General features: G+C 38.6%; 11 protein-coding genes, 1 long non-coding RNA gene, 2 other non-coding genes and 2 pseudogenes across 24 annotated transcripts in view; 9 read left to right on the plus strand and 7 right to left on the minus strand.

Moving 5' to 3' along the window:
- The first annotated feature begins 15297 nt into the window (after window positions 1–15297).
- Window positions 15298–15369, plus strand: TRNAD-GUC (transfer RNA aspartic acid (anticodon GUC)). The gene has a single exon. It is a non-coding gene; the product is annotated as a tRNA-Asp (tRNA).
- A 7428-nt stretch (window positions 15370–22797) lies between these two features.
- LOC131016463 (ethylene-responsive transcription factor ERF014-like) lies at window positions 22798–23744 on the minus strand (annotated as a pseudogene).
- Window positions 23745–29924: 6180 nt separating this feature from the next.
- LOC131016464 (protein TIC 56, chloroplastic) lies at window positions 29925–33712 on the minus strand. The gene is made up of 6 exons (XM_057945158.1): window positions 33021–33712; window positions 32246–32456; window positions 31519–31716; window positions 30722–31004; window positions 30468–30630; window positions 29925–30393 (listed from the first exon to the last, which is right to left on the minus strand). The coding sequence occupies exons 1-6, from the start codon at window positions 33489–33491 to the stop codon at window positions 30214–30216; spliced, it is 1506 nt and encodes a 501-aa protein (XP_057801141.1). The 5' UTR covers window positions 33492–33712; the 3' UTR covers window positions 29925–30213.
- Window positions 33713–42457: 8745 nt separating this feature from the next.
- LOC131016467 (kinetochore protein SPC24 homolog) lies at window positions 42458–44735 on the plus strand. The gene is made up of 5 exons (XM_057945168.1): window positions 42458–42898; window positions 43593–43734; window positions 43816–43917; window positions 44257–44330; window positions 44482–44735. The coding sequence occupies exons 1-5, from the start codon at window positions 42721–42723 to the stop codon at window positions 44589–44591; spliced, it is 606 nt and encodes a 201-aa protein (XP_057801151.1). The 5' UTR covers window positions 42458–42720; the 3' UTR covers window positions 44592–44735.
- LOC131016465 (gamma-interferon-responsive lysosomal thiol protein) lies at window positions 44711–47266 on the minus strand. Of its 9 annotated transcripts, XM_057945166.1 has the most exons (7): window positions 46749–47196; window positions 46508–46654; window positions 45734–45906; window positions 45594–45659; window positions 45369–45509; window positions 45038–45130; window positions 44711–44960 (listed from the first exon to the last, which is right to left on the minus strand). In XM_057945166.1, exons 2-7 carry the CDS (start codon window positions 46515–46517, stop codon window positions 44886–44888), a joined length of 558 nt encoding a protein of 185 aa, XP_057801149.1. In that variant the 5' UTR covers window positions 46518–46654; window positions 46749–47196; the 3' UTR covers window positions 44711–44885. The 9 variants fall into 9 exon arrangements, with proteins under 9 accessions (XP_057801149.1, XP_057801150.1, XP_057801146.1 ...); XM_057945167.1 differs by having other exon boundaries at window positions 46508–47266; XM_057945163.1 differs by having other exon boundaries at window positions 44711–45130; window positions 45734–45969; window positions 46749–47208.
- A 1602-nt stretch (window positions 47267–48868) lies between these two features.
- On the plus strand, window positions 48869–49384 carry LOC131018708 (ubiquitin-60S ribosomal protein L40-like). Its single transcript, XM_057947420.1, has one exon. It carries the CDS (start codon window positions 48869–48871, stop codon window positions 49382–49384), a length of 516 nt encoding a protein of 171 aa, XP_057803403.1.
- Window positions 49385–51962: 2578 nt separating this feature from the next.
- Window positions 51963–61184, plus strand: LOC131016470 (protein DETOXIFICATION 44, chloroplastic-like). 3 transcript variants are annotated; one of them, XM_057945170.1, is made up of 4 exons: window positions 51963–52240; window positions 52404–52525; window positions 55056–55213; window positions 60925–61184. In XM_057945170.1, the coding sequence occupies exons 1-3, from the start codon at window positions 52056–52058 to the stop codon at window positions 55178–55180; spliced, it is 432 nt and encodes a 143-aa protein (XP_057801153.1). In that variant the 5' UTR covers window positions 51963–52055; the 3' UTR covers window positions 55181–55213; window positions 60925–61184. The 3 variants fall into 3 exon arrangements, with proteins under 3 accessions (XP_057801153.1, XP_057801155.1, XP_057801154.1); XM_057945172.1 differs by lacking the exon at window positions 60925–61184 and adding an exon at window positions 55336–55827; XM_057945171.1 differs by lacking the exon at window positions 60925–61184 and adding an exon at window positions 55339–55826.
- Window positions 56050–58132, plus strand: LOC131016471 (uncharacterized). The gene is made up of 4 exons (XM_057945173.1): window positions 56050–56260; window positions 56654–56692; window positions 56776–56832; window positions 57684–58132. The coding sequence occupies exons 2-4, from the start codon at window positions 56659–56661 to the stop codon at window positions 57977–57979; spliced, it is 387 nt and encodes a 128-aa protein (XP_057801156.1). The 5' UTR covers window positions 56050–56260; window positions 56654–56658; the 3' UTR covers window positions 57980–58132.
- Window positions 61185–67252: 6068 nt separating the features above from the next.
- On the plus strand, window positions 67253–70574 carry LOC131016473 (uncharacterized). The gene is made up of 2 exons (XR_009099017.1): window positions 67253–69089; window positions 69208–70574. It is a non-coding gene; the product is annotated as an uncharacterized LOC131016473 (long non-coding RNA).
- Window positions 70575–70660: 86 nt separating this feature from the next.
- Window positions 70661–74132, minus strand: LOC131016469 (uncharacterized; annotated as a pseudogene).
- A 72-nt stretch (window positions 74133–74204) lies between these two features.
- Window positions 74205–76544, minus strand: LOC131016468 (50S ribosomal protein L21, mitochondrial-like). The gene is made up of 6 exons (XM_057945169.1): window positions 76295–76544; window positions 75749–76188; window positions 75547–75627; window positions 75220–75321; window positions 74666–74740; window positions 74205–74569 (listed from the first exon to the last, which is right to left on the minus strand). The coding sequence occupies exons 2-6, from the start codon at window positions 76160–76162 to the stop codon at window positions 74441–74443; spliced, it is 801 nt and encodes a 266-aa protein (XP_057801152.1). The 5' UTR covers window positions 76163–76188; window positions 76295–76544; the 3' UTR covers window positions 74205–74440.
- A 13967-nt stretch (window positions 76545–90511) lies between these two features.
- LOC131016474 (uncharacterized) lies at window positions 90512–93723 on the minus strand. Its single transcript, XM_057945174.1, has 2 exons — window positions 92708–93723; window positions 90512–91431 (listed from the first exon to the last, which is right to left on the minus strand). The coding sequence occupies exons 1-2, from the start codon at window positions 93416–93418 to the stop codon at window positions 91282–91284; spliced, it is 861 nt and encodes a 286-aa protein (XP_057801157.1). The 5' UTR covers window positions 93419–93723; the 3' UTR covers window positions 90512–91281.
- A 670-nt stretch (window positions 93724–94393) lies between these two features.
- On the plus strand, window positions 94394–94475 carry TRNAS-CGA (transfer RNA serine (anticodon CGA)). Its single transcript has one exon. It is a non-coding gene; the product is annotated as a tRNA-Ser (tRNA).
- A 3740-nt stretch (window positions 94476–98215) lies between these two features.
- LOC131018709 (protein NODULATION SIGNALING PATHWAY 2-like) lies at window positions 98216–99661 on the minus strand. The gene has a single exon (XM_057947421.1). It carries the CDS (start codon window positions 99659–99661, stop codon window positions 98216–98218), a length of 1446 nt encoding a protein of 481 aa, XP_057803404.1.
- Window positions 99662–115925: 16264 nt separating this feature from the next.
- Window positions 115926–118247, plus strand: LOC131016475 (probable L-type lectin-domain containing receptor kinase VI.1). Its single transcript, XM_057945175.1, has one exon. The coding sequence runs from the start codon at window positions 116102–116104 to the stop codon at window positions 118130–118132; it is 2031 nt and encodes a 676-aa protein (XP_057801158.1). The 5' UTR covers window positions 115926–116101; the 3' UTR covers window positions 118133–118247.
- Window positions 118248–141909: 23662 nt separating this feature from the next.
- Window positions 141910–143589, plus strand: part of LOC131016477 (lectin-domain containing receptor kinase VI.4-like) — a 2239-nt gene continuing 559 nt past the window's right edge. The window contains 3 exon segments of the mRNA XM_057945179.1: window positions 141910–142477; window positions 142479–143549; window positions 143551–143589. The exon segment at window positions 143551–143589 is cut by the window's right edge and continues 6 nt beyond it. Of these exon segments, the coding sequence (XP_057801162.1) occupies window positions 141983–142477; window positions 142479–143549; window positions 143551–143589 (1605 nt within the window). The 5' untranslated portion in view covers window positions 141910–141982.

Here is a 143589-nt window from a genome sequence, read left to right on the forward strand (position 1 = left end):
AGTTTACAGGGCAGAGAATTGCGGATTTCTGTGACAGAATGGACATCACCCAGTGTTTCGTGAACGTAGCTCATCCTCAAGCAAATGGGCAAGTGGAGCTCGCCAACAGATCAATTTGCGAAGGCATCAAAAAATGGCTGAATCAGAGCAGAGGAAAATGGGTCGAGGAGTTGGATACCGTCCTTTGGGCCTACCGAACTAGCCCAAAGACGGCAACGGGAGAGGCGCCTTTCACCCTGGTATACGGATCAAATGCAGTAATACCAGCGGAGGCTAGATTGGAGTCATATCGCATCACTACCTACGATACAGAGCACAATTCCGAACTCCGACGAACAGAGCTCGATCTTGTGGAAGCACAGAGGGAAGAAGCTCAGATCAGAGCAGCGAAGTACAAGAGCATCATTAAGGCGGGATATGACAAGCGGGTCAGAGCAAGGAATTTAGCCAAGGGCGACCTAGTCCTCAAAAGAGCCGATGCACTGAAGCCAGTGGGCAAATTTGAACCTAATTGGGAGGGCCCCTTCATCATCACCGAGGTCCTGGGCGGCGGAGCGTACATTCTGTTAGATCCAGACGGCAGAGCTCTACCCAGACCATGAAATATCAATACTCTCAAAAAGTTCTATGTATAACTGCTACTTGGCAGAAATGATGAAATTGTAGACCGAATACTCTTTTTCCCCACAGGGGTTTTAACGAGGTTCGGGGCCATGATATCAATAAAATCAGATACGTGGTTCTAGGGAATTCCCTGGTGTTGTCTCATTTATTTTAATTATCGCTTTTCAAATTGCATATTCTACTTAACATGTTCATGCAGAGGCATTGCACATGTCACCAGAGGGGGGAGTAGGGTGTATATCCGTAGTCCCCAATTTACAAATTAAAAATTGCTTCTCAGCAAGTCAAGGGAAAAGCAGAGGAATCATTGCTATCGTAAGCCACGAAAGTTGGTTGCACCCCCAGGGTCTTCCATGCTCCGCGCAGAAAAATGGAACGCGGAATTGCTTCTTAGCAAGTCAAGGGAAAAATAAACAGCCAGGGACAACGCTCGAACGAGGGGAAGAGCAGAGGGATCATGCTGCCACCAGAGCAGAGGGATCATGCGGCCAGCAGAGCAGAGGGTCACTACAGAGGTCACTATTTAATCGTAAGCCGTGAAAGTAGGTTGCACCCCCCGGGTCCTCCATGCTCCGCGCAGAGGTCACTATTTAATCGTAAGCCGCGAAAGTTGGTTGCGCCACCCGGGCCCTACATGCTCCGCGCAGAGGTCACTATTTAATCGTAAGCCGCGAAAGTTGGTTGCGTCACCCGGGCCCTCCATGCTCTGCGCAGAGGTCACTATTTAATCGTAAGCCGCGAAAGTTGGTTGCGCCACCCGGGCCCTCCATGCTCCGCGCAAAGGTCACTCTTTAATCGTAAGCCGCAAAAGTTGGTTGCGCCACCCAGGCCCTCCATGCTCCGCGCAGAGGTCACTATTTAATCGTAAGCCGCGAAAGTTGGTTGCGCCACCCAGGCCCTCCATGCTCTGCGCAGAGGTCACTATTTAATCGTAAGCCGCGAAAGTTGGTTGCGCCACCCGGGTCCTCCATGCTCCGCGCAGAGGTCACTATTTAATCGTAAGCCGCGAAAGTTGGTTGCACCCCCCGGGTCCTCCATGCTCCACGCAGAGTGTTCAAGCTTGGATGGGAAGCAGCAAAGGAACGATTGGATAGGAAGCAGCAAAGGAATGCTTGGATAGGAAGCAACAGCGAAGTCCTCGCCAGAGGAGTTAGCGAAATCCTCGCCAGAGGAATCAGCGAAATCCTCACCAGAGGAGTCAGCGAAATCCTCGCTAGAGGTGTCAGCGAAATCCTCGCCAGAGGAATCAGCGAAATCCTCGCCAGAGGAATCAACGAAATCCGATCAGAGGAGTCAGCAAAATCATCGAAGGAGGAGTTAGCAAAATTTCTAAGGAAAAATTTCAGCACTTTGATCAAGAGGATAAACACGTCATTTCACATGAAAGAAACAATCATCACATCTCAAAGCTCCGAAGACAAAGCGACAGAATAGCATCAAGGACAAATAAATGCAGAATCAGATCAAAAAGAGGGGTTTATAATATTGACAATCAGAGGGGAAAAATCATCCCTCAACAAAATCCAAAAGAAGAGCCAAAATATTTACAAAGATACAAGTTTACAAAAAATGCACAATCAGGGCAGAGGAACAACATCAGAGGACTTAGAGGCAGCAGCATCAGAGGCCTTGGAAGCAGCAGCAACAGAGGGATCCGGGACAAGAGCAGTGGCAGCGGCAGACTCAGGAACAGTGGAAGCTCCACCAGAGGAACCACCTACCTCAAGCACCGGCAGTGTCTCAGAGAAATGCACCGGGGGCAGACGTTGCTCCATGTTCAACAACTTTATTGCCTCAGAAATGTACGCGTCCTTGTTTTGATACAAGGCATAAAGTTGTCCCACGGCGTCCGCAGAGGAGGCAGGATCCTCGAAGGCAGAGGTCTTCAAGCCAGAGGGCAGCGGGGGCTCCATGTTGAATTGAGAAAGCTTGTGGGGGCCAACGCCAGACTCACCCCTTAATTTTTCCACAAATTTGGCCAAAGAAGTACAGAAGGAGGGCTGGTACTTCAGGGAGGGGACCGCCGGACCAGGATAAACCCCAAAGGCAAATTGGGGGATGGTTTTATTCAAAATCGGGTACCACCACTCGGGCTTCGGCGAGGCCTTAGCATCAATCCCCAATATCCTATTGAGGTCCTCGTCCTTGATATGATCCATCAAGGCCTTCATATCCAGAGCCGCGACCTGCTCCTTTGATGCTCCCACCATCTCCACCGCTTTCGTGGATATTTCTCGTATAATATGGGCGAAGATGGGTCCAAACCCTTCTAGATAGTCGGGGTGCTTCTGGAAAGCTGCCAGAGTGCCCTCCAACATGAAGTCCAGAAACCGCTGGCCCTGGGGAGAGACAAAAAATTCCAAACATTGGTCCCTGGCCCCCAATGCATAACCCCGCACCTGGGCCTCTTCACACGCCTTTTTCCACTGGCGGCAAGCGTCCTTATGCTCCTGCTGGTACGTCTCCCGGAATCGGGTAAGGTTATCATAACCCTTCTTTTTAGCCCTGGCCAGCTCAGAGACCAGGGACGCCTTCTCCACTTCTAGCTCAGCGACGCGAGCCTGAAAAGCCGCAGCTTCCGCCTCAGCTTTGCTGAGACGCTCCACTACGCCAGCAACGTCGTCGTCACGCTTGGCCACCTCCTCCTGCTCCTTTTCTCTCTCCTTCTCCAATGCATCATAATCATTAATGCACTGGACGGCCGCCCAGATGCGGGATTCCATCTGCAAAGAAATAAAGTGGGTAATGACAGAACAAGGAAATAACTTCGGCCAGAAGAATGGCTTTTGTCAGAGAAATGGCTTTCGCCAGAAAAATCAAGAGGTTAGTAACTTAATCTTTAAATAAAAATACAAAATGCAGGGTACCTGAAGAGCCAACTGGCCAAGCTGGCTGGTCAGAACCTCCCGTTTCAGTTTCACTGCCACCTCCTTGTCCTTGGGGTGAACGCGGGAAGATAGGGCCTCGACAAAGTCCTGCCCCGACAGACGTGCGATCGGACCAGGAACAGCCACCTCCGACTTCTCGGCGTGAGGGGCCGAAACCTTGCCTTTTCCCTTTTTGGCAGCAGATGAGAGAACTCCCGTGTCACCAGCAGACTTCCTTGCTGGATCCACAGACTTGCTGGCCTTCTTCAGGCTCTCTTGCTTTTCTTTCTCGCCCAAGGTGATCAGGCCCCTCTTCCTCTTTTTCGTGAACCCAGGAGTGGCGATATCTTGGACTGAGTCAGGGGAGGGGACTTCATCAGTAATGTCCACAACAAGGACATCCTCTCTACCAGCACCGGATCCCTCACCGGCGCCGGAACGTCTGCGCCTATGGATAAGGCCACCGACATCAGCCTCCTGAGCTTCCGGACTGAATGTGAGCAAGACGCCCATATCCTTCCCCTTACCAGGGCGAAAGCGATGAGGAGGGGCGACCATCTCAGGGATCTCTGACACCGGGTGAGAGGTGTCCACCTCGGCCCCGGTTGGTTGTTCTGAAGGGCCTGTACGGGAGTTGGAGCCTCCCGAGCCACGCCCCCCGCTGCGAGAGGGAGAAGCAGTGGCAGCCAGATCGAGCCCGCACTTTGCCCTCCAAGCCATGCCTGCAAATAAAAAGTTCCACACTGTTAGAATCAGGGTAACAAAAGTCAATATATTTTCTAACACATATTTTTACCTATTGATGCCTCTGGATACAGGGGAAATAGGCCATGGCCGCCAAAGCCGAATTGTTTTCGGCAAGGTATCTACAGGATAAGGGTTGGGTGCTGTTCATGGCATTAAGACGGGTTATGACCCCCAGGTCAAATTCAGAAGGGGCATCCTGAGAGGCTGGTTTATAAGTGGTCCGAGGGCTGTGCCATTCCAGCTCCAAAGTGTCGTAATCGCGCCAGGAACCGATGAGGGTGCGCACGTAACAATAATGAAATAAAAAATCTTTGTCAAAAGAATTCAGAGAAGAAAGGAAGGTGGTGGGATATTTCTTCAAACCAGCAAAGCTATACAGGGGGCTGCCCTGCATACGGAGAGACTGGGTCTGAAAAAATAATTTGGCGGTGTCTCCGACACCGTGGGCTCGGCATAGAATGTAGAAGGAATATAACCTCCGGATGGCGGAGGGGGTGACTTGAAAAAAGGGGATGCGATAATGATTGCAGACTGCAACCAAGAGAGAAGGGGGAGGAAGCCTCAGGCCGGCGTCTATCTGGGCCTTCCAAATGACCACTGTTTTATGATCACGCAGTCTCTCTGGGGGCGGCGAGGCCTTGGAGAAGGGTTCAAATCTTAGGTCCGGTGGACGAAGACATTTTTCCCTCATCTTCTCCATCGCCGCGACACCAAGGCGGGATTCGGGGATAGGCTTAGGAGGCTGGGGTGCTTTCTTAGTTCTTTTAGAAGGTTTAGGAAGGTTTATAAGATCCTGGGACTGGGAGGAGGAAGACGAAGAACCTTGGGAAGCGGAAGTGGAAGCCATTGCCAGAATCTTTAAATCTAGGGTTTCTAACACGCTCAGTCAGAGCACCAACAATTATAGAACTACGCTGCAACTAATCACAAATACCAGGAAAGGGAGCACGCGATTTACCTAAAGTCGGGAGTTCTTTAAGGTCGACGGAAGGGACTGGAACAGTAGGGTCGCAGGAAAATTGCCAAAACAGTAAGAAGGAGATCACCGGAATTGAGAGAAAAACGAGAAAGTGCGGAAACAGAATGAAGAAGATGAAGGGATAAAAATTCAAAACTGACTAAGTAACGTACGCGGGCAACTATCATTATACGGGATGAATGACACGTGGCCCTAAAAAAGCAATCGACGATCGAGGATTTTTGCAGGGAGGCGAAAGGACGCGAAAGCTGAAAAGGTAACCTCGAGATACGAAAAAAGCACTGTAGAAAAGGCGGGCATTTAATGCTGATGACGTCACCCACGCGGGCGAATACTCTGACTAGTTGCACCGTTCCAGAGCGAACTAGTCAGACCAGAGGGGGGAGTAGCTGATGAGGAGTAATATATGCGGAACAGAGGAATGACTTTACCAGGGGAATCACGGGGAGCAGCGAGACGGCTTTCAGCAGATGAATCGTACTCGCCAGAGGAATCACACTTAGCAGAGGAATCACACTCGCCAGAGGAATCACACTTAGCAGAGGAATCACACTCGTCAGAGGAGTAATACTTACCAGAGGAAAGGTACTTGCCAGAGGGAAGGCTTGCGCCAGAGGAATCGTCCACCTCACCAGTGAATCTACCTTTTTGCCCCTGACCATGCGGAGTGCATGTTCTTAGATAGGAGTTTATTATTTTGCCCCCGTCCATGCGAGGAGCATGTTCGGGAAGCGAAATTACTTTCTTACCCTTAGCTTGTACTCCTCTATAAATACTCGCGCATGCACACATTGTACGTACGCTATCTCTTATTATCAAGCAGCAATTTTACTCTCGTGCTCTCAAATTCCGATTACTCTCTTTTGTCTTCTCCGATCAAAACTAGGTACAGTTCACGATTTCCTAATAATTCTCCGATAAAATCCATCTCCATTTAACCCTGCTTCACAGAGACTAAACTTGTTTTAACTTCAAAAATATGTCATGTGTGCAGTGATTAGGGGTGTAATCGAGTCGAGCCGAGCCGAGCCGAATAGTATCTTGTTCAAGCTTGGCTCGTTTAGCTAATCGAGTTGTTTGATTAATTATCGATCGAGCTTTAATCAAGTCGAATACAGTGTCGAGCCTAATCAAGCTTTTTAAATTTAAATTTTTATTTAAAATTTTAGTTATTTTCCTAATACATAAGTTAATTTTCAAATATATAAGTTATTTTGATTCACAAAAATAGTATATTTACTATTTTCTTGTGAATAAATGATGTTTATTAGATACTCAATCTAAATATTACTACATATAGTATAAAATATAGTAAGATATTTAATGAATAATCTTATGTTTTTAAGATAAATCTCTTCACGAGCTTGTTCACGAACTAACGAGCCGAGTATCATCATGCTCAAGCTTGGCTTGTTTAGCTAAACGAGCTGTTCATTAAATTACAGATCGAGCTTTTATCGAGTCCAACATCGAATAGCTCACGAGTAGCTTGGCTCGTTTACAGCCCTAGCAGTGATCAAAATAAAGTAAGCACGCTTCACTGGGCATGTGCTTACGGGTGCACAGCAAACTGATGCGTGTACTTACGGGTGCACAGCAAACCTGAACGTGTATTTGCGGGTGCACAACAAACCGAGACGATTGAAGAGCCTATCTTCAGTACCAACACACTGGGTTGGATTTCTCAGTCCTAGCGCACACTGGGAACTAAGATCTCACGGAGACAGTGTTGGATTTGTATACTGAAAGCAAGAACTTTTTATGCTTGTATACATTGATTCCTGTATTCACTGTTTTATCTCCTATATGATTGTGTTCATGATTGCATATGTATGTTCTTTATCTCTATATAAGTAGATTATATGGTGTGTTGTAGATCACAGAAGACCATATAATTGGAATAACCTTAAGAGATATAATATAATCACAGCCGAAATAACTCTTGGACAAGTTATTGGTTTAGGCTGCGGTATAGATGGAAGTAGTTTGTCTTGACTACTTATCTATACTGGTACGTCATAACGTATTGATAGGACCACAGTGACATGTATTCTTCTATCTGACTTAAGTGAAGAATCAAGATCTTGGTAACTTATATGATCTTAATACTAATAAGATTTCAGATATATATGTTGATTCGTTTATCACTTTGATTTACTATGAGTGAGAGTTATATAGTAACTTGAGTACTCTGTATCTTGGGTGATAGCAGTTAATATACGATATTTGATTATTTGTATTAGTACTCGTATCCGATAGAGGATAATGACATCCCCTTAAGGAGCTCAATAATGTTTATTGCGTTAAACCCTGCAGGTTGATTAAGTTCAGGCACAATAATAAGGTTTGAGTGGTACTGCTTAAGGATTACAAAGAGATTAATTAATTTAAGCTGTCAGAGCTCTAATTAATTAATGGATGTCGGATATTTTAAATACGAAGATTTAATAAGTCTAAATACAAGCCCCGACTCAACACCAGCAATAAAGGGGTAAGTCAATATTGGTTCTCTAGTGGAATGAACTGATATTTATAAATTAATTATGGTCTGGGCTGACCATAGATAAATTAATTTATTTGAGGCCCATCTTTATTCCTTGTATCTGGTCCCTGGACTGGCCCAATGTCTCGTAGCCCAAGTAGGGCTAGAAATCGCCCCACACATCAAAACTGGCGCCCCCCCTCTTCTTCTGTATTATAAAATACAGCTGTCAGCTCTTAGGGAAGATACACTGATAAAAATTAGGGTTTTGAGAGCTGTAGGAAGTGCAGGAACGTGTAGGAGGTTTCTAGATTGGGACTTTCATAGCTCGTTGTCCATCCAACGGTGAAAGCTGAGCGGGATATAGTTCAGAAGATCAGAACTGGAGTCTTTCGACACGATCATCAACGACCTCTGCATCCGCTTTACAAGTAAGTAATTCCTAACACCTATGTGCATCTGTTAAATTCATAGGAGCATGTTTAAGATTAATCGTTGTATGATAAATTAATAATAATCCAAGAAACGATCATCGGGCAAACGGAACGTTAATTCAATTTAATATTCCTTCAGACAGAACACTGGTCTAAACTCATTTTCGACACAAACTCTCAATTTGGTTCGATGAAAAGAGATTTGAAAACTTGCCAACTAAACCACAAAGAACAAGTTCTTTGCAGTCAGTTTTACCTAGGCTTTGGACGTACAATATTTGCCTAAGTTCTAAGAGAATATATATAATCAGCAGTGACTGATTTTTGGCTTTGTGATTCTCTTCTTCGATTCAAACTTTGGGGAGGCTTGGTTTTGCTGAGTAACGAATTCGACAGCGTTTCAGCTTATGTTGTTGAATCGGTGAAGATTGAAGTGATCCTCTAGCACAATTTATAGGAGACGTCTTGAATAGATCCGTTAGCAGAGATGGTCTTCAAGATTTCTTCCGTTAGAGAGTAATTTCAATTTGGGCTGAGGCTTCAATCTTCGAGGTTCCTTGTTTAGTGAGAACAACTACTTTGAAAGGGCAGGAGATGGGACATCTCTGAAAAGGTAATCACGAGGAAAGAATGGCCTCTGCAGAGAAAGGACGATCCTGATATCTCTGCATTTAATGCGGCTGTACTTCTGGAGTGTGTGGCTTCCTTTGAACATAGGAGATTCAGTCCGAGGAAGAATGTTTAACTGATACTTGACTTTAGTATCAGTCTGCTAAATTCACATGGCGTGCATTAAGTAATCAGTTATATTGAACTTCGTAGATATTGTCATATTGATGTGCCAACTTCACTACTTATTGGATTCCAATTATGTCAGAATGGGTGGGAATTGAACTAGTAAGGATACTAAGGAAGGATAATTTTTCCAAATAAATTGTCTCAACTAGTAAGGAAGGATAATTTTTCTAAATAAATTGTCTCCGGTGCGATGCACATGTAATATTATATCTTATTCATATTTTTAATTGGGTTAATTAGTTTTAAGTTTATAGACTATTAGCAAATTATGATTTTTTTGGTACTCTATAAAATTGGTGAATAAATACATGAAATTCGTTTATTTATGAAATTTTCCTAGAATTTAATATTTCGTCCAAATTTAAACAAACATGACATCAAATATTTTTAAAACATAGCCCCGATTTTTATAAATTCTAGCCGCAAATCAATTTTTTTTTATGTGACACCCATTTCAATTTGACCGAAATATTAATTTTGAGAAATTTTTTAAAAATAATTAAAGTTTGTGTGTTTATTGACCAATTTTATAGAGTATGTGGAAAAACTATGAAAAATCATAATTGACTAATAATTTGCGGATTAAAAATCAATTATCCCTTTTTAATTTGCATGGGTGTATAGTAGCGACTTAAGTATGTGATTTGCCTTCAATTCTTTAATATTGATAAATGTACTATGAAGATTATTTGTTTCAATTTTGATATTTCATTTATATAATAAAAATTAATAAATAAAAGGATAATGGTTGGATAAGTTATTTATTACATCACATATATGTAAAATATAAATTTAAACACACACATACACATATATATATATATATACACACACCCGCGCGCACACAATTTGTTTCTACACTTTAGATATTCCTAATTTATTTATTTTAAATCGATATTTTACGTATAATAGTACCAAATTAATGTTGTTGTTGATATCTTTATCTCAAGATGCATATTGCATATATTTTTATTAATGAAATTGCTCAATTGCATGAAAGAATAAAAGGAGAAAGAAAGAAAAAAAAATTAAAGTAGAGAATATTATTAATTATTATATAAATTAATTAATGTGTTTTGGTGGGAAAATAATTTGGGCTTATGATTTTGCTTATTTATATATATATATATATATATATATATATATATATATATATATATATAGGGGCGCGCTCCAGTGAGACCCCCTATTTTTCGTGTAACATGAGTACAATGAATAAGACATATAATACTAATGAACAAAACGTATATCTAATGAACAAGATGTATATACTGATGAAAAATAAAATTTAAAAAATTCGTAATGAGTAAGACATATATACTGATGAACAGGGCCGTATATACTGATGAACAATGCAGTATATACTGATGAATAACAAAATTTAAAATATTCTGCTCCCTCCAGGATTCGAACCCTGCGAAAAAAAATCACCCTCCAGATACAATATCAGCCATAGGATTGATAAAATAAACGCACCAGATCGTGCCTTAGATCTCACTAAAATTAGGGGGTCTCATTGGAGCGGCTCCCTATATATATATATATATATATATATATATATATATATATATATATATAGTGTCGCGCTCAATGGAGAACACGAACACTCCCATGTTCATCAAATTATATTAAATATATCAATCATTTAGTTGAACGTTCATTAAAATATACTAAATTTTTGGGGGTTCTGGGTTTCGAGCCCCTACATGTCCAACATAAAAATCCGTTGAACTTGGTGTGAATAAATACTGACCGCTAGATTAGATAAGATCAATAGCTGAGATTTGTTCTTTGAATACTTAGTGTTCTCCATTGAACTCTTTCCTATATATATATATATATATATATATATATATATAGGGGCGCGCTCCAGTGAGACCCCCTATTTTTCGTGTAACATGAGTACAATGAATAAGACATATAATACTAATGAACAAAACATATATCTAATGAACAAGATGTATATACTGATGAAAAATAAAATTTAAAAAATTCGTAATGAATAAGACATATATACTGATGAACAGGGCCGTATATACTGATGAACAATGCAGTATATACTGATGAATAACAAAATTTAAAATATTCTGCTCCCTCCAGGATTCGAATCCTGCGAAAAAAAATCACCCTCCAAATACAATATCAGGCATATGATTGATAAAATAAACGCACCAGATCGTGCCTTAGATCTCACTAAAATTAGGGGGTCTCATTGGAGCGGCCCCCTATATATATATATATATATATATATATATATATATATATATATATATATATATATATATATATATATATATTTGTGCAGGAAAGATTCTAGCCTCAATTTTACTCTTTATAGCCCCAATAAAAAATAGGGTTAAATGCATGTAATATCGTGAACTTAAGCCGAATTCCAAATTTAGCACGACTTTTAAAAGTTTCAATTAATATGATTACCTTTGCTCCGTGTTCAATTTTAGCACCCCTTTTTGACGTGGCTTGCCGGAACACGCTTCGATCCTATGTGTCATTGACGTGGCTTGCCGGCATAAGCTTCCGGCCAGCGAGTAAAACGTTGCGTTTTGCTCGCCATGCTTTCTCTCTCCCGTCGCCCCTTAACCACTTTCTCTCTCTAGCAGCCACCATCATCTTCCCCCTCACCTCCGCCATGCTACGTCGCCGGCGAAGACTCCATCTCACTCACATTCGCCTACTCCGACGCTGACCTCCGCGGCCTCAGCGCCAACTACCCCAAAAACGCCGACGATCTTCGCTATCTCGTCCCACATATCCCCGACGCCGCGCACTCCGCCGAATCCATCAAATTCTCTGCCGCTGCTGCCCAGGTAACCCTATTCCCGAACCAAGGCATTTGCATCGATCATCACCATCTTCTCTGGTACGCTGACAATTTTCGGCAACCCCAAAAGGACAAAAACCCCAATCTCCACTATCTCCTATGAGAAGCCAAAATCCAAACTGAAATTGGGTGTATCAAGATCCCAATTGAAAGTTTCTTGGGGCGAATGCAAAATTTCTACTCAAATTAAGAAAAATTCACCAATCCCTGTCCTCAAATTTGATCTCGAACATTCAACCGCACTCACCAAAAAATCCGATCCATCACTCATCTCCATCACAAACTCAGCTCCAGTGCGTCGCCTCCACACACCACTGCTACCTCACCGTGCGCTGTCCCAAGCGCCGACTGACGAAGCTAACCCGGCGCGTCTCTTCTTCTTCTTCTCTGACCATGCTCGTCTCTCTCTCTCTCTCTCTCTCTCTCTCTCTCTCTCTATGGAGTGCTAAAATTGATCACGGAGTAAAATTAAACATTTAAATTGAATACGGAGTAAAGTTACACATTAAAATTGGAGGTTTGTAAGTTACTAATTATCATGTGTCACTTGGAAGACACGTCATTGCCACATGGTTCTGCCGGAAAATAAATCGGTGCTAAAATTGAACACGGAGCAAATGTAACCATATTAATTGGAACTTTTAAAAGTCGTGCTAAATTTGAAATTCGGCTTAAGTTCATGCTATTATATGCATTTAACCCAAAAAAATAATATAATAAATTTACAATTTTAGCTTTTAATCTATACCCCCCCCTCCCCCCCGCCCCCTCCAAAAAAAATGAGTTTCATTCCTCTAGCATTTGAATTTTTACGATTACACCTTCTCTCAAAGTACAACTCGACCCATACTTCGATGAAATAATCTCAAAGCTTACATCTGCTTGCTGGGACAAATGCATCACAGGCACTCTTGGAAGCAAATTCAACAGTGAAATTTAGTCCAATCTTCCAATTTGATTTGCACAAGTCCTTTCATTACTGATATCGATGGCGTGTATCCCATACTTCACTTACTGTCTTTTTTAAGAATATTTTGGTGGCGAACGCTGAGATTGATTTTCTGATTTGTGAGGCTGAGAAGAAGGAAACGGTTTGAAATATTTTAAGCATTTAATTATGGGTTAATTGCCTATAAAATACTGAACTTTCATCCAATTCTGGTTTTGCATACAAACTTTACATTGTGGCGTGATAATTACTAAACTTTTAATTTTATCTGATTTTGCTACTAATCTAAATTTCGGACGGACATGTCGTGCGGAAATATGACATAGCATATTTATTCTTACGTGGTAATTAGTTGCCCATGAAATACTGAACTTTCACCAGTTTCTGATTTTGAACAAAGTTAATTATGTGTTTGATGTTATTGCCATGGATGATGGTTTTAAAGATATAGACTTAGGACATGAAATTGTTTCTGAAAGTGAAATATCAGATGATGATGTGCCATCTAAGAGTGAAGGTGAAAATGAAGGAAGGGCCTGCATGAAAAACTACATAGTTTATGATCCTAAATGCAACCATGAAAATCTGAAAATTGTCCTTGGAATGCAATTTGAAGATGGACTTCAGTGCAGAGAAGCTTTAAGGACATGGGGAATTGAAAATGGAAAATTGTTCAATTTAGGTGTGTCAGCAAGACTAAATTGGTGGCTGCACTGTAAGAATAGACATTGTGACTGCACTGTAAGAATAGACATCGAGTTTGCTGATTAATAAAATTTGCTCTCAATGCACTAGAATTGCTCTGGAAAGCACTGGAATTGCTCTGCTTATAATAAAATTTGTATGCAAAATCAGAAACTGATGAAAGTTCAGTATTTTATGGGCAACTAATTGCCACGTAAGAATATAAATATGCCATGTCAGATTTTCGCACGCCATGTCAGCCCGGAATTTGGATTAGTAGAAAAATCAGATAAAATTAAATGTTTAGTAATTATCACGCCACAGTGTAAAGTTTGTATGCAAAACCATAATTGGATGAAAGTTCATTATTTTATAGGCAATTAACCCTTTAACTATTGGGGCCTATAGATTAAAAAATAAAATTATAAATTTATAATTATTTTTTATTATTTTTTTATTGGGGGTATTAAAAGTAAAATGGGGGCTATGAATAGAATCTCCCTTTATGCAGATGGTCCAATGAATACAGCAGTAACAACTTTGTTAAGGAAACGCTATCTAGAAAAGATGACATGACCAAAAAATTTAAGCCCAAATAGATTTATCTTAAGATTGTGCTATGATCAATTATACTCCTTCCGTTCCAATTCAATATGCTACAAGGTTTTGGGCACTGGATGATAAGAAACGAATAATTTATAATAAAATAGGTGAGAAAAAATAATTTTTAAGGATATATTTGTAAAAAAGTAGGAGAAATAAATGAAGATATTCTTTTTAAAATGAGAAGAAATGTAATTATGTATGGCACAATGTCATATGATGTAAATAATGAGTTATGAATGTGGCCTATTGAATTGGGACGAAGGGAGTATTTGATAAAACGAATTAAATCTTTTAGTTATATATACAATTGTGAATATTAGTTTGAAAATAAAGGTGAACATGATATAATTAATTGCTTCCATCGAGCATGTGTTGTTTGTATATTGAAGTAAAAATTTGATTTTTTGGGTTTTAATTTCGTTCATATGTTAAGCCTAAACCACTGGCGGATGCAGCTAGGAACACGGGGTGCAGCTGCATCCCCCCAAAAAAAAATTAGAAGTATTAATATTCATATATAAATTATTTTAGATTTAGTTTTTGCACCCCCATTTAAAAGTTTTAATCCAAAATAAAAGAGAAATTCAATTTTTAAAATCTTAAATTCCATTGGCCCAACTAAAAAGAGAGCTCATCATCTCTTTCTTTTTCATTCTTTTGATCAAGCCCATCATTTAATCAATCAATTACCTCAATTCTTAATTAAACAAAAAAGTTGAAAGTATACATTTTGCATTTGGAATGCAAAGTTATTACTATTATATTTGTATTTTAGTAAAAAAAAATGTCTAAAATGTATTGAAGGCCTCAAAAAAAATTCTGGGGGCGCCCCCGAACCCCCGTAGAAGTTCAACTCCCTCAAAAAAATCCTAGCTCCACCAGTGTTTATAAGATTATTTTTTGCATCCCCAATTTAAAAATTCTGGATCCACCACTGCTAAACTGTGGATGTTATGTGTATTTTGTGATTTTTTGTTCAGTACAACGATTTTTTTTCTAGAGTAAATGTGTATTGTATCTGGTTGTCGACCTTCACTATTAATTTATTATTAGTAGGGAAAATATAATGCTCTAACACATTTTATAGGTGTATATATCACATACTAATTTTCTTTACCACTAAATATTTGAACGACAAAAAACTATGCAAATCAACGGTAGGCCGAATTTTTCGACTCTCAAAGGTAACTAGTTTTACAGGATTATCATTATTTGTTATCCTATCTCGTAAATATACTACTATAACGCAAAGAATGTAATCTAAAGTAATATGCAACGAAAATAGGAAGTCGTTGTAGTATAGTGGTAAGTATTCCCGCCTGTCACGCGGGTGACCCGGGTTCGATCCCCGGCAACGGCGAATTTCTGTTATTTTTGTTTTTACTTTATTGTTATTCTTTTAACAGGAGAAAAATAATTGGATATGGTTTTGCAAGCTTCTGGAAAGATCCATGGAGAAGCGTTTTTTCCTAATTAAGCTATCTTATTTAACCTTTCATAACTGAAAAAAGAAAGATAGTTGGGATCCCTCGATACGACGAAATTTCTTTTTGGATAATTTTATACCCTCACCATCTAAAAAAATACTCGTTTTAAGATTAGACATAAATTTTAATGAAATTATTAAAATTATTGTAAGTAAAATAAAAGTACAATTTATAGAGGTAATATTAATCAAAAAATTTAAAATAAAGGTACATTATTAATTCAAACAAAGAATAAAAATATATTTTGTAGTAATATATATATATATAAAAAGGTTTAATGTGATGGTTTAAAAAGTAAATTAAGACTCTTTTATGGACAAAAATGTTCGCTATTTTATTTAACACGCCGCAAGTGTACGGGTGTAATTGTGTACAGTAGCAAGTAAGGTCGTATTCCACAGAGACTAATTATTATCAATTCATATCCTAAATTATTCTACTCTATCTTGACAAATGAAATTGAGAGTTTTGTTTTTAAAACTAAATAAATAAATAACAGGAAAAAAATAAATCAAGCTGTGAAACAGAGAAACAGATAAGACAAGATTTCTCAAGGCAAAGGTTTCAACAGATTCTCCTCACTAACATGTTCAATTCAATTAATAAGATGATTCCTAAGGCAATCGCAAAGTTAGTTCATACCCACTCCCGTGACATACAAACCGTTGATTACATGCAAGGCTATCATCCTTGGATCGCACTTCTAACATGTAACTCCTAAAAGTTCCTAGGATTAACGCCCTCACAGTTATCAATTCCCTTTAGAATTAAAATAAATGTGTTCTATGTTCTTAGTTCAGGTAATAATTATCATCTCCCGATCTCAAGTTAAAACCTATGATTATGCTAAATTGGTGGCCAATCAATAAAGCAAACAATTAAAACAAGAACATATAAAGGAATAACAATCCAATTAACTGAATCAAACAGTCAGAAATTCAAATCATGTCTACTCCCTAAACCCTGGGAAAAAGGGATTCTAGCCACACATAGACATATGAACTAGAATACAATTCTCAATAAAACAAATAAACATCCACAAGAAAAACCGTAGTAGAATTGAGAATCTTTAGTTCTTGCTCTCGCTCCGTTCTCCGTCTCTCTCAGCTCTCAGGAAAAGTAAAATATGATAAAAGATGACAAAAAGGTCTTTAGAAATAAGTTCTTGGGGAGTATTTATATGCCCTAGGTCAAGTAGGACTCAAAAATACCCAAAAATCGCGTAAAAGGCTGAAAAACGGACTTTTGGGCGAAAACTCGGCGACTCGCGCGGCCGCACGCCTGGACCGCGCGGTCTACCAGCAAATTCTGCTCCGTCGCGCGGCCGTGGCATGCGGCCGCGCGAGCCGACCGCGCGAGCTCTGACACTTTGCGCAGCAATTGTGTTTGGCTCGTTCTCCTTCGTCCGAACTCCGATTTACGATCCGTTTGCGCTCACAAACTCCTATCGAAACGAACTACAACTTGTATTTCAGCCAATTCTTCCAAATTCTGCTTCATTATTTTTGAAAATTCGTTCAAACAACGAGCAAGTGACAAGTTCTTGACCATAAACCAATATAAGCTCAAATAAATCATCAAACACACAAAATCCTCATAACTAAACATCAAAAATGACACACCAAGAGGTAAAAATGCATGTTTATCAACCCCCCAAACTTGAACTATTGTCCGTCCTCGGACAAAACAAAGATGAACCAAGAATGAATCAACAAGAGCGTAGAGAAAAGTGGATAACATTGTGGCTTCAGATTTGTCAACAAAATTACCAACATGCATTTGTATCTCCAATCATCAAGATATCACACTCATGACCAACTTCAAATTTTGGTCTCAATGACTTGCAATCCTCACCAAAAAAGATAAAGAAAATAAGAACTCTCAACTCTCAAGTGTATCAATCAAAGATATGGACGTGTTTACACTCAGTTCAAGCAAAACAAATACTCAACCATAAGCTTGTCAATCGTCTCACCTCTCCACCACTTAATGTGTGCTCTTATAACCAAGATCAAAAAGGTCTTCATTAAGGGTTGTAATGTAGGCTCTTTGGTAAGGTGGGATATATTTGGCTGAGTGACTAAAAGATACTCCTCAATGTAGCTCGATCACCAACCTTATAACATTCTTAATCCATACCATCTTCCACCTCATAAAACCAGATTTTTCAATACGAGAAACCATCACAACACAACAATTATTTCTCATGATATTATGACTTTCTAAAGCATCCTATGTACCCATTTTTTTCAATTTTCTCACTTTTCTTTTCTTTTCTTTTTTTCTTTTTTTTTCTCTTTTTTTCAACGACTTGTAGGGTACTAAGATTTTTTCCAATCAAGAACAAAATTCATAATTCATAATCACACATCTCCACAACGCCAACTACCCCACATCAACAATCTCCAAGTTCCCACCCACGACTAAATCAAATAAAATGGAAAATAAGGCTCAAAGGGGGCGAACTAGGATCATATATAGTAATAGGACAAATATGGGATATATAGGCTAGCAAAGATGGCCTTCTATCATCTCAAAGTTATTAAGCACACTATGTGACCTCGAAGGAGAAACCAAGATAAGTTCTAGTGAGACACATGCATGCTCGAACAATCACTCAAGAATAAGAAATAAGACTGTAAACATGGTGACAGTCAAAGCTCAAATTCTCACAACTTATTTCATTGATTGCAAACACATAGAGACCACGTTTATCATTCATCACTCATGCTCAATCTCAACAATATCAACACAAACGCATGCAATTTCACAAGTTTAAAGCAGAAATCATCATGAGCCAGTTATCTAACCAATCTCTACACTACTCGCATCTTCATCAAGGTAACATCACAGAGAAACCACCAAAGCAAGACTAAACAACTCAACGACGACACAAACAAAAACAACTAAAAAGAAACAATGCACCCACAAAGACACATCCCCCCAAACTTATTCACCGCCAAGGAGAATAAGTTTAAAAAGAATTTGTGGGGCACAAAAAAAAACTAACAAACGAAAAGAAACGAACTAACCGAAAATTGGGTTGCCTCCCAATAAGCGCTATTTTTAACGTCGTTAGCTCGACAGAACATCAAACTCTTCAAGGAGGCTGATACAAGCAGTGTTGCGAATAGCTGCTCCCTGCTCCACTCTTGCCAGCCAAAATGCCTTCTTCCAACTTTCGATCACCTGGGTCCTGCCAAGAAAAAGGATCTGTATCAAATGTATTAAATACATCAACACTTACCGTTCCCGGATCCTTTGCTTTCTTGGGCACTTCGTCCTTGTGGATGCGGTATGGTTCATAGACATAGAAAGTTTGGCTCTCAGCATGAACTCGTAGTGTGAGCTCTCCTTTCTCCACATCAATTAAAGCTCTTCCCGTTGCAAGGAACGGACGCCCCAAAATCAGCGGGATTTTATTGTCATCTTCAATGTCTAGAACCATAAAATCGGCAGGGAGAATAAAATCCCCCACCTTCACAAGCACATTCTCCACAATTCCACGAGGATAGGTGACCGACCTGTCCGCCATCTGCAGCCTCATAGATGTCGGCTTCAACTCTCCAATCGCCAGCTGCTGAAAAACAGATTGAGGCATAAGATTTATGCTCGCCCCCAGGTCGCAGAGTGACCTTCCGAAATGCTGGCCTCCAATAATGTAGGAAAGTGTGGAGCTGCCCAGATCTTTAATCTTCGTCGGCAGCTTCCTCTGCAAGATTGCGCTGCATTCTTCATTGAGATTTACCGTCTTAAACTCTCCCAACTTCTTCTTCCGCGAGACTATGTCCTTGAGGAATTTGGCATACTGCGGCATCTCTAGTAACATCTCCACCAACGGGATGTTGATGTTCACCTTCTTAAAGATCTCTAAAAACTTAGAGAGTCGCTCTTTCATCCTTTCTTTCTTATGGCGCTGAGGGAAAGGTATAGTCACAGTTGCTGGAGAAGTAGCTGTCTGCTTTTCATCCTTCTTTCTGCCAGAAACCTCAACAGTGACCTCCTCAGCTTTTTCCTCAATCAGCCGTGCACTCTCATCTTTCGCTGTCATGACCTGTCCTGTGTAGTCCCGCTCGGCAGATCAACCATCTTAAAATGACGCTGGGAAAATGGCATCCACCTTGGAGGACGCAGATGAGGTGGGAGTCGTCGACCTTCCTCATGGACTCTCCACGATAGCTCTTCTCTCTCCATCTCACGAGATCCATGGCTACCTTCAGAGGTAGCTTCACTCTTCAATCTGATGGCCATGCACTGCTCCTTTGCATTCACCTTGGCATTGTTTATGAGATTGCTCGACTGTTGGAGTTTGTTGACGGCGGTGGCTATTTGACCCAATTGGGTCTCGAACATCTTCATTTGAGTCCCCACAGCAACGGCATTGGACTCTAGACTTTCCATCCTCTCGTCGGACTTGGAGATAAATTTCATTAGCAGCTCTTTCAAATTAGGCTTCTTCTCCTCATTGATGACTCCATTGGTAACAGAGAAGCCTGGTGGCGGTTGAATTGCATTGTTGGGATTCCCATATGCCAAATTTGGGTGTGGACGCCCTCCATGATAAAGCTGTTGTCCATTATTATACCCGCTCCGTTGCCCGTGCTGAAAGTTCTCGTAGTTTCTGCCATTAATGTAGTTGACGTCTTCTACGCCTGTCGGGATCTCTACAGCTGGCTCAGAATTGCCAACAGTCATAGCATTGATTTTTGAGTTCATCTCTGCCAGCTGAGTCAAAATCAATGCCATGGGATCTGAGCCGGACGCAGCAGCAACTTTCTTCAACTGAACTCTCTCGGATGGCCATTGATAACTGGTAGTGGCCATGCTTTCAATGATCTCCATTGCCTCCGAGCTCCCTTTCTTGAGCAGAGAACCTCCAGCTGCTGTATCCATAAGCATTCTCGCACGCTCTCCACATGCATTGTAAAACATGACCACCAGAGTCCCCTCATCAAAGCCATGGGATGGGCACTTCCTCAACTTCTCCTGTTATCTTTCCCATGTTTCAGCCAAAGTCTCTCCATCAAATTGCTGAAATTGAAGAATATCCATCTTCAACTTCAAAGTAAGCCCAGGAGGATGGAACTTCCGTTGGAAAATATCTGCCAGGTCCCCCCATGCTGGATTGGCTCCCAGCTGTAGAGTTTGATACCACGACTTTGCCTTATCCCTGAGTGAGAATGGAAAAGGCGGAGTCGTATAATGTCATCTGGGACTCCATTCATCTTAACAGTGCTGCACAGCTCCAGGAATTGCGCCAGATGCGCATTAGGGTCCTCCACAGCTTTGCCTCCATACTGGTTTTGCTGCACCATGGTGATCAAACCAGTCTTAAGCTCGAAATTATTCACGTTGACTCTTGGAGGCTCATGATACTGATACTGCGGAGTGAACGCCTCGTTGATGGGAGGCTGCTTTTGAGCATCGCGGTTTTCCTGCGCCTCAATCAAACGCTGCAGTTGCTCCTTGAGAGCACGGACTGCTTCTGCGGTAGCCATAGAACTACCTAGCAAACTTCAGAACCAAAAATCAGGACTACAGGAAAAAAAATAAAGAACAGAATTTAAATAAACAGAAATAAAAATCCAGATTAGTCTCGAACAATCAACAGATAGTACTGATAAAAATCAGTTCCCCGGCAACGGCGCCAAAAACTTGTTCGTTATTTTATTTAACACGGCGCAAGTGTACGGGTGTAATTGTGTACAGTAGCAAGCAAGGTCGTATTCCACAGAGACTAATTATTATCAATTCCTATCCTAAATTATTCTACTCTATCTGGACAAATGAAATTGAGAGTTTTGTTTTTAAAACTAAATAAATAAATAACAGGAAACAAATAAATCAAGCTGTGAAACAGAGAAACAGATAAGACAAGATTTCCCAAGGCAAAGGTTTCAACAGATTCTCCTCACTAACATGTTCAATTCAATTAATAAGATGATTCCTAAGGCAATCGCAAAGTTAGTTCATACCCACTCTCATGGCATACAAACCGTTGATTACATGCAAGGCTACCATCCCTGGATCGCACTTCTAACATTTAACTCCTAAAAGTTCCTAGGATTAACGCCCTCACAGTTATCAATTCCCTTTAGAATTAAAATAAATGTGTTCTATGTTCTTAGTTCAGGTAATAATTATCATCTCCCGATCTCAAGTTAAAACCTATGATTATGCTAAATTGGTGGCCAATCAATAAAGCAAACAATTAAAACAAGAACATAGAAAGGAATAACAATCCAATTAACTGAATCAAACAGACAGAAATTCAAATCATGTCTACTCCCTAAACCCTGGGAAAAAGGGATTCTAGCCACACATAGACATATGAACTAGAATACAATTCTCAATAAAACAAATAAACATCCACAAGAAAAACCGTAGTAGAATTGATAATCTTTAGTTCTTGCTCTCGCTCCGTTCTCCGTCTCTCTCAGCTCTCAGGAAAAGTAAAATATGATAAAAGATGATAAAAAGGTCTTTAGAAATAATTTCTTGGGGAGTATTTATATGCCCTAGGTCAAGTAGGACTCAAAAATACCCAAAAATCGCGTAAAAGGCTGAAAAACGGACTTTTGGGCGAAAACTCGGCGACTCGCGCGGCCGCGCGCCTGGACCGCGCGGTCTACCAGCAAATTCTGCTCCGTCGCGCGGCCGTGGCATGCGGCCGCGCGAGCTCTGACACTTTGCGCAGCAATTTTGTTTTGGCTCGTTCTCCTTCGTCCGAACTCCGATTTATGATCCGTTTGCGCTCACAAACTCCTATCGAAACGAACTACAACTTGTATTTCAGCCAATTCTTCCAAATTCTGCTTCATTATTTCTGAAAATTCGTTCAAACAACGAGCAAGTGACAAGTTCTTGACCATAAACCAATATAAGCTCAAATAAATCATCAAACAAACAAAATCCTCATAACTAAACATCAAAAATGACACACCAAGAGGTGAAAATGCATGTTTATCAAAAAACAGGGTTACTATGATTTTTTTTTTGGGTAAATATCATATTAAACCTTGAACTATTTTCATTTTATCAAAAATACTCTGAAAGTTTTGAAATGCTCTCTAAACCCTCAAAGTATAAGGATTTTATCAAATATATCCCGCATCTATTTTTCGATCACCAGAAATATGACGTGGCTCACCGGATAACACAGTGTAATTTAAATTATATATTTTTTTAATCCATGTCATTTTTTTTTATCCATGTCATCCACTCAGTCTCTCTCTGCGTTTTCTCTCCTACTCTCTACCGTCTCTCTCTCTTTGTTCTTAGTAATATCCTTCTTCCACAAACACACACACTTGCCGACACAGACTGGCGGCGGCGCCTCCTCACTCCCCGGTGAAGGTTGCCGCCTCTCCGGCCACCCACGACTCTCACCTCTCACCCTCTATCTATCTCCATCTTCCCTTTTTCACCCTACACACGCACAGCCACCGCCTTCTCAAACGTCCGGCTTATAGCAGCGGCTGGCCGCCGCTGTCGCCTCGCCCTCAATTCTCGGTGACTGCAGCGGCAGGCGAGCCCACAATTTCAGTCGCCGTCGCTTTTATATCAAGCAGCAGCGCCGCCTGAAACCCTAGGCCCCAAATTGTGGCCATGATTTTCGGCGAGCAGCAGTGAACCCCCGTCGTCGTTTGCAACCTTCCGGAGACCGACGGACACGGCGACTCAGTGTACTGCAGCGCCTTCGACGAGGAGAGCGAGTTCGACTGGGAGTCGAGATCGTTGACCTGACCCGAGGTCTCGGCGCCGGTGGACGCATGGGCAAAGCGGGCGGCGCCAACCTGGATCTCGATCTTGGGCGGATTTTCAGGGAAATTGAACTTGGCGTTGCCCAGATCTTCGCCGAAGGCACGTGTTACCTTCTCCGCCATGGTCAATCGGGCGCGGCAACCTAGATCTCAGCAATAGAGGGCGGCGACGAAGGCATGCGCCGCCTTCTCCGCCGTGTCGTAGGATTCGAGCCAGATCCTCTCCCTGCAGTTAGGGAGCCTGATCTCGGAGACGTATTTCCCCCACTTACGCTTGCGCACGGCCTTGTATTTGCAGAAGGAGGAAGAGGAAGCTTCTCTAACAACCTCCAAAGCAGCGGCGGTGGCTGAGGATGAAGGTTGTTGCTGCTTTTCAGGTGATTTCACCATGTCAGTTAGGGTTTAGAGTGAGAATTTTGAATTGAGTTTTGGGGAAGAGGTGAAATGGAGTGTAGTTTGGATGAGGAAAAGGGGGATGAGCATGAGTTGTGAGAAACGGTGGCTTCTGATTTTGTGATTTTCAGTTGGTCCTTTGATTGGATGTATTTGATTGCGGTGGAATTTTGAAGGTAAGAACAGAGAGAGAGATTTGGACTGAGAGAGACGGTAGAGAGAGAGAGGGAGAGAACGCAGGGAGGGACGGAGAGCATAATGACATATGGATTAAAAATAGAATATAAAATGACATGGATTAAAAAAATAGAATTTAAATTACACTGTGTCATCCAACGAGCCACGTCACATTTCTGATGATCGGAAAATAGATGCAGGATATATTTGATAAAACCCTTATACTTTGAGGGTTTAGACTTTAGAGAGCATTTCAAAACTTCCGGGGTATTTTTGATAAAACGAGAATAGTTCAAGGTTTAATATGATATTTACCCTTTTTTTTTTCATGGATGGAAAGTGTAATATATAATAGTATAATAATTATATTTTTCGTCACATTCTCAATTTCTATCATTCAAAATCTTTTAAATCTTCTTTATTTGTAATAATTTTCGTTTAGTTGTAATATTTAAATTGAATATTTCAATGATTTATCATATAAATTATTCATTATTTATATTAATTAATTCACTATTAGGTTTTATATAAGGATTCATTAATCTTGATAAATATAATTAATACTAGTATATTAACTTTACACATAATCTAGATAAATAAATTCTATTATTTATTTTATCTAGACAAAATGATTTGTATAACCCCAGCGCCGCGCCCATCGGATCGTGCCAGCTCGAGTTGTCATGAAGTGCTCCGCGCTGCGGATGCTTGTACTTCTACTTTTCACCACTTTCAATACTAATTAAAACACATTTTCACAATTTCCAATACAGTCTCAACGTTTTCTCCATTGTCAATACATTTAATAACATTTTTCTTAAAATTCGTGTCACTCCCCTGTAGAAAGTTTTTTCGTAAACGGGTGGAGTATATGGTATCCCACTTTATATCCCACCATCAAAACTAGACAAAAATTATAAAATTGAGCACCAAAGTCTCTCTTTCTTTCAAGGAATAGTTGGTTCAAGTTCTCCAAATGAAAAAAAAAAAAAAAAAAAAAAAAAAAAAAAAAAAATGAGGCACCAAAATCTCTCTTGTAAGAGACTATTGGTTTAAATCTAACATCGTGTGAGTTGTATATTTGTTTGTTATTTGATCTATTTTAATCTAGCTTATGAACTTGATTGTTGATTTTGGTATAGTCTAATTTGTACTAACTTGATTAATTTATTATGATATATAGGGGAGAGTTAAAATAAGAACGCTTCTTAAAATATAAATTAGAAACCATTTTCAACCCTTAGATCATCAAGATCTACGGTTGATTCATCACCTTGTTGGATAAATTCATGGTCCTGAGTTCAAATCTCAAAGGTAGCAAAAAAATATTTTTCGCAATTCGTACCTTTATACAGTTTATTAATGCATGTTATGCATAAAATTCATGCATTTTTGCTGGTTCGCAATTCTTAAAATAAGAATGGTTTATTGAATAACCGCTCCCTATATATATAAATGTATTGAGAAGTTGAGAAGCAATCTAATAGATGAACATGTCAATTAGTTTTTATGAACATGAGTTTGATCTGGGGTTCGATCCTTGGCGGTGACGTATTTTTTAACAAATTAAATAGATTCGTATGTTCGTCAGTTATATTTGATATGTTCAAAGAATTTATTGATCTAGGGTCTAATTGTTATGTTCATCAAAATGTACTAACATGTTCATCTATTAGATTGCTTCTCAACTTCTCAACACATTTGAGCTTCTCAATTGAACCATATATATATATATATATATATATATATATATATATATATATATATATATATATATTTGCGTTATTTAATCTAATTTATACTATTGTTAATTTAAATAGGTCTAATTTATACCTAGTAAATTAATTCAATGTAGTATATACTCGATTCTTGATTATATAACTATTGATAAATCAATAACTATCAAGTCCGATTTGTTTTCAAATGTACCAGGGTCCCACTTTTCGGGCTTCGAAAAATCGAACTTGCCACCGGAAGCTCAATGGAATAATGTCCCACTGGAAACTGGAAAGAATGATTGTAAATTTGATGAATAATAACACATGATCCTTTGAGAAATCAAATCGATCTTGCAAATAAAATCACCATGCAAATTCATTTCCTAGTAAAATCAACAGCATCTACAATCACCAATCATGAATCTACTGCACTATATACTCTGCCTCTTTTTCCACAAGAAAAATAGTTGAAGAGCTTTACTCTCAGCAGTAATGTCACGACCGCACTTGCTAAGGATAGCAAATTCGGGGAAACCGCGACTAAGGGAGGGGATTTAGGAGCGGGAGTTAGAAAGGGGCATATTCGGTTTCTTGATGACTCGACTTGTATAAGGAAATCAATCGAAATATCTAGATATCAACGAAGGCCACAAGGGGACCGTACATAATATTATCCCAAAACGGGGTACTCAATGGTTTTAGTACATTATTAAATAATACATATTGTTTGACAAATGACATAACATCTTAACATAATCAGTGTTCGCAGCGGAATAACAATTTTGAGTATATGTATGAAGACATATACTCTACTCTGAGGTAATCATCCTAGATCGACAAAAGCTCCGCTTGCACACTACATCCTCGATCACAGCTCAACCTGCACATTTATAAATACATACAGGGCTAAGTACGAGAGTACTTACTGGACACTTGCCGAAATTTACATACATGCATAATATTTTATTGTCAAGCCTTTAACAGTAGTAAGATACGAGGGTTTTCCTTTAAAGACTCGTATTTACCAAACATAATATCATTTCTTTCATCAATAACCCGCGCAGGCATTTTAATATCATTAATCACCATATCAGTAACTCGTGCCGAGAGGGAGGCCTCCCTCTACGGACACTATGATCGGCCAACCCGCTAGATGACTCACGATCACAAGGTGTACACTAATTCCGAAAGGATTTGCGGTCCCATCCAGAATCCGAATTCGATTAACATCAGATAGGCAATTAATAACAAAACATAAAGTATTTAGGCATTGACAATATCATTCAAATTCATAAGCATAAAGTCTTTAACAATTCTACTATATAGTTTTAGTTTATACGTAAGAAAGCCCACCTGGTAGTAGAGACTCACGACTAAGCCTTAAACTCTGGTGCCTGACCTTTAATACGAGAAAATAAAGCAAGATTTTAATACAAGGAAATTCTCAAATGAATGAGGATGCGTAATGTAATTATGCATGGCTCATATTCTTCTAATTATTGGTCCAACTATTGGATTAAAGCTCGTCCTATGAAATCGGATAGTTATTCTTAATAATCCACTCATCTTGAATTAGTCTAACTCACTTACCAACTAATAAGTAGTAAGTATTAAAATTAATCACTAATTAAAAATAATTAGGATTAATAATGAGAGCCTAAAATAATAAGTCTTATTGGACTTAACTAAAGAAATCTCATAGGATTTAATCAACTAATTAGTAGGAGCCCAAAAATTATAAATTCGAAGCCCATTTTAAAAAATTATAGAAGTCCAAAATAATTGACCCAACAAAACTCAAACAGGCCCAAGAAAATTAAAGAAATTCGGCCCACATAGAAAAAGAAAAGATGGCCCAATGAATTAGTACCCGGCCCAACAAATAAACTGATCCAGGCCCAAAATCACTCCTTCCTCAATACTCGGTTCCTCTCTCTCTCATTTCTCAAACACGCCGCTCTTTCCCTCAATATCCTAAATTCTGTGTTCTCTCTTCCTTCTCACTCGATCCAGCCGGCGTCGAGGAGTTCGCCACCGTGGCTCCGGAATCCGGCGCTGACTGCCGTCGTGCCCAGCGTACGCTCTTCTTCCTTCCTTTTCTCTCGATCGATCTGCTGCTCTCTCTCTCTCTCAACGATTCTGCTGCTCCCTGTGTAGCTGCCGCCGCCGCTGTATTCTGGCCGTTCCAGCCGTCGCCGGCGAGGCCGGTGAGCGGCTGCCGCTTCCCTCCGCGACATCGCTGCTGCTGTAACCCGACGAGAGTCGGTCTCTCCTCTCTCGATTCGAAGCGTCGGTGGAGTTCGAGCCCTAGTTCATCTCCTTCTGCAAATCGAGCTCTAGCTCCTCTCTTTCTGCAGAACGTTGTTGCCGCCGCCGTGGTTCTGTAATTCCGGCGACTTACAGTCGTCGTTCGTCACCGTTCGTCCTCCCAAATCGGCGACAGTCCTCCTCTTATCCCTTCTGGAAATCTCGCCGTTGCTACCGCTGTAGTAGGGAGGTCGACGAAGAGCCGGGGTCTCGATCGCTTGTCGCCACGGCCTCTGCCTTCTCCTTCCTCGACTCGAGTCCGAGGCTTCCTTCGGCGGAGCCGAAGGTCGCCGCTGCTGTTTAGATCCGACGAGCAGCGGCTCTGCTGCCTATGTGTATCGTCGATTGATTTCGCTCGTTCGCCGCCGCTAACTCGAAGCCGAGTCGAGCAGAGCAGTCGGCTGCTTCCTTGGACTCGACTGAACAGGGCGGTCAACCTTTACTATTCTAACAAGCTAAGTTATCTACTTTCATTCTTCTTCTACTTCAGTTTCTAGTTGTTAAACGTGGGGGTTCTCATGATTCGATGTTCTAAGGTATAGAGTATAACAATGTATGAATTCTTGAATTGTTGAGGCTATCGATCAAGTATGCATATGTGGGTTGCTATATCTTTCTGTAATAAACTCATCCTATGTTTCGAATTTCCTTTATATGAAATGAGGGAAGTGAAATGCATATATGAGAATAGTGAACTGAAAAAAATACCTTGAATGTTTGCTATGGTTGAAGGTTGCAGTTGAGATACAAGGCAGCAGGTGTTCTGAAAATAATGTAATTGGTCCTTGCATTAATGCAGGTGGAATCATGGAAGAAGGTAGAGCATTGAAGTCAAGCTTACCTTGAGAATGCTTGGCAGAGAAGGAGTGCAGATTCCTGCCGTTGCTGCTAAGTGTTGAATGGAGAGAGTGGTGGTTTGAGGAGTGAAGTGTGGAGTTTAAACTAGAAGGTTGTATTGTTGGAGTGTGAGAAGTGCAGCAGGCTCAAGAGAAGGGGAAAATAGGGGAGTGTGCAGCTGCTGCAGCACATGTCTCCACACCCTTTTCCTTTTTCCCATTTTCTTAAACTTGGGTGTTGTGGCAGGGGTGAAGTGTTTACTGCCGCTACAGTTGCTGCAGAAAAAAGGGGAGGGGACGCAGCCGATCTTATTCTCCCTTCTCTCCTTATATTATTTCTTTTGTTGCAGGTGGTAGAATAGAGTTGTAGTATACATGTAGGGTTGTAAGGTTTGTAATGGTAAGGGATTAAAAGTTGTGAAGTGATTTAACTAAAATCCTTCAGTGTTGGTTGTTCTGTATTAGAACTTTGGTATCGAGTTTTTCTAATGTCGAGCACTTGTATTCAGATACAGATTAATCGAATAATTCTTGTATCTGATATCTATATTGTCTTGTAAAAATCTAAATTAAAACTGTAGATTGCTAAATTAAATCCATAGATTTAATTCGATCATCATTAAATTAAATCCGTAGATTTAATTAGCTACAAAGTCGGAAATAATTCACGACTTAAGGAACAATAAGAATAATTATAAATAACCTCCATCTTGATTAATAGATAACACAACTTTGCTAAGTTGGTTATAACCTTGAATAATAATTATTCATTGATTCAAAGATTAACGTCGCGATTTTAAACACGCGAAGATAAATAAATGCATACTGCTAGTGTAGCGACTCTGTTTCCAAATTACGTAATTCAGAATCATAGTTGGAATTCATAAAGCGTTTCATTTACTAAAAAAAAAGATTTAATAAACACGCAATACTGGACTTAAATAAATATAAAAGAGCGGGTTGTTACAAGTAATATGTTGATGAAAATGTCTTTTTTTTTTTGGTACGTCGAGAGTGGATTTAAGTAGATTGGTGTTTGAATCTAGATCTTTTTGAATACACTCAATTTCTACACAACTTATAAAACTGCACATGATATATATAGGCTTCTACCTATTACAATCAAGAATCACATTTCATTGATGAACATTAGATTAGATGTATGGCTATTATTTCATGCCATAACATATACAAAGATGAAATAAAATACGAGATTGCAATATCACCTCATCGATAAATGAAAATGCTGAATAGCGTAAATATATATTCACCCAATTCAGGATAGGTCAGTGTCATCTTTACAAGTTCAAAACTTGTGCCCAAGTTACACATTCTATCATCACCAATTTGAAGCATTCCACAAGCCAAAAACTCTTCTGAACTACTCTATGATCAGTGTAGTAGACCTAAAATATCTCAACTCGTCGTTTGTTACAGAGGAAGAAATTTAAGCATAGACAATCAAAGATGAGGTGAGAACTCAACTGAGAGCAAGAAATCAATGGCAGTATATAGCTTTGTTATCAGTATCTTCTCCGCTCCTCCTTTGCTTTCTTTTCTGCAGCCCTCTTCGCTTTCCTTCTTTCAGCTTTCTGAGCAGCATCAGCTTGGACTTTTTCCATGATCTGGTCGAAACCTGGGATTGTCTTCTCCAGTTTGTGGTACGTTTGAACACTCAGGTTGTGGAAAATCTCAAAAAGTCTCTGCACGAGTTTAAGGTTCAAGTGAGACGGTCGTGGAAGGTAAACAGGATGCTAGATAGACGGGGAAAACTTACCATGACGTCTTTGTTCCATTCAGCAATGTAAGGAGGGCCTGTTGTGTACGATCCAAGAGGCTCACGGTGCCACTTACCACCAAACGTAATATGATCCATGGCCTGTTCGATGCTGAGAACCTCCCACGGCCTCAACCCGGGGATAACTTTTGCCAATTGTTGTCTGCCCAGAAAAGATATATCAACAAGCTAATGCTACTGCAAGAAATAAGATCCAAAAATAAAATGCATTAAAGAAGGTGGAGAGAGAGTACCTAAGATCTTTTGGAATGAATTTATTAGGCATGTGGTCTTCTTCAAGAAGAGTTGTCATCTCAGAGCCACTTGCCCAAAGGAACAGAGCATGGCTCGGAATTCTGACACCAGGCCAAACACCATTATTAGCCTCTAGAACAGCCAAATCACGTCTTTTACTCTCGTATGCTTCTTCTTGAAGTTGCTTATAAGTTTTCTTTTCGTGCCCCTTGAGAGGAACCCAAGGCGGAATTCCTTTCTGTAGCTTATGAATAGCAGCTGTAGCAGCAGCACCAAGTCTAACTGGAAATCAAGCCACACATAGTCGATTAAAGAGTAAGTTTGCACTCCAAATTATTACCTATTTACTTATAAAATAGTGCATGGCCTAGTATCAACTACAGCTTAATAGAGAACTTCTTTGAGCCTATTACTTGATTATTGTGTTTTTCTATAGACAAACATTCATGACATTTTTATTCACGTTGAAGCTGACAGCAGAGGCCCCGATAATGATAAATGATCAAGAACTTTGTACTGCAATGATTCTTTCAATTGGTAACTTAGGTAAAAGCTTGAGAAACATACGTTTTAACTTATATCTAACTATTAAACCACTGTTCTATCTTCAATGTCTTGGTGCAAGAACTAACTTTATATTTTGATTTGAAGAAGTTGAATATTACTGTGCACTAAAGCTAAATGATAGTGATATATACAACATTATGATTCCCACTGCTTAACCAGATTTCAGGAAATCTACAATAAACCCAACAAGTAAAAGCTAGATAAAATTTTGCAAGTAGAAATCACAAACCTTCCCAAGTAGCAATTGCACGCTCCATACCATAGATCATGCTAATAGGTGCCCATTCATCCATATCATCACCCCAGATAAAAGTATGCTTGTCAATTATCCCCGCACCCCAAGCAGTTTTCAGCTGTATTAGTTCCATTGGTCCTCTTGTACGACCCAATCGATCCTTATAGAACCACCCACCAGTTTTCATGATAACTAAGAAAAGAACAATATAAACCCCTCAATTCACTGAAACATAGAGATGTCAGTTGTAGTGTGATAGAAATCTATTAAACAACCCTCTCAAATGAAAGAAAAGAACACAAAAAATGAGAGCATGGAACATATAGTCACAAAACAAGTCTTTCAGAAATAAGAATTTGCAAGTTCAAACATTCAATTGTTAGAAGAAAACAAACAAATTATAAAAATCACATCCCACATAAGAAAAAATACGAATCATGCTCAGTAGATTAGCTTGATGAAGGATGATGCCAACTTAGACTTACTAGAATTGCCACCCTATTTTGTCAAATTTGGTTTTACAAATTTATATGATACACCAACAACTGGCTCTAGGCATGATCTAACATCCAACAATTCTCAAACGAGCACATACAAAGAGGAGACTGTCTCTTTTAAAAAATGACATACACAACGTTGACGAATTCCCATAAACAAGAAAATAACAATTGTTAAATGAAAAAGGCTAAACTGAGTGCGACATAGATAATTTTTTACTTACAGTCATAGTAACGCCTCTCGAGTGCTTTATAGCCTATAGCCTGAGCTACATCAATCGGCCTACCCGGTGGGTATGGCCGCTGCCTGAACCCCCAAAGCCCAAAGAAGAACTGCCTAGCAAAATCCCAGAACTTATCATCCGACTCCCTCCTTGTTTTTATAGCTTTCCTTGGCATTGGCCTCCCATCCAGCCCAATCACATTGGGCACTGCCTTTACAATCACAATAAATCAAAAATTACTAAACACGGTATAAACCTTCAACAGGATACACCATAACTTAGCTCAACACTTTACAATTAAAATCCCAGTCCAACTTCATCAAAAACCATGACTCTATCAATAAACACAGTAAGACAAAATACATTACCACAAATTTGAAACACAAATCAATACATATAGAACCAATAACACACTATCATTAAAAAATGTATAATCTATGCTTCACCTTCTATCAAACATTTGAATACAGTCACACACATAACCAAACATATGTGTGCAAAAGGGGCCTAGATATTACACCAAGTATAGCAACTAGAACACCATTAAAAGCAACCCACATTCAAAAAGCATCAATTCTTAGCTAAAGGCAACTTCATCAAAAATCCATACAACCAATAACAAACTATCAATGCAATAATGCACAATTTATGCTACATCTCATGGACTCAAATGCCATTTCTATCTTCCATTCACACACACACGTATATGTGGAAAACGGGCTACAAGCCTACAACACAACACCATTGAAAAACCAAGCCCTAATAAAAAAGTTACCTGCCAATATTTCTTATCTTCATTCTTGTAGGGAACGGAATTCTCCTGCAGCTCCATCTCATTCAGTTTATCAGCAATCTCTTCAGCCCGGGTCAAGAACTGCATAACCGGGCTGCTTCGGAACTCAGCCCACCACCGCTCATTCTCCTCAATCTCTTCCTGGGTTGGGTTCTCCTTCTTCTCAACAATCGGGTCTTCCTGTAAAATCTTCTCAACCTCTGGCCTGTGTCGATAATCCGGTAAATTCTCGCACTCCCAGTAGAACTGCTCCAACATTTGCGTGTACTTGCCAGGCTTCTCATCGGGCTCGGGCTGCGGTTTCTTCGAAAAAGGGTTCGAAATGGCGGCGAAGTTGGGGGCTCTTCCATGGGGTTTGAAGAGCGAGGACACGAGGTTGATTGGTGGGATTGGGAGCTTCCGCGAGAATTTGAACCAGTTGTCACCAAACGGGTTGAAATTTATCGACGCCATTGACGCACTATTGCTGCGTGCTGTTCTTCGAAATGAGGAAAAATAGAAAAAATGCGTATTCTGCGAACCGCAGAGGGAGGGTGACCGTGACAGTGGACGGAGCGTGGACTGAGAGCTGCGAAATTGGATGAGGAGAGGGAGAGAGGAGGCTCTTTCTCCTTTTACTTTCCTACGGTAATATACAGTTTCTTTTAATAAGGCGGCCTTTTCCGAGATTGTTGAGCATAGCGTAATGGCATAAAAAGCCCATAGTATAATGGCTAAAAGCCCAATAGTATTTTCCATTTCAGCCCAATTATTATTCCAAACAGAATACACCTCGACTTATTTGTGTTAGGATTTGATTGTATATTGTATATCTGGATTTATATGTATAAGCGGTTTTTCTTAATGAAATAAAATGAGATGTAATATTTATATTTTTATTTTAGCAGGAGAAATTGGGAAGATGGAACTAAAACCTTTTTTTGAGGCGAAAGGGAAGGACTTTTATTACTAAGAATCAGAAATAACAATATCAAAAAGCCAATCAGGATAATCGGCCTTGCACGGTTTGCCTCACAGTTCATACGAAGAAAGTCCACCACCACGTGTTGACTAGCATGAGCGAAAGCCTCCCAAAAATCATCACACAACGACTCTGAGCCTTGATTATTATCTGATAGAACATTCTTTACATAAAAGTATTTCATCAGAACAAATGAGATGTAATATTGTCAGCTATGTATTAAGAAAACAATATATAAACCGACTCATATTCTTATCTTATGCCACAAAGAATAGTACTATTATACAATCCTAAATATCTAGTCCAATTTTTATTTTTATTTTTTGAAAGAGATAATCTAGTCCAGTTTGATGTCTCATTTAGATGAAAATTATTATGAGACAAAGATACTTTCGGAATTTCTTCGAAATTTAGCATTTAAAATAATATAATGCCCTACAATATTTTTGAGACCACGAACACGTTTAGGAATGTAAATGAGGCGGCTTCGCAAAAAGAAAATATAAATGAGAATATGGGATGGGTGAGATCGGCTATTGTTTTCACACCTTCACACTTAGCTCCAAAAATTTACCTTCAAATCCATCTTTGTATCCGCTTACATTGAGAATATGGCTGGGGAAATATACTAAAAATCGGTATACCGGCTATATCGTACTGAGAAATACCAAAAAATACTGAACTTATGGTATACCAAATTTTTGGGTAAGGCGTGATACCGTACCGAAGATTTATGTTAAGGTAAAGGTATGAATTTTCCAGATACCAAGGTATACCGGTATATACCGCGGTAAAGAAAAGTCAATAAATATCATATTAAAGATATATATCAGAATAAGTTATGATACCTTATTACCGGTATACCGGTATATACCGAATATTACGGTATACCAAAGTAAAGTATTATTACTTTTATTATTATAATAATACTAATTATTATATGCATAATGTGTACTAATAAAATGAAATGCAGTTGATAAAAAAAATAACAGAAAGCCTTCAAATCCGATAAAACATAATTCTTTCGAATTTTATTTGCGATTTGGATTCGATTCGTACACAGATTCACTAATATTCAAATCGATCGTCGGCAATTATATATACCGTGTAAGTGCGGTATATCGAACCATGATACGGTATACCGTAACCGCTATATACCGACATACAGTACGGTATACTGAAACAAAGGTGCGGTAAATGTATACAAGTTTTCCATACAGTAATCTAAGGTATACCAGACTAAAGTATACCGTAGGTAAAGGTAAGCTAAATGTATGGAATTTCTCCAAACCAAAGATTAAGGTAAGGTATAAGGTATGAATAATTTATTGGAAAAAGGTGTAGATCCACCCCTATATGAGAGTTCTCTATAGCGTATTGCTCTCCATAGTCGATATTGGATCAAATAGGCTCCCGAAGTCCAAAAAAATAAACAATTAAACCCATTTGACTAACGATCGTTTGACCCTGTTAGTAAAAAAAAAAAAAAAACATACCCCTAATTTATTTCTTTTTCCAATTTCTACCCCCAATTATTTCTTCTTCTCACCCCTACATGCTTGGTGTTTCGTTGGGTTGTCGTCGACCCATATATGGTGTCTCGGTGTGACCTTTATTTGTGTCGTGAGTTAGTGGTTGAAGGCGACGAAGTCGCCGGAGAACTGAGAGAGAGAGGCGGCGGTAGTAGGTGGAGGGATCTGGGGTTTTTAGAGAGAGGCGAAGTCGGGGACGGCTGCTGCTGTAATCTGTCCGTCGGGGTTCAAAAATGAATGGGATGGTAGCTGTAGCTGTCGCCTGACTTAGGGAGAAGAGAGGGGAGTGGCGTACCTAGGGCTCGGCGGTAGGGATCCTGCCATCGCTGGAAAATCGGAGCCGGTGATTTGAGGATATAGGGCTCTGGCGATGGCTTGGTTGTTGTCAATCGGAGCAAGAAGGAGGGGAGCAGGTGTTCCGATCTGTTAGATGGGGAGGAGGCGGCGATTTCACTGTCCCTAAGGAAGCCGGTGGATCTATTTTTATCATGTTGCGATCGCCAGAGTTTGTGTGGACGAATTCTCTGTTGAGGATGTGGAAAATATTGGATAATATGTAATTAAGTAATCAATGATCAATCAAGATCCTTAATTATAGTAGTTTATTCTTTTCTTGTATATTGGGCGCTTTGTACACAATGAAGAACATTAAGAAAAGACAATAAAACTCCCTATGTTTACAGCCCTACAAATATGAATTCATTATTCAAATACACGAATACCATGTTCAACATGGTATTAGAGCAGGTTTAATCCTTGAAACTCAGAAAAAAAAATTCTCATTGTTCCATTGCCTTTCCTCAACCTTTCTCGACCCAAATCAAGGCAGCCAAACTTCCGTGTTTTTCCCTTCCTCCTTTCTGGAAAAAATTAGGTCAGAATGTCGAGAGAAATACAAACCACAGAACCAAAAACAGATACAAACGAGGTAACCCAACAACCAATGAGCCACAGAACCAAAGAAATCTCGGCTCCCTCAGCGGAGTCGGCGTTCTCGAAAGTGAGAAGAGAGGCCGCCCGACTACAAATCCTGCAGCCGACAACCAACCACGTCGACATCGACGCCTCATCATCATCGGGAGGGGTCGGAGCCGGACTCGCCGCCGTTCACCGCCCTACTCAACGGTCGGAGGTCCAACCGCCACACACCGCAGCCAGCAGAAGCAACCCACCGCGCTCAGGGAACCCTCAAAATCGAAAAAGGGAAGATAAATCAAAGCTCTACTGTACTCATTGTGGCATGAACAAGCACACCAAAGAGATGTGCTTTCAACTTGTTGGTTACCCGGAGTGGTGGGAAGACAACCACAAAACCGCCAAAGGGAAAATGGCGAGTGGAAGTGGAGACAAACAGGAGCAGATCGGAGCGGCGACGTTGGTCGCGAGGGCAGCGGCGGTGGCCGTGGACCGGTCGCCGGAGTTTGGGCAGAATGGAGGAGGCCGATTTGAGGAAGTGACTGGCTTGAATGGGGAAGGCGTGAATGAGGGAGACGCCTACTCTCAAGATTCAGGTATAGGGTTTGGTGTTTTTACACCAAACCCTCCTAATTTCGCCTATTTCCATAAAGAACCCCATGTCTTGCCCATAAGTTTCCCAAATTCTCATTTATTACAAATGCCTCCCTTAAGTTGTTCTAAATTGCAAATATCACCCCATGTTATACAATCTGCCCCTCTAGATTCCCACAAATTACGTAAGTACTAGTTTTCTACACAATACTAAAAGCACCTCTAAATTATGTAGAAAGTCACTAAATACTTCCGTTGCATATCAAATCTCTAGTGATAAACAAGATAGAGATAAAAGGTGGATTTTTTACTGTGGGGCTACTGATACTATGACTTTTGAGAAAACTGATATTCTTGAGTCGTCACCATCATACCGAACATATGTTCAAACTGCAAACGATGACCTGACCCGTGTTGAAGGAGTCGGAACTATAGAAATCTCCCCTACTCTTCGTCTTTCAAACTGTCTATATGTTCCCTCTCTTTCTCATAAACTCTTGTCTATTAGCCATGTTACAAAAGATCTCAATTGTACCATGCTCATGCATCCTCACTTCTGTCTTCTTCAGGATATCAGGACGGGGGAGATTATTGGACGTGGCACTGAGCGGGATGGATTGTATTTTGTGGATGAGATAGCTCAACAAGGCAAGGTGATGCTGGCTCACGGGACTGCTGACTGGGAAGCTTGGCTTTGGCATCGTCGGTTAGGGCATCCATCCACGGGTTATCTTAAAATTTTGTTTCCCGAGTTAGTAAAAAATGAGTCATTATCATGTAAAACTTGTGTTTTGGCTAAGAGCCACAGACAGTCTTTTAAACCTAATAATTCTTGTGTTGACTCTATTTTTTCTTTAGTACATTCTGATGTTTGGGGACCGTTTCCTGTTTCGGGGGGTCAAGGTTTTAAGTATTTCCTGCTTTTTATTGATGACTGTACTAAGATGACGTAGGTATACTGTCTCAAACATAAGTCTGAAGTTTTTGAAAAATTTACCCATTTTTTTGCCCTAGTTCAAACTCAATTTCAAAAACATATTCAGACCCTTAGAACCGATAATGGGGGGAGGGGGGGGGGAATTTGTTAATCATTCTATGTAGAATTTTTGTCAACAAAAATGGATAATCCATCAAACCACTTGCCCTCATACCCCCGAACAAAACGGCGTTGCTGAACGAAAAAATAGAATTCTCCTTGAAATGACCTGGGCTATGATGATTGAATCTAAAGTGCCCACTCACTTCTGGCCTGAAGCTGTTGCCACTTCAGTCTATCTCATAAATCGTCTTCCTACTAGAACTCTCCAGTTACAAACCCCTCTGCAAAAACTATCCACTTTGGCCTCTGTCCCTCCTGCACTTACTCTTCAACCTCGGGTATTCGGGTGTTCAGTCTTTGTTCATATCCCCAAACATGAAATAACTAAACTCTCTCCGTGTGCCCTTAAGTGTGTCTTTGTAGGATATGGGGTTAACCAAAAAGGTTATAGGTGTTACAATCCAAAGACCCGTCAAGTCTTAACCACGATGAATTGTGATTTCCTTAAAACCGAATATTTTTATGATACCCACCTTAACAGTCAGGGGGAGAGTGAGGAAAAAAGTGAAATAGACGTGTTAAGCTGGTTACCAATGCCAAGTCCAGAAGCAGGCCCACCAGAGACTGTTAACCTTACCACCGAGCAGCTCTCATCCACTTCAGAATCAATCTCTTCTCCGCCTCAGCATCCCATATCTCCTCATCCGATATCTCCGGTAAGAAATTCAGAACCTACTGTACTTTCCGATTCAACTGATCATATTCCTCAGATTGGTGTAGAAGAACAGGAGAATACGGCAGATGGTGATGCTGGGAGATACGTTTTGCCTCCTAGGAGTACTAGAGGTATTCCTCCCAAACGATACTCTCTAGAAAAGTTTGGAAAAAATACTCGGTACTCCATTGGAAATTTCGCCAAGGGAAATTTGTCCGAAACCGCCACTGCCTATGAAGCAACCTTATATGATGAGGAGATCCCACAATCAGCAGAACAAGCACTCAAAATTGAGCATTGGAGGGCCGCCATGAGAAAGGAGATCGGTTCTCTGGATCGTAATCATACTTGGGAAAAGTGTAGATTACCAAAGGAAAAGAAGACTGTTGGATGTAAATGGGTTTTCACAATCAAAAGAAAACCAGATGGATCGATTGAGCGATACAAAGCTCGACTGGTTGCCAAAGGATATACACAGATGTATGGGATTGACTATGAGGAGACTTTTTCACCTGTGGCAAAGATGAACACCGTCAGAGTTCTCCTATCTATAGCTGCCAACAGAGACTGGGATCTTCACCAGTTTGATGTTACAAATGCCTTCCTCCATGGAGATCTGGAGGAGGAAATGGAGGTTTACATGGATGTTCCTCAAGGTTTTTCAGATGACTTTGAAGAATGTGAGGTGTGCAGACTGAAGAAGACTCTATATGGCCTCAAACAGTCTCCCAGGGCCTGGTTTGGACGTGTCACCGAAGCTATGAAGAAGTTTGGGTACCAACAAAGCAACGCAGACCACACATTATTCTTGAATAAGCGAGGTGATCTTATTTCTTGCTTAGTCATTTATGTTGATGATATGATCATAACAGGGGATGACTTAGAAGAAATTCAGAAGTTGAAAGAAAGCCTGTTCAAAGAATTCGAGATGAAGGACTTAGGGAGACTGAAGTACTTTCTTGGCATTGAAGTACTCAGATCAAAGAGAGGGATCTTCATCAATCAGAAGAAATACACTCTAGATCTTCTTGCAGAGACATGAATGCTGGATTGCAAACCAGCAGAAATACCTATTGTGACAAATCATGGGCTACAGATTGTGAAGGGAGCAGAGTTAGCTGATCGTGGACAATATCAATGTCTGGTAGGGAAGCTTATCTATCTCTCCCATACCCGACCATATGTTGCCTACGCTATTGGAGTTGTTAGCCAGTTCATGCACCAACCCCAGGTTGATCACTGGGAAGCAGCACTTAGAATTGTGAGATATGTGAAAGGAACCTTTGATTATGGAGTACTATTCAAAAGAACTGGTCACTTGGAAATTCATGCCTATACAGATGCAGATTGGGCTAGGAACCCAGTTGACAGAAAATCAACAGCAGGATATTTTGCCTTCATAGGAGGTAACCTCGTATCATGGAAAAGCAAGAAACAAAAGGTAGTGGCTCTCTCGAGTGCAGAAGCAGAATTAAGGGGAATCAAGAGTGGGCTGGCAGAAGTTCTTTGGTTGAGAAGGCTACTAATGGAGTTAGGTCTTCATCCAACAAAAACATGCCAAATGTTCTGTGACAACAAAGCCGCCATCAGCATATCTGAAAATCCGGTGCAACATGATAGAACTAAATATGTCGAAGTTGATAGGCACTTCATCAAAGAGAAGATCGAAGGAGGGATCGTGACCCTACCCTTTGTGAGATCCGAAGATCAACTCGCTGACATCCAAACCTAAGTTGTGAACTCCAGGAGTTTTTCAGAAGTTCTTGGCAAGTTGAATATCGGGAATCTCGTTAATCAACTTGAGGGGGAGTGTGGAAAATAATTGTGGAAAATATTGGATAAGATGTAATTAAGTAATCAAGGATCAATCAAGATCCTTGATTATAGTAGTTTATTATTTCCTTGTATATTGTTTCTTCACCCTATAAAAGGGCGCTTTGTACACAATGAAGAACATCAAGAAAAGACAATAAAAATCCCTATGTTTACAGCCCTACAAATATGAATTCTTTATTCAAATACACAAATACCATGTTCAACAGAGGACCGAGAGAGAAGGCGACCGATGGTGTCGCCAGCACCGGAGATCAAAGAAGAACGGCGAAATGGGCATGAAGAGTGAAGATGAAGAAGATCAAAGAAGAACGGCGAAATGGGCATGAAGAGTGAAGATGAAGAAGCGCGACACCGCCTTAATTTTGGGCATGAATAGTTTAGATTAGGTCTGTTTTCTTTTTCTTTTATTATTGTTATACTCTTTAATTATTGGGCTTATCGTGTGATGTGTTTGTTAAATATGTTAGGAATTAGAGCGGAATATTTCACCAGTAGCGAGATTATCGTTGACAGACTTAAATGAAGAAGTAAAGGAAAAGAGAACCGATGTTGTATTTCATGTTTCATGTGTGTTACAATGAGAGAAGAGACTACTTATTTATAGAAAGATACAAGAGAGGTAAAGAAGTCATTCTAGATTCTTGTACAATTGCTAGGATATGGAGAGAGAGCGCTGCATGAATAGTCGTCGGATGTGTCAGTATCTTGTCGGCTTTTGTCAGTTATTCAGTGCTAACATGCTCTAGTGTAGTCATTTAGGTAGCGCTGACCACTCACTTAATAGAAACACTATTGAAAGCCCGCAGATATCTTCCTTGGATGGCAGCTTTCCGGGAGATGGTATTTGAGGTGATTCTACTCTGATTGGGTCCAGCTTTGGCCTTCGCCATTTGCTGTACCTCGGACACACGCGTATTTTACTCCCATCATCGTGGAGAGGAAAACATGGGGCAAAAAATGGTGAAAAGTTTAAATTAAAGTCATCTTTTCACGGTACAAAATGCATATTAATTATTAAGCTTTAATCTCTCTTTTTTTTTTGTTTGTTATTAGTTTTTTAATAATTTCTTTCGTATTATGGAATTAGGGAATTGTTAGAGGGGGGAATAATTATTTTTCCTGCATCCTATAGCTTTGTCTTTTTTTTTTGGTCAAATTAATTCTTTAAATAAATTTGTTTTGAATTTATGTATCATTCGATTCCATAAGTTTAATGTATTATATTTTCTAAGTGGTGTAATAAATTTAATATTTTATTTATTAATAATTAAAGTTTGGAATAATATTTATTTTTATATGAAATTAGTAATTGAAATTTTTTGGGGATGAATGTATAATTTGAAATGTATATATGTATGATTGAAGAAGTATAAAGAGTAAGAGGAAAAAGAATTTTTAAAAATAATACCTTTGGTTTAAGTTTGGTGTAAATGGTTGGAAGATAATTAAATAATTAATATTGAAAGTGACATATAATGTAAAATGAATTTGAGTTTGATGTAAATGGTTGGAGATAATCTAAGGAATGATGAATGTATAATTTGAAATTAATATAATATTTTTATTTATTTAATTATGTAATAACTATAATTATTATTGCATTTTATACAAAGTTGAAAATTTATGTTTTCGAATTCATGGTTTTATTGAGTACGTGGATTACTTTATTATATTTTTAAAACAAATTTTACATTTGCTTATATTTTAATTTTATTTAGTATTTATATTTATTTATTTAAATATTTATTTTAGTTTCGATACTCGCCCTGTATCGCAGGGGCGAAGGTACTAGTTTGTTAATAGATGAATCACTTCGTCACTTGCTATTCAAATCACTCTTCGCTCCATTGCCTAAAAAAAAAGAAGAGATAGAAGAAGTCACTCTCCGCTCCAAAAACCTGTAAAATTTCCTGTTTGACCCTAATTTCGAAATTCCCCAAGTTACAGAATTTTCCCTCTCTTCTCCGCCCTCTCTCCATTTCTCCAACTCTTCCCCGATCAGATCTCAGTTTGCGTAAGTTCTATTAATTTTCATTGGAACCACCAACAATTGAGAATCTGGAACCCTAGTTTTCCAACCAGCTAGCAGTATGGAGGTGCCACCAAAAGCATTCAAAACTGAAGAGTTGATTAATTACAGCAACAACTTGATAGATGTATTGAAAGAAGAGAAGGATACTGCAAATCTCAGGCATTTTCTCCTTCAAGCCAGTGCCCTTCAATCCCAGTGTGACAAAGACTTCACTGAAGTTCAGAAATCTATTGAAGGTTTAATTTTAGTCGTTCATGATGATATGTTGTTTCGCTTGGTAGATTCAGTTTAATCCTTTAACCGGAGTCAGTTGTGGTCTTAATGGGATATTCAATAGGTCTCATTTAATCGCTGCGAAGTTTTTCAGTCTGTTGCTCAGTTGCTCTTCAATATGGATGTTTGCAGTATTTTACTTTGATTCTTTGAGTTTGTTCTGTAATAATTCTTGAAATATTGGCCAGGTAGTATGCTAAGCTCCTCATAATTTAAAAGATGTCATTTAAGTTTAAATTTTTGAACAATCAGAACTATGGAAATGTATTGAACTTTTTGAAGTTGATTTATTTTCCTCGGCAGTTTTTTTTTTTTTTTTTACTTCAAGCGTAGTTTCTTTGGAGTGATGATGTGACTGACAGTAAAAATGTTTAAAATCAGTGACCGAGGAAATTCACTTCGTATAATTGTCATTGGGTGTGAGCAGATGCCTCTGTTAGTTGGTACTAACTTCTTTAAAATATCATTAAGCTCATCGCATTCCTGTAATGTGCAGTTTATGTGATCCTAGGATGCATTGTACTTCCTCTATAAACTGCACCCACATTTTTAAACGGAGTAACAATAACATGTATGATTTTTATATGGAATTTGTCAACCTGTTTCTTGTGGGTTGTTAGTTTTCCTTTCCTCTGATATTTGGTACTTGATGTTTAGATTATGAAAATAAGATTCATATATGCAAGCAGAAAGCAGCAGCTGCAGAATCTGAGAGCGCCGCTGATGCAGAACTTGACTTTCTGCAGAAAGAGTTGGAAGAGGAACAAAATCAAGAACGCCAGCTCAGAGAGGAGCTTAGATATGTATTCTATAAAGTTATATATTTGATTCTTGATTTATCTTCTATTGCATTGGCTAACAATTTCTATTCGATAAACACAGAAATTGTTAATGAAATTGATGATTTAGAGCATAAAAGGGAGACTGTTGAAGAACAAAGACGAACAATGAAGAAGTTTGAGCAAGATGAAGTGAGAGCTCAGTAAGTTGCTAAAACCTGAGCATTTTGCATGTGTCATATTTGGTGTCTATCTCATGCTACTAAGAACCACATACATTTAACCTTAATTTCGTTTTGACCGACATTTGTATCCAATGTACATATTCTGAAAAGTTCGTAGAGAACTTTAGTTTATCTGCAACTTGATGAAAAGAGCAACTTCTTATGTTCTACATTACAAGTCTTTGTGTATGCATTTCTTCTATTTATTTAATATGTAGTATTGGTTTCGAATCTTTCTTGGTTTTACATTGGAGGAAGAGCTATTCATGGATACCTTTTGATTGACAACAACTTATACAATTTCCTTTTATCATGCAGAATGAAGCTTTCAATGTATGCTTCTGTCACGAATACGATACCATACCTGGACAATCCATCCAGAATATCGGGCCGTATCCTTCTTTCTATGAGTAACTCAATTTATAGCTTAACTTTTACCTTTTGTTAGTTCTTAAGCATTTTGGTTTATTTTACACTTCCATTTTATTTACCTGCTCGACATCCCTCATTCCATGGATTTTACCTTCACCTCCAATATTCTAGATATCGTGGATAGAGAGAAAAAAGTGGTTGAGACGTTTGAGTTTGATCCATCGACGGCCACAACCTTCGATACTTGCAATAGTATCTGGAAGATGATTAACTCGTCATGATGCCAAGTATGCAATGTATTTACTTGTAATTCATGTGCAAATATGCAATTATTCCTTTTGCTAAGCAGGAACTTGTTTGTATTCAACTGAGGATGATTTGGAGATTGTTTACTTGAAAATTAAACAGCAAAATTTTTACTTTTACATTGTGGATCAAAACAATTGTTACAACATGTTTCTACACTGAAAGCTGTAATGGTACAGAAAATTACTGCATTAGGGAAAACTGAATATTATTTCGAAGTTTTTTGAATCTTCAGAATACTGCAAATTCTTCTAAAGCTTCTTCTTCTCTTAACGAGCGCAAGCTTTGGGCATCTTGTTTCCTCTGTAAGCTCTGCAAACATAGCCTATGAAGTTCTGAAAATCCTGCATCCATGAAAGCAAAGATATAGCTCATTTTTGTACATATATGTATGTATTGAGAGTGAGAGAGAGAGACTGACTTCTTGTAGAGGAATGTTATTGACAACTACCCATGGCACAAATCTGTGTCGAGGATTGAGCTTAGCAGTTTCATCAGCATATGCTTTCTCAAGCTGGATAGTGTAGAAAACATGGCAGCATATATTATGTTCTTTTTTTTTCTTGAATTCAAATAATAATTAAGGATTTATTAAATTTGGAGATGATGGGATTTGAACCCTACAACATTTCCCAATTTGAATGCTCTACCATTCAAGCTACATACCCTAATTAGCACATTAATTATGTTATTAATGTTGAAATTAGTATAAGTCAACTTACTACAATGTTGATCCAAGTAAAAGTAATAACCTGAAAACCGAGGCCATTATTATAGCAATTATTGAGGGGCGTTTGATCCAGATTATTTGCAGCGTAACATGATCGCCACTCTGAGTGCCTGTCCATCAAATGCAGTCGCTCCACGCAGTATATAAACTTGAAATGTGTCTCCTGCAGTCAATCGTGGTATGAGCCAACAATTTATATTAATTAACAAAAAAAAAAGAACAAATAACAAAGAATGGCATCTTGTACCACTCTAGGCCAGGAATCAATGGCGCAAGCTTCTATGACATCCAGCCGACATTCGTCAACACCATGCTGCACAAATATAACACCAATGTTAGAGAAGCAATTTGCAGTAGAGAGAGAGAGAGAGAGAGAGAGAGAGGGACCTGGCAAATCCAAGTATCATTGGGTTGAATCTGAGTGTTGCCCCATGGGATGAGTCTGAGATTGACGATGTTGATGAGATCTGTCTGAAAAATCTTGAGGAGATGATTAACCATGAAGTTGGCACAATAAGGGCACAGAGATTCGTAGTACACAGACAGATTCACTTTGTTTTCTGCTGAAGAAACCTCCGAGTCAAGTGGTTGCATTTGCATGCTGTCTGCTAAGCAACTTAGTGCTACCAAAAATGTCAGAACCAATAGTTTTTGGGAAGCCATTTTTATTCTTCTCAGTAACTCAAAACTATATATGATGCTTCCCTTGATCGCACTATATATTTAACTAAACATTTAATGTTTTGCGTGTCCATGGCATCAAAAAAGAATTGCTTGTTCGTATTAACTATACTTTTATCACTTTTTCTTTTTCAGATCCTCTCACTCTCTCTCTCTCTCTCTCTCAATTACTATAATTAGGAGGGCTGGTGAGTGGGTGAGTATATAATGGACATTAATGGTTGTGGGTCAAAATCGGACCTATCTGATCGCCATAGAATTTTTCGCTCATGATTTTAATTCTCTCAAGTTCCGTTTAATGCCAACTATTTCGTCCCATATAATATAGTTGAGTATTTTTTTTAAATAAATGATGAGTATATGGGGTACTCAACAATTTCAAAATGCAAACGTATAATATTGCAGATAAGAAGGGATATACACTTTCAGATATAGACACCAATCATTTACTGAATAGCAAAAAGAATGAGGAAAGTTTACCCAAAGTCATCTTCAAGAGTTAATCTTCACACCTTCCTCAATCTTATTGATATCTGGATTAATTTCTTGAAAATGAGCTCATTTCTTGTCTTCTAAATCCTCCAAACAGTGCATTGACCCAATTAAATTGGGTACCTTTTTCTCCATCTTTTCATCCCCCTCAAGAATGAAGTTACCAAAATGATTGCACAAATCCAGAGAGGAATTCAAATTTCAAAGTGCAATTAAGCCATGTACTCACCAAAGCCCAGACATAGGTCCCAGCGCAACACTCAAGCATCAAATGAAGGGCAGATTTGGGGTTTCCTAAGCAAACGGGGCATGATGAATCTTCACCACCAGACTTGATGTTTCTTTTAACCAAGTTTTCTTTGATAGGAATCCGATCTTAAAGAAGTTTCCAATTGAAAATAGACATTGGGATTGATTTCCACCACACCTTTAGAAGTAATGAGTTTAAAGCTTTGACTGAGGCACCTGAAATCAGAGAATCGTACATAGAACAAGTTGAGAAGAGTCCATCTTCGAACCTTTCCACTACCAAGAGTCGGCCTTAGAATTCGAGAATTTGAACCTACAAATACAGTTCTACATATCTAAGAACTCAAGAGCAGATCATTAGCAGTAAAAACACGCTTCCAACAAAGATTTTATTTTAAGTATTTTATTTTGGATCATAATTATATAGTTTATTTATTATCCTGCATAATTATTAACATAGATGTTTTTATGGATGATAATTTATCTGCAGGATTGGGTATGCACCTTTAATGGGGTGGGTTCAGGGTTAAAATATTAGTGGTTAGGGTGGATTCGGGTTTACAATTTTATACTCTGGGCGGGTTCAAGGCGGGTACGGGGATATACATCCCCACTCCAAACTCATGCCAATAAAATATATTAAATTTAATAAAATTTAATTATTTTTATGATGTTGAATAATGAAATTATCACTTGTCCATACACATACATTCTCACAACTGATAAAGTAAGTACTTACGATGATGCACGTATCACAGAATGTATCAAAACATTAAATAGCAGAACACCAAGAATGTTATATCGAACCTACGTTTGGGGGGCCTCGCCCAAAGAAAATGATCTATTATCTGAAGTTAAGACGCAAAATGGACTTACAATAAAACTCGATCTTACTTAGCCACTATATATATCTTCCCAAAACTTCACCAACAGTGGACAATTGGAAGTAAGATAACAACAAATGGGCATAATAGTGCCATTTGTGCCATTCATATGGCACAAATGGCACTATTATGCCCATTTGAGCCACTGTAACACCATTCCAACCTGCAAACATCAAGTAATTTCCCAGGAAAATAACGATGATTAAAAATTTAACCTCAACCATAACATTCAATCTTAATGCTAAGAATCCAGATCTAAATGTAATTTCACATCTACAAACAAGAAAAAATAATGCTACAATTAATTTAGGGTTTTGATAAATTACCATAGTTGACAAATCGTCAACATCTTCACCGGCAGACTCTTCGGTGTCTTCCTCTCTGGCTTCTTCTTCCTCGCCAGCTTCTTTGGGGGTGGATGAAAGAGTCACCATCCTGATTGGGCTTTGTTGTTCCTCAGATCCGTAACTCTCCTCCTCTCTATTTATTTCTTTGCAAATATCCATGAGTTTTCAGGAACTCCAGATTCGACTTCTTCTTCGTCGGAATCTGTAGCGCGCTTGCACTTAAGGTGGAGGTGGATCTGGAATCTGAAGCGCCCTTTGCGCTTGGCTGGAGTAGATTTGCGCTTCATCATTTTTGGAGTGGAGTGGAGTGGAGAAGACGGATAATATGCAGGCGGAGAAGATGAAGGTGATTGAACAGCAGTTGACGACAGTTGAACCCGAGATTTTTGACAGCAGATGACGGCGGTTTTAGGGTAAAAGTCTGAGAGAGAAGGGTAAAAACACGGTCAAAATTGGGGGATAAATGGTAAAAATTCTGTTTTGTTGAAACACTAAAACCCGCGAACCCCAACCCTACCCGGTATGCGACCCGCATGCCTAACCCTACCCGGTCCGCCTAATTAAGGGTAAAAATGTCCGAAATCATTAAAAAGGCCGAATATTGTGTTTTTTCAATTGTGGCCAAATATCGTGTTTTATGGTTTATTTTGGCTATCTCAAAATTTCAATCTTTCATATTTATGACTTTGTTCTGGATTTCATATATTTGAGAGGATTAGGTTTGGAGTGGCTAATTGAGTTCAAAGCCTATTCTCAGTTGAGAATTTTAATGAAGATTGGAAATAGAAATTGATTTGGTGTTTTTTCTCTAATGTGTTCAAAATGCTTCTCCATTGATTCCGGGCTGTTGCGCCAACGACGATAGTAAAATGCAAATCTTCATGAAAACCCTAACCAGCAGAACGATCACTCTCGAAGTCGAGAGCTCCGACACAATCGACAATGTGAAGGCGAAGATCCAAGAAAATGAAGGAATCCCGCCGGATCAGCAGCGACTGATCTTCACGGGGAAGCAGTTGGAGGACGGCAGAACACTAGCTGATTACAACATTCAGAAGGAGTCCATGCTCCATCTCGTCCTCCGCCTCTGCGGCGGCTCCGGCAGCACGTGGTGGATCCCGTTCGTGGCCAATCACCTGTTGAAGAAGATCACCCAGCTAAACGAGATCTCCAAGAAGGAATTGATCAAGATGTGGTCTAGGGGTTTGACCATCATCCCTGAAATGGTGGGGCACAGGGTTGCCGTCTACGACGGCCGGAAGCACATGCCGTTTCGTATATCGGAGAATATGGTGGGCCATAAATTGGGGAAATTGAGGCCGTGGCATCACAATCGGAAGGAGGTTCATGCCAGCGCCAAGGTTGCCACCACAAAGAAGAAGTAAGCCAGTGTTCAGGAATAGTTTGTTGGTTGAATAGTATCAAGGTTTTGTAGCATATGAGATTGATTTTGAACTGTTATGTAATGTCAAACAATCTATAGATTAGTCCATATATGGCTTTGGTTCTATCTCTCAATTTTGACTAACAGAGTCCTCCGGTCCAACACGATGAATCTTGAAATTAAACGATATATTTAAATGAATAAACATTAAAATATAAATGAATGTTCCATGTTTAAAAATGAAATAAAATAATTTATATTAATTAAATAAAAATTTGGATTAAGAAATGTAATTTTTTTAATTATATATAAAATTTAGTGATAATTATAATTATTAAATAATTTTAAATTATTGATAATGAAAACTAGCATTACACATAAATATTTTCATATACAAATTTAAATAAAAAGTTGTAAACTTTTAACGAAAAAAAGAGAAAATAAAATATTTTAAATTTCTCATAACTCATTAGTTTTAAACTTATTTTTGATGGTTTTTATATCTTATTAATATTTTTATCACAAACGTAAATGTAAGATGTATATTAAATATTTCTTTTAAAATAAATTTGACTATATATAGAAAAGAATTAAAATTATAAACGAGGGAGAACAAGAATAGTAAAAAGATTTCTAAGAGAGAGAGAGAGAGAGAGGATAAATAAAGGGGGGGAAATAGTGGATTTTGAAAATAGCCACTTTGGAATAGTAAATATAAAAATTAGCCACTAAGATAAAAAAAAATTTAAAAATTTGTCACACTTACCATTTTACCCTTGCATATAAAAAATATCCGCGCATTCACACCTAGTCGAATTCACAACCAACTCTATTGCTAGTTTTGAATTCAAGTAGTCGTGAATTTGAGTTTTAAAATTTGAATTCACAACCAAAAATAATGTTAGTCGTGAATTCAAGTTTTAAAGCATGAATTTACAACTATAAAATATTGTTAGTCGTGAATTCAAATTTTAAAGCGTGAATTCACAACTAGAAATATTGTTGGTCGTGAATTCAAGCTTTAAAACTCAAATTCACGATTACTTGAATTCACAACTAGTAATAGAGTTGGTTGTGAATTCGAGATTTAACTCGAATTCACAACTAACACTAGCAATTCAGTTGTGAATTCATTAAATTGGTTGTGAATTCTAATTTAAAACTCGAATTCACAACTAACACAACTAGTTGTGAATTCGAGCTTTGAAACTCGAATTCACAACCAACACTATGATTCAGTTATGAATTATAGTTTTAGTTGTGAAATCATAGATCTAGTCGTGAATTCACGAACATTTAGTTGTGAATTCATAGATCTGGTTGTAAATTCAAGAACATTAATCAATTATACAAAATCTCTTTCTCTTTCAATCGATCACTACACTCCAAAAACATAAGTTAAATTTATTAATTAATTACCAATTATGTTTGTGTGTGTGTGTACAGAGATAGAGAGAGAAATTAAAATATGAACTAAATCGTGTCGCGCCCTCGCTGAAAAGTTCCTAGGCCGCCCCATCCCCGCGACGCGGCCACCGCTGCCTAACTCGAGTTTGGAGCTTGGAGTCGAAATCAATGGTTTCGGTACAACCAATAAATAACCGGTATATGCAACCAGTGGTTATGTAGCAATGGCTAAAATCTCTTTGCACAAATCTGGAGCTATTAAATTGTATGTTTGTTTGCTTGTAAAATTAAGATAGAGACTTTGCACAAATCTGAAGCTATTAAATCAACACAAAATCTCCTCTACACCTGAGTGTAAGGCACACCCGGATCGTACCCGACCCGAATCTTGACCCGGATCTAACCCAATTGGACTATCATACCCGAATGTCAAGTGTTAGTGTCATTTACATGTAGTGTTAGTGTCATTTCAATATAGTGTTATTATCATTTTCAAAATAGTACCATTTGTAAAATAAATAGTATTAGTGTCGTTTCAATATCATGTTAGTGTCATTTCAAAAAAAAAATTAGGATAGTACAACTGGATCAGGTACAACCTGAACGTATGGTACATTCGGGTGTACAGGAAACCACCTCTTAAATCAAAAGTTTGTTTGCTTGAGAGAGAGAGAGAGACTTCTCCACAAATTTGGAGCTTAATTCGAAAGTTTTTTTTTCTTGTAAAATTGAGTGAGAGAGAGTGAATGAAAAAACGTACTCCCTCCGTCCCAATAAAAGTGACCACATTTTCTTTTTGGGTGTCCCATTAAAAGTGGCTACTTTCTAAAAATGGCAAAAGTTTACTTTAATTAAGTCAACAATTATTCACTAATTTGATCAACAATTGTAGGCCACTTTCTAAAAATGTCAAAATTACTCACTAATTTGGTCAACAATTGTAGGCCACTTTCTAAAAATTACTCACTAATTTTGGTGGGTCACACTCAATTAAAACATAACAATCCCCTTCTTAATCTTCGTGCCCAAAAAAAAGTGGCCACTTTTATTGGGACGGAGGGGGTATATTACAATAGAGAGGGTAGTTTATGTTTTTATTGTGAAGGGTAAATTTGTACTTTTGCATAAAAAATGGTCGTTTTATAAAGTTTTTATCTCATATGCGTATATTTTGTGTTGGTGCGCAGCACCAACTTAGCCACCTTTTCTCCATTCATGCAAATTACTGCTCCAACTCATACTCGCCGATTCACTACAGGTGTTCGATGAAATGCGCCAATGGCTATGGTTCGATTCGATTTCGAACGGTCGCAAAATCATCAGCAAATAAAAATCCGAGCACCATACCGGAGAAGCCGAAGCTGCCGATTCAAGGAAATCGGATCGATGATTCGGATCTGGAACCGTATCTTGATCAGAATTTGTTTTCCTCCGTTATGCATCGTCTTCGGTAGTTGACTTTTTCTATGTTGATTTTAATCACGTTACGCTCAGTCTCTTTTCGAGATATTAGGTGTTATTGTTGTGTCTGAAAATTATTTTATTTTTGATAACCTTCAACCACTATTTCGAAGTTTCTATTGTTTATTTATTTGTGCACTGTGATTTTGTAGGGCGGGGATTAAACTAGATGGACTTGGTATGGAGATTCTCTCGATTGCACTTCCTGCAGCTCTGGCCCTTATAGCTGACCCTATTACTTCACTTGTTGATACTGGTTTCGTTGGGCATATAGGTACTTTTGTTGTTTGATTCAGTATTTGGTGTTTTGTTGCTTATCCTGACTTTATCTGCTTGAGTTTTAGTGTTGAGGCCTTTATTTTATTTGCTTTTGACTACATATGATGATATATATGCTGCATTTTGTTTGGTGGATTGTTGTTATTGAGGCTATTCGACTATTAGATTGAGAGATGAAAAATTTGCAAGCTGCATCTCTCTCTCGCCCTTTTGATTCTGAACTATGTCAATTGTGGTTCATCCTACATTCTCATAACTGTAAAATTATTTGTGTCGAGAAATTGAACAAAAAACCGTGAAATTGGCTTTTTTGTTTAGGTTGTTCCTAGAATGCCTTGTTGGAATTGTGTTAAAAATGAAAGTGGGGATTTTGTCCCACATTGGTTTTGCTATCAAAGTAGGTGGAGACCCTTAGGCTATTTAAGGAGTTCCAAGGTCTTTGATACAATTGCACCAATCACTACCTTTAGTCTTGTGATTACTTCTAGTTTGAAATTCCTTGCTCTTTGTTTTAGAGGGGTGAGAGGTTTTCAAAGGCTTGTAAGAGTGTAGTGGTTGTGAGTCGAGAGTGTGAGAAATACTGTGTGATTGTAGAAATTTATCATATAGTAATTTTTCAGTGGGTCGTGGTTTTTTTCTCCGGATTTGGAGTTTCCACGTTAAATTCTTGTGTTGTTAAATTGTGTCTATTTTTATTCTTATTTCTTGCTTCTACCAAGTTTGGATGGGGAACTGATTTCCCAACAATTGGTATCAGAGCCTGGCTGAGGTCTCTTGATATTCCAAGTATGCTCTGTGGTTGCAGCATTGTCTGATCTTCCACATCAGAAAGGATTTCTTGAGAAAGATCCGGGCGGGGGTGTCTCTTGCGAGACGGCTGTTCATTTTGGTGGAGAAGCGGTACGTCAAGTCAACTTCAAGTCCAAATGAAGTTCGACGTGGAGAAATTCGATGGAATAATAAATTTTGGCTTGTGGCAAGTGCAAGTCAAGGATGTGCTGATACAATCTGGGTTACACAAGGCCCTGAAAGGAAGTCCGGGTGCAGTCAAAAAGCCCGGTGCAGATGATGACGCAAACAACAAGTCCGGTATGAGTGATGAAGATTGGGAGGATCTGGATCTGAAGGCGGCAAGCACAATTCGTCTTTGCTTGGCCAAGAATGTACTTGCAAATGTACATGGGATTTCGAGTGCGAAGGAGCTTTGGGAAAAGCTGGAAGCTCTGTACCAAGCAAAAGGCATCTCGAATCGGTTGTATTTGAAGGAACAATTTCATACCTTACGGATGGATGAAGGTGTGAAGATTTCAGATCACTTGAGTATTCTCAATGGCATTATCTCTGAACTGGAGAGTATTGGAGCGGAAATTGAAGATGAGGATAAGGCGTTGAGACTCATCTTGTCTCTTCCACGTTCCTATGAACACATGAAGCCAATATTAGTTTATGGGAAGGAAACTCTGGTCTTTGCTGAAGTCACGGGCAAACTTCTTTTGGAAGAAAGAAGGCTGATGAGTGAAGGACGTCCTTCATCGGAAAATTCAGCAATGGTGGCCTTTAGCAGAGGGAGGAAGAAAGACTCCAAGGGCGTTGTTTGTTGGAGGTGCGGAAAACCCGGCCATACGAAGCGAAACTGTCCAGGTGGAGCTCGTCAAGGTGGAGCGGATTCGGCAGAAAGCTCCGAACAAGCAGCTAACATCGTGTTTGATGATGTCCTTTGAGGACATGAATATCCTTATGGCATGTCCAATGGCCATGATAGAGGATGTGACGATGTTAGTTGGACCACATGTGCATGGTTTTTTGGCATGGATGCAGGTGTGTGGTGAAAAGTATGTCGATGGCTGATGACTTCTAGGAGGGCCAAAAGCTAGAAGGTTGCACCAAAATTTCAGCAAGGTTTTTTCGACATGTGCCGAAGTAAAATTCTTAGAATGGTTTATTCTAAGTGTTCTACTCATTTGGTGGAGTAGGTTTATTCTCTTTTGAGGATGATGGTTCTTTGTGATAAGAATCATTATTGTCGGTGAAGACAATGGCGTTTTTCTTTCATTTTTAACAAGGTGGAGATTGTTGGAATTGTGTTAAAAATGAAAGTGGGGATTTTGTCCCACATTGGTTTTGCTATCAAAGTAGGTGGAGACCCTTAGGCTATTTAAGGAGTTCCAAGGTCTTTGATACAATTGCACCAATCACTACCTTTAGTCTTGTGATTACTTCTAGTTTGAAATTCCTTGCTCTTTGTTTTAGAGGGGTGAGAGGTTTTCAAAGGCTTGTAAGAGTGTAGTGGTTGTGAGTCGAGAGTGTGAGAAATACTGTGTGATTGTAGAAATTTATCATATAGTAATTTTTCAGTGGGTCGTGGTTTTTTCTCCGGATTTGGAGTTTCCACGTTAAATTCTTGTGTTGTTAAATTGTGTCTATTTTTATTCTTATTTCTTGCTTCTACCAAGTTTGGATGGGGAACTGATTTCCCAACATGCCTTGCTTAAGTAAGACTAACTTTATCTGTCATGTTATTCAAGATCTGCTGAACTGGCTGCAGTTGGTGTGTCGAGTGCTGTTTTCAACATTGTTTCTAAACTATTCAATGTCCCGGTGCTCAATGTCACAACATCTTTTGTTGCTGAAGAGCAGGCATCTGCTTTGAAGGCTGTTGGTGACTGCAGTCAAACTACCAAAGGTACTGTTTTTATCGGTGCATTTATCTTGCATCTACAGTGATCATGTTATAGTTATGATGCATTTTCATCTTCTAACAAATATTTTTCCCCTCCTTTTCGATTCTTTTCGTTTGATTGCCAGCAGAGCAACAGAACAAGATATTTCTTCCGTCAGTATCAAATGCTATCATGCTTGTCGTTGCCCTTGGCGTTGTAGAAGTTGTTGCGCTCTTCACTAGCTCAATCTTTTTTATGAATACCATGGGTATACCTAGGGACGGATCCATAATTTTTTTATTATGGGGGCACAAAATATAAGCATGCTATAAATATAAAATACGTTAAAAAAATTATACTACATAATAATTAAAGTCTATTAAAATTAAAAATACGAGTTTCATTGCCTTAAATATTTGCATGATCAACAATCAATTTTTTTTTTCTCAATATATATAATCACACTATCAATTATCCATTTATCTCTTATCTGACTGCGTAGACGATTCTTTATGAAATTCATTGCAGAAAATACCCTTTGAAACTAAGTATATATTTATTGGAGATTGGAGATTTAAAACTTTACTTCTTTGTTATATATTTTAATCAATTATATATATATATATATATATATATATATATATATATATATATATATAGGGTGGGGATCTACAAAGAATCCCCTTAGTATAAAGATTAAGGAATTAATCTTAACCATAGGATCTAAAAAGATTAATGGACAAGATTAAATCTAAATAATTATTAATCTCCTTTTTTTTCTTTCTGAATAGCCGAAAAAATGATTAATAAACTCGGCTAGGGGTGTATTAGTAAGTTTAATTATTTACTGAACTGTCATTCCTAAATTAACGCAAGTAATTACTGAATTTACTCTCCCTCTACCTACCTCTTTCGCACAACAACCGCACGCTTCAGCAAAACCCTAAACAAGACGGCAATTTATCTCTAATTACATCGGCGGAGACGGCGATTCTTCTGTGATTGCATCGGCGGACTTGGATTTTGCATCGGCGGACTTGGATTTTGCACCGGCGGCCTTGGATTACAGCGTAAGTATTTAGTTTTTTTTTTTTGTTTAGACGTCTGATTAGGAATTGTTATGAATTTTTTTTGAAATTGTTCTGAATATCTTATATTTTGCATCGGTGAACATGTATCAACACCCCAACAAGGTTTCTCAATTTTTTTTTGAAATTGTAACTTTTTATGGTTTATATTGAGTCGAAGGATCATTAAAAAGATAATTTTGTCAATATTCGGTTTTCTTATATATGTTTAAATGGTCCCCCCAAGAATTTCATAGTATATTCCTTTTGTAGAATAAAAATGGTGTTTTTTTAGTATTGTTATATGTGCAGATGGTTCCCCCAGAAATTTCATAATATATTGGTTAGATTTGTGGGGTATAGAGTTTCAACTAATTAAGTATATTTGATGTGCAGTGACAATGACTGGAAAGGGGAAGAAGAAAGCGCGTTCCGGTACAATTCATAAAAAGGAGTCATTCATTTTATCACCTCTTTACAAATCTTGTATTTTAATGTTCATTCAATCGCAAAAACAGATGGCGAGCCATCATCAGCACCGTCTTCAAGTAAACGGAGAAAAGTAACTGAAGCAGGTTTGTTGATGCTATTCGTATAAACTTTAAGTATGTTCAGTTTCATTTGTAGATTATTTAGAATTATTTGTTTCAAACTGGAAGGGGATTTTGAATTACTATTGTGAATTAATGATTATTTTTTGATAAATTGGTGTGTGTTTGCTTGTCTGGTCATCTAACAGTTGTTGGTGTGTATTTGCTATGTAGTGGAAAGATTTTAATAAAGTGTATTTAATTTCAATTGGCATAATGACAATATTCACATATGCTTTAGGATTATTTAGTTTCTTTTATAGATTGTTCATCAAATTTTGGTTGCAAAATGAGAGGGAGAATTTGAATAAACTGTATTCAGTTTATTCACATATGTGGTATAATCTTTTAATTTTATTCGTTTGTTGTATTGTAGATATTCATATAAAATGTATTCTTATTCATTTTCTATTTTAAGATTGTTCAGATAGTTTTTTAAATAAATTGGAACAATTATTGTAAATTATAGCTTTATTCGACTGTTACGTAGTTAATATTCGTATAATAAACTGGATTCCTATGTGTTTGCTTGTCTGGTCATTTAACAATTGTTGGTGTGTATTTGCTATGAGTGGAAATTTTTTAATAAAGTGTATTTTATTTCAATTGGTATAATGACAATATTCACATATGCTTTAGGATTATTCAGTTTCTTTTATAGATTGTTCATCAAATTTTGGTTGCAAAATGAGAAGGGGAATTTGAATAGTTAATACATTTTATTGTAAATTATAACTTTGTAATATACGAATTTCAGAGGTGTTAAATCATAACTTTATTCGATTCTTGGGTAGTTAATATTCAAATTATAACTTTATTATAATAGTTAATTTCAGAGGTTGAGCGTATCGTGAAGATGTCGTGGGCTGATAGCAAGAACACTATCGATACAGAAGTATACCTAATGAGGCATTTCGAGACATTCATGGGGGATGGTAAGAAGGGGTGGGCGTGCAACTTATCCAATAAACGCCCACATCAGTTGCAAAGATTGCGTGTAAGGTATTGTGCAACCATACTTGCGTGGGAGGGGAACAATGTGAAGAAGGCCATTGGAGAGAAAGCAACCTATGCTTTTACTAAATTGTGCAAGAATTCAGGATTCAATGTGAACTCGGCCTTGCTTGGGTGAAACTTAAGCAAGTGACAACTATACCACTTTCATACTTATAAATTTAAGTAGTTTTTGCTTGGATACTACATAATAATTCAGACTTCGTTTTGATTTGAATGTGGAAAACCTGGTTTTCGAATATTATGTTGTGCTTGTGCTTGTTTTGATTTGAATATTATGTTGTGCTTGTTTGGAATAGCAAAATACTTTAAAAATTCAAAATGTTTAAAGTATAAAGTTATGTATATAATTCGATTGGATATGAAAGCTTAGTAGTGACGAGTGGGAATAACGTTAATTCAAAGATAATTGACTATGATTATTCAAACAATATTGATAATATAATACCATCGACGGACATGACCTATAATTGACTGAACAAGTTGAGCAAATTTATCGAACAACGGTCGAGTAAAACTGAACGACCCTATTAACCTATTCCATCTACTGAACTAATTTATCGAACAAAGACCATGTAGAACTGAACAAACCTATTAATCTACTGAAGAAGTTGAGCAAATTTATCGAACAACGTTTGAGTAAAACTGAACGACCCTATTAACGTAATCCATGTACTGAACAAAATGAACTAATTTATCGAACAACGATCATGTAGAACGGAACAAACCTACTAATCTACTGAATATCCAAATAAATAAATAAATGTCAAGTATAAATAACATCGAAAAAAATAAAATGTCACCAACAAACTAACAAAAATCAGTCTAACAATAGTTCAACCAATAAAATAGAGCGCTAAAAAAAATTAAATGTCACAAAGAAAAATAACAAAACTCAAAAGAGCAAAGATTCAACAAATCAAAAGGTCTATTTCAAAAACAAATAGAAACAACTAAGAACAATGATTAACTAAGAACTTCATGGGTTCAAAATGGCCTTTGTAGGACAATTCCGAGAGTCGTGGTCCATTGTTTTACATCTTTTGCAGTTCCGCATAGGCTTCTGAGCTAGAATGACTGCCTTCTCTTTGTTCGATTTCCTACGACCACCCGCTCTACTACCTTTAGTTTTAGCAACAGCAGGAGGAAGCACAGTAGGCACCTCAGGTCGTAGAGACCCATAGAACTCCTCAAATATCAAATTATTTGAATTTCTCGTGGGATTCTTGTTTCCTAGTTTTCCAAACTTGTTCTCAACTTCAATGAATGCACCCAACAACTTCTTCATCAAATCTTGATCACCGGATACACGACCAATACACTTGCTAACAACCTGGAATAAATCATGCTTACCAATTACTTGGGTTGCCGAAGAAACTGACGTACCTTGCGGTGTAGATAACATATACGATTTGCACCACCGATTAGAAATGTATCTTTCCGGAATCTTTTCAAATTTCAGCCACCGCAACACATAGTACATGTGTCTACATAGCAAACCCTTCCTGGTGAAATTTTTTTGCACCGTGCATCGGCGGACTTGGATTTTTTGTCGCTGATTCGCCTAATTAAATAAAATATAAACGCTGTAATATCATGAAGCTCTAATCGCAAATGTAGATAACGCAATGTTCACAAAACATATCTACCTAAATCAACGGTCGAGCATGCCTATTAACTGAATGACAAACGTGAAATTAAACTACAGTTGTGATCGAATTTTTTTTTTGCTTTCAGATTATCCGACGTAAAAGATAAAGTATGAGGATTCAAAATATATATTGTCATACCTGTACTACTCATGCCAGGGTCCATTACCAGGGTGCGCTGGAAAAAATAAGCCTGTTCTTGAAGGTTTTTTTTTTTTATCACAGAGTCGACGTAAATTAACGAGACTCCGATGAGGATGTTTGGCGCCGGAAAAAATAAGGTTGTTCTTCATTTTTTTTTAATCACAGAGTCACGTAAATGAACGAAACTCCGATGAGGATGTTTGGAGTAATTGTGGGGAATAAAGGATATTCACGCCTGCTCACTAAGGATTGTGGTTTTGCTAAGATTAAGGAAATAATCAAATCTTGCCATATTATTTAAGATATTTTCGGATCACTTAAATATGTTATGACAAATCTATCCTTTTAGTGAGTTATTAATTCAGATTATTAAGAAAATCAAGAGCCGTTGGATTGGCAGATTTAAAGGGCCGAGATTCATTCCTTATTCTTCTTACATTTAGCTTTCTTTTTTGATCCATTCCCTATATATATATATATATATATATATATATATATATATATATATAATATACTCCCTCCGTCCCACTTCAATTGGCACACTTGCCTTTTTTGTTTGTCCCACTTAAATTGGCACTTTTCAAAAATAGCATGTGGTCCCTACCTTCTCTACACACATTAAACAAATGGCCCCCACCCACTTTACACACTCAACCCTTTATTCTTAATCTCCGTGCCCAAAGTAAAAGTGCCAATTGAAGTGGGACGGAGGGAGTATTAAATTTAACTAAAAACATTGTGGGGGCACGTGCCCACGTGTCAAAGACGGATCTACGTTCCGTCTTTGGGTATACCTGTTGTATGTCTTTTTTAGCTAATTGAAACTCTGTTATGGACATATATTTTGGGTCCCTATATCTCTTTTTATTTTCATTCAGCAAATAATTTTTTGATAGTTTTTACATGTTACATGAAAGCATTGCAGATTTGATTTATTTTTACAAGAAGTTTCTAACAGAATTAAGAGTCTGTTAACTATGCATTCCATAGGACTTCTCGTTTAGAAAGATCAACTTAGTCAGGCACATATCTCATGTTAGTGATGATGATCTCCGGTAGAATACTTGATCATCTGTTCTTGTTCATTATAACTAAGGACATGCGCAAAATGAAGTCTCCTTAATTTGTTCATTGGTCATTTTTTATTTCCTAAATCATAGCATCGTGGATGGTGTACTTCTTGCATAAATTCTACTTGATTATTTCAGATTTATGTATCGTTATCTAAAGCAGACTGTATGGCAAACCTCACTCATATTTGGCGTAACAGGACTCACCAATGCGTGTGCCAGCTGACCAGCTGAACAGTTTCTTGCACTAAGGGCCTTTAGTGCTCCACCAATTGTTGCAAGGAGCTTTTCGCGGGTTCAAGGATACAAAGACGCTTTGTATGTTGTTGGCAAGTATTACATCCAAATAGTTTATTACATGCTACAACTGCTTCTTTTCATTCCATTAAGGCATATTGCGAACATAAAAAATTACTTAAGATTCACCCACTTCTCAATTGAAAAGTTGGTAATTTTGGCCCGATTGCTGGTTTACTATTTTAATTGAAAAAAAAGGGATTTTCTGACATATTGAAAGTGGAGGTGGGGGACGATTTGTACCCGCACCTTCCTCTCTACTTGAGTTGGCCAAGCATCATCCCTTCTAGCAGGAGTTGGTAAAGGAATTAATGCTTTTACTATGATTCAATGACTTCTAAAAATTTAATGTCTCTTGTCCAAAACTGTTGTTCTTATATCTTGTTAACGTAAATTATTTCTATCTTTTTCAGTTGCTGGCAATTTACTCAATGCACTCCTGGATCTAATTTTAATATTTTACTTTGGTTTTGGCATTAGTGGTGCTGCTACTGTGACTTCTGAGTACGTCAGATGTGGTAAAGCTATCACTATCAAACATAGCGTGCATGATAAAATAGACTTTTCCTTAGCTCACATGAATTCAATGTATGGCTTAAACAGGTACTTGACAGAACTAATACTTCTGTGTAAGCTGAGTGACAAATTGTTGCTTGTTACTCCAAGTATTAATGGGCAAAGGGTTGCTAAGTATCTTAAATCTAGTAATTTCCTAAGAATGTGTTGATCTATGGTTATACTACATGTTATTTTACCTCTAGTAATGGAAAGTATATGTATTGCAATAATGTCTTATAAGTACCTAAAAGCCGGTAAGAAACGCAAAGAATGCTCCATATTCTAAAGTTGAGATATAGCTCATCATTTGATGGTCAAAAAATTTGACCACAAGAACAAATAAGATCAGCATTGTATTGGAACTTAAAGTTCTATGCCTGTGCTACACCAAAATCAGTCGAAGATATGTAATTTAATAATGCATATTTTGTTTCAATTAGCATGTTTGGAGATGAGCTCTTAATTTCAATGCACAGGTGCCCTTCTGACTGGCAGAATGATAGAGTGAAGACGGAAGTGAAACGAAAACTAAATTATGAACGGAAGAGAAACCTCAAAATCGAGGTCCACAGAGAAATTCCTCTGCCAACGTGCTGCTAACCAAAATAATTCATGCATGCCCTAATCCTACAATACTGCAATATTAAATAATCTACTGCCACAAAGCCCATGGACAAGGCCCGTGGATAAAATATTGAATAGATTCATACTAACTAATTAACTCAATTAACCAACGCCAAGAGGCCCAGGCCCATAGTAGCCTGGGCTACAGTAACTCCTTTATTGCGTCGAGAATAAACCCGCTAAGTCTGCGCTCCTCCCCTCTGTGCATTTCTATCAACTGCCTCGATCGACGAAGCAGCCTTATCCTCAAGGCTGAAATCCGAAAATTGCCCACGAACATCCGCGACGTCCAGCCAAGTATTGTCATCATCAAGCAAGCCCTGCCACTTAATAAGCACCTGGTCCACCGAACTGCCTTCCCGATCAATGGTGCACCGTTGCAAAACAACTGCCGATAAGAAGGGAGGATCCACGGCCAAAAGATCCTCTGGCAACGTCGATGATGCCATAACATCCCCAATCGCGGGTTTCAACAAAGACACATGAAACACGGGGTGGACACGAGAAGTGCCAGGTAACTTCAAACGATACGCCACCGGACCAACCTTTGCCTCGACTGTAAACGAACAAAAAAACCTATGAGCAAGCTTCACATTTTTTCTGTCATACAAGCTCTGCTGCCTGTAAGGGCGAAATTTTAAGAAAGCCCTATCTCCAACTTGAAACTCGAGAGGACGTCGGTGTTTATTGGCCTCTTGTGTCATGCGCTCTTGAGCTCGATTCAAATTGTATCTCAGATGTTGAAGTATCACATCTCGCTCCTGCAAGGATTCAGCGAGAGCCTGCACCCGGACCTCCCCGGGAAGAAAAGGAACAATCAGCAGTGGTGGGTGCCCGTACACTACCTGAAAAAGAGTAGATTGGGCACCCGTACGAAAACCTATATTATAGCAAAATTCAGCCCATGACAACCACTTTCCCCATGTTTTCGGGCGTTCCGAAGCAAAACAATGCAAGTTAATTTCTAAACAGCGATTCAAGATCTCAGTCTGGCCATCCGTCTCGGGATGGTAGGCAGAACTCATCTTCAGTGTAGTACCAGACAGTTTGAACAACTCCTTCCAGAAGGAACTCAAAAAAATGGGGTCGCGATCAGATACAATCGAGCTGGGCATTCCATGAAACCTCACAACTTCTCTAGTAAAGACATCAGCTACCGTTCTCGCCGTAAAAGGGTGTTTGAGGCCGAGGAAATGACCATATTTGGAAAAAACGATCGACGACCACCAAAATGCAATCGATACCTGCTGACCGCGGAATAAAGTCGAGGCTGATATCCTCACAAACCCGATCTGGAATAGGTAAGGGATTAAGGAGGCCAGCTGGTGATTTCATCTCGTATTTGTTTCGTTGGCAGACGTCACATGCTGCCACAAATTGGGTGACCGAGCGCATCATACCAGGCCAATATAGATTAGTGGCAAGATGACGGTATGTGCGAAATGCCCCGGAATGACCACCTGCCGGAGACGCATGAAACTCAACCAAAAATCGCTGCACCCACTGGGATGATCTTGGAAGTACCAAACAACCTTTATAGAAAAAAATGTCTTGCGATAAAGAATAGGGTTAATTGCCCATAAAATACTAAACTTTCGTCCAATTCTGATTTTGCACATAAACTTTGAACTGTAGCGTGAAAATTACTAAACTTTAGATTTTATCTGATTTTGCTACTAATCCAAATTCCAGTCAAATATCAGGCTAATATGACGTGTCAATATTTGACGCGACATATCTATTGTTAATTTCTTATTAATAATAAAAAAAGAATACAATGCAAATAACCCAAATTGTCAATAACTTAATATATCAAATCAAATAATAGTATTTTTTTTATTCTCAAGTTTAAATCAATTTTTTTCTAGTTCACTATTACACAGCTGATTACTCCAATATATAAAATAGAAGTCATTCAAATGTATAAATATGTATAGTTTATAAAAAAAAATTAATCTTTAGTTAATGAAAATTTAATAAACTTTATTACTTAGCTAAATAATTTTTTTATATATTAAATTATTAATAATTAAAATGTTCTTTGGTTGACACACCTAAATTCGAAGAATCCCCTTACTATTATTGAATTAATTCAATTAAAAAAAATACTATTATTTGATTTGATATATTAAATTATTGACAATTTGAGTTATTTGCTTTGTGTTCTTTTTTTATTGATAAGAAATTAAATAAAAAATATTATTTTGCCAACTAATTGTCACGCAAGAATAAATACACCATGTCAAAACTGGCACACCATATTATATATTTGCTTGGTATTTGGCCGGAATTTGGATTAGTAGTAAAATCAGATAAAATTAAAAGTTTAGTATTTATCACGCCACAGTTCAAAGTTTGTGTGCAAAACCAGAATTGGATGAAAGTTCAGTATTTTATGGGCAATTAACCCTAAAGAATAATGCTTAGGGGCTGCACCGCCCTGCTCTAAGGTGGTAATGATAACTTCGGCTTGGAGACGCCCCCAATCAACCCAACTAGGCACCCTGCAGCTAACTCGATTTCTTCATCGCGGCGTGAAAGAGCATCAGCCGCATGATTTAGACCACCCGCTTTATATACGACTTCAAAGTTGAAACCCAATAACTTAGCTGCCCAATTTTGTTGAGCAGAGGTGGTCAGGGTTGCACCAACAACTGTTGTAGGCAGTGCTGATCAGTTCGTACCACAAACCGACGTCCCGACAAATAGGGGTGCCAATGCTGAATAGCCAACACCAGCGCCATTAGCTCTTTTTCATGTGTAGACTTGGTCAAAAGACGACCAGACAACGCCTTACTAAAATAGGCCACTGGTCTGTTATCTTGCATAAGAACGGCTCCCAACCCTCGTCCTGATGCATCACACTCAATCACAAAAGGCTTGGAAAAATTAGGCATTTGTAAGACTGGGGTTGTAGTCAATGCCGATTTAAGAGCGAGGAAAGCCTGGTCCGCCTTCTTCGGCCAATGCCATTGTCGCGCATCATCTTTCTTTAACAGAGCTGTCAACGGAGCTGCTATCTTACCATAGTCGCAAATAAAGCGACAATAGTACCCAGTGAGTCCCAAAAAACCGCGCAGACGAAGAAGGGGTACCGGAGTGGGCCATTGCAAGAAGGCGGATATTTGAGATGGATCCATTTGCACACCTTTAGCAGAGACAATATGACCGAGATACTCTACAGTCGACACACCCAACATGCATTTCTTTCGGTTGATAATTAGTGAATAATTGTGGAACGTTTGAAACACTTGTCGTAGGTGTCGGAGATGGTTGTCCCAATTGCGGCTGTAAACTAATATATCATCAAAGAAAACCAACACGAACCTCTGTAAAAACGAACGAAAAATATTATTCATAAGACTCTGGAATGTAGCGGGAATGTTGGTGAGCCCAAATGGCATAACCGGAAACTCATAGTGCCCCAAGTGTGTACGAAATACAGTCTTCTCGATATCTTGGGAGGCCACCCGTATTTGGTGATATCCGGCGCGTAGATCGAGTTTGCTAAAGCAACAAGCGCCATGCAATTCATCAAGTAACTCTTGGATGACAGGAATGGGATACTTATTGCGCACTATCATCTTGTTCAAGGCGCGATAATCGACGCAAAAAATGCCAAGACCCATCTTTCTTTCGAACCAATAATACCGGGCTCGAGTACGGACTATTACTCGGTTGGATAATTTCTACCTCCAACATCTCTGCTACAAGTTTCTCCGTCTTATCTTTCTGAGAGTGATTCTATCGATATGGCCTAACCGAGACCGGTGAGGTGCCTTCCTTCAGAACAATACGATGATCGCTCACTCGTTGCAGGGGCAGGCCCGCTGGGGTGCTAGTAACACGTGGAAAATTGGATAACAAGATCTCAAGATCATTTTGCTGATGAGAATTCAGGGATTCTCACGTGCCAAATTGACTAAGGCCACTTTCTCCCTCCATCACCCACAACACCCACGCCTGATCTTCCGATGTTAAAGCTGAGAATTCCGTTTTGGCGCACGCTCTGCGAGTTAGTGAAGGATCTCCGCGAAGGCAAATACGTGTGCCTTGATAATGGAACTCCATTGTGAGGTTAGACCAGTTGGCGGTGACATCGACCAAAAACTGAAATTGTGAGGTGGCGAGCCAAGAAACCTCCAAAATTACATCAATGTTGCTCAAGGGAAAAACGAAACAAGTAACAAAAAATAGTAGAGAATCAAGTTTCAAAGGGACAGCCTTACAAACGCTGGTGATGTTCACCTGTGAGCCATCGCCGAGAACTACAGTTCGTGTTGAAGTTAGGTCAACAGGCAATTGTAAGGATGAAGCCGTTGTCTCGGAGATGAAGCAATGACTAGCTCCACTATCAATCATTGTTAGTAGTTTGAAGTCACCCACCGCACTAAACAGCTTCAATGTACGTGGGCCATCGAAACCGTTGGAAGACAGCTTGGAAAGTTGCAAGTGTTGTAGCTCGGGCTCGAGAGAGGGGGAATCCTCTGGTGTGTGGTCCTCCAGGTCCAAGTCCGCTGAATCCTCTGGCGGGTCCCCATCACCCAGCAGGATGACGTTTAAGAATGGCGATGGGCACTTGTCCAGCGGTCCATACGGCTGACTGCAGAGGAAACACTTTTCCTGTGTGAGATATTCCTTAATCTAGTCCTCCGTTAGGTGGCGCGACTTGCGATTCACTCGATTTCCGGAGGAAGCAGTGGATGAATAATTAGCCGATTGCCCAGAAGCGTTGGAAGTTGGATTGGAATTCTGGAAACCGCTGCAGACTACAGATTGCCCGTCCCGAAAAGATGTTGCGGGTGTCGACCCAACAGCTGACGGCCCTCCCCGAAAGGATGTTGTCGATCGCAGTGGGGTGTTGCTAGGGAGAGACGACCGAGGAGGCTGTGATGATCCTCGCAAAGAACGACTGATGCGGCGGGCTGCACGGATTGAGGTAAATACATTCACCGAATCTGATTCGGTAATCCGATCTCAAACGGGGGAGTGAAGGCCACCTAGAAACATGCCTAAGTATTGATCTGGTGGAAGCTCCAAAAGCTGGGCAATTTGTTCTTCAAATAAAGCCAAATAATCTTCCAAGGAACCGGTTTGGCGTGTGATATGCATAGCTTCATACGCGTTGATAGCCGAACTATCGCCAAACCGTTCAATAAGCCCTTAAGAAAACTGACTCCACTTAATGGAGACAGAACAACGCAAGACCCATTGTGCCCAAAACATAGCCTGCCCCAACATGGCAATGAGCGCCAACTGCACGCGATCCGAAGTTGGTGTTCGATGGACTAAGAAGAATTGCTCGGATTGGGCAAGCCAGGCAATAGGATTTGTGCCGTCAAATATAGGAAGATCCATCCGCGGGAAAGACGGCGCCAGCGCTCCACCACTGCCGGTGGGAGATTATGTCTTGTCGCTCGCGATTTCATGTGGAGAACGCCCATGAGCCTTGGTCAAGTTCTGAAGTTGAACCAATATGGAGGCTAGGGTGTTCGACTGATAACATGGAACCTTCAAACCCTCGACCTTGCCTGCGACCGAGCCGACTATCGAGCACGAGGAAAGTTTCCAACCGATATACCAATGTAGTGTGTATCATATTATGTATATTAAAAGTAATAGTGTAATAATCACAATTTTTGGTTTTCTAATTTCATTTACAATACATAATTACCTTTGTTGTAGCAAGTAGTAGATCCAGTATTTGTTATACAATGAACTTATTAACAATTGGAATATTTTATATAGTGTGTAATATTTTTATGTGTCATAGTACTAAGTTGAACTAATATTTTTTTTTCTTTTTTCAGTTATGATACTTTGATTGAATTCAGTTTATTTTGATCATTATAACTCATAATATTGGTAAAGTGATATTGATTTCATATGTTCATTTATTTATGTTATAAAATGTATATTATAATGTATGCTATGTCGATGTGCTACTTGTGTACGCAGTAGTAAACAATTGAGAAATGACCATCAGGCAGGTTTGCTCCATAAAAGCAGAAAAAATAGGCAAATAATTGACCACCAGGCAGGCCATCTCCATGATCACCGGGCAGATCACACTCCACTAATAGCATTCTATAATTCCTAAGTAATATGATCTTACAATAGGCAAATAATTGACCACCAGGCAGGCCATCTCCGTGATCACCGGGCATATCACACTCCACTAAGAGCATTCTATAATTCATAAGTAATGTGATCTTACTTTAGCGTGCAGGTGTTACTGAATATGCATATTTGTTGAGATGAGAAATTCTCATGTACTGCAGCCACAATAGCAGTGCATGGCCTGTATGGATAAAATATTAAATAGATTCATACTAACTAATTAACTCAATTAACCAACGTAAAAAGGCCCAGGTGCGTAGCAGCCTGGGCTGCAGTAACTCCTTTATTGCGTCAAGAATAAACCTGCCAAGTCGGCGCTCCTCCCCTCTGTGCATCTCTATCATAGAACAGTAGCAGTCCTTACAATCACAACTCTAGCCACATCTATGGCAGAACGAGAGGGCCCCATACAAATGGTTGGCTTTCAGATCTGTTTTGAAGTCTGGTTGGCTTTATCTTTACTAAATGATGTTTTAGCACTAGCTGGCCAGGGATCAATGAGAATTAATAATTATAAGGTTAGTTACAGAAACGGGAAACCTCTCATGATTTAATTGCTTCTTCTCCTCTCTCTCTCTCTCTCTCTCTCTCACACACACACAATTGTAACAATCCTGAAAATGATACAAGTCTTTCAAATATGGTTTTTGTTATTTTGCCTTAATTTATTCTCCTTTGTTGACATCGATCGCAGACTCTCCTTGCTAGTGACTACTCCTAAGGGAACTATGGTTTGGCACGCCAGGTGACTTATAAAGTCCTACAGGTTCAAAACTTTGTTCTCAATTTTGCATAAATATTTGTGTTTATGTATTGCAATCAATATATCTATTTATCATTAAGTGATTACCTCACTGATTTTCAATGTCTGTGACTTAAAACAGATCGGTTTAATAATGGGAGTAGCTTTGGATGTAATTTTGTATCTTGGATTTGGTACACTCTCCAGTCCGTTTATCACTGACGAGGAAGTTTTGGTGATTGCAAGATCTGGAACCTTGGTGAGAATCCCACCACGACTGGCATAATTATAAATGAATTTACATTGATTTTGCATACATTACACGCCTTCTAGCATGCTGATTAGACGCACTCCTTGCACTTCTACAGCCTTGGTTTTGGCTCGGTAACATCATAAATTAGAAAGCGACACATTTTTATGGCGTAGTATTCACAAGTGATTTAGCCAGTTAGTCTGAAAAACGATCATTCCTTGGCCTTAAAGCAGAGGATTTATAGATCTATCCTGAGTCCTGACACTAAGTGTTATGAACATGCTGCATGCATATAGCTTATTGAATGGTCTAAACTTATTGTAAACTAATACTAGTAAATTCATTAGTGTGATATTCAGAGGTGGTATATTTGTTGATGATGTCATAAATATGAGCTCAGGTTAATCTTTTCCAAAATGAACATGAGCTTAGTCGCTTACTCCTCCCCCCACCCCCTCCCCCCCTTCTTGATGATTCAGTTCGTTGAATGCTATTACTTTTGTTCTTGACGGGCTATAGTATGGGGTTTCAGACTTCGGATTTGCTGCATATTCCATGGTAATGCTGCAAAATTACTCTATGCTGACCACTCATGGTTATAAGTGACTAATTGGACCAATGTTTTTTGGGAGGTGTTTGTTGCATTGATCTCCTCAGCCTTCATACTGGTAGCTGCTCCTTCGTATGGCGTTGCAGGCGCATAAGGTGGACTGTTTCTATTTATGACTTTGCGAGTGGTATCTACATATATCTTCTATTCTATTAGTTGAACCTATGGCATTCGAAGGGTGTCGAGTTCCTTGCTGATCTCAAGATAAGCACCAGAACTGGACCATGGAGATTGTTGTTGTCCAATACCGAGAACGATACTATTTAAACTGCTAAAAATTGTCTCCAAATCTCCGTGTGTTCAGACAACCCCACTTTTAAGCTAGAACAAATATAAGAATGTGTAGCCAACCCCAAGTTCTCTCCTCAGGGTGGCTCGCCTGCAGCAGTTGTTGAGCCAGGGGCGACATATGAACATATCAATACAAGTACAAGAACTTCGACCCCCTAGTTGACTTACCACAATATGATGAAACTAAGGTGCATCTAGGATGCAAACCATCCATTCGAGTGCATCGTCGAACGACTAAGGATACGAGTTCCCAAATTTGATAGGTATTGTGCAGAGTAAGGGATGATTAAATATTTGTAACTGTATCACTTTTATTACAAGGCTTGATCTCTCAAGTGTTAATTCTTTTCAGCTACTTTCTTGTGCAAACACTTAGATATGGTGATGAGTATATCTTTTGAATATACAATTAGATCAAACTTCTATCCACAGATGAGCATGAAGGAAAAATGTGATCAGAAAATGGCCAGTCACATCAGATTGTTTCGGCTTTAGATGCTACACCAAATGAAATATGTCCACGATTTACACGGAAATGCCAAAATAAATGTTGGATGCACATCCTGTAGTCCATCAAATGCATAAACTCCCTATTGAAATCAGACCAACAGATGTTTAGGAATAGAGATCTGGAAAATCACAAATCCCATATTTTGCCAAAAAATTCAAGCACATTACACAAACACCTTCACTACTAATATACATCAAAGGAGGAGCAGAGACAGGTAGAGTTTCATCTAAAAGGTGGTTCAACAGCAAACAGCAACAATAAACATCTCGTTGCTGCAACAAAAAAGTTCATCCTCCTTAAGCTTCCCAAGCAATCTACAAAACTGCTACATTTACAGCCGAAAAAAGGAGTGAATAACACAGCACATACAAGATTTGGCGCGAGAAATCAAAACTTCGGACTATCATAGCAACAACCTATTTTCAGTTAAATTTCAGCCTTCTTTGAGGAGGATAAACTACAAAGAGATGTCAAAGATTTTTGGATTTAGAAGCACGAACTAGAAGTTTGATTTCAACATGCAGATTCCTAAGCACAAACATTTACTAAGGAAAAGATAGAGAAAGCAAAAGGCTGAGATGGAAAGCAATCCAAGCAAAAGAGGTAAAACTTAAAAACTTGATAAGAGTCCCATTTCACAGTAAGCTCGCTAGTGGATAAAGGGAACTTAATACTCTTGGGACGCAACGACTAAATAATTTCTCATTTGACACTCAGATAAGACGAGCATCCAAAAGTCTCCGAGTTATGGCATGATCCTTAAATAGACGCACCAATGGAAACTGTGGGAAAACACTCTATGATTGTGTGGGTAGTGTTCTCACCTTTGTGTGGGTAGTGGTTCCGCCTGCGTGCGGATGTTTTCCCACCTTTGTGTAGTATAGAGGTCCCGCCTGCATGCAGGTTGCTTATTTGATTATATATTAGATACCTCTTGGAATTATAAATTCAAAAAAAAATAGTGATTACACAATTCCTCTGCAAAATGTGTGCGATAACAGAAGAGGAAGCTCTTTAGTAAATAGCAACACAAATAATCACGAAAAGTTTAATGTTACTCTATAGAATAGTTGATGACAAACAATGGTTTTATTTTGAGACATGGATGTATCCTTACAACTATAACAGACACGCCCTAAAGCCTTCCTCCAATTCCTCCTTGTCGAGCTACTTCCCGATAAACACCAGCTTATTTACTCGCTTCATCTGCGCCCCATAACGAAACACAATTTTGCAGAGTGTGGATGACATAAAACATATGGGCTAGTGAAAATGCTATCACGAAACACAATTACGCGCTAAATGTCATAATGAAACACAGTGTGTGGATGACACCAGCTTGTCAGGTGAACCTTGGAATATGTCGTGGACACCCTATAACGAAACACAATTACGCACTAAATCTCATAACCAGCAGCAGCAAACAGAGTGTGGATGACATAAAACATATGGGCTAGTGAAAATGCTATCAGTAAAATCCAAGAACCGTTAATTTCAAAGATTTAAGACGCACAGAGTAGAGACAAGTAGATAGTTTCAGTAGGGTTTGTTATTACCTGAAACAAATCGCTTGGGCATGCCATCAATGGATAGAAGACCCTTCATTCGATATATGTCCTCGCTTCTGTCTAACAATAGGTTGCCTAGCCACATGTTGGCCTGTAATATGGTGAACCAAATTCAGCATTGCGTAAAGTTTCCATCAAATAAACATTAGAAAAGGAAGAAAGGCGCCCTTCTTGAAATGAGCAAAAAGAAGATCATCGTGCAACCCACCTTTTCAAGATCCAAGGTCCCTTCACATACTATACTATGCTAACAGAAGGTCAAGCTGAACTGACACCGGGGGTGATCGTGGTGATGGTCATCATGATGTTCTGCAACAGTATTCAAGAAATTAGTACGGCAAGCTGAACTGACGTGATTGTTTATCATCTTATCATTATTTATGCAGTCGTATAAAGGTAAAAGTGCCACACTCAACGGTTACCACACAGAGAACCGGGTAGGAAAACAAAGATAATTATGGCCTGATTGCAATATCATCATAAAACGTTAAACTTCAATGAAGCAGTAGGTAGGTAACTCAAATACAATAACGTGCAAGCTTTGGAAAAACATAGACCCGTAACGCTGGAAGGGGAAAGATGACTTACTAACAAATGACAACATGCAGCTAAATCATAATATTTCTAGCTAGCATATCACAACTCATGCCAATTCTTGAAGGCATTTCTCAAGACAGTAAAGAAACAGAAAGTTGAGTTACCATGGCTATGGTTATGGTCATGTTCATGACCATGATGATGGTGATCGTGGTCATGGCTTTGACCATCATGATCTTCTTTAGAGTGGTCCATGTCAACAGCACTATCAATTCTGAAAGTATTCACTTTGACTTAGCTTGAGAAAAACTATACCTTTAATCATACTTTGAAAACGAAGTACATATTCATGCGAAAAAGAAATGCATCCCATAATTTTATTTGGAGCCAGGCATCATGCAATTTCCCATACAGCATGTTACAATTCGAACAGTGTACTTTGATGACAGCAAGCTAGCAAGAAACACAGTAAAGAACAAACTTCCAACATGGAAAACCTGAGTATACGATCATAGAAAAAGAGTAAATGAAAAGGGGTGAAAAGGCAGAGGAAACATTGAAGGTCTGAAGTAGACCTTTCCAAATTGAAGCCTCCGATGCCAAGAACATAATCCAAATCAACTTGCCCATATTGTGTTCCCTTGAGTTGGGCCATACGATTTATGCCCTGGATTACAGAAAGAGTTTGTTAGAAAGGATCCAGGAAAAAAGAAAAGGAGGGAAGTAGTCAAACGGAAAATTTGAGAAAACCCACCCTTATGCTTTCAACCAGAGAAGAAACCGCAGGTTCGCCAACAAGATCAGTCTGTAACCAAAATATCATGTAATCAGTTTTCTAGCAAAAAGGCAAACCCAAGGCATAACTTGTGAAGCAACAAGCTCTAGAGTAAGACATTCTAAGAAGCCACAGGTTAAGCAAATAATTTCCTACTATATATATAGAATCATTACATCATTCAAGAGGTGAGAATCTGAAAAGAAGGCACAAATTGGCTAATACTCACGAACAAACTTTACATTTAAGTTTTCCAGGAATAGAACATGTAATAATAACCAACTCGTACCTTGTTTATTATGATGCGATCAGCATACGCATTTGCTCTATTGCCTCATTGACTACACCTTCAGGCTTAACGTCATCGAGGTGAATACCAGCATGCTTAGCATCAACAAGTGTGACCACTCCATCGAGTTTAACATCATTGAATAGTTGATCCTCGGCATAAAACGTCTGAATAATTGGTGCTAGATTTGCTAAGCCTGGAAAGATGGGACCCAGTGCAGCACATGGATTCATATATCAATTTTATGGGAAGATAACAGCAAGAATGCTAATGACATATTTGGGACTCGAGTCACTCGAACAAGCTCAACGCAAACTAAATTATTTATTCGATAAAATTAATATTATTTCCACCAAGAAATAAAAGCCTTGACTTTAATATGTGAACCAATCCTACAATACAGCGAGTTGGGCACTGAATGGCTGAATGAGAATGTAAAAGTCTCTGAAGCAGCAGCCACATTAGGAAACAAATTGTATATCAGCCTTTGAGCTCTTGGACAAAATGGATCTTGAAAGTAGTAGAAAAGCATCTGTGCCTATTAAGCTTCCATAGCCACCTTCTTCTCTGGCTTCTTTTCCGTCTCTTTCTTTGGAGACGAAGGCAGAGGCATAGTATTTTCTGGCTTCTCGATCCCTTCTATATCCGTTATCCTTAGTTTAGTTAATTCCTAAAACACGAGAGTCGTTACAGATAGAACAACACCACATCTTTCATCGGGTAATTCATTAATTGGTGAAGAAAAGGAACAAGACATCTCGACTACCTGGCGATGACCCTTTGTTCTTCTGTAGTTCTTTCTTCTCTTTTTCTTGAATATGATCACCTTTGCGTCTAGTGCCTGCAAACCAAAATAAAATGAAATCAGTATTATAAACTTCTACTTCATCAAAAAAAATAAAAATCCTTGACTAAAGCTGAGCAGCAATTTCCCTGATGTTGAACTAACATCTCATTACTGTTATAACGTCAGATTATGCTTACCACTAGCTTCAATCAGAAGTAGTCACAATGAACAAATGTCTACAAATATAAGCATAGCAACCAACTTGATGCATTTCTAAAAAGATTAAGTGAAACAATATCTGCTTACTGTTTTAAATTATTAGGAACCAAAATAGCAAGCACGACAATTCCAATGCCAGTTCACCTAGTTTCTAACCTAGTCCCCTGCCACTTAGAATTACAAATCCCTTGTGTTCTCATAGTCATAGTTCTATGCATAATTACGGAGACACAACATCCAGGTGTAGCCATACACACAGACACAGTCCTTGTACAAACTGTAACTGAAGATGATATAATCATGACACGACTTACATGCTCCTCAACAACAGCATGAACAGCTGCATCAGGCAAAATTGGCCTACCGATGATTGTCTGTGTTTGTGAACCTAGCATAAGAACCTTATTGAGGACCAACTGCGTAAATAAAAATATAAAGGTTAGTCCAAATGAAAGTAGTGTGATCCAACTTCATTTTCATAACTAGCACCAATCAACATATAACTATAAAAACAAATTGGTTTCAAGAAGTGTAATTAAGCTAACATCGAAAATATAAATACCTAGCAATTTAAAACAAAGCAAATGGTTATAGGCATCTAGAAAATAACTACCATCTGCGTTTTTCACAAAATAACTGACCTTATCATTGACATCACAGTGCTTTAACCTCTCTGTGTAAATGGTATCCCCATTGCTCACCTTGAATTGATGCGATCCAATCTAAACATTTCACATGAAAATGGAAAAGCGAAACATTAAAAGATCAGTCAACCTTGCAATTAACCACACTGGGGTATCAAAAGATCATAACCAAATCCACAAATAAGTCCAACATTTTCACCTGAACAACCGCGAACACGGGCTCATACAGTTTGAAAACCCTGTCCGATTTCTGGAGCGGGCCCATGACCGTGTACCCTATCTCTGCGGCCTCTATTTTTTTATCCTCAGCAGACAAAACAGCGCTCTCTTCTTCATTTTCAATATCGTCTTCTTCTTCGCTTTCGTAATCTTCCTCGTCATCCTCCTCGACATCGTCGCTGTCGGTGGGGCTCGAGTTAAAGTTACGCGTGGGCACTGCGGCGCGTTGGTAAACGTTAACATTATTAACGAAAATGTAGTTTGGGGGTGTGGCGGCGATGGTTTGGTTGAGGGCATAAACGGAGAAAGGCGCTATGGCCTCCGAGAGAGGGGTTAGGGTTTTGATGGACTGGAGACAGCGGGTTAGGGTTTGAAAGCAACGCCGATTCGCCATTGATGCGTGCTCCGAACCGACCGAACCTATATATATACAAAAAATTCTATTTTCAGCCATTTTGCCAAGAAAATTCGTACTGATTTAATAACATAAATTGATTGATTAAACCAAAATAAATTCGTGACTCACTAGCTATTGGTGGGGGGGCCGGGTGATGTGCTTCGACGGTGAAGGAAGGAGAGCAAGGGAGAATGGCGCAGGGGAGATGCTGGCGGCCGAGGGAGCTGCTGTTGCTGGCGGCGCCGATATGCTGGCGGCGGAGGGGAGGCCGGAGAGGGAGAAGCGTGTGGAGTGTGGACGGCGCAGCAGCGAGTAGTTCGTAGGGTTTTTTCAAAATCTTTTGTTTTGATTTAAAATAGTACTCTCTCGGTCCACCAAAAATATGTCACTTTACTTTCGGCACCGATTTTAATAAAATGTGAGTGAAGTTGTGTGGACCCTACTACTAAAAATGGATGTGGCATATTTTTTGTGTACGGACGAAAAAGGAAATTGTGGCATATTTTTGGTGGACGAAGGGAGTATGTATTTAGTTTTCAATTTTATTTTATAAAATATTAAAATAATATATATATATATATATATATATATATATATCTGTCCGCCGCCACCACCAGCGCCCTCTTCCTTCCCTATTATCTCCCTGACTCCGGCGACAACCGCACCACCCTCTGTAAATATGCAACCCCACTTCGGCGACAACCGCACCACCCTAAATACCTGCAATCCCTAAATTATTTGAGCAGATCTGCCCGTGGTGGAAGGCGGCGTAGGAGGAGGCGCGAAGCGGCGGTGGCGTTGGAGTCGGTGAAGACGGAAGCGCGAGGCGGCGCGAGTTGAGTTGGCGCGGCGAGGACGCGAGGCAGAGCAGGAGGTGTTGGAGGGGTGGAGGTGGAAGGTGGAGGGGTGAGAGGAACGGTGGCTCTGTTTGTTCGGCCGAAGAAAATGGTTGTAGAGGCGGTGAGGGGAAGGGTGGAGAGGTGGGAAGCGGTGGAAGAGGATGGCGGTGGAGGCGGTGGGAGGAGGCGGTGGAGGGGCGGAGGAAGTAGAAGGAGGTGAAGAGTAGGGTAGAGTAGAAGGCGGTAGGGGGTGAGATATATATATGGGTTGGTTCGGTTAGGTCCCCGACCGACTCATTATTGGAGAACCGAAACCGAACCGAACCATTATCGGTTTTTTATTTTAAAAATCAAACTGAAAATCAAACCATTTTTCTCCGCACCGAATCAAACCGAAAATCTTAGGTTCAATTCGTTTTTTCGATCTAATTTGATTTTTGCTCACCCCTAATTTTCGGTACTCAGATTGTGATACGGAAATTTGTGTGAAAATAATTCATTTTTACTATCTCCAGCTTTAACATCCAAACAAGGAAGTGGAACTGTTTAGTCTGTTTTCTTGATTTTATGACTATCATTGTTTGGTGTATTTAAGTTATTAAACTAGTGAATAACTCGTTGAAATTCGACTGGTATCATTTGACGTGGTAATTTTTTAATTTTAAAATATTACTTATTTTTTGTAGTGATAATATCAACAAAGTTTAATTAGAATATATAAGTGCTATTGTAAAAAATTATTATTAGAAATAAGTTCACCTAATAAGTGCTAAAAATTTCAAACTTATGTATATGATGAAAAAAAAAATTATGAAGTTAATGGATCAACTAGCCGTCGATAACCCCTAACCGTTGTCACTAGCCGCCGAGAATTTTTCCCGACGGCTAGGGGTTATCGGCGGCGAGTTGATCCATTAGCTTCGTAATTTTTTTTAATTTCATACTCCCTCCGTCCACGAAATGAGTACCCATATTTCCTTTTTCGTCCGTCCACGAAATGAGTACCCATTTCCCTTTTTGGCAAGTGTACCCCACACATCTCTTTAATTAATACACTCAAAAAGTGGGACCCTTAAACTATTCACACTACACTCCATACATTTCTTAAAACCCGTGCCGTCCACAAATGGGTACTCATTTCGTGGACGGAGGGAGTAATATACATAGCTGTGACTTTTTTGTCCTTCGTATTAATGGTTTTATAACACAAACATGCCATAATTTTTTTCAAAATTTCCTATAGTAAATTAGGGTTACAAAGTGACGTGAGTTTATAATAAATGCATATCTCTTAGATTTTGTACAATTTTCAACTACATATCTTTCACATTTCTTACACAAGTACAATTGTGTAAGAAAAGTGTAAGAAACTTTACAAAAAACAATGCAAATCTATCAGTATCAATTGTACTTCGGTAGATTAAATATACTTATTATAAGGGTGTGTAGTTTTGATAGATATATGGGTTAAATACCAAATACAACCTCAAGGTTGACCCGCCTTGAGCAAAAATAACCCCAACGAAACGTAAGTTCCATGGAACACATTATTGTAATGTTTTTTAAAAATATCCAGCTATCTGACGTCCGTTACCCTGTCCGTTAACTTTTAAAAATTAAATTAAATTAAATTAAGTTCTATGTCGTTGACTGGGTCGGCGCTAGACCCCTGTTCTATTTTGTATGTGAAAAACGGGGTCAAGATAGCGGCAACCAAGGTGGCTCGTCCCCCGCGACGGAGCGACTGCGATGGATCTGCCGTTGTCTCCGATCTGCTAGAGAATCAAAGAAAGAGGGAAGAGAGAGTTATCATTGTATATATGTGTGTGTATATATATATATCATTTACAGGATCACAAAGGGAAAAGAGAACTAGGGTTACCTGGAGCAGACAGGCAGCTGTCGGTAATGGAGCTGCGGTGGCTCATCCTCATCGTCATCGATTGGCGCAGCGGCGGTGAAGACGCCGTTCTCTCCGTCTAGCCAATTCAAAAAAGAAAAAAAGAGGATTTTCATATTTTAAAATAAGAAAAAGAAAAAAGGGAGAATAAAGAAAAGAGAAAGAAGGGGGTTAGACGTACCTGGTGACTCAACCTAAAACACCTCTAGATTGACTTGCAATAGGACAATGACAATCTAGCAATGGTAAGTTGACCCAAAGTCGTCTCTCAAGGAAGATCTTACAGGGCTAGCTTCTAATTGTATCACAAGAAAGCGGTAAAGATTGTCGTTTGAAAGCAGTAAAATTAAACTAAAGCTTGGAATTAAAACTTAACTAGAATTAAACTACTTAGAATTAACTAGGCAGAAAATAACAAAACATAAGTACGCATGCGGAAATAAATTACTAACCCTAGGCAGAATTAAAGCATAAAGTAAAAGCTACTAAGAATAAAATACTACTACGCTAAGAATTTAAATAACTGTAAATAAAAGCTTCTAATCTAACTTGACAAAAATTAAATTGCATAATTGAAAGTAAGACATAATTCAAGTAAAAGCAAATAAATAAACGTAATTAATAAATACTGAAATCGTCGTGAGAAGCAAACCTGACACTTGATTACAACTCGAAACGAAGAACTAACTAAAACTAAATTGAATGCTAACTTAGAATAAAAACTCGAAACTAAAGAACTGTGAAAACTAGAAAAACAGTAAAGAGTTTTGGTGCCTAAGGCGGAAGATTATCCTAAGGCAAAAGAGTTATTTTCATGATGAACCGTCAAGCCCTTTGTATAGACTTCCTTTCATCAACCCTAAAGACCATCAAGACGGCCCAGCCAAACTGGGCCTAAGAGATAGAGTCGTGACAGCAAAGGAAACTTCAGGTTGGAAAGAGTGCTCAGCTAGTAACAGCATCGCTGGCGAGTGTTTGCCAGCTCTGGAACGGTGCTGGCGTAGGTAGCTCTGGAACGGTGCTGGTGTAAGTAGCTCTGGAACAGTGCTGGCGTAGGTAGCTCTGGAACTTTAGTTCTGCACGAACGAATACCAGCTCTGTCGAGTTTGGTCAGCTCTGTCGAAGTAGGCAGCTCTGGAAATAGTCAGCTCTGCAGAATTGACAACGATGCGCACTTGTCAGCGCTGCGGCCTGGTCCGTGCTGCGACTTTGTCGGCGCTGCGGTCCACTTTGAGCCCAAATATGCAATTTATGATCCAAAATCTCCAACTTAGCATTCTTCCTCCTAATTTATCAAAAGCTCCTACAAAGCATCAACAAACTTATAAACGCACCAAATTCCATAATATTTAACTCAAAATTAGCACAATCAAACCCCAAATTAAGAACAATTAGGCATCAATCACCTGGCGAGGCGACGACGGTGGTGCCTCCGGTAGTTCCGCCGCGGAAAGAGTAGCAGACGACACGTTGGCGACCGCCCTGTTTACCGAGAGAGAGAGAGAGAAGAGATGTGAGGGAGAGGTGACTCAACCCAATACACCTAAGGGATTGACTCGCAATCATACGAGGTCGTCCTAGTGTGATAAGTTAACCCAAGTCGTCTCACAAAGAAGGCTAAGCAGGGCGACTAATCATGCTACGCATATAAAACGAGAAAATAAACTTAAACACCCTAATCAAAAGCTTGGGTCTGACACTCGCTCTCTTATACTAAAGAGTGATTGAAAATAAGCATGTAAAATTACCTAAGCAAGAATCGAATGTAAATAAACAAAAAGTTGTAAACATAACGCTAGGCAATAAACATATAACTAGGCTAGGGTTCTAGAGGAAAAGCAGTGATCTAATAAGATAACCAAACACCGAGAACGTCAATTACCTAACTCACTTAATCAACCTATCATCATCAATCTAACATCAACAATACTCAAACAAACATTCAATTCCATAGAGAATACTAACCACCATTAACCCCTAAAACATGTAAATGAAATCACAACACAAAATTCAAAGGAGAACCTAAACTAATAAATTGAACAAGCCAAATACGTTAACTAGGCGATGAGATAATCAAATGCATCAATCAACATTAATCTATAAGCAACAAAGGTAAGCAATCAAGAAACAAAAGTAGAAACTAACCAATAGAGGAATTCGTACAATAGTTCAATGTAAACGACAATCCATTACGATCTAATGTTGTTAGGACAAGTTTCTAGCTCCAAAAACTAAGGGAAAATGGTGAAAAAAGGGGTTGGAGGTTGTGGGAGGCGAGAGTGGCCTCAAAACCCTAGAAAAAGGGTTTAAAAAGCAATTTCTATAACTGCCATTTTTCGCGCGGGCGGAGGCCGCAGTAGGCGGCGGCTGATCACTAATTTATTAGCAACGTAAACTACAACTAACACAGTATAATTGTAGCAATAAAAAGTAATCAAGTATCGTATCATCAGAGACTGATAAACAAAATAACTCTAAATATTCCCAATTCAGATTTTTACAATATCCAGGCAACAGAAAAAATAATGATTGAATTGAAATTTAGAATAACACAAACCAAATAATAGCATGGATAAATTAAATAATAAAACAACTGATCCTATAGAAGTAAAATCATTAACCAAATTCACACAATCAATCTATTAATCCTAATTACCAGTTTAATCTAGTTATGATGAGAGATCACACATTTAATCAATTACACTCGCTAGAGCAACACCGATCGTAGATTAGTAAATTCTCTATCTCCGTTAGGTCTCAAGAAAGTCTACTAACTCCCAAAAGCACATAAGAATAGTTCTCTATGATCCACCTATCTCCACTAGGTCTCAAGGTTAAAATCATATTATACATTCCTAAATCCGCTAAACAGTTATCTCCGCTAGGTCTCAAACCGAATAGCTACACATGCAAACTATTGATCATATAATTCATAAGAATTCAAGCACAAGGAATTATGAATCATAAACATGAAGACAAAAAGGTATTAACAAATTAATCACATGAATTCAATTAAGTATTACAAACCCTAGAATCAGATTAAAAACCTAGCCAGACATAGCAAAAGAAAACATAAACATAATTAAAAAGACAACAATTAAAAGAACCGAATTAAATAAAAACACTGAATAAAACTGGAAGAATAATCTTGAATCTTCAATCCTTGCAGAAATCCAATCCAAACTCTAAAAACTAGAAAGCAATGAAAACTAAAAGCTAGATAACTGAAAAATAAAGTTGGGAACCCTAAATAGGTCAAAAGATGACCTATATATAGACACAGAGGATAAATACAATACTGAACTCGAAAATACTGATAAAATTTGAAAATCCCAAAAATTTGGAAATTCTCGTTGTTGCGCGCGACTTTCTTGATTCGGTCATATCTTCCTCGTCCGAACTCGGATTTGCGAACCGTTTGCACCTACGAACTCATATCGAGACGAACTATAACTTTCATTTAGATTATCGATCAAAATTAGGCTCCATATTTCTGTAAAATTTGTTAAAGTACGAGCAAGTATCATATTTCACAAGATAAAGCAATTTAAGCACAAAACAATCATCAAACACTCAATTCCCTATAAAATTGACATCATATGAATATTAAAACTATGGAAACATAAGTTTTATCAACTCCCCCAAACTTAAGCCATTGTTCGTCCTCGAATAATAGGAATAATAAAATCAATAAACACGAATGAGTAGAATTCTAGATCATAGATGCCTCAGAAAAATAAAGAATGATAGAATTCTCAAATCCTCAACAATTAAGCACAAAATTCACCAATAAACACAACTTATAGCAAAATCAACCTTGACATTCCAAACAATTAAATCTCACAAGGTATGTATATCACTCTGTTGGGAACCTTGTGGAATATCCTAACCCTTGTTTTGATGATACCAAAATTCATAGGTCTTAATTGTAATAGACTAGAACAGTTTTGAACTCAAGTGTTAGAGTTCGTTTCTAGTTTAGTTTGCGGTTCTGAAGACTGAAGACTGAAGGACGAAGGACTGAAGACTGAAGACTGAAGATACCAACTGAAGTATCAGTTGAAGAATCGGTTCGGAACTGATTACTTAATGTGTGCCGCGGACTGATACTAAAGTCAAGTATCAGTTGGACATTCTTCCTCGGACTGAACTGCCAACGTTCAAAGGAAGCCACGTACTCACAAAGTACAGCCGCATTAAATGTAGAGATATCAGGATCTTCTTATCTCTGCAGAGGTCATTCCTATTTGGTGGCTACTTTATCAGAGACGTCAAATCTCCTGTCCATCAAGAGAGCCGTTCCCACCAAACAAGGAATCTCGAAGATTGAAGCCTAAGCCCAAATTCGAATTGCTCTCCAACGGAAGAAATCTTGAGGACGTTCTACGCCATGGATCTATTCAAAATTTCTCCTACAAATAGCGCTCGAGGATCACTTCAATCTTCACCGATTCAACAACATAAGCTGAAGCTCTGCCAAAATCGCTACTCAGCCTAAAGCTTAATCTCCCCAAAGCTTGAATCGAAGAAGAGAATTCCAAAGCTAAAATCAGTCACTACTGATTACACACATTCTCTTAGACCTTAGGCAAACCTCTGTTTACCCATAAGCCAAGGTCAAACTTGCTCCAAAGAACTTGTTCTTTGCAGTATAGTTGGCACCCGTTCAAACCTCCCCTCATAGAGTGTTTGAGTGATTCGGAGTTCAGGAAGGTACTCTGACTCTGAGAGTCTTAGCGCGGGTTGTGCTAAGCAAGAGAAATCCGACACGAGTGAAGTGTGGGTACTGAATAAGGGTTTTCTTCAGTGGTACGGTTGTGTGCACCCGGCAAGCACACGGTTTGGTTTGCAGTGCACCTGTTAAGCACTTGCGGAGTGGATTGTTGGTCTGATCAACCGACCGTGGATGTAGGAAAGGGTTTTTCCAAACCACGTAAAAGTCTTTGTGTTATTTACAGCTTTCAGTTTTACATTCTCACTTGTGTTGTTTCAATTGATAAACTGAATAACTGCAAAGAGAAACCTAAGACTAACATCGTGCTCAATCAAGGCTATTGCGAAACTAAGTTTAATTTCCGCTGCGTATGATATCAGTCTGACTGACCTATCTTCTGATAGTCAGGAAGAGTGTTATCATCTCTGTTTTAGCAAACTCGACTGAAGCCCTTACGTGCATCAGTTAAGTTCCGGTAACTTAACTGACAACTCCTTACTGAAGTGCTTTCAGTATCAGTCGTCAACCCTGTTTGGTCAAATCTGTTTTCAGTTAAACAGGTGTCTTTGTTTGCGTGTAAAGTTTCATTTTGATCTCTATCTTGAGATCCCTCTGTTTGAGGAGTTAAAAAATAGCCCATATGTGTATTCCTCCCCCCTCCTAGACCTATTTGAGACCCTACGAACCTAACACACTCAATTCTCAATTGGTGGAATGGAACGTGTATACTCTCATCGAAATTCAATACAATGCAGATCTCTTACCATAGGCTTGCCAATCGTCTACGATCTCCATCGCTAATAGTGTGTCACGACTAAGATCAAAAAGGTCTTTTTCTTTGGGTTATAATGTAGGGACATTGGTTAAGGTAGGGAAATATAGGCTAAGTGACTAAAAAATATATCAAGAACACTAACACCTTATAACTTCGCAAAACAAGTATGGAACAAATTTCATCTTCCTCCCAACTATGCCACCATAATCATCTCCAACCAAGGGATTTAATCATCACAAAATAGAACTAGTACTCTTTTATGCTCTTCACTTATTTCCAACAAACAAAGTCGATTTTCTAACAAATCTCTCAATAAACACTCGACTTCATACTTCTCTATCTTTTTTCTTTTTTTTTCTTTTCTTTTTTTTCACAACTTTTCTAGAACTTATAAGAGTAAATAGTAACACAAAATCACCTTTTCTTTTTCATGACCCACTATGAACATTCACCACACAGAGATCCTCATATACTACATCACCCCCTATCATCCGGCTAAAGAATAAAAGCTTCATTTCCTTAGCAGATAACCACCCGCAGCTGTGTCCATGTGCATCTTCGTACGTTCTCCACAGGCATTGTAAAACATAACTACTAGCGTGTCTTCATCAAAACCATGGGATATGCACTTTCTTAGCTTCTCTTGATACCTCTCCCATATCTCTGCCAGCGTCTCTCCCTCGAACTGCTGGAACTGCACAAAATCCATCTTCAACTTTAGGGTGAGGCCAGCAGGATCAAACCTGCGTAGGAACAGATGCGATATATCTTCCCATCTAGGATTTGCTCCCAACTGCAGCGTCTGGTACCATGACTTTGCTTTATCCTGCAGTGAGAAATGAAAAAGACGAAGCCGAATAATATCATATGTGACTCCGTTCATCTTAACTGTGCTACACAGCTCCAGAAAATTGCGCTAGATGCTCATTAGGATTCTCAATGGCTTTTCCTCCATACTGATTCTGCTGCACCATCGTGATCAGCCCAGTTTTCAACTCAAAATTATTTGCATTCACTCTAGGAGGCTCCTGATACTCATATTGAGGCACAGATGCCTCATCAATCGGTGGCTGCTTCTGCTCCTCTAGCTTTTTCTAAGCTTCCAATATTTGTTGCAGCTGCTCCTGCAAAACACGAACCAGTTCAGCAGTAGCCATTGTATCTAATGCACTACATAGAAAAATCCAAAAACAAGAATCAGAACCACAAGAAAAATAAAAAAATAGAAAAATAAAATAAAATTAAAATTAGTAAACGCCTAAATTACTGCTAAGTCCTATCAGAAATATTAAAGAAATTTCTACACAGTCCCCGACAACGGCGCCAAAAAGTTGATCACTAATTTATTAGCAACGTAAACTGCAACTAACACATTATAATTGTAGCAAATAAAAAGTAACCGAGTATCGTATCCTCAGGGACTGATAAACAAAATAACTCTAAATATTCCCAATTCCGATTGTCTCAATATCCAGGCAAAAAAATAATAATAATAATGCTTGAATTCAAATTTAGAATAACACAGAGCAAATAATAACAGGGATAAACAAATAATAAAACAACCGATCCTAGGGAAGTAAAGTCGTTAACCAAATTCACACAATCAATCTATTAATCCTAATTACCAGTTTAATCCAGTTATGATGAGATATCACACATTTAATCAATTACTCTCGTTAGAGCAGCAACGATCGTAGATTAGTAAATTCTCTATCTCCGTTAGGTCTCAAGAAAGCCTACTAACTCCCAAAAGCACATAAGAATAGCTCTCTATGATCCACCTATCTCCGCTAGGTCTCAAGGTTAAAATCATATCATACATTCCTAAATCCGCTAGGTCTCAAACCGAATAGCTACACATGCAAACTATTGATCAAATAATTCACAAGAATTCAAGCACAAGGAATTATAAACCATAAACTAGAAGGTAAAAATGTATTAACAAATTAATCATATGAATTCAGTTAACTATTACAAATTAAAAACCTAGCTAGACATATCAAAAGAAAACATAAACATAATTAAAAAGACAGCTATTGAAAGAACTGAATTAAATAAAAACTCTGAATAAAACTGAAAGAATAATCTTGAATCTTCAATCCTTGCAGAAATCCAATCCAAGCTCTAAAAACTAGAAAGCAATGAAAACTAAAAGCTAGAGAACTAAAAAATAAAGTTAGGAACCGTAAATAGGTCAAAAGATGACCTATATATAGGCACAAGGGATAAATACAGTACAGATAGGGATGTCAATCGGGCCAACCCGCTCGGTTTTGGGCAAGCCCATTCGATTTCAGGTTATTTTCGGTTCGAGCTAGTCGGTTTTTTATTTTCGGGTTAAAATTTTTCGACTCTAACCCTAACCCACTCGATTTCGGGCTAGCCCGTTCGGGCCCACAAGTTTACGATTTTTTATATGTTTAATTTTTCTTATAGATAATCATATTTTTGTAATAAAAAAATATGTCGTATTTTTTAAATCAAGATATTTCGCCTTATTTTAGATACAAAAATTAGTGTTAGTTTAACGTAAGTTTACATAATATCTAACTTTTAACTTCGATTCTGATAAAATTGTTTATAGATTTAACATAAATGACTATCTTTATTTGACTTTAATATCATAGATGCTTGTTATTACCCGTTGGAAAAAATCAAAACATATTCTACAAGCATCAAAATGTAAAGTATTAAAGTTTAAAAATCAATCATTAAGAAAGTGTTCTGTTAATCGGGCCAACCCACTCGATTTTCGGCCAACCATCTCGGGCTCAGGCTATTTTCGGTCCGGGCCATTCGGGCTAAAAAAATTTTGGGCTAGAAATTTTTAGCCCTGACCCTCCTTTTTATCGATCTATTCGGATCGACCCGTCGGTTTCGGGCTTTTTTGACATCCCTAAGCACAGAGCTCGAAAATACTGATAAAATCCGAAAATCCCGAGAATTCAGAAATTCCCATCGGGTACTATTCATTATTGTGCGCGACTTTCTTGCTTCGGTCATATCTTCCTCGTCCAAACTCGGATTTGCGAACCATTTGCACCTACGAATTTGTATCGAGACGAACTACAATTTTCATTAAGATTATCGGTCTAAAATCAGACTCCATATTTCTATAAAATTCATTAAAGTACGAGCAAGTATCATATTTCACAAGATAAAGCAATTTAAGAACAAAACAATCATCAAACACTCAATTCCCTATAAAATTGACATCATATGAATATTAACAACCATGGAAACATGAGTGTTATCAGCGGCGCCGTGAGGTGGAGGCCGCCGCCGCACCCCTACGCAAATTGGAGCCGGCGGGCGCAAGCCACTACAATGCGCATCGTTTTTCTTTTGGTCCGTTCTCCCTCGTTTCAAGTCGGATTTTAGATCCGTTTTCGCCTACGAACTCGTATTGAGATGAACTTCGATTCTTTTTCAGACCATTCAACTTAATTCTGACTTCATATTTGTCCACATATCAATCAATTTGAAAATAAAATGCTGAGACAACAAAATTAGCACAAAAGCTCAAATCAATCAACTATTGAGTGAATGAGACCAATATATAAACCAATATCACACCTAAACACCCATAAAACTCATCACAAAATAATGCTAAACAAGAGGAGAGAGAGTTGTCTCCTCGTCGGCGGGCGCCACCATCGACGGCGGCGAGAGAGTGCCGAGAGAGAGAGAGAGGCAGTGCGTGCGTGTGTGTTAGTGTGTGTGGCTGAGTGTGTGTGAGTGAATGTGTTTTAGTGTGTTTGCTAAAACTATAAGTGGGGCCCTTTTTATTAAAATTATATATATATATATATATATATATATATATATATATATATATATATATAGGGTGTGGTTCTAGAGAGAACTACATTATTTGTGAGAACTGGAGAACCATCAAATCTAATGCATCCACTGTAAAAATTAATGCATTTGCTGTTAAAATTAATGCACTAAAAAAATTTAAAAAAAATGCTCCCTTCAGGATTCGAACCCAGGATCTATATTCATCCAACAAGATGATGCATCCACCGTAGATCTTGATGATCGAATGGCTGAAAATGGTTCTCCGGTCTTCTTTTATTTATGGTTCTTTCTTGAACCTCTCCCTATATATATATATATATATATATATATATATAGAGAGAGAGAGAGAGAGAGATGCGGGCTAAAATAAAAACTCTATTTAAACTATAAAATAGGAATGTTTATGGGCCTTTAGATTATAAGAGATGGATGGTCAGATTTATTCCCATTTTATAGGGGATATTAACGTGTTGAATTTGAATAGGCTAGATTAGTAATTTTACTTTTAAGATAATCAGGACTCCAAGAATTAAGGGATTGCATCATTAAATATTGAATAAGTTTCCATATTGCATTTTGATACTCTCAAGGATTATCGTTCACTAAAAAAAGAAGAAGATTACCGTAAGAAATTCATACATTCAAAAATAATTCGTACGAAAGCCAAATAACAATTCATACATAAACAACAAATAATTCATGCAATCAGACATTCATCACTGTGCGCGGCCTCCTCGGCCCAGTTAAACGCCACGCAGAGCGCAGCCTGCTCTCCAAGCCATTTCCAGCAGCGCCGCCATGCTCCGCCCACCACTCCAATTCAGTCGGACGCCGCCAGCGCCCTGCGCATATCTGCCACGCCTCCTCAGATTTAGACGTCGAGCAGCAGCGCCGCAACCACCACAGCTCACGCCAATTCGTCGCCATCCCCACCTGCGATTGCCGCACCTTCCAGACGCCATTCCTCACGTCGTCAGCGCCCCTACGTAATTTAGAACCACCGCACTACCTTCCACCAGGACGTGCGACAACAGCCGTCCTCCACCTACGCCGACCGCGAAAACCACTGTGCCGCCTCTCCGTCTGCCATCTTTAATTTGTGGAAGTAATAATTCATACATAATTGTCCAATTATTCAATAGTTCAGACCACGTACTTCATACTGCAACCTCTAAAAAACAAGTTTAATATTTATCACTAATGTACAAATTATTAACATAACTGAATGAACAAGCATGAATTATAACAGATATTCAAATGCACACACGCAGGCATTCCAATAATTCAATAGTTCAACCCACATAATTCGTACACACGATCCTTTACATTCACAAAACACAAATAATTTGTACAGTTAAACTTGCCTTATTTTATTTCCCCAAAGATGAGGCCTTATTTTCAGAAACAGTTAATTAAGTAAGAGAGATAAAACATCATCAGACCCAATTTTGCCCCCATCCGCATATTATCTACGAATTATAAGACTACCGAAAATGTTAAAACTGCCCAACATATAATAAATCTAGACCGTCCATGATTAGATTTTAATGGTTAGGATTTATCCTTATATTATAGTCTAAGAGGAGTTTTCTGTATAGCCCTCTCATATATATATATATAGGGTGCGGTTATAGTGAGAACCACAATTATCGTGAGAACATAAGAACCAATAAAATTACTGCATCTGCCATACAAATTAATGCATCCGCTATTAAATTTAATGCATCCGAAAAAAATAATTTTTTTGCTCCCTTCAGGATTCGAACCCAGCACCTGCATCCATCCACCAAGATGATGCATCCACCGTAGATCTTGATGATCGAATGGCTTAAAATGGTTCTCCGTTCTTATTTTATTAGTGGTTCTTATTTGAACCTCTCCCTATATATATATATATATATATATATATATATATATATATTTGGCGGACGGTAAACGAACGTTATATGCGTGGACGGAAAATTTTAAAAACAAATACAATAAGGATTGCCATGCCATTTACAATTCATTGGGGATGTTATTGCAAAATGCGGATCAACCTTGAAGTTGTTTTTGCTATTTAACACTAGATATATTATTAAAGTGGTATTTTAAATTCTCACCTAATAAATAATGGGCAGAATGGGGGTTGAAATCTGTGACCTTCACATGTGAGGCGCGGTTCAAACTAATTGAGCTAATTGCTCAAGTGGTAATTGAGACGCTAATTTATTATATACTCCCTCCGTCCCAATAAATGTGGCCACCTTTCCTCTTTGGTGTGTCCCACTAAAAGTGGCCACTTCCTTAAATGGCAAAAATTAGGGCTTCATTAAGCAATTAATCAAGCTGTTAATCTATTCTTAAAATAATCCTACAATTTCCTTATTCCTACCTAACCCTAGAAAATCATTTCACCTCACACTCTCTCTCTCTCATCCGCCGCTGAGTTTCTTTCTCTCGTCCGCTACTCTCACTATGAAATCCAAACGAGTCTCCGGCCGTTCGCCGTGGAGGTTTGAAACCGTGCCCTGCGATTTCACACCACTCATCCTCGATGTGGTGTCGGAATTGAAGCCTTCTCTATTTCACGAGGCCTGCAACCCCCTTTCGCCACCGTCCGCCGCTGATTCCATCGATCTGACATCCGCCGTGATGAAGGAGCATAGCTCATCCGTGTCGCCGGCATCTCCGGTGTCTCGGCCCTCTCTGAGCGGAGTTCTATCCCCTCGGCCCTCCTCCCAGGAAACCCTAATCGAAGGGGCTTTGTTCTCGGCTGACGCCGATTCCACAGATCCGGTGCCCTTCTCCGAGACTCTGGCATCTCCGGTATATGTCGCCTCTATTACCGGTGTTCTTTTCCCCCGATCACCGGTTAATTCTTCCCAGGAAACCCTAATCCAAGGGGCTTTGCTCTCTGTGCCCGCGGATTCCACAGATCCGGTGCCCTCCTTCGATACTCCGGCCTCTCCGATCTCTGTCAAACCTCTGAGCCATTATTTGGTTCCCCCCTTGACGGAGCCCTTTTTTGAGGAAGCCCTGCTCGAAGGGCTTGAGACGGAAGATCTCTATAGGATGGTGGTCGCTGATACACTGTCTCCTTGGTCAGACGTGGAATTCGGTGCCGAACCTGAGACGGAAGGGTGGACGGCAGTCCAAGAAACAGAGCCGACGCCGGTTACAAAGCCGACAATCTCTTCCATGATTATGATGAGGACCTTGCTTCCTGACTTCTTCAATTTGGTGAGAAGTTTCCTTTTACAAGACTTTTGTTGCCTTTAATTGTTGTTCTCCAGTGGGTTTCGCATGCACTCTGGTTGTTGTTGTGAAGTATGCTGAAATGATGAATTATTATGCCCAAAATTGGATTAAAATTTATGTGATGCTTGTATTGAATGTTGTCTGAGAAATTCTTTGAAAGAAGCATTGGTTGTTTGATTGTTTTATGGTTTATGGCCACCTGGTGCCTTCATATATGTTGATGTGTTGGGTTTTTAAGGCTCAAGGCCGCCTGGTGCCTTCATATATGTTGATGTATTGGGTGTGAAATGGTTTAAGGCCGCCGGTGCCTTCATATATGTTGATGTGTTGGGTTTTTAAGGCTCAAGGCCGCCTGGTGCCTTCATATATGTTGATGTATTGGGTGTTTGATTGATTTATAAGGCTGCACAAAAACTGATTTACTTGCATTGCCTCTTCACAAACTGAGCTTGCATTTCCTTTACAAAAACTGAGCTTGCATTTCCTTTACAAATACTGAGCTTTACAAAAACTGAGCTTGCATTTCCTTTACAAAAACTGAGCTATGACAAGCATTTCAACCACATTTGGTTTTTACAAAAAATCCACAACCAAAATCTAAATTCCTAACTGCTCAAACTGATTTTGGAGCCCTCCTTGATGTGGATATCCCATCTTAGCCATCAACCCTTCAACTTGATGCATTGGTGCATTCTCATTCATATAGGAGAAGCACTCTTCCACTAACTCTAGTGGAACCCCTAAGTCCGTAGGAAGCTCATTAGCCCTCATAAGTGCATCCTTCTTCAAATGAGGGATCTTGTATGCATTGTGTCCCCTTTGCTTCATGATTTCCACCATACAAGCTTGTAAACTCAAAAAGACCTTGTTGAGAGTGTGAGGAGAGAGCTGTGCATATGATTCTTCTACTGCCTTTATCAATTGATCAACATTGTAGCATGCAGATTCTGTTTGGATACTCTGAATAGCTCGAAACCACCCTAAGTCATTCACATTTGTGTCGGGTGAATTTGGGGGTTGATGAACTATTCGTATGTCAAACCCATCCACTGTGGCAGCAGCCCTAAATTCAGGGTCTGTGTCCTGGATATGAGGTTTGGCATTATCCTGCTAAATGTATATGATCTTTGATGCATTTGCAGGCCACTTGGCTCTAATGGCAGGGAGAAGCTGTTTTGCATTTGATTTTCACAAAAATAAAATAAAATTAATTGCATTTAGATTGCATAACAGCCCTACAATTGATACAAACCATAGGAACAACCCATACCTTGTTAATGAAACTGTCTCTCATGACTTCTTTTGTTACGGACTGAATTGGCTTCGTCTCTAAAGTCCCCGAAGGCCTGTTTTTACTGTTCCTTTGAGCTGGTACCTTTTGTATGAATGGGAAGATACCAATCTTCCCATCAAAAAGAACCTCACCATCATCTGAAAAAAGTGGTCTGCAAACAGCACATAAAAACATAACCTTTTCAATGAAGCTTTTACTCTTGCATGTGCGGTGAGGATCTCCTTCACCGGGTGTTAGGTAAAACCTGTGTGCAGCCTTTGTTATATAGAACCATTTCTCGTCAACGTGCACTGTGTTGTTCATAGCCTTAAACTTTAAAGCCATCATGATTCGATCAAACACCAATGCTTCTAGTGAAAACTGTAGTCGAAGCAATTTATTAGGCGCTGTCAAATTAGGCTTAATAGCGCTTGTGTGGGCTCTGATCAGCCCCTGATTCACCCAACGCCAAACTGTGCTTTTACTGCGATTAATTCTCACGGCCAGCCTGCGTATTGTTGAACGTTTGTGTAGCTCTAAGCTTTGAATGAGCTCTATGTCTACATGAACTCTTTTTCTTCTAGGTGCATTAGGTTTTGCACTTGTTAAATAGATTTGCTCACCTTTATCTTGCTGTTTCTTGGCTGTAGCCCACAGACGAGTCACCGTCCGTTTCGAAGATTTGAAGATGGAGACAGTCTCCTTCATGGCTCCTTTCCGTGGCTTGCCGTTTTTCAGATTTTGGAGTAAATATTGCACAATCCGATTCCTCTCTTGGTTGCTTAGATTTTTGCTCACCACTGTTGGTGATTTTTGTATTTTGAAGGTTGGAAATTTCTGTACAGCAGCCCCTTATTTATAGATTAAGTTAGATAGCCTTTTGATGTTCTCAAGAATGTAAAAACTGGCGCCCAATTTTTGGGTTTTCATTTCAATAGAATCTGTCGCCTTTTGCCACTAATCATTTTTTTAATTTTAGTGTTCCCTATTTTATGGTTATTCAAGATTTTAATATAGTCCATCTCTAATTGTTCGAAAATTTTACTGTTCAAATTAATTAAATTTCCAGATTACATTTTACTGTTAATTTAAATTAATTAAATTTTTAATCTCAATTTTAAAATTAAATTAAAGTTAGAAATATAAAAAGATGGAAAAGGTTGTTATAAGTAATTAACTCACTAATAAAGTTATTAAAAGAGTGGACCATACATGCTTAAAGCTTAACTATCACTTTCTTAATCTCCGTGCCGAAAACAAAGTGGCCACATTTATTGGGACGGGGGAGTATGATGCATTTCTGATCAGGTTAAATCTGATCCATTTGTATGGTACATTTAGATGTAGACAAGACTTGCTCTCATATAATAGGAGTTAGCGAAATCAAATCTAGAATTCACAATACAAATTAAATAATACTCCAAGTCAAGTTGTTTTTGATCAATTCCGTTAATTCTAATTTTTGTCACAAAATTTCGGTCCAAACTATATCAACTAAACTTAATTATTCCGTATTAATTTTAAGATGTACATAAACTGACCATACTTTTGCCAAAGCCACAACGAAATAAAGACAGCGCTCTAACCAGTTACTACAAAAGACTAATTAGTCTATCGACTCTATCCAAGAAACTTATATGTTCCTTGGTATATTTAAATTATATAAATCACGGCCATCAAGATGTCAATATGTCCGAGTGGTTAAGGAGACAGACTCGAAATCTGTTGGGCTTTGCCTGCGCAGGTTCGAATCCTGCTGTTGACGTTAAACAATTTTTTTATAATAAGCAATTCTGTTATTTTTCACCTTTTTGACTTGAGAGTCGATCTTATTCGCAAATACTATATATTATAAAATTATTTTAATTATTCTGATCAATAGTATTATAATAAAATTAAAGATTTTTATACTTTTGTAGATTTTTATATGTATTTCTTAGGGCATCCACTATTGGTGGCCTATATTAAATGTGATCCCCACTATGTAAGAGCTCACCCTTTACTATGGAAATTTAACACCCTAGCTCTAAAATTTTGATTTTCATTTTATATTTAATTTTAATTAAAGTTAGCTAAAATTTTATTAAAATTAAAATTAACCTTATATTGATTGAAATTAAAAACTGCATTACAATAAAATAAAGTCCTAAATTACTTGAAATTAAAAATTGCGTTACAATAAAATAAAGTCCTAAATGACTTCAAATTAGAAAAAACATGTAAAACTGCACAAATTATGGAGATAATTGCGTTTCTTGATTTCTTTCACCAATTTCAAGTGAAACGTCAATTCATCCGACTTCATGTTTGCGGTGTCCCTACCTAAGATGATGTCATCCGCGATGTCGCATTAGCTTTCGGAGAAGACACCCATAATGTAACAGCCCAATTTTCATAAACTTTTCAATATAAAAACTTTGAAAAACTAATAGATAAATATAATTTCTTGAATTATAAAAGTTCAAAACTAATTTAAAAATAATCTTGCCAAAACTAAAGTTATAACATGGTATATATAAAACGATAAACTAAAATGTATAAGTTTAACTTAAATTTCTATGAAAGTACATAATCTCTAGTCATCCTCGACTTCCATGGCCACCTCGACTTCCATGGCGAACTGAGAACCCCTGAACATGTATTTCAACATGGCTGAATTTCTGAACATGTATTTCTACATGGCTGAACATGTATTTCAACATGGCTGATTTTCTGAACATGTATTTCAACATGGCTAATATTCTGAACATGTATTTCTACATGGCTGAGCAAGTATAATCAAACATGAAATAAGAGCATATATAAAAACATACATGAATATAACCACAAGCATATAATCCCTCACCTTAAAGTCGAAGGCAATTAACTAAAATCCGGAATGAAGGTCTTAATAGCGCCGCAACTGAAGAATTCAGAAGAATTCGTCAAAAATCGCAGCTGAACAGACCAGTCAGCTTCAAGCCTTCGTTTGAAGCCTCAAACGTCCTCAAATCGTATTTTGCCCAGAAATAAGACTTCTTCGTCTTCGAGAGAGCTTTCCGTGGCCGCCTGTTTCGCTTGAATCGGAGTTCTTTGGAGGAAGTTATGTCCGTTCTCCCGAAACTGCCAGAACTTGATTTCCTGCGAAAATCTAACTCCAGCTCAGATCTTCTGAACTGTATCCCGCTCAGCTTTCACCGTTGGATGGACAACGTTCTATGAAAGTCCCAAGGGAGAAACTGCCTACACGTTTCTGGCCCTCTCTGCTCTCTCTAAAACCCTAATTAATTAGTGTGCCCGTCTGTTTTAGGGTTTGAAAATAGATCCCATATTTATACTAGTTTTTAAAGAGTTCTAGTTCTAATAGGAAACAATAATAATAATAATAATAATAATAATAATAATAATAATAATAATAATAATAATAATAATAATAGTCTAGATAAAATTAATGGTGCATATCTATATGTATCATGTAATTATTTAAAAAAACTAAGCTATACAAGAAAATACTATTAATTAAACTTATAAAATAAATCTAAATTATCGGTGTTACACATAACCTTGACCATGCTCTCTATGGCCTCGACAATTCGAGTTTGCTCGCCGGAACTCTGCCTTTTTCTTGCCTTAGTCTTTCTTCGCCGTCTTTTGGCCTTGAGGCCTTGTAGAGATGCTTTGCTCGCTAGAGGTGGTTGTATAGCGACCATCCGAGCATTTAGAGAGTTTGGGGGGAGTGGACATCCTTGCCAATCGTCGTGAATTTCTGACATTCGTGAAGCACAAGCCATGCATGTGGGTACTTGAATATAGCACTGTGCTCGGAAGCGTACTTTTTTTTAGCTTGAGTAATTGCTTGTCGCTCATGCCGGAGACCCAATTCGTCCAATACTTCTCGTAGATTGCTTCCACAACTTCACCTCCTTTTGCACACGTTGAAAGTGAGACTTTATTTGTTTCACGTTGCGTGCAATCGTGCCTTGGGGCCGTTGAACATTGTACTTGTTGACGATACCGCCCCAATGGTTGACTCCTTTTTGCTCGGAGCCTTTGACGGAGTCACATGTGGCCTCCGCATACAAATGACACACGATTGTCGTCTCCGCCGGAGTGTAGCAACCCTCGTTCTTTGGTGGACGGCGGCATAAAGGCTATTTCCTCCACCTCGAGATCGATCGCCACCGCAAATTGAGCGTTCAAATTGATTCCCTCAATACCCACCGTTTGAAAGATGTTCGAATCTTGAGTGAATGACGAGAATGCATTGGCGGGTGAATTTGGATTGTCGGGAGAGGGATTTTGGGAGTGATTGCACTAATATTTTTCGCAACTCTCATCCATTTTTTTGGGTGCAAAAAAAAAATTATGGAAGATGGAAAGAAGAAGAAGAAGAGATAGAATAGTGTGAGAAATTGAATAGAATTGACGCTCAATTTATAGAACAAAATTTAAACATTACGAAAAAAAAAACTAGGAAAAGAACCGTCTCCAACGCCTATTTCTGCCAAAATTTTATGATTCAACTGCTGAGCCCAAATTTTCTATTTTTTTTTAATTGTGAAAATTACGCTCTTCCATCCAGAAAATGCTCTGCACCGAGGTGCGTGGAGGTCCTGGACGAGGGACTGGAGTGAAAAGGAGGGCGTTAATTATTTTTCCTTTTATACCAGTTTTTATTTTTGTTTTTCTAATTTTGCATTTTATAATTTTGTTTTTGTTTATCAAATTCAATCTAGCCCATTTAGTTTAGTTTGGGCTTTTAGTTTATTTAATTTAATTCATGTCTAAAATTATTAATTTTAGTTTGGGTCGTTTATTAGGGCTATCAATTTTTTTTTTATTAAATTTGAGACGAGTACGCATATATACATTTTAGAAAGATACTTATATTTATCGACATGTCTTCATGGAACTTTCACTAATTTTAAAAGTTTTGTTACTTAAATTATTTGGGTATGAGTAACATATATTATCAAATTTTTTATATTTTTTAATCTTCTATTTTTATATATTATTATTTATTCTATAATATTTGAATTTGTATTGAGATAAATAATCAATTACAACGACAAATTATATTTATAAAATATAAATATGTGTGGATAATTGACGTTTATTACTATACATTTTTGTTATGAGGATAATTAATAAAATCGTTATTCACATATCAAATTTAGATATATTACTTTAATATAAAAATTATTTTTATTTTATTATAATCATAAACACTTACTCGTCTAAATTCGACCAGGCAGACACTAATTTTTATATATTATAAAATTAGCATGGAATTCCTACTGCCAACTCAAGTTTTGATGCCGAAAAAATCGAAATGACACAACACATCATTTAGTTTGAGGTGAAAACGCTACTGTATTCTACATTTGAAAAAAAAGATATACTTATTCATTAACTACTAAGTCGGGACCAAATATTGATCAAATAAATTTAGGCAAATTAGCTTATAGTTTTCCTTTTAAGTCCACAATCTATACACCTTACATGATGAACCAATATAATTTCTCATCACAACAACCTACTACAAAATATGGACACTCTCACTAGCATAGTCTCCTTCCATCGCAACACCATCTCATTCTCTCTCAACCCTTCAATCCTCACACTGTACCAATTCTCTCTCTCATCCACCATCAACTTAGCTTCCGCCAAGCTCTCCTCACTCGCTCTCCGCCCCTCCAAAACGCTCTCAAACTCGACACCTTTGACCTTCTCCTCCCACTCCTCAAACCATGCAAACGGGCACATCAAAGGTGCCAAAAATAGACACTCCATCGCCGTTCTCGCCTCTCCCAAATAAACCGGCAAGTTACACTCCAACGACTCGAATAGAGCTTGATAGTGCTCAACAAGCTCCCCAAAATAAGATTCGTAGCTAACGCAATTTCCCCATTTTACCCCTGCTTCTCCATCACCAAGGCTCAGAATTCCTTCATATTTCGCCAACAACCCCTCCGCCACCTTCAAAAACTCCACCACGCCGCTTCTCCGCCTCCTTCGCCCCATATGCGGCAGCGCAACCATGGCGTTGAACACTAGCCAATCTCTACCACCTCCGTTCTCCCTCTTCCTCTTCCTTCTCCTCATCTCAGCCGCGAATTCTTGAATGCATTTCTCCTCAATGTGCAGCTCTAGGCCGCACTGCCTCGCGTGATCATGCAGTCGTTTCTTCGTCTCCTCAAACGCGTCTTCGCCTTCTCGTTTTATAGCCGTGAGCCTCACCACCGGCTTCTGTTTCCTGCTCAAGGCCTCCATCAATGCAGGCCATTGGATCCCTTCTCCGATTTCAAAATCGACTATATGCAGCACCGTCACGTCCTCGGGTATAGATTCAAGAATGGCTGCGTTGGCCGCGTTGTGAGCAAACCTCCCACAGATTAGGCTTCGGTACAACACATTGAGTGCTGTTGCAAAGTTCTTAACCGATTCTTGTCTCAAATATTCGCCGTCTTTGGACTTGAACATGTTGTACGCAACCCGTTCGATTAAATTCCCCTGAGGGCTGCTCTTCTCATTTATGGACTCAACTATCACTTTTGCGAGTGATCCGTTGTTTCCATCGTTCATGGCTTCTCCAAAAGCTCTTAGGAGATGAGTTAGGGTCAGTTCGTTTTCTAGCTTCGCATCCTTCCTTGGCAAATCTATAGCCACCTCGGTGAGCACATGTGCGATCTGGTTCGACTCCAAGGAAGGAGAAGGACTCCATTCGTCTGCAGCCCAAACTGCAGACGAACAAGTCCCATCTTCACTATGACCGGCGTAAAGCCAGTCACATATGTCATCAATGTCGCTTCTCAAGATCTTCACAAGACCATCGTCATGCGAAGTAATCAGTAAACTATCATGATTAAAAAGGTTGTCGGGAAACGTATCTGGGAAATACGAGTCTGAAGATACCATAGAGGAATCTTCGGACAAGGCGAATGAAGAGAAAAACACTCCTTCTATGTCCATATCTTGATCATTAGGTGTGTTGTTTTGGTAGGTAGAGAAAGAGGGAGGAAATAGCTCTGATTGCATCATTTTGTGGGGGATGATTTGCAAAGAAGAGGGGAGTTTTGAACTTGGGAGATGGGTGCAAATTTATACATAACAAAATTGCTGTGGATGTTGAAAAAAAAATCAATTTAAGATGCTAGAGAAAGACTACACCATTGTCCATATATTGCCAGATGTTTAGTTATATGTTGCATGTTCCCTCAAAATTCATCTTTCCTTTGAACTTTTTTGTATTTTCTGAATAAAAATGCTTGATCCAGCTAGCATATCATCAACAGATTATTAAATAACTATTATGTATGCCTTTCAACGATGTCCTTATTTTTGCAGTTAAAATTAAAATTCTACGCTAACCATATAGGTGGGCATTAGCAGTCCAAATGTCTTCTTCATATTGAAGGAGAACAGGGCCGGCCCTTCTTCAATTCAAATGGGGCAAAGGCCTAGGGCCCCCAAATTTAAAATTAGTTCTATTAGTAGTATTTTACTTAAAAAAAATTATAAGTTAGTATTATTTATTAATTTTAAATTTATTAAATAAATATTATTTGATATTGATATTAAAATTTTATTTTAAAATTATAAGTGATACAAATGTGTTATACTTATCATAAGAAAATAAAGTTAATTGTAGAAGTTTTTGAGTTTGTCAAAACATCGTATTGTTAATTTAATGTTTCAAATGCATGTAGGATATTGTTAAGTATACCAGTTATTATAGTGTGAATAGAAATATTTTTTGTAAATTAAAATTGATAAATTCACATTTGCCGATTACTATGTCTGAAGAAAGATATATTAAATGTGCTAACAATTTTGTGCATTGAAAATGAGATATTGAAAACACATTATTTAGGGCTGGTAAACTTGATCTTAAAAATGTTATTGATGATTTTGCTTTTCAAAAGCTAGAATATCAAAATTATTTCATTATTGTTATTTAGTTTATTGTACTTAATAATTAATATAATAAAGTTATGTAGTCACACAATCATGAGAGACAATCACATGCTATCACTATTCGATGACAAAAATCTCAAATTTTAGTGTGCATGTGTTGGTCAAGCGGTAAATAGTTAATGTCTAAAGTCAAAGGTGTTGGGTTCAAGTCCCTTATGGAGCGGCCTTTAAATCTCTTTATTTAATAATGTTTGTTTATAAAATAAGAAAAAAATATATATATAAAAAATCTCAAATTTTCATTTTAATAAGGGCCCCTTTTTTCGTTTTCGCCTAGGGCCCCCGGAATGTCAGGGCCGGCCCTGAAGGAGAACCATAAAATTTAAATCATACGCTTAATTCGTCTTTTTTAATAGTTATTTAGAGAAGACAAACATATCAATTTAAGTTTCAATTGTTTCTTATTCTTGTAGGTCCCTTCGGATGGTGACCAAGAATAGGTACATTTTAGTAGCAATTAATTAGGCTTTGAAAATTTTATTACTAGTATTTTAGGAATTGAAATCTTTGGAGTAATTTTTTAACCCGTGATAATTTTTATTGGTTGCAATAGTTTCTGATATAATTCTATGATAAAAAAACATTAAAGAAAGAGAAAATGCGTTATCTAATTTTAAAGTTTTTCCCCTAGATAAAGAGCTGCATCTTTGTCAAATACTAGGTCGCTTGAAAAGAAAAGAGTGTCTCAAAACAATTTTGTTTGATTGATTAACAGTAACTAAATAAAAAAATTTAAAGGTCACGCTAGGGTAGACTCGAACCTAAGACCTTTGACCTTAAAATTAACCCCTCTACAATATGGTGAACGCACACACACATCTCAAAACATATTTGAAACCATGAACACAAAATCATGGATAAAGAAAATTACATTTTTCTTACTAATTAAAAGCCCAGTTTGTTCTTGTGAGAGTACATTTTGTTGTTTGTAATCTGTATTTTCTTAGCAGGGGCTAAGGCGGTAAACTCACTAATTGGATAGTCTTCGTTGTTTAATCAAAACCAAATTTTCTAATATCAAGATATATTTAATCACTAACGAGTCTTACTAAATATAGAATAATTTGCCTATAATATTTATCAAACATATTTCCGAAATTTTTGTAATGAGAGACAAAAGTAGTTTAAGAAAAAAAATGTCAGAATCCCAACGTTGATGAAACAAATGAAAGGAAATCATCTTTTTATTCCATCTCATCCACAGCCCTCCAATCTAAAATATCTCTAGCTTATTAAAATGAAAAGAAGCGACAGTTTATGCTTCTTTTCTTTTTAATTGATGGTTGATATTGTCTTTTCCTCGTTGATTCCTTTCTTCAACGCCAGTTCACAGCATCTCCTACATTCAGGTGAAATTAATTGAGTAATTAATTAATTACTGCAATGTTGGTCTTCCTATTCTTCTGGCCACTACAGAAATGAGGTGATTATTTCAATATTAATTCTAAAAATTGACCGGTTTAAGAGCTTCAAGTCACCTAAAGGCTAATATGTATACGAGGAGGCCTCCCGATCATATATTTAAGGGGTTATTTACTTTGAATTATTTACTTTGAAGGATTAGTCTTCATAGATAAAATAAAGAATGGATTTTGAAAATAGCCTATTTTTTTTAGTAAACTTAAAAATTATCCACTAAGATAAAAACTTAAAAAAAAATACATACACTTACCATTTTACCCCTTCAAACACCACCCTTTAAAAAATTCCCGCATTTTACGGCCCAGTAAAATTTACAACCAGAATTTTTTGATTGTGAATTCACAACCAGTCGAATTCACAATCAGAATTTATTTTGGTAGTGAATTTGAGTTTTAAAGTTTGAATTCACAACTAAAAACATTAGTTGTGAATTCACAACTGGCAATAGAGTTGATTGTGAATTCGAGATTTAAAACTCAAATTCACAACTAACACTAGCGATTCAGCCGTGATATCATCAAATCACAACCAAAACAACTAGTTGTGAATTCAAACTTTAAAACTCGAATTCACAACCATGATTTATTTTGGTTGTGAATTCAAGTAGTCGTGAATTTGAATTTTAAAGTTTGAATTCATAACCAAAACAACTAGTTGTGAATTCAAATTTTAAAATTTGAATTAACAAGCAACAATAAAGTTGGTTGTGAATTCAAGAACATTTAGTTGTGAATTCATAGATCTGGTTGTAAATTCAAGAATATTTAGTTGTGAATTCATAGATCTGGTTGTGAATTTAAGAATATTTAGTTGTGAATTTCTAGATCAGGTCGTGAATTTAAGAATATCAAGTTGTGAATTTCTAGATCAGGTCGTGAATTTAAGAACATTATAATACATTTGCAATTTTTTCCTAGTTGCACAATGCATCTCTATTTTAACACGATGAACTCCTGCTTGCACAAATTAACCATTTATGTGATTTTAAGTTTTAAAGCTCGAATTCACAACTCTTTGTTTTGGTTGTGAATTCTCGATCAAATTCACAGCCAGTTTGATGAATTTACGGCTGAATTGCTAGTGTTAGTTGTGAATTCGAGTTTTAAATCTCGAATTCACAACCAACTCTATTTCTAGTTGTGAATTCACAACTAATGTTTTTAGTTGTGAATTCAAACTTTAAAACTCAAATTCAAAACTACTTGAATTCACAACAAAAATAAATTCTGGTTGTGAATTCACAACCAAAAAATTCTGATTGTGAATTCCACTGAGTTGTGAAATGTGAGAATCTTTTAAAGAGTGGTGTTTGAAGGGGTAAAATGGTAAGTGTCGGTATTTTTTAAGTTTTTATCTTAGTGGGTAATTTTTAAGTTTACTAAAATAAATAGGCTATTTTCAAAATCCACTCTAATTATTATGTAATTAAAATTTTAACATATGTGAAAACATAATGAAATTAAAAGTCAAAATATAGAAGATTATGCATAAGTTACCACATAAAATTAAAAAATTAAGTCGAATTTGCAAATACTTTATATGCATAAGTTACCACATAAATTTTTTAAAAATTAAGTTGAATTTGCAAAATATGCATAAGTTCGTGATTTATTTCATAATTGACCATTCTAATGCACCATTGATTTGTTCAGAATTACTTTTGTTAAATAAAATAATTTTATTTTCTAGTAATATATCATAACAATTATATATCTTTATGGGTATAAAAATAAGTTTCAATATCTTTCTATTATTAATATTTCAAAATTATCTTAATTTATCTAACTATTTTTTTAAAATCTATATAAGTTTATATTTTGTTATTTGCTATTATTTTATATCTATAAATATTAAATTTAAAATTCAATATTATTATATTAATAATTATAAAGTGTTTCATATATATATATATATATATATATATATAGGGTTGGGTTCCGGTAGTATCCAAGCTTATAATAGATCCGTAGATCCAAATCTAGACCACACATTTATGACATGTGGCGCATCAAGATGGTGACACGTGGCAAGAAGCTTCCAAGCATTTCAAGGCAAAATCTGGAGAGGGGTAAAATTGGAATGTAATTTTCGGATTTAATAATTAAAAAAAATTTAGATTTTCTCAAAATAGATATATTTTAGATGCATAAAGTATAATACGAAAATGCATGAAGGTTCATATAAAAATGCATAAAGTTTCATATAAAAATGCATAAGATTTCACCCCACCCCACCCCTGCCCCACCCCTGCCCCACCACCCCACCCCACCCACCCCCCCCCCCACCCAAATTTTTTTTTCTTTTCAAAAACTGATTTTCTGATTGCTGACCCACCCCCACCGCCCCCCCCCCCCCAATTTTTTTTTATTTTTTAAAAACTGATTTTCGACCACTGACCCACCCCCACCCCACCCAACCACCCACCCACCCACCTCCCCCCCAAAAAAAATTTAATTTTCAAATTTTTAATTTTTGGGGATGCATAATTTCATACACTGATATGCATATATTATTACATGAAAATGCATAAAACAAACTACAAATAATTATTTTTGCAAACACCCAAAAAAAACTAAACACAAAACCGAGATACCCAAAAAACGACACACGAAAACCAAAAACGAAACCAGAAAGACGAAAACACGAAACTCGAAACAGCAAACCCGAAACACAAAACCAAAACCCGAAAAGAAAGACGAAACACACGAAAACCAAAAACGAAACGAAACACGAAAACACGAAAGCAAATAAGAGCAAACCAAACGAACCAAACCGAAAAAAAGACGAAACACGAAACCATACAAATCGAAACCCGAAAAACTAAACCCGTAAACACAAACCCTAAAAAGAAACCTAAACACTAAAACCGACACATAAACCTAAACCTAAACCCAAAACACAAGCCTAAACACTAAAAATCAACCTAAACTAAAACTAAACACTAAACCCTAAACCCAACCCTAAACAAAAAAAACCCTAAACACTAAAACACTACACACTAAACCTTAAAACTAAACCTAACACTAAAAAACCTAAACACTAAAACCAAACACTAAACCCTAACCCTATACCCTAAAATAAAATATTATAAAACGTGTGTATATAAAAATGAAGAATGCATAATCAAGAACAATAAAATGCATATATTATTACATGAAAATGCATAAGACATTAACTACAAATAATTTTTTGAAAAAAAATCAGTTTTTGAAAAAAAAAAAAATTGGGTGGGGTGGGGGGTGGGTGGGGTGGGGGTGGGGCAGGGGTGGGGTGGCGAAACTACCAGATTTATTAAAATGAAATGCATTTTTTGTATAATTTAATGCATTTTTATGTGAAAATTTTATGCATTTTTGTTTGATTTTATATGCATATGAAACATGCCTATTTTGGGGGGTGGTAATGGGGAGGGTTGGGGGTTGTGTGGGGTGGATTGGGGGGTGGTATGGGGTGGGGTGGTGAAAATACCAAAACTGTAAAAATCAAATGCATTTTTCTGTTCAAAGTTATGCATTTCATATGAAAACTTTATGCATCTTCGTGTGAGACTTTATGCATTTAAAATATATCTATTTTGAGAAAATCTAAAAAAATATAATTTTTTTTAATTTTTAATTCCGAAAATTACATTCCAATTTTACCCCTCCAGATTTTGCCTTGGAATGCTTGGAAGTTCCTTGCCACGTGTCACCATCTTGATGCGCCACATGTCATAAATATGTGGTCAAGATTTGGACCTACGGATCTATTATAAGCATTGGATACATGATCCCATTCATATATATATATATATATATATATATATATATTGTGTGTAATAAAGCATAATATCAACACCTGTAATACCCGGGCTTTTAATGACTTGTTTCATTGCTTAAGTTTGAGTAGTTAAGGTTTTAGCTCCCTCTTTTAATTTTATGGAGATATGAGAAGTTATTTAGAGTTTTTCTTTTTATTATTACAATTGTTGAGAAGTTCTTTTGTTTATATTCGGATGATGTGAGATTTTATATCCGTAATTGAGTATGAGTATTTGAATAATTTGAGATAATTATTTGAATGAGAATGATGAAGTCAGAAATGAGATATGAGTCCGTTATTACGTTTTTAAAATTTTAACATTTTGACGATGAATATTAATATTTTGTTATTTCATCTTTTTGTCGACTTTCAAAATCTTATGTGCACGTCGTCGAGAAATATTCTTAGTTTTTCGATACGAGTCCAAAAATGAAAGCTTTTATTTTTGGACGACGAGTGAATAGTAAATCGAAATTTCTCGATAAACGAACCGAGCTCGTTTATCAGAATTTCGAGAACGAGCTTGAGTTTTCTATATTTATATAGAATTACGAGTGTAATGAAAGTGAGTAGAGGTTGAGAGGGCGAGTATCGAAGAGTATGGGTAGTTAGTCGTTAAAACGAGGCGAAACGAGATATTTAACGATTATTAAAATGATTAAATTCCTAAATATCTACCTACCCTACCCTTAACCACCCCACCCAACCGCCCATCACCTTTTCCCTTAAAATATCGGCTGATATGCAGCCATCACTTATCAATTTTCATTTTCACTTATATCACACACACTAAACTCACGCACTATGCTCCATTGTTGAGGAGCTTGAGCTTTTGAGCTCCGTTTTGAGCGAGGAGACGAGCCCCGATCATCTTTTCGGACACACATCTAGGTAAGTGTCATCTCTACCTACGATTTGATGGTTAGATTTTCGAGTTTAGTCGACGTCGAAAAATGTCGAATTCTCGACTTTATTTTGAAATAATGTCGGATCGTTGTGAGATTTTAGTATGTTGTTCTTGGCATATAGTTGAGCATGTTTAGTGAAGGAAGTAAGAACGGTTTGAACCATAGCTATGAAACCCATGAGGGCAGCCCCGTCTATGTTCGTCGTTTAGTTCGTCCTTCGATTTTTGTTTGATCCTTGTGACTTGATATTTGTGCTTAGGAGTATGCTAGGATTGTTATATGTTAAATTCGTATTTTTTTCCAAGCATGAAAATTGTATGATTTTTGTAGTGCATGGCTGATTTTGTCGAGAGGTATGGACGTTGCATGATGAATGTTTTTTATGTATTTGTGTTCTAGGATGTCACTTGAGCATGTTAGTTTAAGTTAGAAGTTTTTGAGGAAGGTTAGAAAAGAGAAGCATGAGGACCGAATGTTTGATGAGCATGAGTGAGTGTTGAGATTTTTGAGTTGGCGTGTGGATTCCAGCTCTACCAAGCTAGTCATCTCTGGCGGCGGAATCAGCTCTGTCGGGTTGGTCAGCTCTGGCGTGTGGATTCCAGCTCTGCCGAGCTAGTCAGCTCTGGTGGCGGAATTCAGCTCTGTCGGGTTGGTCAGTTCTGACGTGTGGATTCCAGCTCTGCCGAGCTTGTCAGCTCTGGCTGCTGAGTTCAGCTTTGTCGAATTGGTCAGCTCTGGCTGTTGAGTTCAGCTCTGTCGGATTGGTCAGCTCTGGCTGTTGAGTTCAGCTCTGTCGGGTTGGTCAGCTCTGGCTGTTGAGTTCAGCTCTGTCTGATTGGTTAGCTCTGGCTGTTGAGTTCAGCTCTGTCGGGTTGGTCAGCTCTGGCTGCTGAGTTTAGCTCTGTCGAGTTGCCAGCTCTGGCTGTTGAGTTCAGCTCTGTCGGGTTGGTCAGCTCTGGCTGTTGAGTTAAGTTCTGTCGAGTTGGTCAGCTCTGTCGAGTTGTCAGCTCTGGCTGATGAGTTCAGCTCTGTTGAGTTGTCAGCTCTGACTGTTGAGTGCAGCTCAGTCGAGTTGCCAGCTTTGGCTGCGGAGTTCAGCTATGTCGAGTTGTCAGCTCTGGCTGCCAAGTCTGCGCTGGCGAGACTTTAGGATTAAAATTGTTAAGTTTTAATTCCTTATTTGAGTTTAAGTTAGTAAGTGAGTTTTCTTTTATAATGACCTTTCTTCTCATCGATTCTTCATAACGATGAAGGTCCTTTTGGGAAGTAAAGACGTGGAGAGAGAGTGATATTCCCCGTAGTTACAGACGCAACGATGTGGGCTTTTCTACGCTAAAATCAAGATGTTTATGCGTTTTATGTATTGATGTATGATTGAACTGAAAAACCTAATTTTGAAGTTATTGCATTGCCAAAATATTTGAGATTTTAGTATGTTATCTATCTGTCTAAGCATAATGATATCGGTTCTAAGCGAGGTAGAATTAGTGTACACGGTGATCGTGAGTCATCTTTCAAGTTGGCCGATCACAGTGCTGCAGAGGGAGGCCTCCCTCTCAGTACATGAGTTAACAGATACGATACTTACTTGATGAGAAAGTCTGCGTAGACAACTTTGAGAAATGAAAATGAGTTTAGCGAACATAAGGCTTTTTAGATAAATCCCTTATGTTTTGCATGAGAACGACAATGACAATATTTATAACTTTATATGCATGAGATGTTTGGCATGTGTTCACTGAGTGCTTTTGTACTCAGCCCTGCATATGTTTTCTAAATGTGCAGGTTGAGCCGATGTGGTGATGGTGCTACAATGAGCGGAGTCTCTAGGGTTGTTAATAAATGAAGTTAACCTGTCTAGAATATATCTTCATACATATGTCTAGCTACTTTCCGCTGCAAAATATTTATGATGTATAACTTGAATTAATGTTATTAATTAAGTTTTTATGTTGTCTTTCATAGACTGTTTAAATGAGTATTAAGGATTAATTATGACGAGTTTTCTTAAGTTGAGTAAGTTTTACGGTTCCAAATGACGCCCCTTTCTTCCCCTTATTCTTTAACCCCATCCCTAGTCGTAGATCACTCGGCTTAACTATCCTTAGTTAAGGCGGGCTGCGACAGAGTGGTATCAGAGCGAAGGAAAGCTCTGAATTAGAAGTCTTGAGTGCAGTCTAGAATGAGTCACTAGACTAATACTTTATTAACACCCGAGAGCTCAGCGCACCATCACATCAAGCTCAACGAGGTATGAAAGAATTTCAAGGTTTAATTGTCATTAAATTTTGAAGAGTATGATGTTGATGTTACATGCTGAATTATGAGATAGTTTATATCATATGATGTTATATGTTGAGGATGTGTAATTATGAGTTACGAGTTTGAGTATAACAACATGATTAATGATAAGTTATATGTTGAGGATATGTTGAGGAAGGTGAAGCCGATCGAGCGCCGATTTTGAGAAGAAGGGCGAGCGGCTCCTTGAGAAAGAGAGAGGCCGAGAGTTTAGAGAGAGAGAGATTGGGCTGTGTTTTGTTTATTTCATTTTGGGCCATTCCCTTATGTTATTTGAGTCGAATGATTTTTAAGTTTGGGCTTTAATTGTTTTAAAAGAACTGGGCTGAGATATAGTTATTGATAGACTTCTATTTTCAAATACCATATATATTGTTGGGCCGGTTTATTGCTTCATTTGGGCCGATTTATTTGTTTATTGAGCTAAGATTAATTCTTTCCAGTCCACATTAATTATTATTTGGACTCCTCCATTATTCTTTTTGAGACGACTGCAGTATATTAATTCGCGTCATTCTTGATTAATTATCAGGCTGCTTGTTGAGCCTCTTAATTAATAAACTTAATATTATTTCCTTCAAGCCCAGATTATTTTAAAGTGAGCTGCCCTTATTTATTTCATTAAAACCACTTGTTGTGTTTAATTAATCGGCTACCTTATTTCTTTGAGCCTATTAATTAATTGAACCTACAATAGTGATTATGTTCTATTGTTAAGCCCGATATAGTTTACGGGGTTACTTATGGGGCACGCCGAGACGGTTCTTTTACCGCACACGCTTGCGAGATTATATATTTTACAATTAGAATATTCCGATGGGAAAGGAAGAATCACAACTTTATTCGACCGCGATACACGAGAATTAGCTAAATCTATTAACGAGGATCAATAGTAGAATTCCCCGACTATCAATCTAGAGAGTAGTTCATGCATACCAGATTCATGCATGGTTAATTATGCATTCTCATTCTGAGAATTTTTCCCGAGTAAGTATCTTATGTATTTTCACGCAATCAAGGTCAAGGTCAGGAATAACAGTCAATCAAGGAACCACCGAATCACCGAGATTGTTATCAGGTAGGTTTACTTTCAGATATATCAAAGCAGTTTAATGTTATTTATGAACAAGTTATTTCATTACAGAATCTATGAACGGAAAGTTATTTCAGTTATCTCAGTTATTGTCTTGCCATAAAATGTTTCATTTAGTATGATATCTATCTGATGAGGCAATGCCAAGTTAAAGTAATCGAATTCGGGTCCTGAGCAGTTGATAGCTATCTTGTCAGGGCTAGTGTACACCCAGGGCCGTGAGTCATCTAGCGGGTTGGCCGATCAGGTGTCCGTGAGAGGTGGCCACCTCTCCGGCACACAAGCTTCAGATATGATAAAATACAAGAGAACTTAGACTGATCAGTCGAACTTTAAGAATCACAAAAGAATTTAGTAAGCTTGGGCCTATTTCACGAAAACTCCCTTGTTGTACTGTTAAGATGGCATGACAATTTATGTTTTCAATGCAAGTTTCTATAGGCATATGTACCCAATGAGTACTTTTGTACTCAGCCCTGCATGTATTTCTAAATGTGTAGGTTGAGTAGTAGCCGGTGGTGATGAAGTGACGAGCAGGAAATCTCTTTTGTCTGGAGTTATATGTGTTAATGAACTCTTGAGTACATGTCTTCATACATGTAATCAGAACCTTCTTTCGATGCGTACTCAAAAGAACTTCATGTTATTTTGGCTAAGTCGGAGCTATCCGAACTTACTAGTTTGACTAAGTCATTACGACTCCAACTCTGTTGTAAATGTTTCCTTCGTTAGTAATGATTAAGTATGGTTCTTCATTAGTTTATTTCTTATTCGTTCATCCCCTTTCTATCCCGCTTCTTATCTCCAACCCTTGGTCATGGTTTCTCGGCTTAATTATCCTTAATTAAGTCTGGTTGTGACATAAAAATATGGAAAAACTAGCCCTTTTTAATGTAAATGTACAATTATACCCTTAATGTATAATAACGTAAAAGTGTGTAATTGCGAAAAAGTGTGTAACAGTGTAAAATACACTGTCACACACTTTTTAAAAAATCGTGTAATAATTGTGAAAATCGTGTAATAATGTATTTTACACTGTTACACACTTTATAACGTAAAAATGTGTGATTGCGATAAAGTATGTAACAACACTAAATGGGTATTTTAGTCAGAAATGCTATTATTTCCATATTTATATTTGTATGGCTAGAATTTCCTATGACTAAAAGGTTTTGGCTACATTAGGGTGCTGCCTCTCATATCTTCTTAATGTTAAACACAAGTTCTTTAATAAGTGGAAAAATGGTTTAATCGTGGTCCAAGATAATGGGATGATAGTTAATATTTTTAAGGAAGCATGATCTCCAATCAATATTCCACAACAAGCTGAATTTTATGTCAAATTAATTATCTTAATCCATCACACGTTACACTAATTATTAGGTGCGGCCGGCCGCATAGCATGCGGCCGAGTCGCCCGCGCCCCAAACCCGAACCCCTGACCTGCGCCCCAAATTATTACATTTGTTTATAATAATTGTTAGTTTTAATAAGAATAAGATATACATTTGTTCGCACAAATGTATACTTATGTTAATATAAGTAGTTAATAACATCAATATTGTGAAAAAATGTAATGTTTTAAAAACATTGTCTTTCTTTATAATAAGCATAATTACAATAAATATAATATTTTTGAAACATTACATTTATCCATATCAATTATTACATTTGTTTATAATAATTGTTACTTTTAATAAGTATAAGATACACATTTGTTCGCACAAATGTATACTTATGTTAATATAAGTAGTTAACATCAATATTGTGAAGAAATGTAATGTTTCAAAAACATTACCTTTCTTTATAATAATAATTAATACTTTTTATTAGTGTTAATAGGTAAAAATACCCACATCCTTAATTACTTTTGATTACAACAATAATTACAATAAATATAATATTTTTGAAAAATTACCTTTCTCCATATCAATCATTACTTTTTATTATAACAATGATTGCTTTTAATAAACATAAATAATTATATTATTATTTGATCAAATAATTATTATCGTAAGGAAAAATAATTATTGATATGTATAATGCTTTATATTGAATGAAAGTATATTTATCTTACTGCTGAAATAAAAATTTTATTGAAGAAAAACAAAACCGTTGAGAGCACAGGCGCAAACAAGGAAAGACCGGAAAAAACAAAAACCAAAAAAAGACAAAAGACCCAAGCGAAAAAAGAAAGAAAAAACAAGAACGAACAAGAGACGGGACCGCAAAGGGTCACAACCGAGGCCAAGCAAAGTCCACGCCAGAGCCGTCCCGGGTAGAGCACAAAAACACAAGAACGCGCGCCAGAGAAACCAAGCGCCAAAAGAACCAAGCGCCAGAGGGATCAAAGCCAGATGAAACAAGCGCCAGAGGAATCAAGTGCCAGAGGGATCAAGCGCCAGAGAAATCATGCGTCAGAGGAGACAAGCGCCAGAGGAATCAAGCGCCAGAGAGGTCAAGCGTCAGAGGGATCAAGCGCCAGAGGGATCAAGCGCCAGAGGAACCAAGCGCCAGAGGAACCAAGCGCCAGAGGAAACAAGCGCCAGAGGAATCATGCGCCAGAGGAGTCGAGCGCCAGAGGGATCAAGCGCCAGCGGAATTAAGCGCCAGAGGAACCAAGCGCCAGAGGAAGCAAGCGCCAGAGGAAACAAGCGCCAGAGGGATCAAGCGCCAGCGGGATCAAGCGCCAGAGGGATCAAGCGCCAGAGAAGATAATCGCCAGATAGATCAAGCGCCAGAGAAATCAAGCGCCAGAGGGATCAAGCGCCAGAGAAGATAATCGCCAGATAGATCAAGCGCCAGAGAAATGAAGCGCCAGAGGAATCAAGCGCCAGAGGGATCAAGCGCCAGAGGAATCAAGCAACCTTTTCCAAGAATTCCGCAGGTTTCGGGGAACAACCCCGCCGCGCTGTCATCAAAGGCTTGTTACCCCCTTTCTTCCCAGGGGGGTCAATAGAAACTCCACCTGTCGGGGAGGACTGCGAAAAGAAAAATAGCAAAATCGTCCCGAGTCGGCGGTGGACGGGGTCCGCCCACCTCTCCCCCCACGACCCTGGGGAAGAGGGGGACGAGCTGCCAGAACTTTCTTCGGATGGGGGGAGGATGGACCCAAGGGACGCTGCGACCCGGACGCCAAAGCACCAGTGACCGCCAACTGCACCGGTTGCGCGTTCTTCGTCAGGGGAGAAGAACCCTCCAACGGATCCGAGCCAGAGAGATCCGCCTCCGCCGATACTACCTCAATACTCTTACTCAAGGAATGCACGACAGCCGAGGAGCCTTCCACATGATTCACAGCAGAGTCCTTGATGATACTCATATCGTCTGGTCCTTTCCCAACCTCCGTCTCCAGCCCCTCCTCAAGAGCCTCGAACGTATTATACGTGGAGATACCCGATGAAATAGCCACTGGGGTGCGAGGAGAGTCCTCCGAAGGAACCTCCTGAGACAAGGAAGTAGTCTCATTTGTAGCCGGCAAAGCAACTGGGTGATCCTTCGTTACCTCCCTGTCTTCCGGCGGATCCGAAGACAGCGCCTGGACAACATTCCTGCTCCTGGCGCGTCTCCGCCTAGATCGAGCCCGGCGCCGTCTGCCACATCGACCTCCAATTTGCCCTGCCGGCTGAGTCGGGGAAGACGGCTCACCATCTGTCTCCAAGGGGAGTTTCCTGCAATTCTCAGTAGAGTGGCCAACAGTAGAGCAAAGACAACAAAAAGAAGGCAACTCCTCATATTTAAACTCAATTTCAAAAATGTCCCCATCGCACTGCACATCAAGAGAATCAGGTATGGACAGCGCTAAATTCATTTCAACAAGAACTCTAGCAAAATAACCCACTGACGCCCTTGCCGACAAGCCATCCACAAGGAGCGGAGTGCCCACATGCTTAGCAATACCAACCAAGACTTCCGGATGCCAAAATTCATGGGGTAAATTAAAAATACGAACCCAAACCTGTGCCGTGGAAGACTCCAGCTTATTAAGGTTGAAATTTGGAGTCCAGGCTTGCAATAAGAGAATTCCAACACGAAGACGCCAAGCAGATTTCGCAAAAGCAACTTCAAAGTCCGCTGGAGAAGTGAACTTCAGAGTGAAGTAGCCCTTTCCCAAAGGAATAACCTCCCATGCCGAACTAGGTTTCCAGACAGCAGAGAGCTCGGCGAAAAGATCCGCAGCAAAACGAGGCGCCTCCCCTTTTTTGAGAAGCATCCTACCATGGAGAGAAAATTGAAAAGTTTTTATCTGTCTTTGCCGGAAAGCCGAAGAAAGCGACAAGCAAGGGCGGTCCGCAAGCATGCCCGGTTTCAGGAGAGTAAAGTTATGAGCAGGGACATCAGCGGGACGCCCCGAGCTAGCTTTAAGAGTCTCAGCAAAAGACATCCCTTTGGGAAGGTGATCACGGTCCTTTCCCATCAGTTCCGAAGAGGGAACATGCTGCACTTCCACGGTGCTGGAAGTAGAGTTCGTCGATCCCACCATCGAGGCGACAACATAGTCGGCTGGGAACCTAACAGTAACCGGCGGCGTTGAAGATCCGAACTGGGTCGGATCAGAAAAGAAAACCCTATTATTGCAAACCTGAAAGCCATGGGAGAGAGACGGCTCCGCCTTGAAATCGCCGAGGGGCGTTTCCAAGGCCCTTGTGGCCGAAGACTGCCAGAGAGGGTCATGGCCGGAGCTTCCTTCCCTAGGGGCCCGAAGAGCGGTCGGAGCCTTAGACCAGGATTGCTCCTTTTCCAACAACGGCGGCGGAGCCCTACCCTTAGCGAAGGCCGAACAAAGACTCCAATCGAAAGAAACCTCGTGTGTCGTAACAGAATTCGAGGCTGGCGGGGAGGCCATTCCAGCCGAATTCACCAAGATTCTAGGGTTGTGTAGCAGATTTTGAGAAACCCTAGGTTGCGCCCCAAGAAGATCCGAGAGCGGGGGAAACTCAGATGGTAAGAGAGAGGTCATGAGGCCGACCGGAGAAGACCAAAGCCGGCCGGCCAGAAAAGAGGTCCGGAGAGAGCCGCCTAAGCGGCGGCGGCGCAAAACCCTACAAGAGACGAGAGCTTGGCCAAATAATGAGCGAAAGTATATTTATAAGCATAAATAATAACGAAAGTATATTTATCTTAACATAAGTATATATTTGTGCAACCAAATATTTATCTTATACTTATTAAAAGTAAATACTCCTATTAGGGTTTAGTGTTCAGGTTTTATAGTTTAGTTTACAGGGTTTAGGATTTAGTTTATATATAGGATTTAGAAAATATATACATTTGTGCTCCTATTAAAAATAACAATTACTATAAACAAATGTAATAAATTTGGGCGCGGGTCAAAGGCGTGCGGATCAGGAGCGCAGGTTTGGGCGCGGGGCGACCATGGGGGCCGGACGCACCCAATACCAACCCCACACGTTATACTAATTTTAAAGTTTGATGATATTTAGTTATCTTTACATCTCTGTCTAATTTTCATAATTTCCATCACACGTGATACTAATAAAATATTTAAATTTCTTAAAATATAAAATATCATATTGAGATTTTTTTTTTCTAGAATCCGAAACTATTCAAACTTTTTTTTTTTTGAGCAATTCAATGAAATTGCACCCCACAAGTATTTTCTCATCAGAAATTTGTGGACTAACGATTGCGACACAATTGAATTAGTTCCCACTGTTTATGAACACCTCACAAGTATTTTCTCATTAGAAATTTGTGCACTAACGACTGCCACACAACTAAATTAGTTCCACCTATTTATGAACGTACAGATCATTTCTTAGCTTAAATCTCAATCCCATCCCACAACTCCATCTATCTAACTCCATTCTCATTGATCGCTTTAAGAGCATAACAGTTTTTTATTCTCTTTAGCAGAAATTTTCATAATTGTCCCGTCCAAGCAAAATGGGTGGTTCCAGTTTCTTGATTCAAATTAGCCTCCTTCTCTGCATCTTTTTCGTGACAACTCAGTCCTTTTCTTTCTCCTTCCATGGATTCAACAACCAAAACATTACCAGTGACAAAGAAACTGTAATAAATCCATCAAACGGTGCAATAATGCTTACCAACAGTGCTCCCAATGTAATAGGCCATGCATTCTATCGAGATCCAATTCCCATGTTCAACACCACCCTCAATCGCTACAACTCTTTCAGCACACAGTTTGTGTTCCAAATCAATCCTTCAAACGGCATTGACGGCGGCTACGGCTTGGCCTTCACACTATCCCAATCTCCGCAGTTCCCCGGCGCCGCCGCCGGCCACTACATGGGAGTTTTCAACGAATCCAATAACGGGAGCTCAACAAACCACGTTTTAATGGTGGAATTCGACACGGTGAATGGTTACGACGAAGGCGTAGATTCTGATGGGAATCATGTTGGAATCAACCTCAACCAAATAAATTCCAATGCTACAAAAACAGCCGAGCTTTACTTGCAGAAGGCTAGCCCTATCAGGGCGTGGATCGACTTTGATGGAATCAAGAAACAAGTTAGTGTCACAGTCGCTCGTGCAGACAAACCTAAGCCCAACGAAACATTGATGAAGTCTGATGAAAATCTTAATCTGTCAACTGTTTTGTTGAATGATATGTATGCTGGATTCTCTGCTGCAACTGGTGCAGACAAATGGAGCTCTCACTACATCCTTGGATGGAGTTTTCGCCTCAACGGCGTCGCAGATGATCTCGATTCATCACGGCTTCCTAGTCTTCCTGTTACAGATTCACCATCTTCCAACAACAATTATTCTAAACTCATGAAAACTGCGCTCACTGCTGCACTTTCTGTTGTGCTCGTTATCGCAGCAGCATCGTTGATTGGCATACTGATGTATCGAAGATGGACCAAGTACGAAGTTTTGGAGGAATGGGAGCTCGATAGCCCCCATAGATTCCGGTACAAGGAGCTCTACGACGCGACTAAAGGGTTCAGAGACAGTGAGAAGATCGGATCGGGAGGGTTTGGAGCTGTTTACAGAGGCGTTTTGTCATCCACGGGTGTTGAGATCGCAGTAAAGAAGATCACCTCCAATAATCCATTACAAGGCATGAGAGAATTCGCAGCAGAAATCGAGAGTTTGGGGAAATTAAGGCACAAAAATCTAGTCCATCTTCAAGGATGGTGCAAGCGCAAGAACGATCTCCTTTTAGTGTATGACTATGTCCCAAATGGAAGCCTCGATTCTCTTCTCTACAACCCTAATTCCGGGATCGTGTTGAGCTGGGAGCAGAGATTCAACATCATCAAAGGCGTCGCTTCCGGCCTGCTCTACCTACACGAGGATTGGGAGCAGGTCGTCATACACCGTGATGTGAAGTCGAGCAATGTGTTGATAGACGGCGATATGAGCCCAAGATTGGGCGATTTCGGGCTTGCTAGGTTGTACGATCACGGGAAGAACTCGCACACAACGCACGTCGTGGGCACCATAGGCTACATCGCGCCTGAGCTGACTCGAACGGGGAAGGCCTCAACGAGCACGGATGTGTTTGCATACGGGATCCTGCTCCTTGAGATCGCGTGTGGGCGAGCTGCGGTGGTGTGTGAGGCTCATCAGAACGCGATCTTGGTGGATTGGGTGGTGGAGTGCATGCAGATGGGGAGTGCTTTTGATGCAGTTGATGCTAGGATGGATTCGGTTTATGTTGTTGAGGAGATGGAGTTGGTGTTGGGGTTAGGGCTCCTTTGCTCGCACCCGAAGAAGGAAATGAGGCCTACGATGAGACAGGTGGTGAGATATTTGAATGGAGATGAGATTCTGCCATTGTTAGAGAGGTTGAGCTTCGATGGTTCGAGAAGAGTTGATGAGGTTACGGCAAGATTGCTTGAATTGGGATTGGTTGATAGGATTAACTATAGCACAGATTCATATCATTTGGATGTGTCTATGGGGGTCATGTCTTCTACTTCTTTTGATGTTGCAGGTAGATGATATTTAAATAGGTTGAATATATATAATTAATTAGATGAGATTTGTTTTTGATAGCGTTAATGATATATTTAGGTTTTATAGCTATCTTCAAATCAAGAATGCAATGTTATCACAATCTGTATGATTTTTTATTTTATTTAGGTACGTACCTTCATATATGTATAGTTACTGAAATGCTTTTAAGATTCACATACTTTTCTTTAAATAATAGTGTGTGGGGAGAATCAAACGGTTTGTATTCTTGTCTGTGTACAATGAGGTTGGGTTTAAACCCCATTGCTCCCCCTCTCCCAAGTAGAAAAAAAAAATTAACAATAATAATAATAATAGAAAATTTCTCTTAGTAGTTAATAATAATAATAATAAACAAAAATAATACACAAAAAATAATACACAAAACTATTATTATTAATAATACTCGTCCGTCCCACTTCAAACTCACTTCTTTTGGGCACGGAGATTAAAAAAACTTAATTTTTAGTAGAAAAGTGGTGTGGTCCACACCAATTAAGTACATTTTTTTACTCAAAATGGAAAACGAGACTATTAGAGTGGGACGGATGGAATAATAATAATAAAAAATAATAATAATAAAATTTAATTTGAATCATTAATTTTTATACTAATAATACACAAAAATCATGCAAAAATATTATTGGTTCGAATTGAATTTTACAGACTTCGGAATACAGCAATCATGCAAAGATATCATTCCCAATCATATGGCACAGTGTGCATATGTGTTTATATTGAGTGTGTGGAATATATTAATTGTTGAACTGCGCTTCTCAAATGATGTGATTATTTTGGTCGACGTCAATACTTTCTACACGCGTGTAAACCACAAAGTCTTTTTAGTTAGACTTTTCAATATTGCATAAGCATTATAGTATAATAGATAGATTATTCTTCCTTAAAGACCATGAATTAAATAGGGTTTGACAAACAAATGAATATGGGACTATCTATATTAATTTGTAACGTTTGACTTTCTCCTATCCCAATAGTTAAATGTTATATTTGGACTCTGTAAACTTCGAGCACCGTGTTAATTGGAAGATAAAAAAATGGAAGCTTCATATTTCATATATATATATATATATATATATAATATCGTGAGAACATAAGAACCAATAAAATTACTGCATCTGCTATACAAATTAATGTATCCGCTATTAAATTTAATGCATAAAAAAAAAATAATTTTTTTGCTCCCTTCAGGATTCGAACCCAGCATCTGCATCCATCCACCAAGATGATGCATCCACCGTAGATCTTGTTGATCGAATGGCTTAAAATGGTTCTCTGTTCTTATTTTATTAGTGGTTCTTATTTGAACCTCTCCCTATACTATATATATATATATATATATATAATATAATATAGAGAGATTAAACAGAGAATGTTAAATATTTAGAGAATAGAGAATTCGTGAAACAAAAACGAGCAGATGTATAAATTTGATGAACAAATCAATGTACCGCATGAACAACAATTTGCCCCAGGTTCGAATCCTGTTGGTGGCGAGTTTTTCTCTTTTTTTACCAAATACGTCTGTTCGTTAGTTATATTGATCTGTTCGTAAAATGTATAGATTTGTTCAAAATGAAATGTATAATAATTCTATGTTTAACTTGACCTTATATATATAGGGGCGCGCTCCAGTGAGACCCCCTATTTTTCGTGTAACATGAGTACAATGAATAAAACATATAATACTAATGAACAAAACATATATCTAATGAACAAGATGCGTATACTGATGAAAAATAAAATTTAAAAAATTCGTAATGAATAAGACATATATACCGATGAACATGGCCGTATATACAGATGAACAATGCAGTATATACTGATGAATAACAAAATTTAAAATATTCTGCTCCCTCCAGGATTCGAACCCTGCGAAAAAAATCATCCTCCAGATACAATATCAGCCATAGGATTGATAAAATAAACGCACCAGATCGTGTCCTAGATCTCACTAAAATTAAGGGGTCTCATTGGAGCGGCCCTATATATATATATATATATGAAGGGGTAAAGTTCAATTGAGAAGCTCAAATGTGTTGAGAGAAGTGAGAAAAAATTTATAAGTTATATTTTGATGAACTTTACTGTAAATTCTTATGAACTCGTGGTTGATCTGGAGTTCAATTCTTGGCTATAGCATCTTTTTTAACAAATTAAATAGATTTGTGGGTTCGTCAGTTATATTGAAAAGTTCAAAGAATTTATTGAAAAGTTCATTAATCTCATTTCCAAGAAGTACATAAATATACAATAATCCAAGTTTAAAGTATCCGATAATCCAGTATGGATATGCGCATGGGAGCCTTGTATTCAATTTTATTTAATTAATCTTTTTGTAATTAGGTGATCATAGTTACTTATCTCTGAAATAATTTGTGCATTCGGCATGTGAAAGACCAGGTAGTTTTCCTTATTTAGCAAAAGATATCGAGATTTTTTAACGCAGTAATGTTAATTAACTAGTGGAGTTTGGGTTGACTAGACGCCGCGTGGGCGTCGATGAAATTTTCTTTTCCATAAGGGCGTTCATTTTCGACTTTTCCACGATTCATAATTAGAAACCGCTGCATCACATAAGTCATAATCACATAAAAATATGGAGTAATTTGAATTCCTTAGGTCAAACGAGAATAACGAATGACTAAATAAAATTTATATATAAATTAATATATGAACAAATAATTGTATGTAGTTAATGTCGTCAAAATCTCGTCTCATTCAGGATTCGAACTCAAATTTGAATAATTATTCGTGCATTACAGATAATTTATTCGTAAATTTTATTGACCTATTCGTTAATCTAACGGATGTGATTAGTTATGTATTGCTTTCCTTTTTTCTTTTTTCTTTTTTTCTTTTTTTCTCTTTTTATTTTATCAAAAAGGCCATATTGGTAAATATACAAATTCAACAATACCGTGAATTAAGATATTAAGGATTCATGATTATCTTTTTTATTTTGGTAAGATCTTATATATTCATATCTTCTTATCTTTTTTATTTTAAACTATGTCTGATATATATACAATATATTTTCTACGTTAATATTTGCATATTATATCCTACAATATTCACAGAACGATATTCATCATTGTTGTCATATTATTTCTTCTTCTTCACTGAATTCCTCTCCCATGGAGATTCCAGGTTAAGTACGTACCTTTTAAAACTCTGGTTAATTTTATAGTCATGTTGATATGATAGTATTTTGTTATAAACAATTGTATATTTTATTTATTACTCAGGATACACCTTTTCCTTTCTTCGACTTGTTTTTTTATCTATAGTAGTTCGTGTAATCTGTATATTGTCTACTTTGAAACAATTTTATTTTACATGAAAACTTTTTGAATAACATCGAACAAGTTCATGTTACTTGTTCAGAAAATAACATCGAACATGCTTGAGAGGACTTAATTGAATTGTGTTTATATTTTTCTACTATAGAACAAGTTTATATTCTAAGGAAATTGTTAATGTGAAAATATTATTTCGGAATTCACTGTCTGCATATTCATGTTACTTGTTCAAAAAATAATATCCAATATTTTAAAGAAGACAACATTGATTAATTTGTGTTATATTTGTATATTCTAGAACTGATTTATTCTCTAAGAAAGACGTTAATAAACAATATATTATCTTTTTATTAACTATTTTATTTTTCATGATACTTGTGTAGAAAATAATATCGAATATATATATAAGATCAACATTGAATTGTGTTTTCCCGAGTGTGATGCAAAGTTGAAACCCTACGTTGGTCAGATATTTTCAAATATAGATGAATGTTATATATTTTATGAAGCTTATGCAGCTGCTTGTGTGTTTCAGTCCAAAAAAAGCACTATCATATTAGCCGATGATGGTTCAATTCGAGCACGTTATCTATTATGCAATAGAAAAGGTGTTCCTTCAAAACCAGATGAATTACGTGTTCCAAATTTCAACTAATGGTCGCTATAAGATTCGCACCTCGATGAAGGTCATGCCCATAAAATGCTACCTGAAGTTAGTCGCCATCTTATGATGAGCAATAGGAAAGTCGACAACATTCATCAATTCATTATTTTTGGTATTAAATCCAACATTGGCTCGATGAGAGCGTTTGATCTAGGGCTGGGAATCGGGTCGGGTTCGGGTACCCTACCGAAAAAATCGGGTACCCGAACCCAAAAATACCCTAAACCCACTACCCGACCCCGACCCCGAATTTGAAATCGGGTACCCTAATACCCGACTCGGGTACCCGAAATTACCCGGTCAAAATGAGAGGGGCAAAGAGCTTCCAAGGCGTTGCAGAGGTATACAGAGATTTATGTTTCCACGCGCCGGTGATTATTTCGATCTTGTGGTTCTGGGAGTCTTACCGATGGGCATAGATGGATTTGAGTGGGTTTCCGGGGATAGTAAGTCATCAATTTCCATACGTTTTTCAGGAAGAAGAAGAAGATTCAGATCTACAAAATTACCCAGTCATTTAAAAAAAAGGAAGAAGAAGAAGAAGAAGAAGAAGAGTCGTGGCTGGGGAGTGGGGACGGCTGGCGGCGTCTGCTGGGAGCTCGGAGGCGGCGTCTGCTGCTGCGGCGGCGAGGGTCGCGGACTGGGGACTGGGGAGGCGGAACAGCTGCTGCAGCCTGCAGGGGCGAGGGGCTGGGATAGCGCCGACGCCGGGCTGGCGAGGGGCGACGGCGAGTGGGGCGGCCAAGAGGTCAGGGCCGGCGCCGGCGGGCTGGGAGTTCAGTTTGGCCGTTTGGGAATTGGGAATTTGGGAGGGATGAATTTGGGAACAGCCGCGAGAGGGAGAATCCGAGTCTAGGGCTGGGAGGGAGAGTTTTAGAAATTTCAAATTAGAATTCATATTTAATTTAATTAAATTAAATAGTTTAAAATTTATAATTTATTATTTAAAATTATCGGGTAATTCGGGTATAACCGATACCCGATCGGGTATACCCGATACCCGATTCCGCAGACCCCTAAATACCCGAACCCGAAAAAATCGGGTATCAGGTACCCAATACCCGATTTTTTCGGGTCGGGTATCGGGTACCCGATTACCCGAACCCGAAATTCCCAGCCCTAGTTTGATCATATGTACAAGGAGATTGTTGGCAACTATAAGAATATTGGATGCACTAGCACTGATTTTAAGAATTTTATTCAAGATTTGAAGGTGTATGCTGAGGGTTTCGATGCACACATGATATTGCATACATTCCAGAAAAAAAAAATGGAGATTTGTAATGGGTTCCAATACTTTTATGATGAAGATGAGGAGAATAAGTTGTGCCGTTTAATATGGCTGACGGAAGCCTGCATTAGGAACCACAAAATGTTTGGCGAGTTTGTGTCGTTCGATGTAACATACAACACCAACAACTATTCTGGTTAATACCCACTTATTCTGGAATTTAGTATATTATTTTGGGAAAAGGTGCAGATACACCCTCCTAGGTGTAGCCCTTATAGCGTATACATCCTCTTACTCACTGTGCGTGCAACTAAACCCCCCAACTAAAAAAAACGGAGCAAATAAGCCCCTTGCCCTAGACGCCGTCTTCTCACCGTCAGTCAACCTATTTTTTTTTAATTTATTGTGGGTCCCACTCTAAAAATTTGGAGGAGGTGGTGCAGGGGCATTCGATTGCGCCGGATGCGATGGAGGACGAGGAAGCGGTGCCGCAGGTTTCATCGACGGTGGTGGAGGTGGCGGTGGAGGCGGAATGTTGGAAATCTGCGCGGTCAGCTGAATCGGAAAGAGAGTCGCACGACGGCGAAGAGACGGATGAAGACTGAAACGACGATGATGACAGGAGTGAAGACGGCCGCGGTGGCAGTTTCGGAACCCTCGGTGCTCGGGATCGATGATGACAGGAGTGAAGACGCCTCGAAAGTTTCTAGAATATCCTCGGAATTGCACTGAGAATGCCGAGGCGGCTCGGCGCTCTACGCCGCTCATTCATATTTATGATTCTGCTTCGTCAATTCCATGTGCAGGAACTCGTTCTCATTCATCAGCTGCTCATTCTCCACCTCCAGCCAAGCACTAGATCTTCTTCCTAGACCGTTCAATTTCACAATCCTTACTCGAAATCTCGCTCTCCATCACCGGCAGGATCACGATGGATTCCTTGAGCAGCTTATGCTCGAGAAGCTCCGTCTTGAGGTGTAACTCCCGCTCGCGCAGAGGAGCGTGGGAAACAGACGCCGAAAGAGCGGGAGAAGCCGGCACCAGAGCCTTTCTGGCCCTGCGGCTGGTGCTTGCCGGAGCTCGGTGTGGAGGTGTTGGGCTTGGTCTTCGTTTGAGCTGGCGATTTCTGCAATCCCATTGCCGTTTTAACTTTTCCGGCGACCATTTGTGTTGATTCTGGTCCTCAAAAATTGGAGAATTTGGGTGGGCCCCACAGCAAATTAAAAAAAATAGGTTGACTGATGGTGAGAAGACGGCGTCTAGGGCGAGGGGCTTATTTGCTCCGTTTCTTTTAGTTGGGGGTTTTTTTGCACGCACAGTAAGTAAGGGGATGTATACGCTATAAGGGCTACACCTAGGAGGGTGTATCTGCACCGTTTCCCTATTATTTTTCATGTTCATAATGTTTCATATACATGTTCATTTAATTCTGATCACTTCATATGTTTTTGGTTTGAACATATAATTTAGGTAAATTTACACATAATTATGTTTAAGTTGAATAGACTCCACTTTGTAATGATATTTAACATAGTTTTTTAATGTAACAGTTATAAAATGATTTTGACACCTTCCACCGGTAAGGATAACCATGGCAAGTGCATGTCATTTGGTGCAACTATCATACTTCAAGTTTAAAAGGATTCCTTTGCATGTGTGCTAGAGAAATTTGTTGAATGTATGGGGCACGCACCAAGAGTTTTTATAACTGACCAGGATCCATGTTTATTGCATTAGAATGGCCTGAAACATGTCATAGGTATTGTATGTGGCATATAACCATGAAGGTCACAGAAAAGCTGCCAGTAAGATTGACAGAGGATGCAAAGTTCAAAACCAACTTTGGAAAAATCGTAAAGTCTGATTTGAATGATCCATCTGTCTTTGAAGAGAATTGGAGAAATCCAATTGATGAATATGATTTGTCAGAAAAATAGATGGTTCTCTGACATGTTTGATGATCGCTCATATTGGATTCCTGCATATTTGAAAGATATTAGCATGAGCGGATTATTTCAAATCACATCATTAGCTGATAGTGACAATAGCTACTTCAAGATATATCCTAACAAGAATGTTGACCTAGTTTTGCTGTTTATGAATTAGTGTAGTGCTTTGGAGGCTTAGCAAGCTAACACTTGCCAATGAGACTGGTGTTCCTAAAATGGTTACTAAGCTTAGCATAGAGCGCCATGCGTCTACCATTTTCACTAACCACATATTTAAGCAAGTTCAAGATGAGATAAAAGCTTCCCTGATTGGTTGCAACATGGCAAAGATGGATCAGGCAGGTTAAGAAATCATGTATGTTGTTGAAGACAATGTTGATGGTTTATTAACTGTTCACAACAACCAGGTTGAGAATCGTTTGTCGTGCAGTTATAATTTGTTCATTGGAAAATGTATTATGTGCATACATTTATTTCTAGCATTTCGCTCCTTAAAAGTGAACAAGATCCCCAATAAATATGTTTGTAAGTGCTAGGGATGGCAATGGGTCGGATCTGGACCGGATCTCATCAATACCAGATCCATTTCTGTTTTAATTTATTGGATCTAGATCCGGCCCAAATCCAACGGATCTGAAAATTTGAGATCCAGATCCAGATCCGCGGGTCCATGGGTCCAGATCCATGGATCTATTATTCTTAAATTAAATTCAAAATAAAGTCACAAAATCAACAACATCTAGTTTCATCATAAAAAATATTGCACAAAACATATTCAAGCAATACAAAGTCTCAACATAGAAAAATAAGTCACTAAAAAATCAAAATAACCAAATCTCAATGCTCAAGTCAATGATAACAAGTCTTCCAAATTACATTTCCTAAGAAAAAAAGTCTTCATAGTGTATTGTTTTTAATTTTTAATATACTTAATATTATTCATAAAATAAATACAAAATATAAAATATATATTAAATAAAATTGATCCACGGGTCGGATCCGGATCTAAAATTTCAAGATCCAGATCCAGATCCATCGGGTCCAAAAAATTGAGATCCAGACCCTGAAAAATAGATCTGGATCCATGGGTCTAGGCCAGGTCCAAGATTCACTGCCATCCCTAGTAAGCGCTGATGCAAATATAGTAGATTGTCATCCATGGATTCCCAAAATCAAATTGAGAACGAACTTATAGAGAACCCAGTGCTTGGAAATAATCATTTCAGCAAGGTACTTAGAGCATCTCCAGCCCGAAATTATCACGCCTGATCGAGCTGGCACCATGGGGAGTAGGGCTGAGCATAAACCGAACCGGACCGAAAAAACCGACCGAACTGACCATTTTTGGTTCGGTTCGGTTTTGAGATTTCTGGTTCGGTTTTCGGTTCGGTTTTTAGAGTAAAAAACCGATCAGGTATCGGTTCGGTTTCGATTTTGGGATTTTGGTTCGGTTATGAACCGAACCGAACCGATACCTTAAATATATTATTTATTCTATATTTTATATTACAAGTAAAACTAAAAACCCTACTCTCAAATCTCAATTTCGAAACTTCTCCCCCCCCCCATTTCGAAACTGCTGCGCCGCACACCTTCACCTTCTTCATTTCAAAACCCTAGTAGTCTCCTCCCTCCCTCCCCAGTCCCAGCTGGCGTCTCTCTGACCAGCGACCACCCCCACCGCCTCCATTCTCCACGCATCCATTCCTAATTTTCAATTTTCGCCGCTTCTCCTCCAAGGCGAGCAGACCAGTACGAGCAGAGCCGCCAGCCGTCGGCCGCCCCCCGCGTCTGACGTCTCCAGCACGAGCCAGACCCGCCGTGCAGACCGGCTTCTCCTCCGTCGGACTGCCGCTGAAGCCTGACGCAGACCTCCCTCGCCAAAACTGTGTACTGCTTCTACTGCTTGTAGTGAATTTGGGCAGATGTTTATATTTTTTTTCGAATTTTACAGGTTGTTTTGTAAAGAATTTTGGCAGATTTATTGTTTTTTTAAAAAATTATCGGTCGGTTCGGTAATCGATCGAAACCGATCGGTTTCGGCCGGTTCGGTTATGGTCGGTTTTTAGGCTTCAGGCGGTTCGGTTCGGTTCGTCTACTACCAATGTCGGTTAGATTTCGATTTCTCCAAAATGGTTCGGTTCGGTTCGATTTTGAACCGATGCTCAGCCCTAATGGGGAGGGTGGCGGGCTAGAGTGCCTGCTGGGCTCGAGGGAGACACTTCTGTTGGCGTCGTGGCACGAGTGGTGGATGGGTGGGTGCGTGTCTTCACGCAATTAAAAAATAAATAAAAAAAAATTCATTTTAATCTTAGAAATGATAGTTTAATAAACAATATATTATCTTAACAATTATTTATTTTTAATTAATTTATTTATTTATTTTTATTTTTTTATTTTTAATATCAATAAATGCCCCTATTCATCACATTTTCATTCACATTTATTCCATTCTTCTTCCATATTTTCTTATTCTCTTTAGCAAAATGCCTTCATCCACGTCATCATCTTTACCACATTTGTCCTCATCATCCTCAAGCGGCGACGGGTGTTCGCTATTTTATTTTAACACGCCGCAAGTGTACGGGTGCAATTGTGTAAAGTAGCAAGCAAGGTCGTATTCCACAGAGACTAATTATTATCAATGCCTATCCTAGATTATTCTATTCTATCTAGACAAACGAAATTGAGTGTTTTGTTGTAAAGAACAAAATAAATAAACAGCAGGAAAGAAAATAAATAAAGCTGCGAAACAGAGAAACAGATAAGAGAAGATTTCCCAAGGCAAAGGTTTCAACAGATTCTCCTAACTAACATGTTCAATTCAAATAATAAGACGATTCCTAAGGCAATCTCTAAGCTAGTTCATACACAAACCGTTGATTACATGCAAGGCTACCGTCCCCGGATCGCACTTCTAACATGCAACTCCTAAAAGCTCACAGGATTAACGCCCTCACAAATATCAATTCCCTTTAGAATTAATTATATGTGTTCTATGTTCTTAGTTCAGGTAATAATTATCATCTCCCGATCTCAAATTAAAACCTATGATTATGCTAAATTGGTGGCCAATCAATAAAGCAAACAATTATAACAAGAACATAGAAAGGAATAACAATCTAAATTAATTGAATCAAACAGTCAGAAATTCAAATCATGTCTACTCCATAAACCCTGGGAAAAAGGGATTCTAGCCACACATAGACATATGAACTAGAATACAATTCTCAATAAAACAAATAAACATCCACAAGAAAAACCGTAGTAGAATTGAGAATCTTCAGTTCTTGCTCTCGCTCCGTTCTCCGTCTCTCTCAGCTCTCAGGAAAAGTAAAAATATGATAAAAAGATGATAAAAGCTTGAGAGAATAAGTTCTTGAGGAGTATTTATATGCCCTAGGTCTTGTAGCTCTCAAAAATATCCAAAATCACTAAAAAAATGAATTTTGGGCGGAAAAACGGCGACTCGCGCGGCCACGTCGCGCGGCCGCGCCTCCAGCCCGCGCGCTGTCCAGAACTTCCTGTTCGGTCGCGCGGCCGCGCGCCTTGACCGCGCGACCTCGCGCTGCCTTGCGCAGTGATTTTGTTTTGGCTTGTTCTCCCTCGTCCGAACTCCGATTTACGAAACGTTTGCGCTCACGAACTCCTCTCGAGATGAACTACAACTTGTATTTCAGAAAAAACTTCCAAATTCTGCTTCTTTATTTCTGAAAAATACGTTCAAACACAAGCAAGTGACAAGTTCTTGACCAAAAACCAATATAAGCTCAAAATAAACCATCAAACACACAAAAACCTCATAACTAACCATCAAATATGACACACCAAGAGGTAAAAATGCATGTTTATCAACCCCCCAAACTTGAACTATTGTCCTTCCTCGGACAAAACAAAGATGAACCAAGAATGAATCAACAAGAGCGTAGAGAAAAGTGGATAACATTGTGGCTTCAGATTTGTCAACAAAAATAACGACATGCATTTGTATCTCTTATCATCAAGATATCACACTCATGACAAACTCAAATTATGGTCTCAATGAATTGCAATCCTCACCAAAAAGATAAAGAATTTAAGGTCTCTCAACTCTCAAGTGTCAATCAACATGGACGTGTATACGCTCAGTTCAAGCAAAACAAGTACTCAACCATAAGCTTGTCAATCGTCTCACCTCTCCACCACTTAATGTGTGCTCCTATAACTAAGATCAAAAAGGTTTTTATTGAGGGTTGTAATGTAGGCTCTTTGGTAGGGTAGGATATATTTGGCTAAGTGACTAATAGATACTCTCAATGTAGCATGATCACCAACCTTATAGCATTCTTACTCAACACAATCCCCCACCTCCCATAAAACCAAAATTTTCAATACAAAATCCATCACAACTCATCAATTATTCCTCATGACATTATGACTTTCTAAAGCATCCTATGTACCTCTTTTTTTGTCTTTTTCTTTTTTTCAATTCTTTTCCCTTTTTTTTTTCAACGACTTGTAGGGTACTAGGATTTTTTTTCAATCAAGATCAAAGTACATAATCCATAAACACACATCTCCACAAACCAACTACCCCATAACAACAATCTCCAAGCTCCCACCCATGGCTAAACCAAATAAAATGGAAAATAAAAGGCTCAAAGGGGGCGAACTAGGATCATATATAGTAATAGGACAAATATGGGATATATAGGCTAGCAAAGACGGCCTTCTATCATCTCAAAGTTATTAAGCACACTATGTGACCTCGAGGGAGAAACCAAGACAAGTTCTAGTGAGACAAAAGCATGCTCGAACAACCACTCAAGAATAAGAAATAAGACTGTAAAAATGGTGACAGTCAAGGCTCAAAACTCACAGCTTATTTCATTGATTGCAAACACATAGAGACCATGCTTATCATTCATCATTCATGCTCAATCTCAACAATATTGACACAAACGCATGCAATTTCACAAGTTTTAAACAGAAATCATCATAAGCCAGTTATCCATCCAAATCCCTACACAACTCATATCTCCACCAAGGTATCATCACAGAGAAACCACCAAAGCAAGACTAACGAACTCAACAACAAAACAAACAAAAACAACTAAAAAGAAACAATGCACCCACAAAGACACATCCCCCCAAACTTATTCACCGCCAAGGAGAATAAGTTTGAAAAGGATTTGTGGGGCACAAAAAAAACTAACAAACGAAAAGAAACGAACTAACCGAAAATTGGGTTGCCTCCCAATAAGCGCTATTTTTAACGTCGTTAGCTCGACATAACATCAAACTCTTCAAGGAGGCTGATACAAGCAGTGTTGGGACCAGCTGCTCCCTACTCCACTCTTGCCAGCTATGCTCCATTCCTGCGTATTCTGATCACCTGGATCCTGCCAAGAAAAATGATTCTCATTAAAAGTATTTAGAACATCAACTCTACCCTTACCTTGATCCTTTGCTCTCTTGGGCACTTCATTCTTGTGGATGCAGCACGGTTCATAGACATAGAACGTTTGGCTTTCATTGTGAACTCTCAGTGTGAGTTCTCCTTTTTCCACATCAATCAAAGCTTTTCCCGTTGCAAGGAACGGGCGCCCCAAAATCAGCGGAATTTTGTTCTCGTCCTCAATGTCTAGAACCACAAAATCTGCAGGGAGAATAAAATTCCCCACCTTCACTAGCACGTTCTCCACAACTCCACGAGGATAAGTGACCGACCTGTCTGCCATCTGCAGCTTTATAGATGTCGGCTTTAACTCCCCAATTGCCAGCTGCTTGAAAACAGATAACGGCATGAGATTGATGCTCGCCCCCAGGTCGCAGAGTGATCTTCCAAAATGCTGGCCTCCAATAATGCAGGAAAGTGTGAAGCTGCCCGGATCTTTGACCTTCGCCGGTAGTTTCCTCTGCAAGATTGCGTTGCATTCTTCATTGAGATTCACCGTCTCAAACTCTCCCAGCCTCCTCTTCTTCGAGATAATGTCCTTCAGGAATCTAACATACTGCGGCATCTCCTGCAGTGCTTCCACCAATGGAATATTAATATGTACTTTCCTGAAGATCTCTAAGAATTTGGAGAACTGCTCTTGTCCCCTCTCTTTCTTCTGGCGTTGAGGGAGAGGTGTAGTCACAGTTGCTGGCGAAGTAGCTTTTTGCTTTTCATCCTTCTTTCTGCCAGAAACCTCAACAGTGACCTTCTCAGCTCTTTTTTCAATCAGCTGGGCACTCTCATCTTTTGTCGTCATGGCCCCTTCCTGTGTAGTCCCGCTCGGCAAATCAACCATCTTAAAATGATGCTGGGGAAACGGCATCCACCCCGGAGGACGCAGATGAGGTGGGAGTCGTCGGCCTTCCTCATGAACTCTCCACGATAGCTCTTCTTTCTCTATCTCATGAGATCCATGGCTGCAATCTGAGGTGACTTCACTCTTTAACCCAATGGCCATGCACTGCTCCTTGGGATTCACCTTGGCATTGTTTATGAGATTGCCCGACTGTTGGAGTTTGTTGACGGCGGTGGCTATTTGACCCAATTGGGTCTCGAACATCTTCATTTGAGTCCCCATAGCAACGGCATTGGACTCTAGCTTTTCCATCCTCTCATCTGCCTTGGAGATGAACTTCATCATCAGCTCCTCTATATTTGGCTTATTCTCTTCATTAATGATTCCATTCGTAACAGAGAAGCCTAGTGGAGGTTGGCTTGCATTGTTGGGATTCCCATAAGCCAAATTGGGATGTGGACGCCTTCCATAATGAAACTGTTGTCCACTATTGTATCCACCCTGTTGCCCATGCTGAAAGCTCCCATAATTTCTGCCATTGATGTAGTTGGCGTCTTCTACGCCTGTTGGGATCTCCACAGCCGGCTCAGGATTGCCAACAGTTATAGCATTGATCTTCGAGTTCATCTCTGCCAGCTGAGTCAAAATCAACGCCATAGGGTCCGAACTGGAGGTAGCAGCAACTTTCTTCAAGTGAACTCTCTCGGATGGCCATTGATAGCTCGTGGTGGCCATGCTCTCAATGATCTCCATAGCTTCAGAACTCCCTTTCTTGAGCAATGAGCCCCCTGCAGCTGTATCCATGAACATCCTGGTGCGCTCCCCACAAGCGTTATAAAACATGACCACCAGAGTCCCCTCATCAAAGCCATGGGACGGGCACTTCCTCAACTTCTCCTGGTATCTCTCCCATGTCTCTGCTAGTGTCTCTCCATCGAACTATTGGAATTGGAGAATCTCCATCTTTAACTTCAATGTGAGCCCGAGAGGATGGAACTTCCGCAGGAAAAGATTTGCCAGGTCCCCCCATACTGGATTGGCTCACAGCTGTAGAGTTTGATACCACGACTTTGCCTTATCCCTGAGTGAGAATGGGAAAAGGCGGAGTCGTATAATGTCATCAGGGACTCCATTCATCAGGGACTCCATTCAAACCAGTCTTAAGCTCGAAATTATTCGCGTTGACTCTTGGAGGCTCGTAGTACTGATACTGCGGAGTGAACGCCTCATTGATCGGAGGCTGCTTCTGAACCTCGCGGTTTTCCTGCGCCTCAATCAAACGCTGCAGTTGCTCCTTGAGAGCACGAACTTCTTCTACGGTAGCCATAGAACTACCTAGCAAACTTCAGAACCAAAAATCAGGACCACAGGGAAAAAATAAAGAACAAAATTTAAATAAACAGAAAAAAAAATCCAGATTAGTATCAAATAATTAACAGATAGTACTGATAAAAATTAGTCCCCGGCAACGGTGCCAAAAACTTGTTCGCTATTTTATTTTAACACGCCGCAAGTGTACGGGTGCAATTGTGTACAGTAGCAAGCAAGGTCATATTCCACAGAGACTAATTATTATCAATGCCTATCCTAGATTATTCTACTCTATCTAGACAAACGAAATTGAGTGTTTTGGTGTAAAGAACAAAATAAATAAACAGCAGGAAAGAAAATAAATAAAGCTGCGAAACAGAGAAACAGATAAGAGAAGATTTCCCAAGGCAAAGGTTTCAACAGATTCTCCTAACTAACATGTTCAATTCAAATAATAAGACGATTCCTAAGGCAATCTCTAAGCTAGTTCATACCCACTCCCGTGGCATACAAACCGTTGATTACATGCAAGGCTACCGTCCCCGGATCGCACTTCTAACATGCAACTCCTAAAAGCTCACAGGATTAACGCCCTCACAAATATCAATTCCCTTTAGAATTAATTATATGTGTTCTATGTTCTTAGTTCAGATAATATTTATCATCTCCCGATCTCAAATTAAAACCTATGTTTATGCTAAATTGGTGGCCAATCAATAAAGCAAACAATTATAACAAGAACATAGAAAGGAATAACAATCTAAATTAATTGAATCAAACAGTCAGAAATTCAAATCATGTCTGCTCCCTAAACCCTGGGAAAAGGGGATTCTAGCCACACATAGACATATGAACTAGAATACAATTCTCAATAAAATAAATAAACATCCACAAGAAAAACCGTAGTAGAATTGAGAATCTTCAGTTCTTGCTCTCGCTCCGTTCTCCGTCTCTCTCAACTCTCAGGAAAAGTAAAAATATGATAAAAAGATGATAAAAGCTTCAGAGAATAAGTTCTTGGGGAGTATTTATATGCCCTAGGTCTTGTAGCTCTCAAAAATACCCAAAATCACTAAAAAAATGAATTTTGGGCGGAAAAACGGCGACTCGCGCGGCCACGTTGCGCGGCCGCGCCTCCAGCCCGCGCGCGCTGTCCAGAACTTCCTGTTCCGTCGCGCGGCTCGGTTGCGCGGCCGCGCGCCTGGACCGCGCGACCTCGCGCTGCCTTGCGCAGTGATTTTGTTTTGGCTTGTTCTCCCTCGTCCGAACTCCGATTTACGAACCGTTTGCGCTCACGAACTCCTCTCGAGATGAACTACAACTTGTATTTCAGCAAAAACTTCCAAATTCTGCTTCTTTATTTCTAAAAAATATGTTCAAACACAAGCAAGTGACAAGTTCTTGACCAAAAACCAATATAATCTCAAAATAAAACCATCAAACACACAAAAACCTCATAACTAACCATCAAATATGACACACCAAGAGGTAAAAATATATGTTTATCAACGGGCGATGTGCTCAAGTGTTCCCCCAACTTGTGTCACAATTTTATCAAATTGTTGATGCAATTGGTCCGCCGGAAAGCCCTTCTAGGTGAAGGCGACTAAAGAAGAAAAATATCATTCATCGTGATCGTGAAGCCGAAGCAAAACGTCTCCACGACGATTATTTTGCAGAAAATTCAGTCTACATCGATGCCATTTTTTGGCGCTGTTTTCGTATGCGCCGCCCCATGTTTTTGCGAAACGCCGTGCAGTTCGATCCTTACTTCCTACAACGTACGGATGCAGTTGGTAGACTCAGCTTTACACCGTGCAAAAACGCACAGTAGTCATTCGTCAACTAGCAAATGGAGGTGCAACTGATCAGTATGTGTTGGGAACTTAATGAAATATCATAATCCTAGTTTTGATGATACCAAAATCAATAGGTTTCACCTGTAATCGACTAGAACTGTTCAAACTCAAGTGTTAGAGTTCTTTTTCTAGTTTAGTTGCTGTTCTGAAGACTGAAGGCTGAAAACTGAAGTTACCGACTGATGTGACGATTAAGGCAAAGTCAAATACTGATTTTTAACTAACCAGTCCAAGAATCAATTTCGACTGATTATTTAATGCGAGCCACGTGGATTCAGCGGACTGAAACTAAAGTCAAGTATCAGTTAAACATTCTTCCTCGGACTGAACCTCTAAAATTTGAAGGAAGCCACGCACTCCAGAAGTACAGCCGCATTAAATGCAGAGATCTCAGGATCGTCCTTTCTTTGCAGAGGCAATGGTAATAAAAATAACATAAAATAATTATAAATGATGACATAAAATAATTCCCGTCGAATTTCGACAGGTTAGACGCTAGTTCAATAAAAATAGTATTTGATATTCAATTAGTTCAATGTACTTACAGGATTTCCTAAAAAAAAAATTACTTACAGGATAGACTCCACTTTTTATAGGGTATTAATTGCACTTTAAAAGTCCAATTATTTTAAGATTCTTTTAATTATAATTATTCAATACATTTATTATACCAAGAGTGAAAATGTTTTTTCTAGAACATCAATTAAAAATATTGTTGATTTGTTTGGAGGAATACCAATTTAGTGCGGTTTTGAAGAATGGGAAACCGAAAGTTTTTGCCGCGGCGATTATCTAAGTTTTAATTATAACTAGTGTATCTCTCGCGCTATTTGCGGTGATTATTATTTTAGACTCGTATAAATTATGTATATATTTTATATCTTCTTCGTCCATATAACGAATGATTACTCAGTTAAAAAAATGTAACCGCCATTACAATTTTAAAATGCATCAACGAACATTTTTTAATTTACAATGTGACACTTTTATAATATTTTAAATAAATTAAAAAATAATATATATATATATATATATATATCTTTATATTAGTTACATTGGGTTCTATTAAAAATAAATTAATACTATAACATAAATATAAACACATAATTTGAAATTAAAATATTATAATTACAAAAAAATAGGAAGAAAAAAGGATTTTTTTTAGTTTTTAAAAAATATCAATACTTAAAAATATTAGAAATTTAAAGGGTTAATTACCCAAAAACCATGAACTTTGGGCTAATTTCCAAACTTGCCATGAACTTTTTTTTTATCAAAAATTCCCTGAATTAAAGGGGTTGAACAATTTTTCCATGACTTTCAAGAATCCCCAAATTGAATGCTGACTTGGCACCGTTTTAGTAATCTGAGACGTGACATGGCATAGCCGACGGTGAACAAAAATGACGTTTGTTGGGAGTAAAACGACGTCGTTTTGAGCCCAACCATGCCATGGCTGGTGGCGGCGGATCTGCGAACCCTTCTGCTCAATCTGAGAGGCAGTGGATCTGGTGATGATGATGGTGGAGGGCGGTGGAGAGAGCTGGGTCTGCGCTCACAACTCACAAGAAACCATAAATCACAAAGAAGAGAAAAACGATGGCTTCTTTTTCCACAAGCAGATGAGGAACCAATTTCCACTCCATTTTTTTTTCAATTTAATCACCTAAAATAGGGTTTCGATTTAATCACCAATTTCCACTCCACTATTCCACAAACAAATGAGGATTTGTTACAATTTTCTGAAGCTTATGTTTCTTTTGAATTTTTCCTTGTTAATGATGGTGGTGAATCTGGTGATGATGGTGGTGGAGGGCGGTGAAGAGAGAGATGGCGGTTGAGCGGTGGATCTGCGTGGGTTGTTGGCGGCGGCGGATCTGGTGATGGTGGTGGGGGAGGGTAGTGCTGCCGCCGGTTCAGGAACCGCCGGTTCCGGGCTCGAACCGGCGGTTCAGGGTCGAGAATCATATGAACCTGAACCGGCCCGGATGAAATGTAACGGGCCGGTTTTCGGACCCTGAACCGGCGGTTCCGGGCTTTTTTTCTTTTTTTTTCAATTTTTTTTGTATTCTTTTTTATGAAATTAAATGATTTGTGATGAAATTTCAAAATTTTAATTCAACTTAAGTCTTAAAATATAAAATATAAACATGTGTTGAAATCGAAAATATAAACATGTAATATTTTTTATGTGATATTTTTAAATTAAATGACTTGTGTTGAAAATTTATATTTTATGAAATTAAATGATTGTGATGAAATTTCAACATTTTAATTCAACTTAAAATATAAAATATAAACATGTGTTGAAATCGAAAATATAAACATGTAATATTTTTTGTGTCATATTTTTAAATTAAATGACTTGTGTTGAAAATTTATATTTTATGAAATTAAATGATTTGTGATGAAATTTCAAAATTTTAATTCAACTTACAATATAAAATATAAACATGTGTTGAAATCGAAAATATAAACATTTAATATTTTTTATGTCATATTTTTAAATTAAATGACTTGTGTTGAAAATTTATATTTTATGAAATTAAATGATTTGTGATGAAATTTCAAAATTTTAATTCAACTTACAATATAAAATATAAACATGTGTTGAAATCGAAAATATAAACATGCAATATTTTTTATGTCATATTTTTAAATTAAATGACTTGTGCTGAAAATTTATATTTTATGAAATTAAATGATTTGTGATGAAATTTCAAAATTTTAATTCAACTTACAATATAAAATATAAACATGTGTTGAAATCGAAAATATAAACATGTAATATTTTTTATGTCATATTTTTAAATTAAATGACTTGTGTTGAAAATTTATATTTTATAAACATGACAATTAATATATTTTTAACTTAATATTTTGTTATGTCATCTTAATTCTTAAGTAATACTTGTGTTCTTTTAATTAATATCATGTCATCTTAATTCTTAAGTAATACTTGTGTTTTTTTTTATTATTAAATGACTTGTGTTGAAAATTGAAATACAATAAAAGAAAAATAATTCTAACAAATTGACAATATAATGTAAAGCAAGAACAATAAAGTAAAGCAATTAATTAAGCAAGAGAATATCTAAAGAATTATAGAGCAAGAGCAATTTAACAAGAGCAATAACACATTTTTAATAAAATTTATCTTGCCTGATAAAAAAAAAATAACACATAAAGAATGGAGGATAATTAGAAGTAGAAGAGAGGAGAGTGTAGAATTATCAATGCAATGGGGTGAGTTTGAAGGTGGAAGAAGGGGGGTATTTATAGATAAAATTGAGTGGAGGAAAATGTGAATTAGATAAAATTGTGTGGGGAAAAAGTAGAATTATAATTTTGAAAATTTGAAAAAAAAATAAAAAAGAAAAAAAAATTGAATTTTGAACTAAAGGGCCGGTCAAGGCCCTAGGCCTAGCCCCCTGCCCCCCTGTCCAGCAACTCTCCTCAGCTCCCGCGCCGGGCCCGGCGGTTCCGAGCCAAACCGGCGGGCTGGACCGGCGGTTCAGGGTTGCCAACCCTTTGAACTGTAACCAGCCCGGATGAACTAGCGGTTCAGGGTCGAACCGCCGGTTCCGGTTGGCCCTTGGCAACACTAGGGGAGGGCTATGGAGAGAGAGAGGTGGCAGAGGGGCTTCGACGTGGGGAATCTGCGGGGGTGGTTGGCGGCGGCGGATCTGGTGATGAAGATGGTGGAGGGCGGTAGAGGGGGTTCGATGCGGCGGAAGAGGAAGGCGACTGATCTGGTGATTGTGGGAGGCGGCGTGAGGTCTGGAACGGCGCGAGAAGGAGGAAGGCGGATGTGGTATTCCTCGGCGCTGCTTCGCCGGAAGAAGGCAGCGGCGGTCCTTTGGCAGCGGTCCACCGGCGACTTGGAGAAGGGGGAGGTATTTTTTTTCCAAGTACGTGCCACATCAGCTCGGTATTACCACGTAGGCGACAAGTCAGCTCGGTATTACCACGTAGGTGACACGTCAGCTTGGAGCTTCACCGGAGCAAAAAAAACATGGAAAAATTGTTAAACCCCTTAAATTCAGAGAATTTTTGATAAAAAAAAAAGTTCATGGCAAGTTTGGATATTGACCCAAAATTCATGGTTTTTGGCGTAATTAATCCAAATTTAAATTATCATAACATGCTTATTTTATATGATGTAACATATATCAAATTAATGATAATTTCGTGATCTTTCATTCTGAATATATATTGCATATTTTTGTCTAGAACATAATTGCATGATAATGTGTTCATATATACAATTAAATATTTAATATTCAATTCATTCGGTAAAAAAATTACTCAATATTGAATTAGTTCAGTTTGTTTAGAGAGATAACAATGGGATTGGGGTGTAATAAAAATGTTCCGTTACGTGTGTGTGTCGTTTTGAAATAAGTAATCATCTAATATTGCTAATAATGAATTAATTTTGTTTTATCAAATAGTATTGAATTAGTTTATATTGTTTAGAGGGAGTAAAGTGTTGGCGGTTTTCAAGGCAAACAATGTGGTGATTAATTATTTACTCCAATAACAATTATATGCAATTGAATTAAATTATATGTACTTTGCTTTATATATATATATAGGAATGGGATCATATAGATCCCAATGCTTATAATAGATCCCTAGATCCAAATCTTAACCACACATTTATGACATGTGGCGCATCAAGATGGTGACATGTGGCAAGGATTCCAAGGCAAAATCTGGAGGGGTAAAATTGGAATGTAATTTTCGGATTTAATAATTAAAAAAATATATATATTTTTTTAGATTTTCTCAAAATAGATATATTTTAGATGCATATAATTTCACACAAAGATGCATAAAGTTTTCACATGAAATGCATAATTTTGAACAGAAAAATGCATTTAATTTTTCCAGTTTTGGTATTTTCACCACCCCACCCCATACCACCCCCCAATCCAGCCCACACCACCCCCCAACCCTCCCCATTACCACCCCCAAAAATATGCATGTTTCACATGCATATAAAATCAAACAAAAATGCATAAAGTTTTCACATAAAAATGCATTAAATTATACAAAAAATGCATTTCATTTTAATAAATCTGGTAGTTTCGCCACCCCACCCCTGCCCCTGCCCCCCCACCCCACCCACCCCCCCCCCCAAATTTTTTTTTTTTCAAAAACTGATTTTCTAATTGCTGGCCCACCCCCCACCCCCCTCCCAAAAAAAAATTATTTTTTTATTTTTTTAAAAACTGATTTTCAAAAAAAAAAAATTTTTTTTGTAAATCCAAATCTATGCTTATAATAGATCCGTAGATCCAAATCTAGACCACACATTTATGACATGTGGCGCATCAAGATGGTGACACGTGGCAAGGCATTTCAAGGCAAAATCTGGAGAGGGGTAAAATTGGAATGTAATTTTCGAAATTCAAAAAAAAAAAAAAAAAGATTTTCTCAAAATAGGTATATTTTAGATGCATAAAGTTTCATACGAGAATGCATGAACTTTCATATAAAAATGCATAAAGTTTCATATAAATATGCATAAGATTTCACCCCACCCCAACCCCACCCCCACCCACCCCCCACCCCCCACCCAAAAAAAAAATTTTTTATTTTTTTAAAAACTGATTTTCTGACCACTGACCCACCCCTACCCCCACCCCCCCCCACCCACCCCCCCACCAAATTTTTTTTTTTTTGAAAATCAGTTTTTAAAAAAATAAAAAAAAAATTTGGGGGGGGGGTGGGGGGGTGGGGGTGGGGGTGGGGGTGGGCCAGCAATTAGAAAATCAGTTTTTGAAAAAAAAAATTTGGGGGGGGTGGGTGGGGTGGGGGGGGCAGGGGCAGGGGTGGGGTGGCGAAACTACCAGATTTATTAAAATGAAATGCATTTTTTGTATAATTTAATGCATTTTTATGTGAAAACTTTATGCATTTTTGTTTGATTTTATATGCATGTGAAACATGCATATTTTTGGGGGGTGGTAATGGGGAGGGTTGGGGGGTGGTGTGGGCTGGATTGGGGGTGGTATGGGGTGGGGTGGTGAAAATACCAAAACTGGAAAAATTAAATGCATTTTTCTGTTCAAAGTTATGCATTTCATGTGAAAACTTTATGCATCTTTGTGTGAAATTATATGCATCTAAAATATATCTATTTTGAGAAAATCTAAAAAAAAAAATATATTTTTTTAATTATTAAATCCGAAAATTACATTTCAATTTTACCCCTCCAGATTTTGCCTTGGAATCCTTGCCACGTGTCACCATCTTGATGCGCCACATGTCATAAATGTGTGGTTAAGATTTGGATCTAGGGATCTATTATAAGCATTGGGATCTATATGATCCCATTCCTATATATATATATATATATATATATAAAGATTTAGGATTAAGATTAGATTTGGGGTGTGTAAATTTTTGTGTGGGCCCAACTTAATATAGGTGATCTGTTGGATGATCATTTTATTTCACTTTTTATTATTTTAGCTCAAATTTAAAGTTAGGATTACTTTTGAGATATATGTTGTTTCTAGAAAATAAATTATCAAGATTAGTTCTCATTTCTCATTTTAATAGACATTTTTATTATAATATCTTCCTATATATATGCGCGCCAAAATTGGCATAGGAAAAACAAATAAATAGGAGCATCTAACAATTGCGTAACATTAGCTTAGATCTAGATCTATGGTGTATCCCAGCTCCTATTTCTGTGCTTATGAGTGGCGAATCTTCAATCAATTGAACACTCAAACTCAATTGCTACCCAAAATGTGGTGAAATTCACATCAAATTGTTTCTAAGGTGTTTGATTCGAATAGTCGAATTGTACCACCGCCAACTCATCCGGACTCTTATCTCGTATTTATTCATCGCCATAATCTCTCTTGCTAACTAATCAAGCTTCTCTATTCATTAAGTACTATTTACTATTTACTAGATGGAGCTGCCAAAAAATTGACTCAAGTGATTTATCAAATGCTACCTCCAAATTTCTATGCCCTGCGACTATGTCTATAAGGCCATCCGCGTTGACCTACGACTTTGATTTTTTCCACATTTGTCTTACCACCACTCATTATTAGTCATTACTCCAACTCACCTAACTTCATCTTTCCAGAAAAAGAAAAGAAAAAGAAAAGAAAAGAAAAACTGTATATATATATACATATACACATTAACTGTTCTGAATTCTTGCAGCTTCATTTGTATATTAATTCTTTATAGTCCAAATGTCAACTCCCAATTCCCTAATTCAAATCCTCATCTTCTGCAACTTCTTCTTGATATCTCAATCCACAGACACAAATACAAACTTCACCTTCCATGGATTCAATGATACCAATCTCGATCTTCAAGGAGCAACTATAACAAAACCAAGCGGCGCACTAAGGCTGACCAACACCTCAAATTTCGTTATAGGTCATGCATTCTATCCATTCCCAATCCCTCTCTTCAACTTCTCCTTCACCACACAATTCATCTTCCAAATCAATCCGGCCTCAACCGCCAACCGCGGCGGCTACGGCCTAGCCTTCACACTGTCGCCGTCGCCGGGGTTCCCCGGCGCAGCCGCCGGGCAGTTAATGGGAGTTTTCAACGAATCCAACGACGGAAACTCCTCAAACCATGTTTTCATGGTGGAGTTCGACACGGTTAATGGGTACAACGAGAAGTCGGATTCAGATGGGAATCACGTCGCAATCAACCTCAACGGGATGAATTCCATCATCTTCCAAACCGGCCTCGTATCTTCCAGAAGGTTCTAGAGATAACGAGGAGGAAGTTTACTTGCAGAATCACGGCCCGGTTCAGGCATGGATTGACTATGATGGAATCGTCAAACATGTTAATGTAACAGTTGCTCCTTTAGGAGTTGACAAACCAAATAAGCCTTTGTTGTCTCTGGATTTGGATGAGGAATCAGATGTTCTGTTGCCCAACATGTATGCAGGATTCTCTGCTGCAACTGGGGAGAAATCCAGCTCTCATTACATCCTAGGATGGAGTTTTTGTCTCAATGGGATTGCTAATCAGCTCAATGCATCTCTGCTTCCAACCGTGAAGGTTGTGAAAGCATCATCTTCGAATAGTAGTAAAGTCAGAACTGCACTCATTGCTACATTTTCTGTTGTGCTCGTCGTCTTGGTAGTGTTCTTGATCGCCATGATCTTTTACCGGAGAGCGATGAGGTTTGATATTTTGGAGGATTGGGAGGTTGATGCGCCTCATAGGTTCCGGTATAAGGTGCTTTACACTGCGACTAAAGGGTTTAGAGAGAGTGAGAAAATCGGAGAGGGGGGATTTGGAGCTGTTTATAGAGGTGTTTTGCCAACTACAGGAGGTGAGATTGCAGTGAAGAAGATCATGTCCAATAACTCATTAAAAGGTATGAGGGAATTCGCAGCAGAAATCGAGAGTTTGGGGAAATTAAGGCAGAAGAACTTAGTCAATCTTCAAGGATGGTGCAAGTACAAGAATGAGCTTCTTATAGTCTATGACTATGTCCCAAATGGAAGCCTTGATTCTCTGCTTTTCAACTCTAGCACTGTGTTGAGTTGGGAGCAGAGGTTCAACATCATCAAAGGCGTCGCGTCTGGGCTGCTCTACCTGCATGAGGAATGGGAGCAGGTGGTGATCCATCGTGATGTGAAGTCGAGCAATGTATTGATAGACCGCGATATGAATCCAAGATTAGGGGATTTTGGGCTTGCGAGGTTGTACGATCATGGGAAAAACTCACACACAACGAACGTTGTGGGCACCATAGGCTACATTGCTCCTGAGCTGTACAAGAACAGGGCAGGCCTCAACAAGCACAGATGTGTTTGCTTATGGG

Source organism: Salvia miltiorrhiza, chromosome 3 (genome assembly GCF_028751815.1).
Source record: "Salvia miltiorrhiza cultivar Shanhuang (shh) chromosome 3, IMPLAD_Smil_shh, whole genome shotgun sequence".
Taxonomy (NCBI): domain Eukaryota; kingdom Viridiplantae; phylum Streptophyta; class Magnoliopsida; order Lamiales; family Lamiaceae; genus Salvia; species Salvia miltiorrhiza.

What these genes read in the sequence shown, in the direction of transcription:
- LOC131016464 (XM_057945158.1), bottom strand. Translation starts at nt 33,491, where the DNA reads ATGGCGTCGATAAATTTCAACCCGTTTGGTGACAACTGGTTCAAATTC. An exon ending in CGAGAGGCGTTACTATGACT is followed by an intron (nt 31,717 to 32,245) that starts GTAAGTAAAAAA and finishes TTCTTTTCTTAG; the next exon opens with TTATCATGAAAACTGGTGGG. An exon ending in AATGGAACAAAGACGTCATG is followed by an intron (nt 30,394 to 30,467) that starts GTAAGTTTTCCC and finishes AAACTCGTGCAG; the next exon opens with AGACTTTTTGAGATTTTCCA.
- LOC131016467 (XM_057945168.1), top strand. Translation starts at nt 42,721, where the DNA reads ATGGAGGTGCCACCAAAAGCATTCAAAACTGAAGAGTTGATTAATTAC. An exon ending in AGTTCAGAAATCTATTGAAG is followed by an intron (nt 42,899 to 43,592) that starts GTTTAATTTTAG and finishes CTTGATGTTTAG; the next exon opens with ATTATGAAAATAAGATTCAT. An exon ending in CAGCTCAGAGAGGAGCTTAG is followed by an intron (nt 43,735 to 43,815) that starts ATATGTATTCTA and finishes TTCGATAAACAC; the next exon opens with AGAAATTGTTAATGAAATTG.
- LOC131016465 (XM_057945159.1), bottom strand. Translation starts at nt 46,009, where the DNA reads ATGGCTTCCCAAAAACTATTGGTTCTGACATTTTTGGTAGCACTAAGT. An exon ending in ATGATACTTGGATTTGCCAG is followed by an intron (nt 45,660 to 45,733) that starts GTCCCTCTCTCT and finishes ATATTTGTGCAG; the next exon opens with CATGGTGTTGACGAATGTCG. An exon ending in ATAATGGCCTCGGTTTTCAG is followed by an intron (nt 45,131 to 45,368) that starts GTTATTACTTTT and finishes TACACTATCCAG; the next exon opens with CTTGAGAAAGCATATGCTGA.
- LOC131018708 (XM_057947420.1), top strand. Translation starts at nt 48,869, where the DNA reads ATGCAAATCTTCATGAAAACCCTAACCAGCAGAACGATCACTCTCGAA.
- LOC131016470 (XM_057945170.1), top strand. Translation starts at nt 52,056, where the DNA reads ATGAAATGCGCCAATGGCTATGGTTCGATTCGATTTCGAACGGTCGCA. An exon ending in TCCGTTATGCATCGTCTTCG is followed by an intron (nt 52,241 to 52,403) that starts GTAGTTGACTTT and finishes GTGATTTTGTAG; the next exon opens with GGCGGGGATTAAACTAGATG. An exon ending in TGGTTTCGTTGGGCATATAG is followed by an intron (nt 52,526 to 55,055) that starts GTACTTTTGTTG and finishes ATGTTATTCAAG; the next exon opens with ATCTGCTGAACTGGCTGCAG.
- LOC131016471 (XM_057945173.1), top strand. Translation starts at nt 56,659, where the DNA reads ATGACTGGAAAGGGGAAGAAGAAAGCGCGTTCCG. An exon ending in GAAGAAGAAAGCGCGTTCCG is followed by an intron (nt 56,693 to 56,775) that starts GTACAATTCATA and finishes TCGCAAAAACAG; the next exon opens with ATGGCGAGCCATCATCAGCA. An exon ending in GAGAAAAGTAACTGAAGCAG is followed by an intron (nt 56,833 to 57,683) that starts GTTTGTTGATGC and finishes AGTTAATTTCAG; the next exon opens with AGGTTGAGCGTATCGTGAAG.
- LOC131016468 (XM_057945169.1), bottom strand. Translation starts at nt 76,162, where the DNA reads ATGGCGAATCGGCGTTGCTTTCAAACCCTAACCCGCTGTCTCCAGTCC. An exon ending in ATGCTGTTGTTGAGGAGCAT is followed by an intron (nt 74,741 to 75,219) that starts GTAAGTCGTGTC and finishes TTTGGTTTGCAG; the next exon opens with GCACTAGACGCAAAGGTGAT. An exon ending in GAACAAAGGGTCATCGCCAG is followed by an intron (nt 74,570 to 74,665) that starts GTAGTCGAGATG and finishes CTCGTGTTTTAG; the next exon opens with GAATTAACTAAACTAAGGAT.
- LOC131016474 (XM_057945174.1), bottom strand. Translation starts at nt 93,418, where the DNA reads ATGAAGGAGACTGTCTCCATCTTCAAATCTTCGAAACGGACGGTGACT. An exon ending in GAGACAGTTTCATTAACAAG is followed by an intron (nt 91,432 to 92,707) that starts GTATGGGTTGTT and finishes GTCTTGTAAAAG; the next exon opens with GAAACTTCTCACCAAATTGA.
- LOC131018709 (XM_057947421.1), bottom strand. Translation starts at nt 99,661, where the DNA reads ATGGACATAGAAGGAGTGTTTTTCTCTTCATTCGCCTTGTCCGAAGAT.
- LOC131016475 (XM_057945175.1), top strand. Translation starts at nt 116,102, where the DNA reads ATGGGTGGTTCCAGTTTCTTGATTCAAATTAGCCTCCTTCTCTGCATC.